Raw genomic sequence first — 144,179 nt, 5'->3', positions numbered from 1 at the left:
TACGAGACTCCTCCCCCCTACAGGCTCCAAACAGGGTAACGGTCTAGTGGCTGAGATCGACTCAGCTGATGTCATTGGCCGGCCAGCACTTCCGGCGGATTGCGTATTTGAATCCCAAAGACGCCCACACCAGCGCTTCGGATTCCTTCCACGGAGCTTTGCTGGACACGCAGGAGCGTAGCGAAGGCTCTAACCGCAACCAGACCCTCCGTCTGGACCGCGCAAGGGCGCCTACAGCTGCTGCTAACGGGACTCGTGTAGAGTCTCTCTCTCCTTGTGTCCTACACTCACAGCGCAGGAGCGCTGTCATCCCTGGTTCTTCCACGAATCATGCGACGGCACGGAGTCGTACTCCCCTTGCCCCTCGCACAGGAGCGCTTTCACCCTTGGCCATCCCGCGACTCATGCGACGGCACGTAGTCGCGATCACCTTGCCCCTCTTCCTCAGCGCAGGAGCGCTTCCACCCCTGGTCACTCACGACTCGTGCGACGGCACGGAGTCGTACTCGCCTTGCCCCTCCTTCACAGCGCAGGAGCGCTTCCATCCTTGGTCACTCACGACTTGTGCGACGGCACGGAGTTGTACTCCCCTTGCCCCTCCTTCACAGCGTAGGAGCGCTTCCACCCCTGGTCACTCACGACTCGTGCGACGGCACGGAGTCGTACTCGCCTTGCCCCTCCTTCACAGCGCAGGAGCGCTTCCATCCTTGGTCACTCACGACTCGTGCGACGGCACGGAGTCGTACTCCCCTTGCCCCTCAGCACAGGAGCGCTTTCATCCTTAGCCATCCCGCGACTCGTGCGACGGCACGTAGTCGCGCTCACCTTGCCCCTCTTCCTCAGCGCAGGAGCGCTTCCACCCCTGGTCACTCACGACTCGTGCGACGGCACGGAGTCGTACTCGCCTTGCCCCTCCTTCACAGCACAGGAGCGCTTCCATCCTTGGTCACTCACGACTCGTGCGACGGCACGGAGTCGTACTCCCCTTGCCCCTCCTTCACAGTGCAGGAGCGCCTCCACCACTGACCAGTCAGCGACTCACCGCACCCAGATTGACCTTGTGAAACAGCGCTGGAGTGTATGTTTCTGTCACGCTGAAGCCTTCTCTAGCTTCAAACGCTGGAGTGCTTGACGCCTTGCCTCATCCTCCCTGTGCAGGAGCGCCACCTTTCAGGTAACAATTGCAGAGAGTGATAGTGAGTGTTGCTAGTGACTGCGTACCAGTGCATGTGTCTCTTCCTCTTCATTGGCACAGCGATTACCCCGATCCTCTCTGTCGTCATTAGGTGAGATCCGCGCCAGACCCAAGACCCCAAAAAACCACGGGAGGTGCCCCAGCATGACACATCACCCTCACCTGCTCCTGGCGGCCTCCCCCAGTTCCCTCTTTGGCCTGGTTAGTGTACTCGGTCCTTCCAAGAGGAAAAGGGTCCAGGAGGGGGTTGTCCTTGTCATCCCTGTGGGATCTCTCCACAACGGTAAGGTAAGAATTGTGGGGACCGGACATAACTATACGGAACTAGTGTTGAAGCACTAGCACAGCCTTGCAAACAGCCCTGATCAATTGATAATGTGATTGATTAGCAGAACAACATGCTAGCCTCAGAGAATGGACAGGTAAGACACCTTCGTTCCCCAGCTGGGAAGCCCTGTAGCATCATACTGAAACACGGGGCATGACGTCACAAAAAAACTTACATCAAAGATAACTAACGTAGACCCATATAACTAGTGCCCTCTGAACGCATGAGATCGCAGGGCAGTTGCCCGGGGGCCTCACGAGCATAGGGGCCCCATGTTGACCAGAATTTAACACACATTTCCCATTAAACGTTTTTATTCCTGTGACTGGTTTTGTAGGCAGGGTCCAGTGCACTGCTTTGCATAGGGGCCTTTAGTGCTGTTTGGACGGCCCTGCAGATAACCTGCATTTTACTCAGATACGGAAGAAAAATAATCCTTTATCTCTTTCCCCAGCCGCTCCCTAGCAGATCTAATCTTACAGTAAAATGGCAGGAAACGTAAAGCAACTGAGACAGCTAGCCTCAAGCTACGTTTAAACCAGCGCGCGCCTCGTGCTGAAAGTGGGAGGGGTGGGAGGAGTGCGAGAGCACACAAAGCGTTTCCCTTGTGGGAGCGAGCCACGGGCACCATGTGTTTGTAAGTTAATTACAAACATATGGTGTCAAGCTCGCTCCCGCAAGGCATTCGCCACACGTGCACGCGTTGCCATTGAAGGCAATGGAACGCATGCACGTTTTTGGCTGAAAAGCCAAAGCCATTCCAAAAGGTTTTTTTGCCAAGCAGTGCATGAGCGCTGCGTAGGCGAGACTTAAAAAGTGAAAAACAAGATGGCCGTGCCCGTTGCGACCGAGCATGCAAAAAGCATTGCATACACGCAAAATGCATTAGTGAACAGGAAATACGCATCGCGAACGGGCACAAACACGCAATACGTGTTACGGAACAGGAAATACGCATCGCAAATGGGCGGGACAAGTACAAAACAAGATGGCCGCGCCCATTGGCGACCACATGTGCAAGTTCGCAAGATATTTCCCCCCAAACATGCAATACGCATTCCCGAACAGGAAAAACGCATTGCGAATGTGCTTGTGGAATTCCGCGTAGCTCGCTAAGGTTTTTTACCACTTCGTGTGGCGCGACTACGCAAACTCCGCCCAGGGTTAGTCCTGATATCACTCTTGTGCAAGGTTTTCAACAAAATTGGGAATAAAGACACACTCTGCCTAGAGTTCCAGAAGCCAAAATATCACTCCTTCAAAAGCCCAATGAAGACCCACAACAACACAGTAGCTACAGACCTACCTTCAGACATAAATATAATGACAAAGGTTACAGCAACAAGACTGGAGAGATAGATTCCCTCACTGATTCACCAAAACCAAGTTTGATTCATCCCTAAATGATCATGTACCAACCATATGAGACTGCTCGCCCACATATTTTGGCAAGCAAGCAAATACGATTTTAAGAACGCTGTAGTATCCCTAGATGACAAGAAATGTTTTGAGAAGGAGTTCGATAAGCCCTTTGGCAAACTAAGTTTAAAGGTCATTTTCTTCAAAAAATTGGGATACTTTATCACACACACACTGCCACTGTAAATTGCAACAACTACCAACTGGGGCAATTTGAAATAGTCAGAGGCACCTGACAGGGTTGTCCTTTGTCACCTCTCCTTTTTTTATTGTCAATGGTAGCACTGGTGGTCAAAATCAGATCTTCTGTGCCAGTAACTGGCATAGCCACAGTGGCAAGAGAAATAAAACAGCTTCTTTACACAGATGGCATTCTGTTACTGCTTACCAACTCAGAACTAACCCTCCCTGACCCAAATATTAGAGGTTTTGCAGATCTTTGGTCAATGCTCCAGATTCTGACTTAATTGGAATAAAAGTGAGGCTCTGCCTTCAATTTGTCAGACAGCTGCCTGTTCCATAGTGGGATCACACGGCAGATGGTCCAGTGCCATAATAAATTACTAGGGCTTATGTAGCATGCTCCCCAGCCTAGGCACCTGTCAATGACTACAACACACATGGAGCTTGGTATTACACGTCTTTATTCTTCTGTGTGTAACCACAAACTCAACATTCTAAACCTACATTCACTTCACTATGTTCTAACACTTATGTCACAGTTCTACGGAGTCCATCAGGAGCCAAAAAGGTTTCGTCTTTGCTAACACACAGGACACTACTCCCCCTCTGTTAAATACATTTTTTAATTTTTTTACAAAATACATACAATTATGACTCTTCAAAGAGTCTTCGTGGCGCTTTGATCCCACGTACTGACCTTGTCTTCACAAACTTGAGACAGAAAATAGAAGTATTCATGATCTGCATTGGTGATTGTTAGAAATGGGGTCTCTAGATGGGAGAGGTATGCACCCTGTCCAAGTAGGGACCACCACTCTAGCCAGGTAAGTCAGTTACACACACTAAATTAATCTGCGCGCATCTTCTGGTAGCTTTGCACAGAGCAGTCAGGCTTAACTTAAAAGGCAATATGTAAAACAAATGTGCAAAACTTAAAACAGTTAAACAGTGAAAACACCAAACAAAAATAATCCACACCAGGTTAGATACATAGAGCTTAATTTGATTAACAAAACAGCAAAAAATTCAATAAGTAGAACTGGAGTAATTCATTTTTAAAGATTACATTGAAATTTAGTGCTTAAAAGTCAATAGCGGTTTGGGGTTACTTGATGTTACACTGGACTGGGTCAAATCTGAAAAGCCAAGCCAACAGCGATGGAGCGCTGGTCAGATGCAGAAGCCACGCAGGTCAGCTTAAAATAGTACTTTTCTGGAGGACGTGTTGACGTCGAGAAACAATTGCATTGGTTCATAGTCATTCAGGCTGGTACCCCATCGTCGTCAAGTCCTTTTATGATGAAGGCATTGTGTTGTCGACCAACCTCTCAGTCGGGTCTCACATCATCATCAAACCACTTACAATGAAGACGCTGCATATTTGATGAGCATCTTAGTCGGGTTCTGCACTGTCGTCAAACCCCTTATGGTGAAGGTGCTGCTTTGTCATAGAGCCGCGCTGTAGATGCTAGGGAGTCTCCGAAGCAGCGATGCATCAGTGTCGAAGGCGAATAAATCAGCTCCTACCTACACAAAGCAGGCGATGCATGGATTTTGCAAGAAGACAGCTGCAGAACCCTTCCTAAAGGCCCAGGACTGGATTGGCACCTTTTGGTATGGCAGGACTCACAGTGGGCACAGTCCAGCAGCTGAAGCAGGGTTGAATGAAGTCTTTGATACCCCTGACATTTCAGAACAGGAGACAAGGCAGCAAACCCTTGGAGTCACTTTGTTCTGGGGATGTAGAGAGTCAAGTCCTTCTCACCACTAGGCAAGGGGGCAGCAGAAAGTAGGGCAGGAACAGCAGAGCAGAAGTCCAGCAAATCCAGCAGACTAAACAGAGTGCCACTCTTTTTAGCAGTACAATAGTCCTTCCTCCTAAAAGAATGTCCTCAGGTCCAGAGTGTACCGAGTTGGTGGTTTAAGGGGTCCGGGACTTATACCCAGTTGTGCCTTTGAAGTGGGTAGACTAAAAAAGGCCTTTGAAGAACACAAGGCTCCTGCCCCTCCTGTCCTGGCTGTAGACTCACTACAGGGGGGCATGCTGCTCTTTGTGTGGGGACAGCCACATCCCTATTCAGGTACATGTTTCAACTCCTCCCTTCCACCTAGCCCAGGAAGACCCATCTGCCTGGTGATGGGCTATCAGGATCTGAATGTCACACCTCAGCTCCCTTTGTGTGTGATTGTCTAGAGAGAATGCACAAAGCCCAGCTGTCACCCACCCCAGATGTGTATTCAGAGACAGGCACAGAAGGGGTAAAGTAAGAAAATGCTGACTTTCTAAAAGTGGCATTTTCAGACTTACAATTGAAAATCCGACTTCACCATAAGTTGTGATTTTAAATTGTGAGTCTAGAGACACCAAACTCAAATTTTCATCTTGTAACAATTAGAGATTACACTTATAAAATGAAACAAGGTAATCCGAATGTTAACCTATGGGCAAGATAGGCCTTGCAGTAGCGAAAAATTAATTTAAGAGTTTTCACTACCTGGACATGTAAAACTTAAAATTACACGTCCAACTTTTTAAATACACTGCACCCTGCCCTTGAAGCTGTGAAGGGCCTACTTTAGGAGTGACTTACATGTATTAAAAATAAAGTTTTGGGCATGGCAAAGAGGTTACCTTGCCAGGTCAACATGGCAGTTTAAAATGGCATGCACAGGCTCTGCAATGGCAGTGCTGAGATATGTTTAAAAGTTACTGAAATGGGAGGCACAATCAATGCTGCAGGCCTACTAGTAGCATTTAATTTAGAGGCCCTGGGCACATGTAGTGCACTTTACATGGGACTTATAAGCAAATTAAATATGCCAATTATGGCTAAGCCAATGTTATTGTGTTTTAGGGACAGAGCAACTGCACTTTAACACTGGTCAGCTGTCGCAAAGTGCCCAGAATCCTAAAGCCAAAAAACAATTAAGTCAGCAAAACAAGAGGTCAGAAAGCAAAAAAGTCAGGACAAACCAAACAAGTATGTCAGGTCTAAGAGCGATGTAGGAACAACAGCAGTCAGGGGGTTCTCAATTGTCCTTTCAAACCCTGTCTCTACATTGACTTCAGTGCCTGATGAAGGATGAGCCACCTGTTGGAAACATGAAGAATCTTGCATAATGGACTTCTCAGGATATTGAACAGCTACTATGTGTCCTTTGCTGCTCACAGCATGAAATGGTTTAGCATCGAAGGAAGTATCAGATTTTCATTTTCTAGACTGATGGACAAGCACACAATCTCCTCTAGTGAAGTAATGTATTTTTCATGTCCACACTTGTCTGCATAGGCCTTCATTTTCCTTTTATGAGCCAAGTCTTTTACATAGCTTTCTTCCTCAGTACTTGATCTTCTGTTGGTCCCTTGAGGTAACCTGGTCATCATGGTTCTCCCTAACATCAAGGTTGCAAGGCTTTCACCTGTGGTTGAATGAGGGGTCAAACGGTAAGCTTGAAGAGTAGAATTCAAGACAGTTTAAGGGTCCAGCTTTTCCAATACAGCATGCTGAACAGCTTTCTGAAGAGTACTCATAAACGTTTGACAAGGCCTTTGGCTGAAGGCCATAAAGGTGTGCTCTTCTGATGTTTCACATTAAGGTGATTGTGAAAGTCTCTAAATTCTTGACTGGTGAAAGGCGGGCTGTTGTCAGATTTTAGGAATGCAGGAACACCCCATGTCACGAAGAGAACTGTATCTCGAGTTTTAGAGGAGAGATCTATCAATAGAAAACGGGATCATTCATCGCCAATCACCATCAGGTGATGTCCATTGTCAAGAAGTCAATGGCAATTCTTTCCCATGCATGCTTTCGAAACATGTTTACGGTGTGTTGAGTGGCTTTCGAAAAAAAGGCAGTTGCACAGATGACAGGCCTTCAATTCTTTTTCAACGTTCTCATCGAGATGAGGAAACCAGATTGGGTCTCGGAGAGCTCGTTTTGGGGCACCAATTCCACGCTCTCCTTCATGAGCCACTAAAGAATACCGATTCTCGAACAGCTGACGATAATGCCTTCTTGAGTGATGGACAGTTCATCTTTGACATTTTTAAACTTCTGATATTCACTGGTAAGAGGTTAGTGTGTTGGTTCCCAGACTGATGTGTAATAATGTCTTTAAATTTTAACATTTCACTTTTGTGACTCGTGACAGTGAGAATTTGTTCCAATGAAAGGGCAGCTGGTGTGCTTGACTTCACAATGAAATTTATGTAGACTTCCGCCATCTTGGAAGGGGTACCATGGCACTATAGAGGCACTTGTGAAAAGTAGTCATCAGGGTTATGATCTTTCCCTGGACTTGTGTAGCTCTATTCTTGCAATATTAGACCTCAACATTCAATATGAGGAGGCATCTTGGTCTTTGGATTTCCAAAGATGGTCAACCAGGCTTAATGATCTGTCACCTGCATTAAAGGCTTTCCATATAAGAATATATGGAAATGTTCACACGCCCACGCCACTGATAAACTTTCTTTCTCAGCTTGTGAATAAGCACTTTCAGCTTGAGACAAACTTCTGCTTGCATATGCCACAATATGTATTCAAGCATTTGGATGTCCACTGTATTGTGCAAGGATTGCGCCTTTCCCAAATGGGCTAGGATCAACAGCAATCTTGGTTTGAAGCTTTGGATCAAAGTATGCCATTTCAGTAGTGTTTTCCTTGGCTTGTTTGATTTTATTGAAGCTTTGCTCGCATTCATTGCCACTGAAATAAACATTCTTTTTGTCAAGTCTCTCAAGGGAGCACTTGTGGTGGCAAAGTCTTGTATGTATCTAGACAGTAACAGCCATGCCAAGGAATGAGCGTAACATGGAAACATCTTGCGGTGTACTTGCAGTTGACAGTGCTTGTACTTTAGCGGGATTGGGTATCAAACCCCCCATTGGAAAAGTTGTATGCAAAGAATTTTATTTAGCTTTGTCTTCTGGAACTCACATTTCTCAGCATTCAAAGATAAACCTGCATCAGCAAATAAATGACACATGTGCATGAGAGCTTTTTTCGTGCTCCTTCTGTGTAGGTCCGAAAACCAATATGTCATCACTGTAGCATTCATGACAGATTATATGATATGTCAAATGACATCTTGAAAAAGCACGGCACGTGAAAATACACTGAAATGTAGTCATTTATATCAGAACAGACCAATATGTGTTGAAGAGGTTGTAATGTACCCGTAATTTTCCTCGAGTTCCAACTGAAAATATCCTTTATTCGAATCAAGGCGTGAGAAGACCTTCGCACCATTCAATTGTGTTATCATATCGGCAATGTGCGGACCTGGATTTCATTCTCTTTCAATTGCCTTGCTCACTTCACGGATATCAACACAACTGTGTACAGCTCCTTCACAGTCCTTTTTGGGTAATACCACTATAGGAGAAACCCATGGCATTGGACCAGTTCAACGCTCAATGATATTATGTTTGAGTAATGATTCAAGTTCTTTTTCAACTGCTTCCTGTAAGTGAAATGCAATTTGTTTGTGTCTTTGAGCAACAGGATGGACATCCTCATTAATGTGCAATTGTCCTTTCATAGTCCTGAGTTTTCCTAACACATGAAACAACCAAGAGAACTGACTTACTATTTCATGATGAGCATTCATGGTATGGTTCACTGAAATCAGTCCCATATCAGCAGCTGTGTTGAAACTGAGTAAACAGACACCTGACGCAGTACCTTGAAGCACATGACTGGGTGCTTGTACTTTTGCTTTCTTGTGCTTCATCATTGCTACAAATTAACCTTGACTTTTTAATGGTGTTGATGCAGCCTATGTATACACTTTAGTTTTCGATGGCTTAAGTAATGGCAATGGAGATAGTTCATTGTATTTCTCCTTGGGCATAATGTTTATTGATGCACCACGGTTGATAATAAAAGGTATTGAGCAACCGTTTACTTTTATTGTAATCTATGGACAATGTTTGAATGGCTTTAGCACTTTTATATGCAGACTTTTCTATGACCTGTATTTTTCTTCACATGCAGCTATTCCAACATGGAGCTTTGTATAACCACAATGGGGTGAATCTGTGTCCCTCTGAACCTGGATGTGTGTAAGGGAAACTACAATGGTTCCGTCAGGGTGAGAACAACATGTGCATGTTTTACTGAGGTAAACATTGACATTGCACAACCATTTCTTCACTTTCACTTGATATTGATACTGAATAACGTTTTGATGAGGATCTAGAAGACGATCAACTTCGTTTGGTGTTGATTTGCCTCAACTGGTTTTATAGCTTGGCCTTGTTGGCATAGGCTGAATGCTGCTGCTGGAACATTCAGGCGGCCATTTTGTCTTTGTGCTGTGACGCACTTACTTTTTTCTCCACCTTGCAAACTGTTCTAATTTCCACAACCTTTGCAAATCTGTCCAATGGCAGGACATTTGTCTTCGTGTGAAACGAAAATCCACACCTGAAGCACAACTTTTTTTTCCTTAGACACATCACTCTGTGTCCTTTAGCCTTGTGTTTTGCTTACTTTTCATGTTCTGGGCACCTCAGGCCTCCATTTTCAGCAGCTTGTCAATCAGTCTGCTTTTCAGCTCTAGCAGGCAGGAGAACTCACTCCAGACTAACAGTCTCTCTCAGCATTCGTCGTCTGAATGAATCTGACAGGCACCCGTCAGTAACTCTAAGACATATAGGTTCCACATCATTAAATTAATTAAACTTAGAGTGTTTGATGAGCGTACCCAGTCTCTCAACAAATTCATCAATGGTTTCAGCAATGTTTTGCAATTCTTGACCGAAAATATACATTTCACAATCAACTTCGGCATTGAATTGAACTTGTGGTTCAAGACTTATTTGATATGATGGTATGTAACTTCGTCAGCTCGCAGTATTTTCTTTATGACTTCTTTTACACCTTCACCAGCAAAATCTTCTTGTTATCTGTCTCTACCAGCGTATCAATGAAATCCTCAAATGTTTCATCCAGAAATTTTCTCTGTCGCCAAAATTCTGTCTGTTTTTGGGAGGAATTCAATGGTGGTGGATTCAAGGAGGCAGCAGCATTGTAACCATTTATGAGACTGGCTGACAGTGAGAGTGGAGTTCTCCCCAGCAATGTCTAATTTGCACTAGGACCCACTTCATCCATGCAATCTCTAAGGCCCTCTGCTGTGCTGGTCTCTGGGTTACCTTGGACAGTCTGTGGAACCTTGACCTCCCTCTTGGTCTCTATTGGAGCCCTTTACTTTTCTGGAGACCTTTGGCGTTGTTCTGAGCTGCCACTCAGCAGAATTGATGGTGTGCCAATTCGTGTATGGATGGCTCCATAAGCATAACACTGCACTGTTTCTGGGGCAATTTTCACCAATGCTGTGGTATGATGACTCTCTATAATCAGTTCTGGTAAGCAGCTGAACTTTTTTTATCTAAATCACTTTGCGTTTAGACATCTCATTTTACTGTATGATACCTGGCGGATCTCTGCCTCTCAGCACTTCTTCTCACAGCATTATCTTGAAATTTGCCGTTGGTATTTGCTGCTCTTTCAAAACCTTTAACATTATCACTCCATATGATGTATAGCTTTAGGTTGCTCAGTGGCACGGTGCCTCTCTTTATGGCCTCACTAGCAGGTTTTTTGCCAACAATTTGTGGACTTCTCAGTGAAGCTTTCATTATCTTCAAATACTTCACACTGACTGGAGTTGTGCTTCGAATCTACATACTTCAAACATCAATTCTGCACTTTTCGACTGAGGCACATGTTGCATGCATGAGCAATTTGCTGGACCATGGCAAACTCTCAGGGAGAGCACTCTTGATCTTTGGGTTATTTAGCCCCAATCTTGTCGCAAGTTGTAGCCTCCTCCCCAGCCTGGATGCCCACCAATGACCACTACACACACAGAGCTTGATATTACACGTCTTTATTCATCTGTGTGTAACTGCAAAATCAACATTCTAAACCTGCATTCACTTCACTATGCTCTAACTCTTATGTCACAGTGCTACGGAGTCCATCAGGAGCCAAAAGGGTTATGTCTTTACTAACTCACACAACACTACAGCGTCCACATTGGAAGTGACTTAGCACCTATCACAATTAAAAACATGGAAGAATTACTGGCAAACATAACACCTATTAGATGTCAACTGAGCAATATCTCACATGACAGAGAGATGAGTGTAGTATTCTCTACAGTAATATAAAGACACCCAAAGGCACAGCAAGCCCATCAATTCAGAAAAAAGACCACAGATTTACCTTGACCCACAAACTGCTCCATGCCCCCCATATTTACATGTGAATGCTCCATTTTGGTTAAACAAAGCAATCTAAATTGACAGAAATACGCTTCATTGGACAGAGTGGGCAGGTAAAGGCATCCTTACACTAGGACAACTTTTACAAAATGCAACATTGAAAATGTTTCAAGTACAGCAAGGCCAACCCAAAATATAAAGTTGACATTGCTGGAAATATTTCCAGCCAAAACACTGTTTACATCAGGCATTACCAGAGTTTCTCAACGCTCTCTCCAACGCAGCAATCCACAAATATCTTCAGAGGTGTGGTTCTTACTAAGGATGTGTCTCCTTTCTGGAAGAGTTCACGTCCATCTGTTCTGATGACATTTAAGGGAAAAATCACAAAGCAAACTGACAAAGGAATATTCAGACTCTGACTGGACGGAACTTCTTAAGACGCAAGAATGATGCATTACTAAGGCTTGGCTAACATTTAGCTTTTACAAGTTGCTTCATGAATGGTGCTGGACTGCACAGAGGCTTTGCCAACTCATTTAAATCATTCATCTGATTATTACAGATGCAGATATAATGCACTTGGTATGAACTCTTTACAACAATTACTGAACAAAGTACTCATCACAATGAACTCCACCAATGGGTTAAATCTCAGATCAATGGCTGAACTCACTATTCTCCATTGCACCGCATAGGCAGTAGCCGCAATTGCAACCCTCCGGCGATGGAAACATTGCACCTCTCACGATGATTGGATGCATGATGTGGCAGTCACAGGATCTCACAAACAAATTGTTTACCACTAATTAGATCAAACTGACACTTTTGGGAACATCTGGTCCTCCTTTAGTGTAATGCATCAAAATGCCTGGACCACCTCGAAAATACCATCATCCACTCCACTCCATGGCTGGACCCACCTGACTAACTTTCATTTTAACTGACTATTAATCCGCAGACTAGCCGTGGAAGTTAAGGCAAAATATTAATTTCTTTAGTACAAGAGAGACATAAACATTAGCTGAATCTTAGCACTGTATACCTTTAGTCCCCTCCGGACTACAGTTGATTAAAGGTTGCCAGGCTCATGAATACAACTCTGAAGTAATTTTTATTGCACAAATTTGTGTTTATCTTGAGGTTACACAAACATTGTCTGTACACATTTATGATGATAATTTTTCATAATACGGAAATATTGTGGGAAAAAAGTGTTAAGCTCTTTTGAAGGTCCTCTTTCAGCACAAAACATATGCTTGACATCATGGAATACTTGCACTATGGTACAAGGGTGTGTGTGCTGATGCAAGGCAGCCTAACGTGAGCCCTAAGGACAGAAGAAAAATAGTGCATATCTTAATAGACAAGGAGCTGTTCTGTTATCTCACTTTCATGATACATACCAAACCATCTTTGGTTGTTGTGCTGTGCAGTGAGAAAGCTTAGTAAATTTGCCCCAGGATGCAAGTGAAGACTAGGCAGTTTTGGTATTCAACAAACCTTGAATTCAGCATCATTGGCATTGGACTACTAGAAGATATGTTAGGACTCAGCAGTTATCTTTTTACAAAGTAAGCACTGGGCACATGCAATTCATGTTCACCAGGGCCCAGATTTACTTAAGGCTTGCCTTGCCCTTGCGGTGATGCAAGCACAGCACAAACCCTTCAGTGAGACATGGAAAGTCTGGAGTAATACCAGGCAGTGCAAGTTGCTGCCTTGCATTACTCTGCCTTGGGAGGCGTCCAATGGGTATAGAATATGTGTTCCCCGCATCCACCAATGGTTTTTGACATATTCCCAGATTTACTAAGAACAGTAAACCTGAGAATGATTAAAAATGCTGTGCTGTTGCAAGGGATGCATAACAAGGAGAAATGTATTTATTTGTACTTGTTTTTTCCTCATTCTGCATGTGCTGCATTTTGCAGCACACATAGAAAGGGGAAAAAGCTTAGGGGATTCATTTTTGAAGGTGTTCCGTCCTGCACAAAAGCAATACTGGCTATGGCACTCATGCACCATGCTGTGCACTTACACTCATTCCGCCAGTGCAGGGAGGGAGCAGGAATGCACCATATCTTAGTGGCACATTCCTGCCCTCTCTGTGTCATGCAAAGCTGTGCAGCAGGTTGTCCTGCTGCATTGCATTGCATGACTCTTGTAAATCTGGCCCCGAGAGTGATATTTGGCCAGCTGCTTTACAATTTGCAATAATAGGGCAGATTTATATTTGTCTTTAGAAGAGTAGTCCAACCACTTTATAAAAGAAACTGAAAACACAGCATATCCTATGACATTGATATGGAAAAGAACTTTTAGGAGTCAGGACTTTACATGGTAAGTTTTCATTGAAGGACTAAGTGAAACTGAACAAAATGTAGGTAGTTGACTGTGGGGTTTGTTGGCATGGATCCCAAAACATTTTTTAGCTCTTTAACTTTATCAATATTGATAACATCAATGTCAATGTTCATGATGATACACTCTCATATATGAGTGAAATCACATCACTATTAGCAAACTCGTCTATCATGAACTCTCAATCAACCACGACTCAGAAATACGAGTTCAGGCAGGCTCTGCAAAATAGGCCTGGGCTTACTGATTGACTCATCACAGGTGGGGTAGCCAGCACACAAATGCATGAACAGGAAACTCAGGACCATGCCCCAGATAAAGACTGCAACACCACAATGGTCCAGGAAGATTATCCCCACACATGGACGGGTGCGAGCATTCCTAAAACATCATAAAGTCAGATGCCACACAAATTTAGGAACACATAGCCAATCAGGACACAGCACACAGTACATGCCCCTCATGCTGGACATCTGAATAGGTTACCGACTGTCCCACATTGTGTCCACCCAAGGTCGAGGCCCACCAGAATTTGTTATCAGGGGCCTTATTTTCTACTCCACAGATAAAGCCCACATTCTTTTACCAAACAATGATCGCCAAGCATTTTTATGATACCCAGAAAATGTATACAAATTCATTCAGGTTGATTCCACTTTAAGACTGCCCTCAGACCCACTTCTGTAACTGTGCTCCTGGCAAAAGTGTTTAATCAAACCAGCTGTTCCTGTTTTACTAAATGCCTCTTGTCTTTTGTTGTTTCAAGGTAAATTCATATTGGAGCAACAGATTCATCAAATGTGCTTTATTTTTCAAACTTTCTTTCACTGTCTCTCCCAGCTCTGTTTGGTATTTTACCATTATTTGTGTATTTCTTTAATGTGGGACATCAATTAGGGCCAGGTAAGGGAGACTAAACAAATGACAATTATAGTTTGACAGAATGTAAAAGGATTCAAATAAGCAGTTTCCAGGTGAAGCTTGGCTTTACATTTTGATTTGCCACATTCCTTATAATAGGGATATGCTGTTCTTTATTTAATGTCATAACCTATAAACCTGATTACATTAGGCAGCAGTTCAAGGGATGTCACTTTACTGTCACACGGTTGTGATTTCGCTGTTGCAAGTGACAGTGAGTTATATGATATGTTATGGTATGAATCTTGTATGGGCGTGATTACCAATAAGGTGTCTTGGCCCTAAGTAATGCAATAATAAAGATTCAAGTTAAAAAAAAGTGGGTTTTCATAACTTTTCTAAATGCTAAATAATTAATTGTGAGACAAAAATATGCTGAAAGCAAGGATGCTGGATAAGAAAATGGATGCCCTTCTTGTTTCAACTTGCGGGTCTTGGGAGTGTTCAATACGTATGATATTGCAAAATGTAGATTTTGAGCAGCGTGTGGATGGTAATCAGTTCCCATTTACATTCTGGGTGAGGCTTTTTCTGTGTGAAACCACTGCAGAGAGGATAGATGTTAAGATACAGAGGGTATTTTGGAAGAGCAAGGTACAATACATTGCAATATTCAAGACAAGACTCTATAATTGGGAGAACCTAGTAAAGGGATTAATATTCTTAGCAGTTGAAAGTATAGAAAATGCATTGATGATAGCTTTGGATTCTGGGCAGACCAGTCTAATTTGCTGTTGAAAATAAATCCCAGATTTCGAACTGAGTTTACAGGAGTGGGGCGCTCTTAGAGGGATGAAGGTAACCAGCAGTCCATGTGGAAGGTGAGACTCCCAGAATCAACACTTACATCTTGTCTGAGTTAAGCTTTAAACAATTATTTCTCATGGATACACCCACAGAATCCATGCAGGCATTGCAATTAGAATGAGCAAGTGAGACATGACCATGCATCTTGATTATAGGTTTCATATCAACTGCATATTTAAATATGCACAACTTGTAAGCTCAGCTAACAATGTTGGACTTAGAGAAGAGCACAGAGCGCCTCTTCTTTCCTATTTGGAGTATGTAGAGGTGTATGGAGGAACCAAGATGGTGCTGAAGAATAGATTTAAGTTTCTAGTAACACAGGTTTCTCTCGTATCAGTCTAAGCAGGGAGATGAATATGATCCAAGACACCATGTTGAAAGCTGTGGACAAATCCAGGAAAATGATGCAGTCACTCCCCCCTACACTGGATCATCCTGACCTACCTGTCTGCAGTTAATTCTTTTTTTGAGTTTTGGTATCTTTAGCTGTGCTTATTTAGTATTCTGCATCAGTTTCACTTTTACATGTGTGTGCTAGTTGCGGTACATGCCATTTTCTTCAGATGATCCTTCCGTCTTTCACTGTTGAACAGTGGTGGCTCCTCCTCTAAGGCGGAGGAACATTGCCCCACTGTCTGTAAAATGCAAAATAAAATGATAATAACGCAAAGTTAATAACGTTACATTATTAGCATTTAATTTTTCCATATAGAGGCCGAGCCAGGTTGGGGCTGGGCGGGGCTGGGCTGTGTCAAATGAAGAGGGTGAAAGAGTGTGCATGATGGTTTCGCCAAATCGGCATGTGCACTTAGAATGTTCTCAATCCAGTTGTATTGCACAGCCAGGTGGAGAACATGCACAGGCTCCCACTCCCTGTCTGAGCACTGAACCAGGTCGCTCAGATAATCACGATGCTGCTATCATGCTGGTGACAGCAGCGTCATGATTAGCTAGGGGAGTCTGGGAGCCTGTGTGCTACCCTGCTGCCAGGAGAAGAGAAGGGGACGGAGAAGAGGAGTCAACCCTTCAGGTAAGTGAACGTTTATTTTTTATTTTTTTTATTGAGCTCTCCAATCCCTGCCCTACCACTACATTTCCAGAGCATCCGTCAATGCTGTTGAATAACACAGAGAACAAAGTTAAAAACAAAGCACACTATCAGTGACTCTAAGTAGTGACTAGGGTTATAACAGCAACAGAATTTGTATATTTTTTTTAGTGTGGCAGAACAGACTTGTGATTTCAAAAGAAAGGGCCTAAAAAACTACACTTAACTCACATCACTTACTCAAATTACTTGCTTAAGAAGACTCCATTAGGGCTGCTAGTCAATTCATGTGCTGCATACCCACCTTGGTGCATAACAGTTATTTTTTTGTCTAATAAAAAATATCTGCACCTGATCCTGATATCCATCTTTGACACTGCTATTGCTAGGATTGTGATTTGGTAGAGGATGGTATGTTGATTCTACCGCAAACACTTCTGGCATGGAAGTGCACCTCTCGACCTCTTTGGTGGGGGAAGCAAATGCCTATAAGTCCAGTGGTCTCACTTTCCCTGGCAGCTACATGCAGAACTCCTGGGAGTCTCCCACTGCATGGACTTGTAGGGACCACTTCATGACTATATCGCTGCAACTTCACCTGGGTGCAGGTTATAATTGACACCTCAAATGCTCATACCCAAAATGTAAGAAATGATGTTAAAGTGAACTCTGGTCAAGCAGAAACCACAATCCTAATAAGGGTGAGGCACAAGCAAACCTCAAATTAAGGAGTGGCTCCTCCGTGAGATCGGAGGAGCATCATGGCCCTTAAAAATGTCCAGAGCCGCAAACAAAAAAAATGGTAACAAATTTGATTGCACAGAAACACCTATAGAACGCCCTTTCAACGCAAAGTGGTGTGTATGATGAGGTTGTATTTACATGGAGAAGAAAAGTGCCTTTTTCTCTCTTTGTAAATATGAAAGTGTCTTGCGCTATAACTATGTTACAAAAGTGACATATTTTTGGCACAGGATGCTTCTAAATTTGCCCCATAAGTGCTTAGGTATTGGCAGACTGTTACAATAAGAACAATTTGCTAGTACATTGTTTGAAAAATTGCATGAGAATAATAGGAGGTAAGCACAGAGTTATGTCTCCAAAGATGCTCAAAGAAGAATGATTGAAATGATTGCGGTCCTTCAATAGGTACAATGGGAAATATTATGAACCAATCAAATCTTTTTTTTTCAGGTCACATGATATCCTATGACAGGGAGATTCCAAAACTACATAGGTATAAACTGGGTGTTTTGAAGACTGTATTGATACTTTTTAGCTTCTTGCAGATCTGCTTGCATAGTATATAAAGAAATTAACTTGTACTAGGGTTAATGGCTAGGCGAATCCTTAACTATATGATTAATAAATAGAGTAATTTCAGTACTGCAAAGAGAGAACAAGATACATTTATAAGTACTTAGGTTTTGGCAAAGTGATAGGACATGTTTATAGAGTGGTGAAGGGAAGGGATGGGGCCTGTTGTGACATGTGCAAACACACTCTGTGACGTGTTTTAAGTTGATGAATTTAGTGTCTTTTAATCCTGAAAGTCCCTGGGCCCTACTAACCCACCATGTCTCCCTATTGAACACCATACAGCTGCATTGCACAGAGGTGCTCTGAAACCATGTCCCATTTTATACCTCTATGCAATGCAAGTCTTTGGCATTTTCTGCACATATCTGGTGGGTTAGTTGGCCCCAGGGACACTCAGTATTCATGTTAACTTTATCCTGTAACTTAAAACGCCCACAGAGCAGCTTTCCACACATATCTACTCCGTCCATCCATCCTTTCTTCACCAGTGTGCAAACACAGCCCATTGTGCATATTAATACTTAGTTAAACTTACCTTCACAGTAATAGAAATAAAAAATGCTACATATTTTTTTCAGTTTTTTTTATAATTGACATTTCTGAAAATTTCAAATTTTAGAATTCGTATCTGTGAAGGAGAAGAAAAAATACAGTTATAATATATAATATATTTTTTACAACACAACATAATTGTAACATTTTATAAATTATTCTCTTTGCCTTTTTTGCTGTTCTCAGAATATATTGAATTTCACTCCAAATAGTGATTTCAATCGTACTCATCACATAACAGCGGGCAAAAAAAACCCAATTAATTAGATTGTTTAAAAAAAAAAAAAACTACATCTAACATATTATTTATCATATACCCAACTATTTTTGAACATTCCACAAAAACTACATCCTCAATAACAAACCATATAATACAAATCACCCATATGTAAAATGCTTTCTTCTAAGAGAAATTTCTTACTTGAATATGAAAGAAATCAAATAATAATACGATGAACAATTATTTTTAATTTTCATACACTGTAAATAATGTTCTTTAAAAATATACGGTGACAGAATGTGCAAGAAAAAGTCCTTAATTCAAACTAAAACTTTTCCTCTAGGCCAAATAGTATTCTTGAAATCCTTTATATTGAAATTGTCCAATAGTAATTGTATTAATACATATTAATAAATTCCTCAGAGGCCGAATCATGTTCCTAAAACTCTGGCTTTAAAAATATTAGGTAGGAATTTGGTAATTCGCTAGGTAAACGTTGTTTAAAAACCAACTGAGCATCATTACAATATGTCCATTATTTCTTGCATTTTCAATAGGCAGTGTAATGTCCAGATGTTGTAGAAGGACCATCATGGAAAATTATTGCTACTGCTACAAAAGTTCTTCCTGATATTGATAGTTGACTTGCTACAAATGTATTTTTTAAAGTTTCCAATTTTCTTCCATCAGCTGTACAACGTTGCATCATTAAAATTATATATTGTCCATATCTTTCTATAAATAATGTTGATAACATTTCTGATTTGCATTGGCTACACTCCATGTTTTGACACTGATTTACAGTCTGGTAATGTCAAATATATAAATCTTTCAGTGTCTATGTTAGTGGTGCATGTAAACATACAATTTTCACATTGATGTTCCCATTTATAACGAACGCCAAAAAGATTTTCAATTTCTATGCCTTCATTTTCCAATACGGTAAGCATATCCATTAGAAATTCCTGTGCATCTTGTTGGATATTTTGCATAAGTTGTGTAGAACCACAACATATATCCAAAAGATTACGAATATCAGAAACGCTTTGCATTTTAGTTTTTTCAGTTCTCAATTTTTCATTATCAGAATGCAACAAGGAACAAAATCTTTTTTCCCGATTCGCCATAATTTGGTGTTGCAAACTTTCTAGAAAAAAAACAACACTGACCACTACATAAGCATAGCAGTTGATACCTGAACTATTTTCAAACTGATAACCAACAATCTCTTCAACAGTGTCCTTTTTCTTTTTGCTTGCAATCTCAACATTATCTTGATTTTTTTCCTTCTCTATAACTTCACTATTGATATTTTCAAATACAGGATATTGATCTAAATTGGGAGCATACGCTCGTCTTAACCTATTATACTCTTTTACACAGTTTGCATCTACAGTAATCTTTGACTCATCAAAATCAATCAAAAAAAAAACAGATAAAGTTTTGACTCGGGACAAAGCAATATATGCCATACCCTCTAGAAACACGGTACTTCCAATGTTCACTAAAGCACTGTCTACACTTAATCCTTGAGATTTATGAATAGTCACTGCATATGCCAGAGAAAATGGAAATTGTTTTCTACGGACATATACATCTTTAACAAGCAAAAAACGAACTGAACAACAACCAATTTCTTTTACTTCTTCAATTTGATCAAATTTGATTTTTAAAAATTGAATTCCATCTCTTGTTTGATAACTAACAAAATCAACAACTTTAGCCATTGCTCCATTTACTAAACCTTTTTCTACATCTAAATTACACCTTAAAATTACCCGACAGTTTATACATACATATAGATTCTTTTCTAAACCAGCAGTTTTAGATATCGATTTTTCTAAAGAATCCAATTTTGTTTTCAATTTTCCCATCAAAATAATAGTGATTCCTTCATGCTCTATTTTATCAGTGGTGTCCATTTTTATCAGTTCTTTATTTTCAAGCTGCAAAAGTTGTTCATTAAATATGGAACACTCATGCAGTGCTGGCATTAAGCAGATTATAGATTTACTTTCTGCAATTTTCATATATATGTTCTCAGGAACTATATTTTCATTTGGAAACAAATTAGAAAGTAATCGACTCTGCAAAGCTTGTTTGCCATGTTCTGTCAGTACTCCAATTCTTATACCTTGAAGAATAGTTCCATAATCAACATCATTTGCCTGTCGCATATTTATAATGAGTTCTTTGTATTCAAAATATGACCAAATATTAACATTTCCAACACTACCCAAAGACTTTCTGGTGTCTTCATGCGCAAGTGTTTTAAATACTGGTTGTCCTTTTACGGGAGTAAGTTGCAGTAGATCTCCAAAAACTATGACATGTTTTCCTCCAAATAATACATCGTACTCATTTTAAGAATTTGCTGCATTCTTAAATGCACAAAAGCAAGCATTGCGTTTGAGACCATGCTTACCTCATCAATAATCAGAAGTTTCATTTTCTTTAGCACTCTTGAAATTTCATAGCAAGCTTTTCCAGATAGCTTGAGATATTCCAATTTGTTTTCATGCTCCACAGGTAGCATAAGTAAATGATGCAATGTAATTCCTTTAATGTTGTGAGCTGCAAACCCAGTTGGAGCAGTTACAACAAGACAAATGTGAGTCAGTTGCTTTCTGCAGATAACTGGTGATTACTTTAATTAAGAAACTTTTTCTTGTTCCAACTTGTCCACTCACATACATTCGTATAGGTTGCATGTGCATTCTTTCTTTTCATGAAGAAATCCATGGTCAATCTTTTGTCTCACTTGCTGATATATTTCTTTCTGTTCAACATTTAGTTGTTCTTCCAAGTTGGCTAAGTCCATAATATCTTCTTGAGCTTGATGCATTGCTGTTTCCACCTCATTCATGGCAATTGCTGCTTCATTTTCAACAATTGGTTGTCGTAGTGGATCTTGACTCAGTGGAGCAGAGCTTTGACTGTCTTGAGAACTGTCTCTAGCAATCTCAGCTGCAATAGTAGCTTCTTGATCAATTTAATCGTTCAACATGTTCACATAATTTGCAAAAACAGTACATTCTATGGTATCTTTACAAGCATTGAAGGAATCTTCATAGCTGTGAAAATCTCAAAGTAATTCCAATTCTGAACGCCATGGTTTGAACAGTTGCAAAAGTGCTAAATAGTAAAATTCCCTTTTATCAGGAGTGTCGCAACTCAGTTTCCTGTGATAAATTAAATTTCCTTTCCTTTGTTTCACCAAACATCCTTCGGAACCAATCACTGCATATTTTCCATCATTGATGTTTTCTGTAGTATTCTGTTTAAAAGTGTAGTTTTGCAGCACTTCATAGAGACATATGTTCTCAAGATGATGACTTCTATTTGGATAATATATGTCCAACATATTTGTTTTCACAATATCTGTACTTTCCGGTTAATTTAATGCTAAATATTCAACTTCTTGTACAGATTTAAGTACTCGATTTCGCGTTGCAGCAAGACCTAGACTCACCCAAATGATTCTTCTAGATTTGGAGTATAAACTTGCAGATGATAACCGATCTGAGCATTCATACGCTCCAATTTCTCGATGGGATAACATCTTCAAACTGAAACTGTATAATTTCTTACTCTTCTCGTGAGAAATCTCTTCCCACATTTCTTTCAATTTTGTGTTTTCTGATTTTGTAATGTAGGATGTTACATACCGCAATAGAATTATCCGCTACATATTGAATATCCATGTTAGCATTCCACATAGAGAGAATAACTGGATTGTAATCATTTATGTATTTTGATTCTTCACATCTTCTCAAATTGTAGGTATTTTTTGGAGACTTTCTAGTGATGGTATGTCTCATTCCTGACATAAAACTGTTTACTCTTCCTTTGGATATTACAGGACGTGGAAATCCAAAACGACATTTGGTATAAATCTTTTCCTTAGACTTGTACTTTCGTCGACAGTATTTTCCACATCGATGGCTTTGGAATCGTAAGACTTGTTGTCTCAAGTTGTTTTCTTCTGTGCTTTTAGGTATGGCACATATGGCATATTCTTCAATGAAAGACAAAACAGTATCATCGGAATCAGTTCCGATTTTGGGGGCATCCTTGATCCATATGAGCATATGAATGTGAGGAGCACCTCGAGCTTGATACTCCTTTCTCCAAAAGAAATCCACAACTTCTCCAAGAGGAGGTTTCTTTTTATTGCAGATAAAAGACATCATAGCTTCAAACCTATGATTGAAATACCTGCATACATTAACAGGATCCAAAGAGCACAATTCTCCAGGTATCTATAATTCAATATTTGTTATATTTAAATTTGCCTCTCGAAGAAATTCAAGTAAATCATCCCAAGCGTATTCAGCATAGCTTAGGGTAAGGAACCACGTCGGAGTTCCTAAGTTCCTTAGCATACATTTAAGTTCTCTATGACGATGGTACCAATACTCATTAGTGCCACACTGACATGCCATCAGATTTATCAACTGAGATTCTAAATGATCATCTCTCTGATGTACTTTATCCATAAATTCATTTGCAGAAACATTTTGAAGATGTACTCCTGTTTTCAATATGTGATTCACTGCATATGAAAGTCCAGACAAGTCAAGTCAAGTCAAGTCAAAGAATCTTTATTCGGTGATTAAAAAACACCATAAAAGCACACTCATATTTACATGTTAAAAAGTCATTAAACATTTCAGGGTTCTTTGTACAGTGAATTAACAAAACATAAATACAACAATATAGCCATATTTAACACTTAAAAGTTAAAGTAAAAACATTTCAGTCTTCTCCTCTAGTAAGCCTTAAACGAAGTGCTACCTTGATAAAGTTCATAATACTACACAGTGTTTGGGGTTCCTCAGCTTTCTGTAAGAATACAAGTGCCTCCCTAGCGTGGACCAAATTAGCATTTTTCAAAATATTTACAAGGTATCTGCATCTGGGCATTGAGTAAAGGGGGCAGAGTAGAACAAAATGAAGGGAGTCTTGCGGAGACCTGTTGTCGCAGCCGCAGGGCCCCTTCTGTTCTATTGATGTAGCAAACCCCGCTGGTGATGCCAACATAAATGGGAGAAGGTTCAATCTGAAACGGCACATCAGGAACCTATCCTGTGCATTGTACATGAGGAACAAGTATGGCTCCATACCTTCCACGCTCTTCACTAGGTGGTGGGCCCTCACTGTCTTTTTACACCCTTCAGCCTCATCTCTGCGTAGGTTTTTCCGCTCAAGAAAAATTCTCCCTACATGCAGTTTATTCTGGGCTACAATAGTTACAGGATGAGTAAAGAGGTTCCCAAAACATAGCTCCTCCAGGGTATTCTTCACATAAAGGAGCCAGGGGATGCGCATACACTTGTCCCTTTTTAGGCAGTCCAATAAGATTTCTCTACTAAGTGTCGCATCAGGATTGTACCAGATTTTTAACCAAGCGATAATAGGCCTCAATTTTATCAAATCTTCTATATATGGTCTCCCTAGCTCCCTATGGGCAATCAAACCAGCAGTACTTTGTGGTACCCTCAAGAGTGATTTCAGATATTTATTTTCTTCACGTTGGATACTAGTGGTATTGACAAAGCCCCATACTTCTGCCCCGTAAATTACCTTGGAGCATGATACTGAGCTGTACAGATTTATCACCTGTTCCGGGGACCATCTTCCTAGCCTCCTGCCATAGCTAGCAATTGCCCCGTTAGATGCAATCATTTTACCACAACGTTCCTCCACCAGGGTATCAAACCGCAGGGCACCATCGAATGTTACACCAAGGTATGGAAACGTTTTGACCTCTTCCACAATGTGGCTCCCTATTTTGTATGTAAATTTAGAGGTGGTTTTTTTCCCCGCCAGGAGCACATAGGATTTACTCAGATTTACAGAAAGGTCCAAGGCACTCATGAACCTAACAAAACCATCAATCAGGATTTGTAGGCTCCTTGGTGTCCGTGCGATCAGTACCGCGTCATCTGCATAAAGCAGAACAGGAATATGACGCGACCCAACCCTTGGGCAATCTGCCTTCAGACCCAACAGAAACTGCTCCAAATTATTAATATAAAGGGAAAACAAAAAGGGAGCAAGAATGCAGCCTTGTCGGACTCCACTCTTACAGGGAAAAGAACTAGTCAGCCCCCCCTCCCTATTAAAGCGGACTTTGGCGGTGGTGTCACTGTGCAGTTCCCTCAATATATTAATTAGACCACTCTCTATCCCCATACTAAGCATCATGCCCCACAATTTTTCCCTATTGACGTGATCGAATGCTGCTGCCAGATCCATGAAACCCATGTAAATGGATTCATCACTAGCCATGGTATACTTGGCAGTCAGCAAATAAAGGTTCAGGCACTGGTCACTAGTGGACCTCCCTGCCCTAAATCCGTATTGAGTGTCCGAGAAGATGTTTTTTTCCTCGGTCCACTCGGACAGTCTATTAAGAATTGCCCTCCCAAAAAGTTTTGCTGACACATCAATCAGGGAGATCGGGCGGTAGCACTTTGGGTCATCCCTGTTGCCCTTTTTGAAAATCGGCACAATTACTGCCGTGGACCAAGACGGGGGCAGGCCACAGATGATAGCAGTATTAATAACCCTTGTCATTAGGGGAGCCCAGAGTTCGATGTTACTCAAAAACAGATCAGGGGGGATTCCATCAGGCCCCGGAGCTTTATTTTTGGTCAGGCCCTCAATCCCTGCAATGATCTCCTTAATGGAGAATTCTACCAGTGGAGCCTCAGTTGGAATGGCCGGTAGGTCTACAGTAGAACCAGGCTCATGATTGTACAGGCCCCTATAGTGGTTGACCCACTGCTCTGGGAGAATATTGGCCCCTATATCCGGGGTATCTTTTTCCTGGAAAGTTGGGTTATTAATTATTTTCCAAAAGCCTGCTAGGTCCTTTCTTTCCCCCGCTTCTCGTAAATCTGCCCATGCTTCCGCCTGCAAGGCAAGTTTCCTCCTCTTAATTTCCTTTTTAGGTCTCGCGAGCCAAAGGCTCGAAGAGACATTTTATATGTGGGATTTTCAAAGTGCTACCCACAGTCTTTTGGCTGGCCTAAACCTTGAGTGCACGAGATCACATGCACGTGCACAGCTGCTCCTCTGCTCATTGCATTCCCCCCTCCCTTCTCACCAAGCCCTTTGATGCTCTGCTTGATTACTTTCACTTTCGCCTGCTTTGACCCTTGCATTCCCCCCTCCCTTCTCACCCAGCCCTTCCCTCCTCCCTGGGCGTGAAGGGAGACAGAGCCATCATGCTTGATTAATGGCTTTTTTATTTTACTGCTTCAACAGAACCAGCAGGCCACCAGTCACCCACTTCAGCTCTGTCAGTGCCCCACGGACTTTCGGTTTATGCTGCTGAAAGAGCATACAGTGAAAAGACTATGTGCCAGCTGATACGTTAAGAGCGTCTCACTCTGGGGCTCTGTTCAGTAATGATGTAGCTTTAAATTAATGTCTGCCTCAATGAGTACTTAATAATGATGAAATACAAGTCAGATAAAAAAACTTCCGCATTTCGGTAGCAACATTATCTAAGAACACAGAAGATCGTATGGCCTGTGGAACAAAGAGTTGTTTTTGTGCGACTTCCTTGTTTAAAGCACATAGTCATGGGCTCTCAATCACATGCATGATCAAACAGGGACATGCAGCTGAAATGTGATAAAAAGTTCCACACAAATTTCACAAAAGAAAACCACAAGGCTTGCGTGCAGATCAAAGACAGTTTATATGCAGCCAAAAAGGATAGTGCTGATCTCAAGGCATATGACTATCTAATTGACTCACTCTCACTGACTCACTCTCTCTCTCATGACTCACTCTCACTGACTCACTCTCTCTCTCATGACTCACTCTCACTGACTCACTCTCACTAATTGACTCACTCTCACAGACTCACTAATTGACTCACTCTCACTCTCTCTCTCTCACTAATTGACTCACTCTCACTGGCTCACTTGCTCACAAATTGACTCACTCTCACTGAGTCACTCTCTCACTAATTGACTCACTCTCACTGACACTCTCTCTCTCTCTCATGACTCACTCTCACTGACTCTCTCTCTCATGACTCACTCTCACTGACTCAATCTCACTAATTAACTCGCTCTCACTGACTCACTCACTAATTGACTCACTCTCAATGACTCACTAATTGACTCACTCTCACTGACTCACTCACTCTCTCACTAATTGACTCACTCACTGGCTCACTCTCACTGACTTACTCTCACGGACTCACTAATTGACTCACTGAGTCACTCTCTCACTAATTGACTCACTCTCTCACTAATTGACTCACTCTCTCACTAACTGACTCACTCTCACTGACTTACTCTCACGGACTCACTAATTGACTCACTCTCACTGACACACTCACTAATTGACTCACTCTCAATGACTCACTAATTGACTCACTCTCACTGACACTCACTAATTGACTCACTCACTCTCACTGACTCACTCACTAATTGACTCACTCTCACTGACTCACTCTCTCTCACTAATTAACTCACTCTCACTGGCTCACTAATTTACTCACTCTCACTGAGTCACTCTCACTAATTGACTCACTCTCACTGACTCACTCTCACTAATTGACTCACTCTCACTGACTCACTCGCTGATTGACTCACTCACACTGACTCACTCTCTCTCTCTCATGACTCACTCTCACTGACTCACTCACTAATTGACTCACTCACTGAGTCACTCTCTCACTAATTGACTCTCTCTCACTAATTTCCACACTCTCACAGACTCACTCTCACTCACTCATTGGCTCACTCTCACTGGCTCACTCTCACTGGCTCACTAATTGACTCACTCACACTGACTCACTCTCTCTCTCATGACTCACTCTCACTGACTCACTATCACTAATTGACTCACTCTCACTGACTCACTCACTAATTGACTCACTCACTGAGTCACTCTCTCACTAATTGACTCACTCTCTCACTAATTTCCACACTCTCACAGACTCACTCTCACAGACTCACTCTCACTCACTCATTGGCTCACTCTCACTGGCTCACTCTCACTGGCTCACTAATTGACTCACTCTCACTGGCTCACTCTCACTAATTGACTCAGTCTAACTGACTCACTCACTAATTGACTCACTCTCAATGACTCACTAATTGACTCACTGTCACTGAGTCACTCTCTCTCTTATGACTCACTCTCACTGACTCACTCTCACTAATTGACTTAGTCTCACTGACTCACTCACTAATTGACTCACTGCCAATGACTCACTAATTGACTCACTCACTGAGTCACTCTCTCTCACTAATTGACTCACTCTCACTGGCTCACTTGCTCACTAATTAACTCACTCTCACTGAGTCACTCTATCACTAATTGACTCACTCTCACTGACTCACTCTCACTAATTGACTCACTCTCACTGAGTCACTCTCTCACTAATTGACTCACTCTCACTGACTCACTCTCTGTCTCTCATAACTCACTAACTGACTCACTCTCGCTAATTAACTCACTCTCACTGAGTCACTCTCTCACTAATTGACTCACTCTCACTGACTCACTCTCACTAATTGACTCACTCTCACTAATTGACTCACTCTCACTGACTCACTCACTAATTGACTCACTCTCACTGACTCACTCTCTCACTCATTGACTCACTCTCAGTGACTCACTCTCACTCACTCATTGACTCACTCTCACTGGCTCACCATACCACAGGAATGTTCCACAGGCAAATATAAACTTTCTTTACAGTATTCTTGTTGCATCCTTTTGTAGTGTGATCGAAGTATACTACAGTTACACATATAAAGGAATCAAGGCCGAAAGCAAGTACATTAAAATGAAGTAAATATTGCCTACTTGACACTAGAGATGTGGGAAATAGTAACTGTGGTTAATTTATATAATCTATTCACATTAAGTGGCGATTAATGGTTACTTTAGTTACTCTTTTCCCTTGCTCCGTGCCATAAGCAGTGACTTGAAAAAAGATCACTTATGCCATAGGTTGACTCACTCACACTGACTCACTATCACTGACTCACTATCACTAATTGACTCACTATCACTGACTCACTCACACTGACTCACTATCACTGACTCACTATCACTAATTGACTCACTATCACTGACTCACTCACTAATTGACTCACTCAGTCACTCTCTCACTAATTGACTCACTCACTAATTGACTCACTCACTAATTGACTCACTCACTAATTGACTCACTCACTAATTGACTCACTCACTAATTGACTCACTCACTAATTGACTCACTCACTAATTGACTCACTCACTAATTGACTCACTCACTAATTGACTCACTCTCAATGACTCGCTAATTGCCTCACTCTCACTGAACTCACTAATTGCCTCACTCTCACTGACTCACTCTCACTGACTCACTCTCACTGACTCACTCTCACTGACTCACTCTCACTGACTCACTCTCACTGACTCACTCTCACTGACTCACTCTCACTGACTCACTCTCACTGACTCACTAATTGACTCACTCTCACTGACTCACTCACTAATTGACTCACTAATTGACTCTCTCACTGACTCACTCTCACTAATTGACTCACTCTCACTGACTCACTCTCACTGACTCACTCTCTCTCTCATAACTCACTCTCACTGACTCACTCTCACTAATTGACTCACTCTCACTGACTCACTCGCTGATTGACTCACTCACTGAGTCACTCTCTCACTAATTGACTCACTCACACTGACTCACTCTCTCTCTCATGACTCACTCTCACTGACTCACTCACTAATTGACTCACTCACGGAGTCACTCTCTCACTAATTGACTCACTCTCTCACTAATTTCCACACTCTCACAGACTCACTCTCACAGACTCACTCTCACTCACTCATTGGCTCACTCTCACTGGCTCACTCTCACTGGCTCACCAATTGACTCACTCACACTGACTCACTCTCTCTCTCATGACTCACTCACTGACTCACTATCACTAATTGACTCACTCTCACTGACTCACTGAGTCACTCTCTCACTAATTGACTCACTCTCTCACTAATTTCCACACTCTCATAGACTCACTCTCACAGACTCACTCTCACTCACTCATTGGCTCACTCTCACTGGCTCACTCTCACTAATTGACTCAGTCTCACTGACTCACTCACTAATTGACTCACTCTCAATGACTCACTAATTGACTCACTGTCACTGAGTCACTCTCTCTCTTATGACTCACTCTCACTGACTCACTATCACTAATTGACTTAGTCTCACTGACTCACTCACTAATTGACTCACTGTCAATGACTCACTAATTGACTCACTCACTGAGTCACTCTCTCTCACTAATTGACTCAGTCTCACTGGCTCACTTGCTCACTAATTAACTCACTCTCACTGAGTCACTCTCTCACTAATTGACTCACTCTCACTGACTCACTCTCACTAATTGACTCACTCTCACTGAGTCACTCTCTCACTAATTGACTCACTCTCACTGACTCACTCTCACTAATTGACTCACTCTCACTGAGTCACTCTCTCACTAATTGACTCACTCTCACTGACTCACTCACTAATTGACTCACTCTTACTGATTGACTCACTCTCACTGACTCACTCTCACTCATTGACTCACTCTCACTGGCTCACCATACCACAGGAATGTTCCACAGGCAAATATAAACTTTCTTTACAATATTCTTGTTGCATTCTTTTGTAGTGTGATCGAAGTATACTACAGTTACACATATAAAGGAATCAAGGCCAAAAGCAAGTACATTAAAATGAAGTAAATATTGCCTACTTGACACTAGAGATGTGGGAAATAGTAACTGTGGTTAATTTATATAATCTACTCACATTAAGTGGAGATTAATGGTTACTTTAGTTACTCTTTTCCCTTGCTCCGTGCCATAAGCAGTGACTTGAAAAAAAACCCACTTATGCCATAGGTTGACTCACTCACACTGACTCACTATCACTGACTCACTATCACTAATTGACTCACTCACTGACTCACTCACTAATTGACTCACTCAGTCACTCTCTCACTAATTGACTCACTAATTGACTCTCACTGACACACTCACTAATTGACTCACTCTCACTGACTCACTCACTAATTGACTCACTAATTGACTCTCACTGACTCACTCACTAATTGACTCACTCTCACTGACTCACTCACTAATTGACTCACTAATTGACTCACTCTCACTGACTCACTCTCACTGACTCACTAATTGACTCACTCTCACTGACTCACTCACTAATTGACTCACTAATTGACTCTCACTGACTCACTCACTAATTGACTCACTCTCACTGACTCACTCACTAATTGACTCTCACTGACTCACTCACTAATTGACTCACTCTCACTGACTCACTCACTAATTGACTCACTAATTGACTCACTCACTAATTGACTCACTCACAGACTCACTAATTGACTCACTCACTAATTGACTCACTCACTAATTGACTCACTCACTAATTGACTCACTCACTAATTGACTCACTCACTAATTGACTCACTCACTAATTGACTCACTCTCACTGACACTCACTAATTGACTCACTCACTAATTGACTCACTCACTAATTGACTCACTCACTAATTGACTCACTCTCACTGACACTCACTAATTGACTCTCTCACTGACTCACTCACTAATTGACTCACTCTCACAGACTCACTCTCACTGACTCACTCCCACAGACTCACTAATTGACTCACTCCCACAGACTCACTAATTGACTCACTCCCACAGACTCACTAATTGACTAACTCTCACAGACTCACTAATTGACTCACTCTCACAGACTCACTAATTGACTCACTCTCACAGACTCACTAATTGACTCACTCTCACAGACTCACTCTCACTGACTCACTAATTGACTCACTCTCACTGACTCACTCACTAATTGACTCACTAATTGACTCTCACTGACTCACTCACTAATTGACTCACTCTCACTGACTCACTCACTAATTGACTCTCACTGACTCACTCACTAATTGACTCACTCTCACTGACTCACTCACTAATTGACTCACTCTCACTGACTCACTCACTAATTGACTCACTAATTGACTCACTCACTAATTGACTCACTCACTAATTGACTCACTCTCACAGACTCACTAATTGACTCACTCACTAATTGACTCACTCACTAATTGACTCACTCACTAATTGACTCACTCACTAATTGACTCACTCACTAATTGACTCACTCTCACTGACACTCACTAATTGACTCACTCACTAATTGACTCACTCACTAATTGACTCACTCACTAATTGACTCACTCACTAATTGACTCACTCTCACTGACACTCACTAATTGACTCTCTCACTGACTCACTCACTAATTGACTCACTCTCACAGACTCACTCTCACTGACTCACTCCCACAGACTCACTAATTGACTCACTCCCACAGACTCACTAATTGACTCACTCCCACAGACTCACTAATTGACTCACTCTCACAGACTCACTAATTGACTCACTCTCACAGACTCACTAATTGACTCACTCTCACAGACTCACTAATTGACTCACTCTCACAGACTCACTAATTGACTCACTAATTGACTCACTCTCACAGACTCACTCTCAGACTCACTAATTGACTCACTCTCACAGGCTCACTCTCACAGACTCACTCACAAACTCACTCACAGACTCACTCACAGACTCACTCACAGACTCACTCACAGACTCACTCTCACAGACTCACTCACAGACTCACTCTCACAGACTCACTCTCACAGACTCACTCTCACAGACTCACTCTCACAGACTCACTCTCACAGACTCACTCTCACAGACTCACTCTCACAGACACTCTCACAGACTCACTCTCACAGACTCACTCACTAATTGACTCACTCTCACAGACTCACTCTCACAGACTCACTCTCACAGGCTCACTCTCACAGGCTCACTCTCACAGGCTCACTCTCACAGGCTCACTCTCACAGGCTCACTCTCACTGACTCACTCTCACTAATTGACTCACTGACTCACTCACTAATTGACTCACTCTCAATGACTCACTAATTGACTCACTCTGACTCACTCTCTCTCATGACTCACTCTCACTGACTCTCTCACTAATTGACTCACTCACACAGACTCACTTACTAATTGACTCACTCTCAATGACTCACTAATTGACTCACTCTCACTGACTCCCTCTCTCCCTCACACTAATTGACTCACTCTCACTGGCTCACTTGCTCACAAATTTACTCACTCTCACTGAGTCACTCTCTCACTAATTGACTCACTCTCACTGACTCACTCTCTCTCTCTCATAACTCACTAACTGACTCACTCTCACTAATTGACTCACTCTCACTGACTCACTCGCTGATTGATTCACTCACTGAGTCACTCTCTCACTAATTGACTCACTCTCACTGACTCACTCGCTGATTGACTCACTCACTGAGTCATTCTCTCACTAATTGACTCACTCACACTGACTCACTCTCTCTCTCATGACTCACTCACTGACTCACTATCACTAATTGAGTCACTCTCACTGACGCACTCACTAATTGACTCACTCACTGAGTCACTCTCTCACTAATTGACTCACTCTCTCACTAATTTCCACACTCACAGACTCACTCTCACAAACTCACTCTCACTCCCTGACTCATTGGCTCACTCTCACTGGCACACTCTCACTGGCTTACTCTCACAGACTCACTAATTGACTCACTCTCAATGACTCACTAATTGACTCACACTCTCTCTCACTAATTGACTCACTCTCACTGGCTCACTTGCTCACTAATTAACTCACTCTGACTCACTCTCACTAATTGACTCACTCACTGACTCACTCACTAATTGACTCACTCTCACTGACTCACTCTCTCCCTCTCACTAATTGACTCACTCTCACTGGCTCACTTGCTCACAAATTTACTCACTCTCACTGAGTCACTCTCTCACTAATTGACTCACTCTCACTGACTCTCTCTCTCTCATGACTCACTCTCACTGACTCAATCTCACTAATTAACTCGCTCTCACTGACTCACTCACTAATTGACTCACTCTCAATGACTCAAAAATGGACTCACTCTCACTGACACACACTCTCTCACTAATTGACTCACTCACTAGCTCACTGACTTACTCTCACGGACTCACTAATTGACTCACTCTCACCGACACACTCACTAATTGACTCACTCTCACTGACACACTCACTAAGTGACTCACTCTCAATGACTCACTAATTGACTCACTCTCACTGACTCACTCTCTCTCATGACTCACTTTCACTGACTCACTATCACTAATTGACTCACTCTCACTCACTAATTGACTCACTGAGTCACTCTCTCCCTAATTGCCACTCTCACTGACACACTCTCACTGACACTCTCACTGACACACTCACTGACACACTCTCACTAATTGACTCACTCTCACTAATTGACTCACTCTCACTGACTCACTAATTGACTCACTCGCTGACTCTCTCTCTCAATCTCACTAATTGACTCGCTCTCACTGACTCACTCACTAATTGGCTCACTCTCAATGACTCACTCTCTCATGACTCACTCTCACTAATTGACTCAGTCTCACTGACTCACACTAATTGACTCACTCTCAATGACTCACTAATTGACTCACTCTCACTGACTCACTCTCTCTCACTAATTGACTCACTCTCACTGGCTCACTAATTTACTCACTCTCACTGAGTCACTCTCTTACTAATTGACTCACTCACACTGACTCACTCTCTCTCATAACTCACTAACTGACGCACTCTCACTAATTGACTCACTCTCACTGACTCACTCGCTGATTGACTCACTCACTGAGTCATTCTCTCACTAATTGACTCACTCACACTGACTCTCTCTCTCATGACTCACTCACTGACTCACTATCACTAATTGACTCACTCTCACTGACGCACTCACTAATTGACTCACTCACTGAGTCACTCTCTCACTAATTGACTCACTCTCTCACTAATTTCCACACTCACAGACTCACTCTCACAAACTCACTCTCACTCCCTGACTCATTGGCTCACTCTCACTGGCACACTCTCACTGGCTTACTCTCACTGACTCACTAATTGACTCACTCTCACTGGCTCACTCTCACTAATTGACTCACTCTCACAGACTCAATTACTAATTGACTCACTCTCAATGACTCACTAATTGACTCACACTCTCTCTCACTAATTGACTCACTCTCACTGGCTCACTTGCTCACTAATTAACTCACTCTCACTGAGTCACTCTCACTAATTGACTCACTCTCACTGACTCACTCTCACTAATTGACTCACTCTCACTGATTGACGCACTCTCACTGATTGACGCACTCTCACTGATTGACGCACTCTCACTGATTGACGCACTCACTAATTGACTCACTCACTAATTGACTCACTCTCACTGACTCACTCTCACTCACTCATTGACTCACTCTCACTGGCTCACCATACCACAGGAATGTTCCACAGGCAAATATAAACTTTCTTTACAGTATCCTTGTTGCATCCTTTTGTAGTGTGATCGAAGTATACTACAGTTACACATATAAAGGAATCAAGGCCGAAAGCAAGTACATTAAAATTAAGTAAATATTGCCTTCTTGACACTAGAGATATGGGAAATAGTAACTGTGGTTCAAGCATGAAGACAGCGGGCTTCTTTGCAATTACATTAGAAATGCTAAATTAACAAGTGTCAGCAGGAGACAGACCAGAGGCGCCACTAGGGCAGAAGCCAGACAGAACCATCCTCCTTGATTGCGGTTTCCCCTCAGAGGTGTCCGTGCTGCATATACTTAAGGAGCCTGCGAGGTTAATAAGGTCACATTTAAAATTCTGCTTTGGCTTACAGCGCTTCATATTTCACTGCTCCCACACGCAGGGGGCCAGAAGCAACGGATATGGTGTGATACATAGAAGTAAGAGGGAACAACTGTCAAAATTGAAATGACAAAAAAAGGAGTTTTAATAAAGGCGCGTTGTTAGAAACCTGCATGCCACTGTACAACATAAACGTTACACAAATATACTAAGAAATATACAATTTTCTTTGTACAATATTTCTATAGTGGATTAAAAACTTAAAAGTTTGGTGAATGGGAGCCCCACCATAAATCAGTGTGACTCTGGCCACACCTAACACATGGCTACCCTGCCTCGTCTAACATATAGGAAAACATCTACAAAAAATGCTTTCATTTATTCCAAATTATAAACACTTAATTCTGATAACAGAAATCTACACATTTTTTTCATACGGTACCATACGAAAATGCACCTCCTTATAAACCTTCCGTTTTCCTTCTGCCTACATGGAATGGTCTTTTCCCTGCTCCTATGGGACAGAACAGCAACTTCTCAAGGAGATAGCAATCTTAAGTGCCAGGCCACATGTCTTTTATTATGCTGCCACAGTCTAAACAATTGGAACTTTTGACACCACGCCAGACTTCTTGGGGCAGGGAGGAACTGATAACAGTCAACAGTTGTACACTGGCTCAGTTACTGCTCACACATTAAGCCACGGGTCACGACAAAGGAACATGGAGCTTTGTTATACCCTACATCCTTATATCCCAACTTTTAAGTGTGCTGCCGCAGTCTCTAACAGAAGTATGTAATGTTAGTAAATGAGCACTCGGAACAAGTGTTATCTTTCCGCTATGTTTATTGGCACAACAGTTGAGCAGTTACACCCAGGAGCGCCGGCCACCTCTATCCGTCCGCTCGCTGCCGCGCACACCTCTCCCCCTCTGCCGCTTACCCCTTCGCGCGCCTCCTGGCGTCAACCTGCGTACCCGCGTCACGTGACGTGACGCGCTAACAGCTAGACCGCTACATATCTCCCCCTTTTACCAACCCAACAATAAGTCACTTACAGTTCGCAGTCTAGTTCAAAGTCTTGGAACCTGGAAGGCCTTACTACTTGTCTTCCGCTCCTGGTCACCTTACCGCTTGACCCTCGAGCCCCTTGGCTCTGTGTTTCCTCACGTTCTGTCCCTTCGGCCATCGCTCCCCCACTGTTCCGATTACCTCCCGGCCTGTCCATCTCTGCCATTGGGGTCTCACCCCCTTGCTCTCCTCCTAGCTCCTCTCCTGCACCTGCTTCTTCCCTTTCGTCACTTCCGCTCGCCTTATTCTCTTCATCCACATCTCCCGTGCTTTCGCCTTCCGTCTCCCAATGTTCCCATCTCAATATCTTGTTGCACCGGGCCATGCGGTCCTGCGACCACACGTTCCCGTCACTGAGCAGAGCCGCTCTGTCATACACTTCCTTGACCTGCATGGGCTTGCTGTACTTGCTGTCTCCTTTCCTTTGTAGGGTAGCCAACTTTACTCTCACCCATTCTCCTCTCACTAACCGAGTGTCCTTCACACTCCTCCTCTTGTTGTAGTTCTTGGTGTAGATGGCTTGGGCCCTCTCCATGTTTGCTCTCACGACTGCCGGAGACCATTCACTGGTCACTACCTTCTCCTTCCAGATTCTGTTGTCGTGCGTGAAAGGTTCACGTCCTCTCAATATTTGGAACGGGCTGTACCCTGTGCTTGTGGGCGTTATCCTGTAGGCCCATACCATATTCTCCACCGCCTTTTTCCAGTCTTTGTTGCAGGTGATGGCTGCTTGAATGGCCCCCATCACCACCCTGTTAAATCGTTCCACCAGACCGTTACCTGCCGGATGGTATATGGCCGTGTGCTTTGCCTCGATGCCGTTCCTCCCCATGAAGTGTTTCCATTTTTCTGATGTGAACTGTGGCCCGTTGTCGCTTAAGATGGACTTGGGGATTCCCTCTCGGGTGAATGTTTCCGATAGGAACTCCAGGATGTTCTCCGTGTCCATCGTCTCGCTCACCTTTATCTCTGGCCACTTGGAATACCGGTCGATGAGGACACACACGTACTTTTGTACGCTCTGGTCATCCAGCACCGGCCCTAGAATGTCTATGGACAACTCTTCCCATGGGTTTGCGGGCGTGTCGAATTTCCCCAGAGCCGGGCGTAATGGCCTCAACGTTTTGTCAGCCCCTTGGCATTGGGGGCACTCCCTGACATGTCTCTCTGCTCTCATGTCCATGCCTGGCCACCAGTAATTCTGTTTTGATCTAGCTTTGAGTTTCCCAATACCCAGGTGGCCTTCATGCAAGAGGTCCAGTAGTTTGTTGATGAGATTCGTGGGGGGGATTACTCTGTCTCCCCGATATATGAATATGCCCTCATCTCCCACGGTCAGTTCTTCTCTCACTTCATAAAAAGGTTTGAGGTTGGGTTTCACCTTTTTCTTGTCCGGCCACCCTTGGGTGATGTGGGCTTTTGCCTCCTTCAGGTCCGCATCTTCGTCATACGCAGCTGTCCACTCCTGTCTGCTGATGATCTTCTCTTGATCCTCAATGAGAGCCACCATCTCTCCTCTGTCCGCCGGGTCTTCTTCTCCCGGCTCCATGGCCGCCGCTCGGCTCAGGTAGTCTGCCACTCGGTTCTTGTTTCCCGGGATGTACTCTACATCATATCTGTAGTCCAACAATTTTAGGGACATTTTCGATATCCTGGGTGTGGCGCTGGCGTGTCCACACGATGTCAGAACCTTCACTAACGGCTTGTGGTCCGTTTTGAGCAGGAATCGGGTACCCCATAGGAATTGCCGGAATCTCGTCATGGCCCACACTACCGCTAACATCTCCTTCTCAATGACGCTGTACTTGCCTTCTGTCTCCGTCAGTGCTCTGGAGGCGAAGCTTATTGTCTCCACTTCTCCACTTCCTCGGTCTTGCATGAGTACAGCGCCCAACCCCTTGTCGCTGGCGTCCGTGATGAGTATGGTGGCGCCTTGCGGGTCGTAACCCTTGAGAGGCATTGCTTCTAGGATCCCTTTTTTGATGACTTCAAATTCCGCTTGGGCCTCCGGTGTCCATTGGAACACCGTGCTTTCTCTGGTCAGCCTCCTCAAGTTATAGGTCTTGGATGCGAATTGTACCACGAATTTACTGTAGTACTCCGCCATCCCCAGGAAGGACCTGACCTCCTCCTTGCTCTTGGGGGCTGGAGCTTCCACAATGGCCTTCACGTTTTCCTTCTTGGGGGTGACCCCTTGTTGCCCTATTTCGTGGCCTAAATAGGTCACCGATTGCATTCCTAACCGGCATTTCGACCATTCCGCCGTGAGACCTTTAGCTTCCAGCGTCCGTAACACCTTTTCCAGTGTCCGGTCATGGTCCCTCCTATCTCTGCCCATCACCAGTATATCGTCCTGGAAGTACTGCACGTCCTTGCAGTCTCTGAACAGCTGGTGCATCATCTTCTGGAAAACGGCCGCCGCCGAGGCCAGCCCGAACGGCATGCGACAGAATCTGTAGCACCCAAACGGGGTAATGAACGACGTGAGACTTTTGCTGTCCGGGTGTAGGGCTACCTGGTGGTAAGCTGATGTAAGGTCGATGGTGGAGTACCACTGGACTCCTCTGGTTCGTGCCAGCATCTCCTCTATCTTGGGAAGGGGAAATTTCTCCACCACTATGTTCTTATTGAGTTCTCTCAAGTCTACGCAGAGCCTGACCTTCCCGTTGGGTTTCATCACGACCACCAAAGGCGCCAACCATTCGGCACAGGTTATGGGTTCTATGATGCCCTTCTTCTCCAGGTCTTGGAGTTCCGTCTGGACAGCTTCCCTTACTGCAATGGGCACATTCCTTACTTTGTGTGCTACTGGTGTGGCTCCTTCCTTCAGTACTATTTTGTGTTGAAATTTCTCCATTTTTCCTACTGCGCCCCCAAACACTCTCGGGTACTTTTCTTTCCATCTGTCTGTATCTAGCCATTCCACCTGGTCTGTGAGCAGGATCTGTTCCTTCCCTCCTGGGTCGAGTTTTATGCCCAGGTCGCCCTGGTCCAACCATCCCAGGACGGAGGGTCCTTTCTCGGCCACGTACAGCTTGCACCACGCCGCACGGCCTCTGAATTCGAACAACAGACGTCGGAACCCTAGCATGGGGATGCGATCACCATTGTATGTTACCGGTCGTATGTCTAGTTTCTCCAGCCCAGGGCCCAACCTGGGTTGGAATTGTTCCACCCACACTGCACGCTGTACGATGGTGAATGGGGATCCGGTGTCTGCCACAACCGCGATGGTTATGCCGCCCATGGACATCTCCAGGACCGGTTTGGTTGATCTCTTGGCATCCACGCTCAGTACCTGATCATATATGCACAGTACGGTGACCACCTCCTCCTCCGTGGCGTCTTCCGGGTCTTCCGCGCTTTGGTCCATGTATTTCACCACTCCTTTCTGTTGTTTCTTCCGACACACCTTCTCGTAGTGGCCCATGATACCGCAGTGCATGCATTTGGCCCTGAAGGCCGGGCAACGTCTGTCGTGGGCTTCGTGGGACCAACTTCCACACCTGTAGCACGTTTTCTTGCTCTCACCGTCCGCTTGTTTCCCTTGCCATCTGCTGGTCCCTTTGGTTGTGGGAGGCTTGAGTTTCTGGTCCCTGCGGTGATCTCCCTCCTGTATCCTGTTCACCATGGTTGGGGTGCCTGTGTCTTTTCTGGTAGCATCGGCGCACCTCTTTGAAAGTTCCGCCCTCTTCACTATGACCATTACTTCCTTGAGTGTGGTGTCCCCACTCGCCCACAGCTTGTCTTGCACGTTTGTACTGGTGGTGTGCATGATCACCTGATCTTTTATAAATTCGTCTTCCCACAGTGCGTACCTGCACGGGGCTGCTAGCTTCCTCAGTGCTGCTACATACTCTTCGATGGATTCTCCCACCTTTTGTTTCCGTTGCTGGAAATTGTATCTGTCTACCGAAACGCAGACGGTGGGGCGGTACCGCTCATCCAGGTCCTCCACCGCGTGCGCATACACATCATCATCTGTGTCTTCTCTCTTCGTGGGCACTAGGCTCTTGTATATTCTCAGACCTTCAGGCCCTAGATTTAGTAACAGGATGCGTTTTTTCCTCTGGGGCGTGAATTTCTCTTCGTTCTCGTCCTCCAAAACCCCTATGAAATTGTCTATGTATTCCTTCCAGTCCTCCCATTTCATCATTGGTTCACCCGGTTTCGTTAGGAATTGCACCGGTGCAATCGCATACCCTGCCGGGGTACTCATCTTTGCTTCCTTGGCGCTCGTTTCGTCGGTGGCTTTACTCGGGGGGCTGCCTGGGGTGTTGTCGTTGTTTCTTGTGTGCTTGATCCTCTGGGGGCTCTTGTCACTGGACCCCACTTCCTCCTCTTTGGTAGCCAGTGCAGCGTTTACTGTGCTTGATTACGTGCGAGGGCCGCTCGTGTGCTTTTGTAGGTTGTGGACGGCGTCGTCTCTGTGGCCTGTTTGTGGTTTGGTTATCGTACCGTGGCACTGCCACGCTCCTCGGGTGCTCTGTGCCTGGGGTCGATCTCTGCAGTCGGCCGGGGCGTGTCCCGTGGCTTCCCCCTTCCAGGCGGCCTGTGCGGTGTGTTGTTCGGGCTTGATGGCCTGGTAGCGTGTCTTCCTTCGACTCGTGGGGCCACGTGGAGTGTTGCCCTCTACTGCGCTTCCCCGTCGGTCCGGTCTCCGTCCCGACCTCGTCGCCACTGTAATGTTAGTAAATGAGCACTCGGAACAAGTGTTATCTTTCCGCTATGTTTATTGGCACAACAGTTGAGCAGTTACACCCAGGAGCGCCGGCCACCTCTATCCGTCCGCTCGCTGCCGCGCACACCTCTCCCCCTCTGCCGCTTACCCCTTCGCGCGCCTCCTGGCGTCAACCTGCGTACCCGCGTCACGTGACGTGACGCGCTAACAGCTAGACCGCTACAAAGTACATTTAAGAAACAATTGCAACATTTCACACCACGCCACACTGCTTGGCACATGTTTATTTCTTGAAGCACAAGGTGTGAATACATTTAAAACAGACTGAACTGATAGAATAGCCTAAAGGCAGCATTACGTTTTTAGCCAATTACAACGCAGCTTTCTAAAACAAGCATTTGCAAAGCAATATGTATCGCATTTGCGAGAGTTTAAGCTTTTAGCATTGTAAATGGCAATGCTTTTATTTATGTTTTAAATACCAAAAAATAAATAAGAGGCATTTTCATATACAATGCCAAGAGCTCAAACTTGCGTAAGTGCGAGACCTATTGCATTGCAAATGCTTGTTATAAATTTCTCTGCACACCTTAACTTTGTGGGGGACCCTTGGTTTAGTTTTAAGGCAGCTTTTCAGCTCCCTCAAAGCTTTAGAGCAGTCTTTGTCAAACCATCGGGGATTCCCGTGGTTCTTAAATGGGACACTAGTCTTTAGCAAACCATCGACCAGATTAGCGATCTGGTCGAAAGCTTCCATTATCCTCGGTCCGCGGACTTCTGTGTCCAAACAATCATTAATAGCAAGTATGCCTGCGTCCACCAGGCCCTTGTAGAACTTTTCCCCGTCTATTTTAGCCCATTTTAGTCTCCTGCCTTGGTCTGTTGCTCTCTCAGTGAAGGTGCGTTGAACTCTAATACTTAGACCCACCATATACTGCAGCTCCAAAAGAAGAGGGTTATGGTCACTAAAGCCACTCCATTCGATCCCTACACTAGTTGTCTTATTAATTAAGGACCTTGAGACCAGAATGTAATCTATGAAGGAAGAGCATCCTCTACCCTTAAATGTGGGGGGGAGTGTGCCATCCTCCTGCATCCCTACCATATTAATGGTGTGTTCAAGGTCATATTTAAACCGTAACATTCTGAAAGCTGAGCCCAACGGCGTATGAGAGAAATGTGGTCCCTTCTCCATAGGGCATCGGGACCAATCTGTGCTTATTTGGACCAGTACCGGGCACAAGTGGCAATTATAATCACCCATAACCACCAACCCATGTGGCTGCCCATTTTTTTGGCCTGTTATGACCTGGCCCAACCTATTATCTAATTCAGTAACAAGAGAGATGTTAGATCCCGCTATCTCGTTGTTATAAAGGTTTACTGCAACAAATCTAAGACCTTTCCCAGTGAACCTGACTGCCTGAATCCTGTGGGAATTCCAATCAAGGCAAGTGTAACTTGCCGGAAGGCTCAGATCTATATAAATAGCTAAACCTCCCATGGCTCTCCCTGATCTTGATTTTTGAGCAGGAACAAAAAAACACTTATACCCTTGCAGGTGGAAATTATTCTCCTGGGCCCAGGTCTCCTGCAGACAAATTACATGGAATTTTCTGATATAGTCAAGCCACTCTTTGTTATTAAATTTCCCAGCCAGGCCAGCTATATTCCATGAGATGATTTTTAGTGCCTCACCCCCCTGGACCCCTCCTCCCTGTGACCCACCAGGTGATTCTCGCACTTGTTTTCCCAATTCCGGTCCCTGTGCGTCACCTATACATGCAATATCTACAACCCTAGGTTCATCCAGCACATAACTCCGGGCGCAACTTGATGACTTTTGTTTTGCCTCGGGGCTGTGCTTCTCCCACTCAGCATTTGGAACCCCTCTACCCCCTATACCCCATATACCATTATCTCTTTGTCAATCTACCCCCTCAAGACCATCCAGGCAGTGGAACCGATTGAATGTATGGAAGGGTAGCTCTGGGCGGCTAAATAATGGCCTGGGATTGAACTCGTGATGAACACCCCTTCGACCCACCCTTTCCCAGTTGTCATATGAACGGGTCACGTGTACAGGGGCTGGGGTGGGGGGAAAGAAGAAAGACACATGAAGTGTTTGAATTGTTGTTACCTGTGATCTATTCTTTCCCTGGCATATGTGAGCAACTGTTCCAGCATCCCTGAAGCTCACCAATATGCAATCCCCTATGATGGATTTGCGTGTTCTCCCTATCCAAGGCACCCTTCTGACCATTATGATCTCATTGCTTAAGTGTACGGGTAAGGGTCTATTCAAATTTAGCCACTTAATCACCCTACTTTTCAGAGCACAGAAATCCTCGGCTTCACCTGCCTCTAGTGGTGGGACGCCCGCCATGACTACTGTAAAGTCATTCGCCTCTGGTGGTAAATTGGGTCTACGTGGCCTGGGGGAAAGCTTCATTAGTGGAGTCGGTGCAACACTATCTGGGGGCTGTACCGGGGGAACAGCATTTGCAGGGGGTATAGGTCCTATGGGGTTAGGTGGCTTATTTGGGGCAGGGTTATTCCTCTGGGTTTGTGGTGGGGCGGCCGCAGTTGCAACCTGTGAGGGAGCAAGATGCATAACACTTTTTGGAGCTGTTGGGGTGGCAATAGGTTTGGGAGCCCTCTCATGAGAATTGGCCGGATTTTTCATACTGCTTAGTGTAGCCTCAAGAATGGTTAGTCTGATTTCCACTTTTTTGATGCTTTCACTAATTGGTAACAAAAGTGACCTAAGCAGGAATTCCAAATTACCCAGCGGAGCAACAGAGAGGGGGGCATTAACAATGTTGCTAGCCGTCTCTTTAGTCAGGACGGGAGCCACACCATCCTGTGCAGCGGGTTTAGAATGTAAGTCAGCCACCGTTGTCACAGTTGATATGGAGGGTTTGGGTGACTTCCCAAAATCAGAATGAGGGATCTTTGGTTTGTTTTTAGCCTGGGCACCCCTCGACTTCCTCCTACGTTTGTTTGGTGGGGGCCCAAAAACCCCTTGTGCTACAGCTATTTTAGGTTTGGCTTTCCTAGACTTTGATGCTGGGGGCGGTTGAGAAATTAAGTCAATCGTCCCCCTACTTGGGCTTGTGCTACTCACTGGGGTTCAGCTCATAAGTACCACTGGGGGCGTTTTTGTAACATCCCTAAACAGGATCGGAACATCTTCATTTAGTGTCAAGTCTTCGCTAGGTGTGGGAGGATAGTCTCCTAGAGGTCTACCTTTCAAATTATCTATAGAGCGTCTCCGCTCAGCTCTGAGCCGGCTTAAAGTGTTCTCCTTGTCCCCATCTCCCCCCGCCCGAGGAAAGTAATTCTCTAAGGTCATATTTTTTGTTCCTGCCTGCCTTATGGGGGTACTTTCCTTTACCGGGGACGGCATGGTATCTTAGAGTGTGATGATAGCTATGGGGCAATTTATCAGCTTGTTGTGCTAGGGACTTGATGGCAAACGGCAGAACCAAGAGGGTAGGCCCAGCCCGGCCTACTCCGGCCTATGACGGCCACAGACGGCCCCGCCCTTGTCCCGGGCTTCTCCCGGCGCCCTCCCGCGCGCTCCCGCGCAGCGGGATCCCAGTGCAAAAATAAAAGAGAAGGAGGTGGGGCGGGGGGCGTGGCAGTCAGGGAGAGCGACCCAGGTGTTGTGGGTTGACCTCACGCAGGGGCTCCTGGGAGTTGGAGTCCCTGCGGGTCCGCTCGCAGCCCTGTACTTGCCTGCCAAAGCCCAGAGTCCGGTATCCAAGATCAGAGCCCCTCTATGCTCAAGGCGCCTCTCTCCACACCGCGAAGCGGGACCCGCGGAGCGGGTCCGGCAAGGAGCTGCGGCAGAAGAAAAACACCACAGATGCAGGGAACAGCCCACGGCGAAGTCCAGGCAAACAAGGTATCCAGACAAGTCACTTTCAAACAAAAGATGAAATATATATGGGATACATTGTCGAAATCTTGGATCTTCTGCATACAATCTTGTTGCATGATATTCAGATGCAGGAATCTGCACAGGTCGTTCATCATATCGTCCACCTTTTCCTGTTGGGAACAACTGCGGAAAACAACGAGCTTCCAAGCTTTTTTCCCATACACTCATGGGACTTCCTTTTGCTTTTTTCATTTGGAATAACTCAATAGTATTCCCCATCACTTCTTTGGAATAAAGTGGATGTACACTGTAAAGTTCATAGATTTCTTCACTTCTGGACATGTCCACTTTTTCAATTTGTCCACTTGACGTTTCAGTATCTTCTGCTGAAAGTATTTCTTCTTCTCCCACATACACATTTTTATAGTACTCATTGTTTTTAATCAGATACAATGTTGCCTTCTGCACTTTCCTAACATCCACTAATTCTTGCCAGATTTTCTTACTCTTAGAAGGAACCCCATTAACTAGAATAACTAGTGCTTCATTTTCTACATTCTCTACACCAATAGTTTCAATATTTTTCTTTAAATCTAGAGGTAAATTTACAACTCTTCCTTTTAATCCTCTCTGTAAATCTGAAGGAGGCAATGTACCTGTTTTAGGCTCCATACGAACAATAGCCTGAAATGGGTGCACACATTGAATGAGAATAGACTCATAGGTATTTAAATCTATCAGTTCTGGAGGAATAGTTACCAACTCTAGATTATTATGCACAGCTCTAGGGGGGCATTTTATTCTCATCTAATTTATTATAACAATATTTACAAATACGCTGAGCAGAACCCAAATCAAAACAATTCTCTACCAACAAATAAATTGCAAATTCCTTCCACTTATCATTATTTTCTTTTTCACTTTTTCAGATCAACAGTCCTAGTCTGATTTTTATAGTGAGTTTGCCGACAACAAATACAAAAATAATTTGGCCTATCACCTGAAATCACCTTAAACTTTGTTATTTGTTCTTCAAATTTATCTTGTAGTACTATGTTGCACATTTTCTTCAACATTTTCTTCTTTTAATGTGTCAGTTTCTGCACTCTCTTGTTCAAGGCTAAAGTAGCAAAACTCAATTTCATCACAAACCTTCTTCACATCTGATACTGATCCACGCAAAAGAGCACTGTTCAACTTATTTAACATTAGTGCTGGACTTTTTGCATAATACAATCTTCTGACTAACTTTCGCATCTGAGAATGATGTACTGCTAACATCCTGAAATGGTGAAAAACACTTTGACATACTTTCCTAGAAAGACAAGCCAGAGAATGACCTTGCAAACCAGTATTTTTTCTCACTCTGCAAGGGTCTAGTCCTTGCAATATCTTAATCTTTTGTTTAACACTCTTTTTTACTATTTTCTCGTAAGAAATTGCGTAAAATATCAATAGCTTCTTGTCGTACACTACAAATACTACTGCAATCCCAAGTATACACTGGGGCTTTAGGACGTCTCCCTAGAACTTCATCAGCTAACACTTCTTCTACATTTCTGGGAACCATCTTCTCTTTCTCAATTGGACAACCATTTCTATCCTCATAAGCTTGACCACTGGTATCAACTGCATGCAATAAATTATTGGTCTGAAAATAACTCTCTTCATTAAAGAAAGGCTCTGAACTTGAACTGTGTTTCCATTCACCCCAAAAAAATCACAAAAATTAGTTCTGTTAATTACTCTTTTCCTCTAACTTTTGGCCTTCATTAAATGGATTGGTTTATCTAATAATCGAATTCTGTTTAAAACTAAAATGAATAGTTTCCTTTTTACTTCAAAAGCCTTTTGAACAATGGATTCAATATACTTCTTCTTTTTATAAAATAGTGCTCTTTTTCTATATTTTGTCACATCTTTGAGTAAGTTAAAAACCAATCTATTATAAAAACATTTTTTACTGATTTATTTATACTGATTTTGCCTTCTTTTACCATACATCAAATCTTTTTAATTTAAATTTTCTTTTTTTCCTTTCCTGTTATTCATAGTCTTTTTTGTGGTTGAACCATTCTCAGTAGTTTGCACATTCTGCACACTGCTTCTAGGCTTTGAAAGTTTTTTAATGAATGCTTTTTTCTTATTACCCACATGATGTTGGTCATTTTTCAGGCATGATAACTTTATTTTAATGATGATAAACAATATCTGTAAACAATAAACATAAATAAATGCATTTTAATACATTTATACATTATACTTTTCTATTATTATATGAACACATTCTATATAAAAACCATTTAACCACTTTCTTTTCTCATCACTAATTGAAATTGTAATTCAAGGTGTATACATAACTGTATAGGTCTGCATGTGTAATGGACAAAGGTTTGTATCAGTGTTTGTGTTAAGCCCTGGGACATTATATGAGTACTTAGGCACTGACTGAATGATTACAGTCCTGCAAGGAGAATGCCTGGGTAAATGTATAAGTGGTTGGGTATTTGCGCAGTGAATGGATTAGTTTATGGTGCTGGATGAGTCATTATAGGACTGCAATAGGAATGACAGGGTGTTTGCTGGAGTGTATGGACACTGACTGGGGAATTGAAGATATGAAAGACAAATGTCTAGGTGCTTAGAAGACTGTATGCATAGTGGATAGGGGTTTGAAGCAGTCCATGTGCTAAGGCCCTAGATCGCTGCATGAGTACTTGGATACTGACTGAATGATTAGAGTACTACAAGGAGAGACACTGGGTGAATTTATAATTGGTTGTATTTTACTGCAGTGAATGGATTAGTATATGGTGCTGAAAGGGTCACTAAAGGAGTGCAAGGGGAGTAACAGAGTGTTTGCAGGAGTGTATGCATAGTGATAGGGGAATTTTAGCCCTGAAACACACGTGTGTAGGTGATTAGAGGACTACATGCATAGTGCATAGGAGTTTGAAGCAGTCCATGTGCTAAGGCCCTGGATCACTGCATTAGTACTTGGGTACTGACTGAATGATTTGAATAGAACAAGGAGACATGAGGTTACCAAATGCTTCTCTCACAATGGTTGCCCAAATGCACACAGACTCGCAGTGTGATTCTAGACAAGCAAGACTATTCCCTGGACTTTAGCAGAAGAGACTCACTCGTCTGGAAGGGGTTAGGTGGCTGCATACATTCTGCACAATTCACTACAGCACTGCTACTGTGTATGCCTGACTCACTCTGCGAATGCATAAGCAATGACTGGCTTCTAATTCTACCAAAACCTGAGAACAGGATAGGTTTTTAAGCAGTTATTTATCTGCAAAGACATGAAGTACCCAAATGCTTCTCTCACAATGGTTCCCAAATGCACTGCATTAGTACTTGGGTACTGACTGAATGATTTGAATAGAACAAGGAGACATGAGGTTACCAAATGCTTCTCTCACAATGGTTGCCCAAATGCACACAGACTCACAGTGTGATTCTAGATAAGCAACACTATCCCTTGGACTTTATCCCCCAAAAAGTTACTAGTTTGGAAGGGGTAAGGTGACTGCACACATTCTACATATTTCAGTACTGCACTTTAGTGTGGAAGCCTGACTCATTTTGCAAATACATAAGCGATGACTGGTTTCTAATTCTATCAAAACTTGAGAACAGGATAGGTTTTTAAGCAGTTATGTGTCTTTAAAGACATGAAGTACCCAAATGCTTCTCTCAACATGGTTCCCAAATGCACACAGACTCACAGTGTTATTCTAGACATGCAACACTATTCCTTGGACTTTACCAAAACACATTCACTAGTCTGCAAGGGGTAAGTTGACTACACACATTCTACAAATTTCAGAACTACACTCTAGTGTGAAAGCCTGATTCATTCTGCGAATGCATAAGCAATGACTGGTTTCTAATACTATTAAAACTTAACAACATGACATGTTTTAAAGCAGTTATGTGTCTGCAAAGACATTAAGTACCCAAATGCTTCTGTCACAATGGTTCCCAATTGCACACAGACTAACAGTGTGATTCTAGACAAGCAACACTATCCCTTGGACTTTACCAAAACACATTTACTAGTCTGGAAGGGGTAAGAGGACTGCACACATTCCACATATTTCAGTACTGCACTTTAGTGTTTAAGCCTGACTCATTTTCAGTGCTTAATTTGTAAAATATTAAGTGCAGGTGCTCACATTGTTTAGGAGGCACACCCACTTTACTGGCTCCACCCACTTCCTCCAGATGCTCCACCCACTTCCTTTATTGGTTCTACCCACAGCCACAAGCCTCAACACATCATAGCCACCTCCTTACAGCTTGAGTTTCGCAAAAAGCTGAAGACCTGGCTCTTCACATAAGCACCTCGGGGACCTCCCACCTACACACCTGCCCAAGTGCTTGGATACCCTCTTGGGTGATTAGTTTTTCTACAAATCAATATAACTTAACATAATGTAACATATAGGAAGCCTATAACAACTTGAAAGTGAACTCAAATTGGAGAATGTGTGTAAATCTCAAAATGCAGCTTCAGGAACGGTCATTACAGGACTTTGAGGTAGCTTTGCAAATTAAAGAGAATGTGGTTGTACTATGCTGTTTAAAAGAAAGGAAGGGGTGAAGGAAGAAATACATTAAAGAAGGCAGCAACAAATGCAGGCAGGAAGGGGAGTGCTGGAGTGATTATATAGTTGAGCAATGGATGAAAGAAGGAGGGAGCAACAAAAGAATGTGAAAGGAATAAATGAAGGAATAGAGGGAGAAAGGAAGTGAATGATTTGTGATGAAGGAAAAGAAAGAAGAAAGGAAAGGAGTAAGATAAGCATAAAGAATGGTTGATGATAAGAAAGAAAGCAAGTAAAGAAGAGGCGAAGGAAGGAGCAGGAAAAAAGTAAGGAAGAATGGAAGAAGAAGAATTAAATGCACCCAGGGTGGAATTATGGGGAATGAATGAGGGTGTAAGGAAGTGAGAAGCAAGAGGGGAAAGGAGGCATGGCTGGAGGTGCTGAGGAAGAGAAAAAGGGAAAAGAAGAAGATGGGACGAAGGAAAGAAAGGAGGTCAGGGGAATGAATACGAGTATGAGAGGTACTGGGTCAAGGAGGGACATAGAGAATAATGTCGGTGTAATATTGCATAGGAATTGAAAAACAAAAGATTGAAATACATTTGTGTCCTTAACATACCATGTTTGTTTGTAAAACACATATTCACCAAAGGGGGCCTTAACACTGAATTTAAAATGCTGTTATCAAGCTCACTGGCACACATTTTATCAACCTCAGATATATGAAAGACTGAGTTGCCACACGAAGATTTAAATTTATGATCCTGAGAACAAACACGGATTCCTGGAGTGGATATAAAGATATGCGCGAGAAGGAAATACATAAAAAGGGAGAGAGAGTTTTGATTTAAAAAAAAAGGGAGAGTGAGGAAGGAGGAGAGGTCTGAAGGCAAAGAAAAATACGGTAGAAAACAAATGTGAAGAGAAGTGAGGAAAGCAGAGATAGCGAGTGCAAGTCTGGAGTGGACCATGATGAGAATGAAAAAAAGAAAGAGGAAGAAGAGCATACAGCGGGGAGTGAGTGAAAAGAAAGTGGAAGGGAAAGATGAGAAGGTGAAAAATAAAAAACGATTAATGAGGGGAGTTATCGATTAAGAGGAAATGTGGTCGTAGGGCAGAAAGTGAAAGAAGAATGGAGAGAAGGGAAGGGTGAAGGGGAGGAAGAAAAGCAGATACTGGGGAAGAGCAAGCAAAGAGTACACCACTGCTTTATTAAATATTGAGTAATTAATTATGTATAGTTGAGGGGTGACAAGGCTGTATCATTCTTGGCCTGTCTCATCAATGCTCAGCTGTGCTGTCCAAGACACACAATAGCGATTTAGGACATTATATCACTGAGTGGAAAGCTTGGGGGCCTGCCATTTGTGCATGCACTGTGAAAGCTTGTGCCATTGTTAGTTCTTAGGCCTAGTTCTTTCATGTGAACATGGTGCTCCCTCCCACCTCCTCGAGTTTGGTGCATGCACCGCCAAAAGTGATTTTTACATCAGGTGCAAGGAGCGCTACAGCAGGCGCTGCCAACACGTTTACTTGAAACTCATTAATTCAACCACTCACATTGACTTGAGAATAGAAAAATACATCACAAATTAACTAACGACATGTGAAGATAGAAACAATGTCATCGGCTTCCCTTTATAATTTGTCTACTTCAGGCATGTTTGCACAGGTCTGTCTGTGTAGTGTATCCTAAACATTCTACATTTTAACAAGTGTGCACTGAATTCTTTGCACAACATGAATGACTCCTTAGTCCTTGAGAGGCAGCAGTAGTGGAATGAAAGTAATTTATGACTCTTTCAATTTAGCTCCTAAATGATAATTCTTTTTTCAAAACAGTTAACCCTTTCCATCTTATAATAAGCCAGGTACATACAGTGTAGTAGGTTAGGGGTGGCATTTTACCATAAGTGGATTTAATATAGGAGACGGACAATGGTTTCCGCAGCATACTATTGCTCATTTTGCGTTTGGACACTTTAATCAACAGGCATGTATGTTTGCGTCAATCAGTTTCAGCTGTTGTGTTCATTTATCTAGTAATTAAATTAAGGGTAAATTAAATGAAAGGACACACTTGCAGAGACAATGGTCACACAATGTTTACATGCCAAGAAATCACATATGCCAGTGTTAGCCCCGATAGCGATCTAAACTGCTATGCTAATGTGCTCTTTTATAGCGTAGCTATCTCCTGTCACAGCAAAAGGACAAATGTATTCAACATTCTCCCGGCATTGCAGACCCGTGTTTGCATCCTTAATGTATTAAAAATAAAAAAGACTAAAAGTGAGCCCATTACAATATGTTTATGTGCCAAACATAGCCTAAATCAACAAAACTGGAAAATGATTATGCTCCTATGCCAGACGCACAGCTTAACCTGTGAATGTTCACAAAGATACCATAGGCTTGTACATTTTGAACAGTTTTATTCCATTTGATCCAGTTTTTTTTTCCATTCATTGCTCACTCCATTCTCATGTAAGGTTATAGGTTATTCCATTTCTTCTCGTGCAGCAGATTTGCCTATCCAGGCCTTTCTCTAGGGCACGCGGAAATACACAGTTCATTCTTGGCAGTTTTATCACGTTCTGCCCAATGCATTTCGGGCTCCAATAGCCCTTCTTCAGGGGTAACTATAAATTAAAAAAATTGCCATTCGTTTTTTGTTCAGACCAATATGCGTCGAAATTACTTTTAAACTTATTACGCAATGTGTAAACTCCTACCATATTCAAAAATACCGGCCCCATGAAATCCTATGGCCCATCCTTCCAACAACTTGCTAATAGCTACGATTTCCACATTTTTGATCTACAACATACCATTTTAAGAATTTAGATGTTCTACATAGCATTGATCATTTGTTGATGAAAAAAATGTTTTAGACATGCAATGATGATGTGCAATGACAGTCTGTTAGTCCATACCTCTAAACGTGAATTAACACTTGTGGACGACCAAATCACCTTACATGTGACATCATGTTTATTCTGCTTAAACCTCCTGGGTGCAAACGATCGTCGAGGCAGCTATAATTAATTATCCAAACATTCCAGTTTTGTTGATATCATACATGCGTGTTACAGGGCAGAGCACGCAAGCCCAGGCTGCACGCAGGAGTCAAATTAGTTTCAAGCAGCATAGAATAAATGAAATAGAATGGTGTGCAATGTGCATTCGATCATCTTTGTTTGAATAAAAATAGCCTAAAGGCATAGAAATAAGCTTTCAACATTTATAAGCCACCAAAAAAAACATTTTAAGCACCGACCAACAAAACTGACTTAGGCTAATCAGAGCAGAGCAGCAAGTGCACACCATAGTGGTGAGCCATCATGAGCATGAGCCATCATGAGCACTTTGAATGCACCATTACAGGCAGCTCCAGGTCAGTGCTGATAAAAATGCAGCATGCTACGCGCCCTTTTTTAATTTCGGAAAGGCAGGGCAGCAAATTAAATCTACGAAGGATTTCCTTTTCATGGAATCCTGCTAAATGCTAGCAAACCCACACTAAAATGAAACTCAAGCAAAGCAGCCTCTGCAACCATCCTCTGGATTTTACAAGGCCCTAACTTTAAAGCGCAGACCCTCAGTTAGCACGGGAGACAGGCAGTGGTCGAAGTGGGGGAGAAAAAGTAGGGGAACTGTGGGCGGAGAATCAGAGGGCGGGAATAACCCAAGGATTGGATCAGTGGGTGGAGCCACAGGTGTGACCAGAATGCGCAAACATCCCAATTCTTAGTATTTGTTTGGCATTTCACTGCCCAGTTTAATCAACCAATGGATACACATGATTATTTAAGGTTATAATGAGTTATTGACATTAAAACACATTCACAAAGTGGGATACGCTTCTAATCACAGAATGTGCCAAATACGATGAAATGTGGAAGCACAAGCCATTTGTCGCCGAGCCATAGTGTTTGTCATCAGCACTTCTCCCTTTTTCCACAACAGCAGTTCAAACATGAATGGCAGAATATCCTAGTTTGCAAATGTTTTCTATTTCATTATGGCTCTGCCATATTTGCCTCATAATGCAAGATCTGCTGCATGATCTGACCATTTAAACTAATAAATTGTTTATAGCTCAAACGTATCAAAAGTTAATAATAAATGTGACTTGTTTTGCTGCGGAGTGGATGGCTTATTGCAAAGGTTGACTGGTCACCTTTCTCACTGTTGCATGTGTATGTTACACTGGTACTGATAAGGCAAAATCTTTCCAGAGGCTCTTAGCATGTGTACACATGTCAAAATAATAAAATATCAGAAAATATACTGCATTACGCTGCAGCCATTTTTATTTTTTGATAACCAATTTTTATTGATTTTTGGTTGCAACAAAGAACACAGCACCATTTAAGAATACATCTTAAAAGGCAAGACCAAGACACAAACATATCACATTGGCATAAAAGATAGACGTACTGCAGCCATTAAAAGGGCTTGTGAATGAAACAGAGAGATTGTGAAGTTTGTGAACTTAGTTTGGTGTGCGTGCAAATTCTGCATTGCCAATCCCTGGTGAGTTGCAGCTACTACTTCTGAAACAAGGCCAATGGAGGTACCTATGGGTGAGGCAGACTGGCCTCAAGGGCAGTGCCGGCCTTAGCACTGGTGGTGCCCTGTGCATTAATGTTTGTTATTGCCCCCCAATGACCACCTCTGCCATGGATTCCCTCACAATCACCCTTTAACAGTGCCCCTCAAGTCTCCATAACCACACTCTCAGATGCATTTAATTTGATTTACAGCACAACTCATACCAGTGTAGGGTGTCAGAGCACTTTACATCACACACATTACTCAGAGACAATCAATATGTGTGTAAATCACTGTATAGAAAATGTTACATGATAAGACTAAGGACTACAAGGTGTAGGAGTCACATGACAACCATACTAGTAGGCTGTATAGTTTAATAGTGATTGGTCTGGAGAAACACTAACTCAGAATTTAAAACGTAATACCATGGTTGGGGGTTTAGGATTTTAACTTATAAACTGCAAGTAACAAAAGGATCTCTCTGACAAAAGCAGTAGCCCACTGACCTATTTATATTATGTGCACTTTGTGAACTGCATGGTACATGTTCTTTGCAGCAGGCACATTAACCCTCTGAGCGACCTTTCCATGAATCAAAACGTCCACTAGACAAAATGATTTCTCTCTAGGAAGAACATTAAACACCGGAGTCATCATGGCATCTTTGTTGCCGAAAATTGCTGCAGGCCAGGAAGGAGGCAGCAGGCGCTATTAAAACCTTAATATACTTGCAAACATAATGCCTCCACCCAAAGTCAGCACCCGGTGAGGTCACACCGGTTGCACTGCCCTAGAGCTGGCCCTTCTCAAGAGTCCTGTGACCACAGTGACAGAGTCACTGTTGTTCTAGGCTCTGCTGCTTCATAGGCCTGCCCCCAAGACTGGAGGTGAACATCAGTATGGATTGTGGTGGACAAACCTTGAATGTTAACCCACACTTGCCACTGCAAGGGTCCACCTGCTGGTGCTAAGACACCAGGGCTTCTAAGCTCTTGCGAAGTCTTCTAAGGTCTAGCATGGGATTGTGCTCTCTCATGAGAGTGGCCTGGTGGACTGGTTATTAAGGCTGAACCTGGTTCCCCAGTTCAAATTCAGCAGCTCTGGCCATAGTGCCACATCCTCTCCCCCACTGAGAAAATCTCACACTGCCTTCAACTACAACCCAATTGCTGCCAGCTATAAACACCTTGATGTGGCTCAATTTAAATGACGCACTAGACAAGAGCAATATGCGGCCTACAAAAAAACAGTAACAACATCCTGGAAAAAGTAAACACTCATAGAGAATGCAAAATTTAGCAAACCATGTGAAATGTAAGCAGGAACAACATGGTTACCTTAACGCTTTTACACTCACTATTCAGAAATCAGTGAGTGCTTTTGACTGAAAAGTTAAGGACATGACTACAGGGCCCTGAATGGACCCATTTCAATGTCCATTGTTTATATCCTTACAAAACGTAAGCGGTATGGTAAAAAGACCACATCCCTGGACGCTGAGCCGCAGTACACATTTTCTTTTCCAATCCACACTTTGCAGTACCTCCAGGATTGGTGCACTAGTTGCAAGCCCAGGGAAAACAAAGACAAGAAAACAAAAATAGCGTTTCACTGCCAAACTCTGTAACAGTGGCGCTAATGTGTTTGGGTGTGAATAAAATCAATCTGGTCAGTTTGCTACCACCCTGTCTTACTTTATTTAGTTATTTTTTATATGTTTAACCTTTTATTCCAGATGCTGCTCTTTGGCATTAAAATACGACATTTCCAGCAAAAATGTTTTTCGTTTTTGGATCCATTTCACAGGGGAGCAAATACAAGAAAGGAGAGGAAACAGAGTGAGAACTTCGTCTTGAAGTCACGGTTTTCAGTAAGAGAAGAACTGCTAGACAGAAAGAGAGGGAAGAAAGAAAGAGTGGGGGGTTGGGGTGGCAGCTGAAGCGGCAGGGCAGAAGTGGACACTGTATTTTTCTTCTCTGGGCAAGAAGGAAAAGACAGAGTCCTGTTACTTCTCTGCCGCCCGTCCTCCAACGAACTCCAGGAACGCCAAGATTTATTTATAGGCAATGGTGATTTCTTACGTCCTGGGACGCATTTTCAAAATAAAAATGTAGGGGAACGGAATCCTTGGAATTGAAAAAGTAGGGGCACGCCATGCCCTGCAGATCCCACCCACTTCGACCACTGGAGACAGGAGATTAAAAAAACGTGCCTCAATGCCGGATATTTATTGTTGGAGCAGCTCTGCTCTTGCCGTTTTTTTATGCAAGTAAACTCAATGAGGAAAAATAAATTATACCTGTATTGATAGTGGGTGCTCGTACATACAGTCCTGCACACTTTCAGCCTGCCTTGGAATTTATTTTTAATATTTACCGGGCCAGGACATAGGGAATGATTATATAGACCCAGCCCTGTAAAATAAGTGCCGGTGCTGAGCAAATTAAGCACTGCTCATTTTGCAAATACATAAGCAATGACTGGTTTCTCTGGAAGGGGTAAGGTGACTGCACACAATCTACATATTTCAGTACTGCACCTTAGTGTCAGAGCCTGACTTATTTTGTGAATGCATAAGCAATGACTGGCTTATAATGCTACTAAAACTTGACAACATGACAGGTTTTAAAGCAGTTATCTGTCTGCAAAGACATGAAGTACCCAAATGCTGCTCTCACAATGGTTTCCCAAATGCACACAGACTCACAGTGTGACTCTAGACAAGCAACACTATCCCTTGGAATTTACCAAAACACATTCACTAGTCTGGAAGGGGTAAGGTACCTGCACACACTCTACATATTTCAGTACTGCACTTTAGTGTCAAAGCCTGACTCATTTTTCGAATGCATAAGCAATGACTGGCTTCTAATTCTACCAAAACTTGAGAACAGGATAGGTTTTTAAGCAGTTATGTCTATGCAAAGACATGAAGTACCCAAATGCTTCTCTCACAATGGTTCCCAAATGCACACAGACTCACAGTGTGATTCTAGACAAGCAACACTATCCATTGGACTTTACCAAAACACATGCACTAGTCTGGAAGGAGTAAGGCGACTGCACACATGCTACATATTTCAATACTGCGCACTACTGTGAAAGCCTGACTCATTTTGCGATTGCATAACCAATGACTGGCTTCTAATGCTACTAAAACTTGACAACATGACAGGTTTTAAAGCAGTTATCTGTCAGCAAATACATGATGTAACCAAATGCTTCTCTCACAATGGTTGCCCATATGCACACATACTCACAGTTTGATACTAGACAAGCAACACTATCCCTTGGACTTTACCAAAACACCTTCACTACTCTGGAAGGGGTAAGGTGACTGCACACAATCTACATATTTCAGTATTGCACTTTAGTGTCAAAGCCTGACTCATTTTGTGAATGCATAAGCAATGACTGGCTTCTAATGCTACTAAAACTTGACAACATGACAGGTTTTAAAGCAGTTATCTGTCTGCAAAGACATGAAGTACCCAAATGCTTCTCTCACAATGGTTGCCCAAATGCAGACAGACTCACAATGTGATTCTAGACAAGCAACACTACTCCCTGGACTTTAGCAGGAGAAACACATTACTCTTATTAAAAACAAAGGCACCACATACAACCCCTCACAAATTTATAACTCACCTTTCAAATTGATTTGTAGATTAAGAAGTATGTCAGTCACACACCCGATTTTCTTACACAGAATGACTGTACTGCAATGCTCTTAGCAAAACTAAAAAAATTGCAAACTTTCCCTCTCATTCTGCACACATATACATGTGTGCTTCCCACATTAATTCAAAAGATAACACACATTTCTATTGGTTACACATTTCAACCTATCCAATTGACATAAGATTGAACCCTACCCCCTATCTGCTTACTGCCTGTTACCACAGTAAGTTCATGGAACACTAAACTGAGCACACAGGTCACAAGTTCAGCACACAATGTTGCTAATCCAAACAGCAAGTGTGCTTGACTTTTCAAAATATCAGCTTATCCTATGTAATGTTCCTTTCAAATAGTTTTTGTTAACCAATAGGAAACATGCTTTAAAAAAGAGAAACATGCACCCTACTTTTCAGTCTAGAATGTTCTCAAACAGCCAATCATTTCTTTTCTTTTTTCAAAACTGCATCTTATCCACCATTTTAGAAAAATCTTACTTTTCAAACTGCCATTTCACATACAGACACCTTCTGAGTTGCATCCAGACCTCCTTTCAAGATGCTGAGAGTGTGGATTGTGGGACACAGCTATATTTTCTGGAGCCAAAGGTATGCAGAAAACAGAGGTATTGACAAAGACCTAGCTTTGCCAAATGTAGATATTAAATGGATTGGTCAGAGAGGATTAAAGTGGCACCAATTGATGCCATTGGTTAAATCCTTTTTGCATCTCCAACACCCTGACCTCATAATTGTGCACTGTGGTGGCAATGACCTAGGCACTTTGACTGGGGTAGGTCTGGAAATGCTTATGAATGACACCTTTGGAGAATTGATGTCACTTTTCCCCCAATCTGCCTTTGTCTATTCCAACATATGACAAAGACAGAAATGGAACTGGTCCAATCAATTTTGTCCACAGATTGAGAAAGCTAAAAAACATGCCAATAAAGCTGTTTCTGCTTTTCTCCAAGATTATAGGATGGGGTCCATTTACCATAACAATATGCGTTTCCATATGGATGGCCTCTATAGGAGAGATGGTGTACATTTTACAGATGAGGGTAACAGAGTCTTCCTCATCAACTTTAGACTCTGCATAGGTACTTACTCATAAGTACCAAAATCTCTTAATAAACACAACGGCTCTTTTTAGAGCCACCCAAGATCTAAACACATAAGCTTGATGTACATCTGAAAACTATTACTTTTTTTTTGTTTGGAGTCGCGCACCCAACGCGTTAGGAGTCGCGCACCCAATGCGAGAGGAGTCATGCACCCAACACATTAGAAGTCATGCACCAAATGCGTAGGAGTTGCACACCCAGCGCATGCACACCAGGGTGCCGCGCTGAGTGCTGCGCTGGGTGCCAAATCCTAATTTACCCGTAAAAAATAAAATTAGTGCCTATCACTAATTTCTATTCTCCCCGGGGATCCCATCCCCCAGGGCCTATATACAACGTTGGGGACCACGGGGGAGCCCCAATGCCCCCACGGTCCCAGCCGGCTCCCCGCGTCCTTCGGTAGCCGGCATTGTTTTTCCACACGGGGAGCTGCTAATATGCATCTCCCCATGTGGAAAAGCAATATGGTTTGCAGTTTGAAAGAGAGAGCAGATTTCCCTGCTCTCTCTTTCAAAATCCAAACCAAGTTTGCTGTGACAGGGTGGAGCCTCGGCTCCTGCCCTGCCATAGCAAACAGCAGCTCGTAATCGGGAGGGTGCCCGCTGGGTGCGCATAGGGTGCGCGGATCCTCGAGGCCATAGCTATATATTTGATTTTACTTTTGGTTTTCTCAGCAACTACTGAACGGATTTACACCATTTAACCAAAAGGCATGAGTGTGAACCAAGGGCTACCTCTTTGCCAAATTTGGTGAAATTCCGTTCAGCAGTTCGGGATGTAGCTGCGATTAAAGGTTCCTATGGAAAATTGCATAGGGAAAACACGTTTTGGGCCCCCTGTTTTTCTCGGCCCCGCTTGATGAATCACCCCAAGACTTTCCAGATAGGAGCAGACCGGAGCGCCCCACCAGTTTTGAAAATTCTGCGAAGATTCGTCAACCGGCGCCAAAGTTATTCCAAATAGAATGTTGCGGATTTCCTATGGATAATAGGTCCTAACTATAACTACCTATTGGCTACCGCCAGTAGGTAATATATATATATATATATATATATATATAGATATATGATATATACACATATATATATATATATCTATATATATATATCTCTATATATATATATATATTACCTACTGGCGGTCGCCAGTAGGTAGTTATAGTTAGGACCACGTTTCCATAGGAAATCCGCAACATTCTATTTTGAATAACTTTGGCGCCGGTCGACGAATCCTCGCGAATTTTTCAAAATAGGTGGGGCGCTACGCTCCGCTCCTACCCTGAAAGTCTCTGGGGGATTCGTCAAGCGGGGGCTGAGATAAAAGGGGGGTCCCAAAACGCGTTTTTCCCATGCATTTTTCCATAGGACCTTTAGACACGCTACAGCCCGAACGGCTGAACAGAATTACTAGAAATTTGGCAGAGAGGTAGTCCTCAGGTCAAGGAAGTGCCTTTTGTAGGTTTGGTGTAAATCTGTTCAGTAGATTCTGAGAAAATAGCCTTTAAATCAATATATATATCTGAGCCAGCTTACGGTGCGCTTACGGTACGCTTACCGTACGCGTACGGTGGCGTGCGCGAGCGCGATTCTGATTGGCTCTTAGATCTTAGTAAACATTCGAATCGGCCGAAACCAGGAAGCGGCGGCCGCCATTTTCTCTCTCGCACTGAGAGTGATTTCTAAAATATAAAGCCCAAAAATATGTAAAGGGGCTGTTTAGACAGCTCCCACACACATAGCCATGTTGAGGGAGTCCCCAAAGATCCCCCAAGGCCAAAAACGGAATGTTTATTTTTTCGGTAATTTCGCCGATTACGCTTACCGTACGCGTACGGTAAAAAATTAAAAAAAAAAAAAAATTATCCACACTCTCTCCACCTCGTGTGCAATTGGTGCCCGCAGGGCACCAATTGTGAATATGGCTTATTAGAGATAAGATATCTAAAATATTTTTTAAAAAAATAATTAAAAAAAAAATTATCCACACTCTCTCCACCCCGTGTGCAAATGGTGCATGGCTTATAAAATATACGAAAAATTAAAATATTACCTTTCAAAACGAAGTGCATCATATGTCCTCCATGTGCGCACGGTGCGCGAAGCGCATCGTGCGTACATGGCCCATCTAGCGTAACGTGGGCACGCGGTGCGCATAGCGCACCGCGTGCCCACCGTGCGTGCACGGCACTAACTGCGTAAAGTGGGCGCGTGGTGCGCGAAGCGCACCGCGTGCTGACTGTGCGCGAGCGCACCGTGCGCGCACGGAACGAACTGCGTTAAGTGGGCACGCACGTCACGAATGGCGTAAAGTAACTTAGCATTTAAAAAACCGTACAAATTCACTGAAAAAACCATAGGTTTCACACACGTTATAGTTAGGAATTAGCATTTAAAAAACCTTGCAAATTCACTGAAAAAACCATAGGTTTCACACATGTTATAGTTAGCGGAAATTTTACTGATAAAAAACCAATGAAACTCCCCCGTTATAGTTAGTGCAGGCAACTATAACTCACGCGACCGCAATCTTCTGCTGATGACATATGTGTCTTTATGAAAAAAAAATATTTGTAATATATGTATAGCTAAAAATGTATGGAAGAAGACATGGGCAAATAAGTGTCTAAATACAGTATTAGCATCAGCAGAGGATTGCGGTCGCGTGAGTTATAGTTGCCTGCACTAACTATAACGGGGGAATTTCATTGGTTTTTTATCAGTAAAATTTCCGCTAACTATAACATGTGTGAAACCTATGGTTTTTTCAGTGAATTTGCAAGGTTTTTTAAATGCTAATTCCTAACTATAACGTGTGTGAAACCTATGGTTTTTTCAGTGAATATATATATATATATATATATATATATATATGGGAAAGGATTTTCCTGTATTATACCTCCAGGAAGTTGTTCACCAGATTTGTCAGAGGTTCACAGAAAGGCAGCACATCAACAGGCAAGTCCACGTCAATACTGAGGTTTGCTCAATTTCATTTTATTTTCTTCTTTTTCTTAAGAATGCATGGCAAAGTGCATCGTGCATCAGGTGCAAACAAGGAACGACCTACGCGTTTCGGCCAAGGGCCTTCGTCCGGGTATATATATATATATATATACACATATATATAAATATAACAAACCACATCCTTAGAAGTTGCCGGGACACTTATACCTCGGTGCAATCCCAGGGTCCAAGGCTCCCTGTTACCTAATACAGTTCCACAATGCGTCGAAGCATTCCATGCACTCCTTCCAATAGAAAGCACAATTACGATCTCGGGGCTTCAAAGTGATTTATTATTCAAAAACCAAGCCATACATGCCCAACGCGTTTCGGCGTGAACCGCCTTGCTCACGGGTAAATTCCACCTTTTACCGTTCAAATTTTAAACATTTTTTTGTGCGTGACGTAAACACCGTAAGAACAGAAAAATTACAAAGCCGTCTCAACATAATCCTCAAATGAGTCGGCCATATTAGAATGGTGGAGTGTGTATAACCTCTGTGTTTAAAAATACATTTTACCATGCTTTGCATAATCCTTACTCTTATATCTTCTCTCATTTGACCAATTTCATTAAATTAATAGAAATCGTAAAACAATTGATTTAAACAATCATTGGGTATAATCCAAATCAAAACATATACGGTATTGACACATGATACGATCATAAATATAAATATAAACGTGCACAATAAACCTATTGATGTGGTCATGTCATACAATTCATGAATATTTGTAAATATAACGTTATCCGTATAAACAGTTTTGTTCATTTTTTTATATCTTCATTTTTTTCTTATTGTACAACTTTATTAGCAACAGACCGATCCTGAGTAAATATCTAGACTCATAGGTCATTCCATAATAGGGTTGTGATTAAGCCCAAGTGGGCAACAGGAAAAGAGGAATATTAATGCGATGCCTCCACTTATGCAAATATGCAATCGTTCAAAAAGTCCTGTTCTAAACATAATTTGCAAATAAAAAGGACATCTCACAATAAATCCCCAGTGGGTAATCATTAAGTAAATGAACGAATTGGTCATAATAACTATACATAATCGCTATTATTTTCATGGAAATAGAGACCAAAAAAGCTGTATTATTAAACCCCAATGGGTCATCCTACATCTTTACAACTTAATATTCATTCAGAAAACTGTAGCTATAGAGTCATTCTTACTAGGTCTAACTTTGTGTATGTCTTCATAACAGCTAACCTTCACATGTCAACACCATCTGAAAGAATAAACAAGATAAAATTAAATTGTCAGTTGATCATGTCCTCTCCCAGATAAAATCAATTTATATACATAAGCATGAGGGAATCTATGTGTAACGGTTAAACTCATGGATGTCTTGCAGAAGAATTAAAACGAATTTCGCAAAGTAAATCAATACGCAGATAGCTAAGTCCAGAAAACAAGTAATCAACTAATCCCCTAGAAACCAAGATAGCTCTTCTTCAGAGTTCAGACCGTCCGGGATCTTGGTATTGAGCTCCAGTATGTAATTAGATTCTAATTGTCGCAGCTTGCGAATTCTGTCTCCTCCCCTAGTAGTTGCAGGTATACGGTCTATCACAAAGAACTTCAACAAATTGCGATTGCTTTTGTGAAATTCTTCATAATGCCGTGCTATGGGAGAAAGTTTATCTGTGTTCTGAATCGCCCTCATGTGTTCCACGGGGTGCCAAGCAAGGAGTTGCACTCGTACCAAGAGAAGCTTTCCCCAAAGCTTTATTCAAATTCAGGTAGCAGCAGCTTACACCAGTTAATCACAGCATGCGCCCGCTGCCTTGATGCGTTTCGAGTAACCTCTTCTTCAGAAGGCTGTGCGGACTGACAGCGCATTCCGTGGCTTCCACTTCCGTTATAAACAGCTGCATCACATGTACATTATTAAACGCCCTGGATGGGTCTCTGTGTTGCATCATGGGAGTTGGAGTCCATAATAACACCTAAATGGCAACTTTCTCAAAATAAATGCAATAAGGCCCTAAGTGAGCCCCCTGTAGCTGCTGTCACTTTAATCCATGCTCTTGGTCCCACGGAATAAGCCCCGTGTGTCAGGGCTCTGTGGCCCCCAATTTAAGGGGTGATGCTACTCCGCGGGCGCATGCTGTGAAAATAGGAAATTATATAGATATAGATATATATATATATTACCTACTGGCAGTCACCAGTAGGTAGCTATAGTTAGAACCTAGTTTCCATAGGAAAAGCATTTTTTGATTTGCTAATAACTTTGGCGTCATTTGACGAATCTTCGCAAAATTCTCCCAAAAAAAAGTCTATCCAGGTCAGCTCCTATTCTGAGGGGTGATTCGTCAAGTGGGGGCTGAGAAAAAAGGGGGGTCCCAAAACGTTTTTTCTCCATGTTAATTTCCATGGGAAATTTTGAGGCGGGATATAGCACGAACTGCTGAACGGAATTACCCCAAATTTGGCAATATGGTAGAGCCTGGTTCAGAAAGCGACCTTTTTTTTTAAAGGGGTAAATCCGTTCAGTAGTTGCTGAGAAATGTAAAAAATAAGAGTCAAAAAATCAATTTCCAAAAGGAAACTTTGTGCAAGGCTACAGCCGAAACTGCTGAACAGAATTACCCCAAATTTGGCAAAAAAGTAGTGCTTGGTTCAGAAAGCGAACTTGTTTTTAAAAGGTGAAAACCGTTCAGTAGTTGCTGGGAAATTCCAAAAATATAAGTTTTGATATCTAGGGCAGCAGTGAAGTCGCGAACCCTCCTGACCACGAGCTTCATTCTAATTGGATGCCATGACCACGAGCTTCATTCTAATTGGCTGTCAACACTCCAAACCGGGAAGTGCTGGCAGCCATCTTATGACTCGGTAGAAGCGAGTCACCAGAAAACAGAGAAAAAAAGATATAAAACAAGAGAAGGGGGCAGGGTAGGAACACCTTGACCCCCTAGGCCTGCTCAGGGGGTCTCAGGGCCAAAAGAAAAATCGGCGGAATACGCACTGGGGTCGCGAATTCCGACGAAATTGTTTAAAAAACAATGAAGAGCGGGTTCCCACATTTTATTTTAGAGTCCCAGGGGCATTTCTTAAAAAATAATAGATGGGGCCTGCTGGGGCCTGAGCAGCCCCGGGGACCACCACCTCCCCAGGGCTTCACTCATGTTGGGAGGGGGGGTGCGCAGACTTACTCCTTGAGCCTGTGATGGCCCTGGGGACCACCACCCCCAATCAATCAATCAATCAGGAAATTTGTGGAGTGCACTACTCAACCATGAGGGTCTCAAGGCGCTGGGGGGTAGGGGGTGCTTTTACTGCTCGAATAGCCAGGTCTTAAGTAGCCTCCTGAAGGTTAGCAGGTCTTGGGTCTGCCGTAGGAGGCTGGGGAGGGTGTTCCAGGTCGTGGCAGCGAGGTAGGAGAACGATCTGCCAGCAGAGGTCACTCTTCGGATGTGGGGGACGGTAGCGAGGGCGCGGTCAGTGGAGTGGAGCTGGTGGTTCGGGCTGTAGTAGGTGAGCCGTCTGTTGAGGTATGATGGTCCGGTGTCGTGGAGTGCCTTGTGTGCGTGGGTGAGGAGCTTGAAGGTGATCCTCTTGTTGACAGGCAGCCAGTGCAGGTCTCTCAGGTCGGGTGTGATGTGGCTGTGTCGAGGGATGTCAAGGATCAGGCATGCAGAGGTGTTCTGTATGTGTTGTAGTCGTTTCAGCAGTTTGGCCGGGGCTCCCGCGTAGAGGGCGTTACCGTAGTCCAGCCTGCTGCTGACGAGGGCCTGGGTGACCGTTCTTCTTGTGTCGGTGGGGATCCATTTGTAGACCTTGATGAGACGGCGTTGACTTGCTTGGTCATGGAGAGCGTTGAGTTGAGGATGAACCCCAGGTTGCGTGCGTGGTCGGTGGGTGTCGGCGCCGTTCCCAGAGTGGTTGGCCAACAGGAGTCATCCCAGGCTGAGGGGGTGGAGCCGAGGATGAGGACCTCCATCTTGTCTGAGTTCAGTTTCATATGACTGTCCTTCATCCATTCTGCAACGACTTTCATTCCTTCGTGGAGGTTGGTTTTGGCAGTGAGGGGGTCCTTGGTGAGGGAGAGGATCAGCTGTGGGTCATCGGCGTAGGAGATGATGTTGAGGTCGTGCAGTCTGACGACGTGGGCGAGCGGGCCATGTAGATGTTGAACAATGTCGGGCTGAGGGATGATCCTTGGGGTACGTCGCAGATGATCTTGGAGGCCCCAAGGGCCGGCTCCTGCAGTGTCCCGGGGTGCCCACCCCCGGGACACTGCTGTTTGCTATGACAGGGAGGGAGCCATGCGACTCCCGCCCTGTCATAGCAAACTTGATTTGGATTTTGGAAGCAAGAGCAGGAAAACCTGCTCTTGCATCCAAAATCAAAAGCTGATTGCTTTTCCACACGGGGAGCTGCGTGTCAGCAGCTCCCCATGTGGAAAAGCAATGCCGGCTCCCGCAGGACGTGGGGAGCCGGCAGAACCATGGGGGCATTGGGGCTCCACCCACGGTCCCCAACGGTGAGGCCAGGCCCCAGGCGACGGGGTACTCAGGGCCAGAACAGCGGCCCTCTTCTAGTTTATTTTTTGCGTGGCTCTCAAGTACTTCTTAAGTCTTTCAAACACCGAGGGGTATATTCTGAAGGACTCATCGCCGAGTTAACGGCACTTTATCACAACCAAAATGGTGATGAATTTAATGCACCATTCACAAGCTTAAGCAGACAGCCCATATCACCAGTTTACCAGCGATAGCAGCCTCAAAAAGCATCGTCACCGATGACCCTGGCAAATATTGCGAATGAGATTAAAACAAAGCAGACCCATGCAAAAAGCAGCGAACACATCACTTGGCAAGTTTCTCAACCACCAGCAAGATTGTCGAAGAGAGTACGAGCCCAGCCCAGAGCCACAGATGAATGGCAACAGATGCAATGGAGCAAACGATCATGCAGCTCGGACACCCAACACTGCTCCAAAAGCCCCCGCCACCAGCCCCTTGTCCACCATCCCCCACTCACCGCCACTCCCCACAAACAAATGTGAGAGCAACCTTAGGAAATCTGGAACGTAACAAATTGGGTGATGTCACACAATTAGAATTAAGAATATGCATGTGAGGTTTGACAAATAAGAATCTCAGTCATCTATGGATTTACATATAAAATATTTTATTTAAACAAAACAACAAAATAAAAGTAGGTATAGGCAAGGCATGTCATCCCTCGACAATTTGTGAATCACAGCCTGCAAGACCATGAGAAAGATAAGATTGTGCGTCATGCTTCCATCAAAGCGAGAGAGAGAAAAAGAGAGAAGGATTGAGAGAGAGGAAGAGAGAGAGAAAGAAAGAAAGAGTGAGAGAGGGAGAGAGAGAGAGAGAGAGAGGAAGACAGAGAAAGAGAGAAAGAATGAGCGAGAGTGGAAGAGAGAGAACGAGAGAAAGAGTGAGTTACAAGGAAGAGAGAGAGAAACAGGGTGAGAGAGAGGAAGAGAGAGTGAGACAGAGAGGAAGAGAGAGAGAAAGAAAGAATGAGAGAGAGAGAGAGGAAGAGACAGAGAGAGAGAAAGAGAGAAAGAGTCTGAGAGAGAGAAAAAAAAGAGATAGATAGTGAGTGAGAGAAAGAGTGTCAGTGACACAAAGGAAGAGATGGAGAGGGAGAGGGAGTGTTGACACTGTGGAGAAAGCCTCACAGCTCACCTTTCTGTCACTGGTATGTCTCCAACCACGTGCCGGGACATAGTGCAGCCCTCAATTTTAATCATCTGAAACATAGTACAGAATCAGTAATGGCAGAGTACATACAACTGCACACACATATTTCTCTGTTTCGCCCCTGTGCACCCAGGCTGCTATACCCCATCGACTCTCGCTGCCCATAGGTGTCTGTCTGCCCTGCCCACTCAGGCTGCTGCACCCCATGGACTCCTGCCGCCCAGAGGTGTCTGCCCACCTCTGCACACCCAGGCTGCTGTACCCCATCTACTCCCACTGCCCAGAGGTGTCTGTCCGCTGCTGTGCTCCCAGGCTGCTGCACCCCATCCACTCCCACTGCCCGGAGGTGACTGTCCTTTCCTGCACACCCAGACTGCTGTAGCCCATCCACTCACACTGCCTCGAGGTGTCTGCCCGCTAGTGTTTACCCAGGCTACTGCACCCCATCCACTCCCACTGCTCAGAGGTGTCCTCCCACTCTTGTGCACCCAGGCTGCTGCACACTATCCACTCCCACCACCCAGAGGTGACTGCCCGCTGCTGGCGAAACAAGCCTCTGGGCTAACCTTCCGCCACCGGCGTTTGTGTAAGAGGGTCCACAACGTGCCAAAGCAACCTCCTCAGCCATTGTGTACACACGGTCAGGCTGACCTCACAATTCAGGGTGAGTGTTGATTGCAGGATGGCAACGCATCATCGCAGGCCTGCTAAACAAAAGCAAGATAAGATTGTGCGTCATGCGTCCGTTAAAGGAGAGAGAGAGAGAGAGAGAGTGAGAGAGAGAGGAAGGGAGAGAGAAACAGTGAGAGAGAGGAAGAGCAAGAGAAAGAGAGAAACAGTGTGAGAAAGAAGAAGAGAGAAACAGAGGAAGAGTGAGAGAGAGAAAGAGTGAGAGTGAGAGAGAGAGAAACAGTATGAGTTACAAGAAGAGTGAGAGAAAGAGTGTGAGGGAGAGAAAGGAAGAGATGGAACAGGACAGTGAGTGCCCACACTGTGGACAAAACCCTCACAGCTCACCTTTCCAAGCTCACTCATCTGAAACATAGTACAGAATCAGTGATGGCAGAGTACATATGACTGTGCATGCCTAAATGACTGTCCCGCCTTTGTGCATCCAGGCCGCTGCACCCCATCCACTTACACTGCCCAGGACTGTCTGCCCACCACTGCGCACCCAGGCTGGTGCACGCCATCCACTCCCTCTGCCCAGAGGTGTCTGCCCAACCCTGAGCACCCAGGCCTCACTGCTCACCTCTCCGTGGACAGGGCATCCTCCACATCATGCAGCCCCGCTCCGCAGGCCACCAGGTCTCACATTTGGTGCTGCGTCTTGATTTTACCATGGCAGCGGATACACCAGTACACCCGCCATCATCGCAGGTTTCACACCCACTCAGCCCTTGCAGTGCCACTAACTCTGTGACCAGTGAGGCCACGCACATGGCGGTAGGCCCCCGCTAGTCGATGGATCAGGCCTACACTGCAGTCCAGAAGGGCGCACAAAACCTGACCTGTTCGGACCACCGCGACGGGACATCATCGCAAGCTGCACACCCGCTCAGCACTTATAGTGCCATTAGCTCAGTGCACCGAAAGTCACCGTCCTGTGGCGGTGTGCCTGTGCCGGCCACAGTGCATCCGATGCACCAAGTCTAAAATGGGAATGGCATGGAGCACGTGCGCCCGGTCCTTTTTATTGGCAGGGTCACGTGTCCTGTGACACCTGTGCTTGATGGGTGTGGTGTGGATGTAAACCAGCCGTCGGTGAGTGGCTGTGGCGTACTGACAACTATACCTGAGAGCAGCATATCACTAGAATGAAAATCTGGGCCATGTAGCGTTGTTGTCCCTCCCTGAATGCGTAAGCAGATTGGGCTGGTCTGGCATATGCCAGTCCTGCGTGAGGCTGTGAACAATGACTCCAGAGCTCTGGGCGTGGTTCCATACTGGGCTCTATGAGGAATCAACTGATGCGGGTGTTCCTCTTGTAATGCTGCCGCCACACAAGCCGCAACCGCCAATGTGTCACCTTGTGACCAAAGTCCTAAAACATAGCCAACATGGAAGGTAGGGGGAATCACTGACCCCACATTCATCCATATTTCCATACATGAAAGATTGTACACATGACATATTTGTGTGTATATGAATGTTTATTGCACATTCAGTGGAGTGATGCAGCTGTAGCAATACAGGGCCATGCAATGTACACATTTCCATTTTTGGCACATGGAAGGCAGCCAATTAGAGCCAAGCTCGTGCTCGGGGGTTAGGCTCTGTAAGCATATGTACTTATCCAATCACTCCGCCAATTCCAAAGCACTTATAAATTCACTATACGCTCTTCTTGCAGTACTCTAATGATCCAGTCTCTACCTATGTACATATACAATGACCGAGACAAAGTTACATAACCAAAGGTTTCCCCACTGCCAGAGGTAACATGGTTGCGAGCGCTGTCCACAGCAGAATGCAATATGGTAGGGCCCAGGGGCAGCATCATTCATACGTAATGAACACACAGACATAGTTAGATAGATAGTGGAACTGGGTATGGGCATGTGCGCTCGGCCCCTTTTTATTACCAGGGTCACATGTCCAGTAACGTGTATGCTGGATGCGTGTGGGGTGAGTGTAAGCCAGCCCTCAGGGAATGGTTGGTGCTGGCAACAAGTACAACAGTAATCATCGGATCACACACAGAGATTCAATCATAAAGGGTCCATGACTTGTGCTGCACTAAGTTAGGGGCACCAGATGTGAAATAATACACAAAAGATTCTATCGTAGTGGGTTCATGACTTGTGGTACACTGAGGTAGGGGCAGCAAAAGCATTCCGCGTGTGCACAGCTAGCGATGATGCGTGGTCCGGGAGGGCCGCGCTGGTAGCAATGTCTATTGCCTACTGGACTGCGTCATCTGCAATCACAACTTGATCTGAATTGTGAGCCCTGCAGTCCGCAATGTAGATGGAAGGCAGTAGTCAGCACAGACATCGAGGAATGCTTTTTGTCACTTCCTCCTGACAAAATCCGAGGACATAGAGTACAATTCTGTCTGCAATTAATAAATCATGTCCCAATGTAAACTGTGAGCTCTGCTGACCGCAGTGTTGGTAACAAAACATGAAATATGTATTGAATACATTTTCGAAATGTGTAGGTTTCGTGGATGTTATAATTGTTGCCTACTGGACTCTGAAATTAATGAATCAAGAATTAATACGAACTGTGAGCACTGTTGGCCGCAGTGTAGACTGCCATTCAGTGTTCCTTTGAACTCGCAAGATGAATTTGGTCATTGTACTAAAGCTGTAATTGATATGAAAAAAGGTTTTGAAGCAAGGATACTAAAAGGATATTGTGTAGGTTTAAGGGATGTTGTCGTTAGTTGCCTACTGGACTCTGTAAATAATGAATCAAGACTCAATTTTAACTGTGAGCCATGCTGACGGCAGTGTAGGCCAGAGGCAACGGTCAGCAAGGGCCCACATCCACGTGGCGTTGAGTTGAGCTGCACAGTTAGTGGCATCAGAAGTATTCAGCGTGTGCGGAGCCTGCGATGATGCATGGTCTGGGCGGACTGCACTGGTAGCAATGTCTTTTGTCTAATGAATTCTGCCTTAATAAGGCTACGTGGCGATGACTCATGGTGCAGTGAGTTTGTGGCACCTGAAGCAACCAGCTTGTGCGCACCCTGCGATGATGTGTGGTCCGGGTGGGCCGCACTGATAGCAATGTCTTTTGTCTAATGAATTCTGCCTCAGTAAGGCCACGTGGCGGTGACTTGTGGTGCACTGAATTAGTGGCACCTAAAGCACTCAGCATGTGCGCAGCCTACGATGATGCGTGGTCCGGGCAGGCCGCACTGGTAGCAATGTCTTTTGTCTAATGAATTCTGCCATAATAAAGCCACTTGGCGTTGACTTGTGGGGCACTGAGTTAGTGGTACCTCTGCCGCTCAGCGTGCACGCAGCCTGCGATGATGCGTGGTCCTGGGCGGGTCGCACTGGGAGCAATGTCTCTTGCCTACTAGACTGAGTTATCTGCCATCGCGACTCCATCTGAATAGTGAGCCCTGCTGTCCGCAGTGTAGATCGAAGGCAGTAGTGTGGACAGACATAACTCTGCAGTGCTGTGCCGCTATGTTCGCAGGGGGCCTGTGTCGAGGAGGCCCGCGGTCATGGCAGCAGCCACGTGGCAGGGTGAGGGCTTCCGCTCTGGGAGACACGCTGGCCTTCACACAAGTGAAACACGCCCAGAGCCCCAGACTATTTATTCACACTTCTACGCTGGAGTGGCATACGTTGGACCAGCCCACTGCGCTTCCGCTTACAGAGGATGACAACACAGGTACATGACCGAGATCTTCCCCACTGCCTGTGGTAACATGGTTGTGTCCACTGTCCACAACACTACAAGCACCAGCAGTATATGTACACATGGAGAGGTTTGTGCTCTGCATAGTGAGGCCTGTCCAGCACATCACCGTTACACTTGGTATTGTGTGCATTATTATTGGTGGGTGACTTGCGTTCTTCACACATGTTAGGTTGCCACATTTCACAACATTCAGCTATTGTGTGGCTGAGGGGCCATGCTGTTTTTGGAAGGTTCGCTGTCCTGTTGTGCGCTACCTCGGTGGTAGTGGGGGGGTTGTCCGGGGGAGGTCCTGTGGGTGGTGGCAGTGGGTTTTGTGGCCTTCTTGGATGTGGAAGGTGCATGATCAGTAGCTCTATGACATGTGTTGGTCTTCAGCGGTGATTCTGGGCTGGGCTCCCTTTCACACTGTAGGTAGTCGTCCTACTTAACACCGGTAAAAGGCAGATGTTACATTCGTACTGCTAACGCAGCTTATCACCTGTTTTTGGATCGCACCGCAGATTTGGCTGCTCGTTGAAAATATTGGGAAGTGGTGTTTTCATGTTATTTTTGCATAGGAATGCCTACTCTGCATATTATTAGTGTTAGTTGTTGCTCTCATTTGTGGCGATTTTTTTTTGCGGAAGCTATTGCTGGAAAACTGGTGATATCGGCTGTTTTCACCAGGTTGAGAATGGAATGATAATTTAAAATCACTGAAAACACTATAGGTTTAATGAACATTATAATTAGAAATTAGCATTTAAAAACCTTTGAAATTCACTGCAAAAAACACAGGTTTCAGGGATGTTATAGTTAGAAATTAGCATTTAAAAAACCTTACAAATTCACTGAAAAAAACCATAGATTTCAGGGATGTTATAGTTAGTTGGGCATTTCACTCATACAAAACCAGAGAAATTTGAATGTTATAGTTAGTAGAGCTAACTATAACTTGATCCCCGCAATGCACTGCTGATGACATCACATATTACATCACTTATGACATGGTCAGTGACATCACTGATGACATCACTGATGACATCTCAAATGACATCACTGATGACCTCATCCACGTGATAATCTCATGCACCTCCTCACACCCTAGCATAACCTTTGGTACACCCACTCTAAAATACAGACTACCATTTTTGAAACCATAGACAAATCATTATCAATTACTATATACCACTGCCTAATTCCTGGCTATAAACACACATTCATTCATTCACCCATACAGTTACTCATACATGCAGTCACTCATCAATACAGCACTATTATATGTACTCATACCCCTATACAAACACTCATACATCGTCACTAATCCATAGAGTTATTGACACAACTAGCTAGTCATGTAAAGAATCAATAACACTGCCATTTACTCACCTATACAGTTATACATTCACCATCTCACCTAATCATTCAGATACTAACATACACTTAGGGCCCGATTCACAGAACAAACTTAAGACTAAATCCTAAACTTAGTACCATTCTGGTATTCACAGAATGCACCTAGTACTTCTGGTATTCACAGAATGAACTTACTACTTTTGCTATTCACAGAATGAACTTAGTACTTTTGCTATTCACAGAATGGATTTACGACTCCTAAACTTACGTCCGCACTCGGGCCGGAAATTCTGGCCCGGAGGCGGAGCTTCCGGGCCGGAGGCGGAGCTTCCGGCCCGGAGGTGGAGATTTCAGCCATAGCTAAATCGGCTGGAATCCCCACCTCCGGGCCGGAAGCTCCGCCTCCGGCCCGGAAGCTCCGCCTCCGGGCCGGAATTTCCGGCCCGAGTGCGGACGTAAGTTTAGGAGTCGTAAATCCATTCTGTGAATAGCAAAAGTACTAAGTTCATTCTGTGAATAGCAAAAGTAGTAAGTTCATTCTGTGAATACCAGAAGTACTAAGTGCATTCTGTGAATACCAGAATGGTACTAAGTTTAGGATTTAGTTTGTTCTGTGAATCGGGCCCCTACTCTCTTATACAATCACTGACACAAGCACACACTCATATATAGAGCCACTCTCACAATTACTCACTCTCACATATAGTCATTTATATACTCCAACACTCACATATACTGCCTTTCACATATGTAGTTACTCACACATATACCAGTGAGACATACATTCACTTACCAACACACTGATACACACATTCACTCACCTATACAGCTATTTACACATGCACTATTGAACCCATACACCCAGTAAAGCATCCACTCACACATGTAGGCAGAAAGTCACACACCGCCCACCCACCCACACACAGAAACACTGAGGCACCCATACAGATACTCATGCAACTAATAAGTAACCCATATTGACAGTCATGTACCTAATCATCAACCCATGCAGCAGTTTACACAACAACTGAGCCACAAATACAGACATTCACACAGTTAAGTCGCTAACACATGCATTCAGTAAGACACATTTAATCACTAACTTATACAGTCAGTCACACACCTATTAAATCCTACACCCACAAACTTATACACCAACTCATTCTTCAATACACCTTGGCATTAACACATGTTAAATATATTTAAACTTTACAGAAACACACATTCACAGGATGATGTCATCAGTGATGTCATTTGAGATGTCATCAATCATGTCATGAGTGATGTAATATGTGACATCATCAGCAGTGCATTGCGGGGGCGCAAGTTATAGTTAGCTCTACTAAATATAACATTTGAATTTCTCGGGTTTTGTACCAGTGAAATGTCCAACTAACTATAACGTCCCTGACACCTATGGTTTTTTCAGTGAATATATATATATATATTTGTGATCAAGACTGCCGTTGGGCAGTCGAAACGCGTCAGGCTGGACACTTGCTTTTAACTAAATATGCACTTGCACATTTAAATCTGCAATAATAAAAATAAACTTTTCTCCACGTTGTGGTCTGTACCTGCTTTGGGTCTAGACAAGGATCGCTCCAGGATTTTGGCTACCATATATATATACATATATACACATATACATATATATATTCACTGAAAAAACCATAGGTTTCACACATGTTATAGTTAGCGGAAATTTTACTGATAAAAAACCAATGAAATTCCCCCGTTATAGTTAGTGCAGGCAACTATAACTCACGCGACCGCAATCCTCTGCTGATGCTAATACTGTATTTAGACACTTATTTGCCCATGTCTTCTTCCATACATTTTTAGCTATACATATATTACAAATATTTTTTTTCATAAAGACACATATGTCATCAGCAGAAGATTGCGGTCGCGTGAGTTATAGTTGCCTGCACTACCTATAACGGGGGAATTTCATTGGTTTTTTATCAGTAAAATTTCCGCTAACTATAACATGTGTGAAACCTATGGTTTTTTCAGTGAATTTGCAAGGTTTTTTAAATGCTAATTCCTAACTATAACGTGTGTGAAACCTATGGTTTTTTCAGTGAATTTGTACGGTTTTTTAAATGCTAAGTTACTTTACGCCATTCGTGGCATGCGCGCCCACTTAACGCAGTTCGTTCCTAAGAGCCAATCAGAATCGCGCTCGCGCACGCCACCGTACGCGTACGGTAAGCGTACCGTAAGTGCACCGTAAGCTGGCTCAGATATATATATTGATTTAAAGGCTATTTTCTCAGAATCTACTGAACAGATTTACACCAAACCTACAAAAGGCACTTCCTTGACCTGAGGACTACCTCTCTGCCAAATTTCTAGTAATTCTGTTCAGCCGTTCGGGCTGTAGCCCTGTCTAAAGGTCCTATGGAAAAATGCATGGGAAAAACGCGTTTTGGGACCCCCCTTTTATCTCAGCCCCCGCTTGACGAATCCCCCCGAGACTTTCAGGGAAGGAGCGGAGCGTCGCGCCCCACCTATTTTGAAAAATTCGCGAGGATTCGTCGACCGGCTCCAAAGTTATCCAAAATAGAATGTTGTGGATTTCCTATGGAAACGTGGTCCTAACTATAACTACCTACTGGCGACCGCCAGTAGGTAATGTATATATATATATATATATATATATTTACTGAAAAAACATAGGTTTCAGGGGTGTTATATTTAGTTGGACATTTCACTCGTACAAAACCATAGAAATTCCCACGTTATAGTTAGTTCAGCTAACTATAACTCGCGCGCCCGCAATGCACTGCTGATGACGTTACATATTACATCACTCATAACATGGTCAGTGACATCACTCATGATATCACGTATGACATCTCAAATGACATCACTGATGACATCATCCTTGTGATAGAGTGGCAGACCTCCTCTCACCCTAATATAACCTTTGATACACACACTCAAAAATACAAACTAACATTTTCAAAACAATGGACATACCAATAACAATACCAGTTACAACACACCTATTCAGTAATTCCAAGAACTATACACATATCCACTCATTCCCCAACAGTCCCTATACAGTCACTCATACATGTACTCACTCATCATATGTACTCATACACCTATACATCCTGTTACACACTGCCACTCATCCATAGAGTTACTCACACAATTATTCACACATGCAAACAAAGTATCAAACATCCATTTACTTGCATATACAGTTATACACACACTACCACACTTACTTCTACAGAAACTTACACATACTTACTCTCTTAAGCAATCACTTATAGAAACACCTACTTATTTGTACAGGAACTTTTCCAATCTCTCACTCTCACATATACTGACTTATATACACCAATACTCACATATACTAGTTTAAAACATATGTAGTTACTCATAAAGGTACTATTGAGACAGTCATTCACTCAGTAACACACCCATACACACACTCATCCACCTATACAGTCCTGCACACATGCTGTCTTCAACACATACAAACAGTGAGTCACTCATTCATGCATCTATGCACTAAGTAATATCCCCCGCCGAACCATACAGACACTCTCACATATACTGACTTATATACACCAATACTCACATATACTAGTTTAAAACATATGTAGTTACTCATAAAGGTACTATTGAGACAGTCATTCACTCAGTAACACACCCATACACACACTCATCCACCTATACAGTCCTGCACACATGCTGTCTTCAACACATACAAACAGTGAGTCACTCATTCATGCATCTATGCACTAAGTAATATCCCCCGCCGAACCATACAGACACTCAGACACTCATACTGATACTCAAAAAAACAACTAATAACCCATATAGATACTCATGTAGATACTCACTAACCCATGCAGCCACCTATATACAAAGTGAGAGACTGATACAGATATTTACATATTTAAACATTACTCACTAACACATGTATCCATTTAGACACTTATTTACCCATTTATTCTTCCATCGACCTTGAGATATACATATATAAAACATATTTAATTTTCAGAAAAACACACATTTACTGGATGATGTCATCAGTGATGTCATTTGAGATGTCATCAGTGATGTCATGAGTGATGTCACTGACCATGTCATGAGTGATGTAATATGTGACGTCATCAGCAGTGCATTGCGGGCCCACGAGTTATAGTTAGCTGAACTAACTATAACGGGGGAATTTCTATGGTTTTGTACGAGTGAAATGTCCAACTAACTATAACGCCCCTGAAACCTATGCTTTTTTCAGTGAATATATTTATATTTATTATACTATGTATACCTGTGAAAATGTCTCGGTCAGCCTGTTTGCCTCGGTGTCACAGAAAAAATGGGTGGGACTGACCTCAGCACGCCGACGAGGTCCTCTTATGGCTCCGATGACGTCATACTGTGTTGCGAGCTGAGCAGTGCTATTATGACGTCCTATTTGATGTGGGAGAGCTAGGAGATAATTTCCGTGGAATGCTGGTGCAGGGGATATTCACCTAAGTGTTCAGGCTAGTCCTTTGGGAGTAACTGTTTATGTTGCCACTCCAGAAACTGAAACCAGTGATCCGAGGGCAGAGGCCCTGTAGATGGCACATGAGGTGGGGTGCACAGTCGTGTGCACTGGCGGGGACAGCGAAGTGACAAGCGCCACAACCCACAAAATAGGTATCAAGGGCACTGAATAACACAGGATGTTCTCTTTGTATCTGGCAGGAACAACAAAGTTAAAAGCCCAAGTAACAAAATTTAGAATTACTGCTACAACGGTCTTCAAGAGGACCTGCGATGCCGCTTCTGCCTCCCGTACCTTGGAGGCGGCACATGGGTCACGCAGTACAGTCATATTGCGGTGGGACACACACTCGTTGACCTCTCATGGCACTGCTCCACACTTCAGGGAGGACGCTTTCCATTAGCTATGTTTTCTGATGACGTGTCGCGCCGGCCCCGTCCAACAACAGAACTCCTTTAGATCCAAACAGACTCTTTCTCACCAGAAGTGAAACAAGGCCACGCGGACACTTTCACAATACAACAGCTGGGAATGCACTTTTTGGTAAAAAAAACACATTCCTTCCTCTTAATTAATCAAATAAATGTCTCACTGAAGAACAGGGGCCAGCTATGATCGGTAAACAGCCGTTACAACGACTTTTTTACTGCGCAATACCATTACAAAGCATGCATTACCACGCATGCGTTGTACATCGCAACGTCATTACTACACATTTTTTTAGAACGCGTGGTCATTTACCATGCATGCCTTTACAACAAATTTTGTTGTAAAGGTATGTATGGTAAATGACCATGCGTTTTAAAAAACATGTAGACAATCCATGTTGTTGTAAGGAAACAGAAGCTGTTCCGTTTCCTCACGACATGCACCGCCCCTCAGAGACGACGTGAAGCAGGAACCACGAGGAGAGAGGAACCACGAGAAGTGAGAGGTAAGGGGGATTGGGCATGGGGTGTTTTTTTTTCTAGGGTTTAGGGTAGTGCAGTGGTGTTTGGGTAGTGTAGGGGGTCGTGCTGGGGGTACTGTTTTAGGGTTTAAGGTAGTGCAGTGGTCTTTGGGTAGTGTAGAAGGTCGTGCTGGGGTAGTGTTTTAGGGTTTAGGGTAGTGCAGTAGTGTAGGGGGTCGTGCTGGCAGTAGTGTTTTAAGGTTTAGGGTAGTGCAGTGGTGTATGGGTAGTGTAGGGGGTCGTGCTGGGGTAGTGTTTTAGGGTTCAGGGTAGTGCAGTGGTGTTTGAGTACTGTAGGGGGTCATGCTGGTGGTAGTGTTTTAGGGTGTAGGGTAGTACAGTGGTGTTTGTGTAGTGTAGGGGGTTGTGCTGGGGTTAGTGTTTTATGGTTTAAGGTAGTGCAGTGATGTTTGGGTAGTGTAGGGGGTCGTGCTGGGTTCTAGTGTTTTAGGGTTTAGGGTAGTGCAGTGGTGTTTGTATAGTGTAGGGGGTCATGTTTTAGGGTTTAGGGTCATGCAGTGGTGTTTGGGTAGTGAAGGGGGTCATGCTGGGGGTAGTGTTTTAGGGTTTAGGGTAGTGCAGTTGGGTTTAGGTAGTGAAGGGGGTCGTGCTGGGGGTAGTATTTTAGGGTTTAGGGTAGTGCAGTGGTGATGCTGTAGTGTAGGGGGTTATGATGGGGTAGATTTAGTGTTTAGGGTAGTGCAGTGGTATTTGTGTAGTATAGGGGGTTGTTCTGGGGTAGTGTTTTAGGGTTTAAGGCAGTGCAGTGGTGTTTGTGTAGTGAAGGGGGTCGTGCTGGGGTAGTGTTTTAGGGTTTAGGGTAGTGCAGTGGTGTTTGTGTAGTGTAGGGGGTTGTGCTGGGGGTAGATTTAGGGCTTAGGGTAGTGCAGTGGTGTTTGGGTAGTGTAGGGAGTTGTGCTGGGGGTAGTGATTTAGGGTTTAGGGTAGTGCAGTGGTGTTTGGGTAGTGGAAGGGGTCGTGTTTTAGGGTTTAGGGTAGTGCGCCCAACCAGCCACAATATCCATGGACAAAGAGGATCCTGACTCTTTTGAACGCTCTGCCAATTGAATAATTTGGGTCAAGGGCCCTACCACATCCAAGACCTATCAATTCCTTTCTTGGCATCCCTCATATACTTGGAGAAAACGGTACATAGAGTCTCATTAATTTCAGGTGTGTGTGCCACCTTCCCCTTCAGTGAGGGCCTGGGGCATTCTTCCCTCATCCTATTCCTGACCTTCCTTTCAAGGGGTTGATGGATTTTCCCCACCACATACTCTGCCACTTTGGTGTCAGGGGTCCACTCCGCCGACCTAGGATGGTAAATTTGGGTAGGCTCGAACATGTCCGAGTGGACCTCGTCCCAAACACCGGACTGAGAGGAGTGGGACTCTGGATGCCAGGGACGCCCCGAGTCCTTATCCTCACCAGAGGAAAAATCATCCTCCGATACACCCTCTCCCTCTAAGGGAAACCCGCCGTCAGGGTCTACAATAGTGGTGATAGCATCACAATTTTCTCCGGACTCCTCCTCCTCCTGGCAGGGTGCATGTTTTAGCATTCGCGCATTCTTGATGAAGGTCTCCGTAAGTTTTTCAAATCCTTCCAAGTGCCCCGCGTAATGCTTAACAGCCCTTTTATTCCCCCATCTGGGAGCTACTGGGACTTCCCACCACCAGATCTGAGTCACTGAACACCCCAGGGATGCTTTTCGCCAGCTTATCAACCTGATCCCTAAGAGGAGCCAGTGCCCTAGAAATAGCCAGAGACAGGGCTTGGTCCACTGCTGGAGGGAGAAGTTGGGGGGCCATTCCTCCTCCACTTCCTGGTAGGAGGAGTAAAAATCATCTTCTGGAGAAGACATGATAGCAGAGGGTGTGAGAACAGAACAAATGCCCTTAACATCCTTAAGGCAGCCTCCTCGCCGTAGCTCCAACAGCTGGGCTTTCCCCGAAGCTGTTATAAGAATAGACTGAGGCGCAATACCAATTACCACCACCAGGTGGCGCTGGTCACTAACGTGGCCGTGTGGGGAAATCACGGCGTAGCGGTGTCAAAATTAGGCGGGGTTGGCCGGGAATCAAGCGGACACTAAAGGAGTGACCGGATTCCCAAACGCATGTAAATACCAGCGGGAGCACTCGACGGAGCTGCCTCGCTCGGACCAGACGCGCCTGACAGGATCTCACAGCGCACAGTGGGAGAAACTGCGAGGGGGAGAATGCTCTCAGGCAAGAGCCTGCTGCGCAGGAAATATGAAACAATACCAAGGCAATAATGGTAATATCGTGCACAAGAAACCGCTATACAAACAGCAACAACGTCAGATTAAGCCAAGATTGTAAGGAATGCACTTAACTGACGAGCAGTGAAGAAAGAGGAAGCAGAAGGGACGTCACAATATTATATACGATGGACTGTGATATGATTGGACTATAGTTGCCTTGGAGACTACCCCCGTAATGGTTCATGGGTTGTGTAGTCTTTTGTTTAATGATTGTTGCAGGGCTCGAAAAATTCAAAAAATGGCACTAGTCCTGCAGGACTAGTACCTTGAAAAATCTCCTCGACCTAACTGCAACCTACTTGACCTCCGTCTCTGAAAGCGGAGCAAATGTGTCAAGATAACAAGATTTAAAGGCATCTTTATTGCTCATTAGCTTTGTGAGCAATAAAAATGCCTTTAAATCTCGTTATCTTGTCACATTTGCTCCGTTTTTAGAGACGGAGGACAAAAGTTAGTTTGTTTTCCTACTCGCCAGAAAGGGCGAGTAGGACCTAAAAACAGCTCGCCCTCATTAAATTTAGCTCGCATGTGCGAGCGGACTTTTCGAGCCCTGTGTTGTGTTACATTTTATTTAAACTGCTATGCAAATAAAGTGAGGAAAGATATACATAATCCTCACCTCTGTCCTGCCATAGAATTCATTAAACTTTATTCGATCTGATTTAGAAACATAGATCATAAAAGTGTACATAAAAACAGTAAATCCTCTTTACTAATACAATACAGTGAGAATTAATGAAAACCAGTAGATAAAAACGGGTGTTACAAAGCCCGGTTCAGAGCAACTTCAGGTTAACAGAATCGTAAAGTTCAATGTTTCGCAAAATCAATCTCATGTACTTCGTACAAAATATGCAATAAGGGGTCAAAGTAACATGTAACGCTCCAATACCAGACCAGTCTGCACTATATAAAACTGCAGAAAAAATAAAAAGTGTTTTGCACACTTCTGTCATTGGGCTATATGTGGGCTACATCTGGGTGATACTTGTGCTACATTGGGGCTCTTTTTTCTCTGGTGGCCATCTTGGGAGACTTATTTGTTATGAAGTTTCATAATTTCCTCATTTACTGCAGTCTCCTCAGTAGGAAATGTTTTCAGTTTTTTACATTAATTCCATCAAGAAGACATTCAGATGTGTCACGCATTTGCCTTAAATTCAGAGTGTTAGCACTCTAGTTGTTCATCAGATCACTGCAGTAAAGCTACTGCTCACCAGGGAGTTAACTGGAAGTCTACTGCTGGTATTGAAAGTGATTGTTTCAGACTGCATGTCAGAATTTTCTAATTAAATAGAGGATTTGAGATCTCACTTAAAACATGTCCTAAATTTTCTTTCTGCAGCACTAACCATAATTTCTATTACAAAATGAAACCCCTCATTTTGTTCCTTTTTAAATTAAATGTTTTAAGAGTTACCAGTTTATTCCAATCAAGATGGCTTCAGGTTTGCCATAATGTTGTCTTTAGTAAGACTGTTGGCGATCTAGTTGTTCTTTAGAACACTCTGGGAAGCTGCAGTAGAACACAAAGGCATCAACTGACAGGCTGCTCCTGTTGAAATATAACAGGAAGATATTTGAGATCACACTTGAAACATGTCCTAATTTTTCTTTCTACAGCACTAACCATAATTTCTATGACAAAATGAACCCCATCATTTTGTTCCTTTTTAAATTAAATGTTTTAAGTGTTACCAGTTTATTCCAATCAAAATGGCTCAGGTGTGCCATACTTTTGTCATAATTAAGGCTGTTAGCGCTCTAGTTGTTCTTTAGAACACTCTGGGAAGCTGCAGTAGAACACAAAGGCATCAACTGACAGGCTGCTCCTGTTGAAATATAACAGGAAGATATTTGAGATCCCACTTGAAACATGTCCTAATTTTTCTTTCTACATCACTAGCCATAATTTCTATGACAAAATCAACCCCATCATTTTGTTCCTTTTTAAATTAAATTTTTTAAGTGTTACCAGTTTATTCCACACAAGATGGCTTCAAGTGTGCCATACGTTTGCCATAATTAAGGCTGTTAGCACTCTAGTTGTTCTTTAGAACACTCTGGCAAGCTGCAGTTGAACACAAAGGAATCAACTGACAGTATCTGCCTTTGTTGGATGTACATGATATACTGAGAATGACAGACTTCATTCTCACATGGCTGAGAAAGATAATGTGAATTTACAGAAAATATGCTCTCATTTTAGCTTCAGTTTTCTCTCAAACATGATTTATGATATCCCAGCAGAAGGTTTTTCACAGGGTAAAATCACCTTAGAACACACCACAATTCCTGAAATTAGTATGGTACCATCAACAAATGAATTCTAATATAACTAAAGTCTGTTATCACCCTTTATATTTCTCCTTTTGGTAACCCTCAAAATCTTCGATTCAATACAATGCATTTCAATGGGGTACTAGCATGTATATTGGTCCCAAGATGGCTGCCAGCAATTCCAGGATGAAGTGCTGACAGCCAATCAGATCTCATGATGAGATATGTCGTTAGGCTCCGCCCAGATATTGAAACTTTTTCTTTTTCTAATTTCTCATGATCTACTGAACGGATTTACACCATTTAACAAAAAGGGATCTTTCTGAACCAAGGGCTACCTTTTCGCAAAATGTGGTATAATTCCGTTCAGCAGTTCGGGCTGTAGCCGTGTCTAAAGTTTCATATGGGAATTAACATGGAGAAAACACGTTTTGGGACCCCCTTTTTTCTTGGCCCCCGCTTGCCGAATCACCCCGAAACTTTTAAGATAGGAGCTGACCGGAGTGCCCCACGAGTTTTGAAAATTTCACGAAGATTCGTCAACCGACGCCAAAGTTATTGGGAAAAGAATGTTACGATTTTCCTATGGATAATAGGTCCTAACTATAACTACCTACTGACGACCGCCAGTAGGTAATATATATATATATATATATATATATTCACTGAAAAAACCATAGGTTTCACACATGTTATAGTTAGGGATTAGCATTTAAAAAACCTTGCAAATTCACTGAAAAAACCATAGGTTTCACACATGTTATAGTTAGGAATTAGCATTTAAAAAACCTTGCAAATTCAGTGAAAAAACCATAGGTTTCACACACGTTATAGTTAGCTGGACATTTCACTCGTAAAAAACCAATGAAATTTCCCCGTTATAGTTAGTTAAGCTAACTATAACTCGCGCGCCCGCAATGCACTGCTGATGACGTCACATATTACATCACTCATGACATGGTCAGTGACATCACTCATGACATCACTGATGACATCTCAAATGACATCACTGATGACATCACTGCTGACATCATCCAGTGAATGTGTGTTTTTCTGAAAATTACATATGTTTTATATATGTATATCTCAAGGTCGATGGAAGAATAAATGAGTATATAAGTGTCTAAATGGATGATTTGTTTTTGAAAAATTGAATGTATTACTGACTGATTAAGTGTATCTTATTGAATACATGGCTAAGTGAGTAATGTTTAAATGTGTAAATACCTGTATCAGTCTCTCACTTTCTGTATAAGTGGCTGCATTGGTTGGTGACTAGCTACATGAGTGTCTATATAGGTTATTAGTTGGTTTTTTGAGTATCAGTGTCTATATGGTTCGGTGGGGGTATTACGTAGTGCATAGGTGCATGAATGAGTGACTCACTGTTTGTATGTGTTGAAGACAGCATATGTGCAGGACTGTATGGGTGGAAGAGTGTGTGTATGGGTGTGTTAGTGAGTGAATGGCTGTCTCAATAGTGTCTTTATGAGTAACTACATATGTTTTAAACTAGTATATGTGACTATTGGTGTATATAAGTGAGTATATGTGAGAGTGAGAGATTGAAAGAGTTCCTGTATGAATAAGTATGTGTTTCTATAAGTGATTGTTTAAAAGACTAAGTATGTGTAAGTTTCTGTAGAAGTAAGTGTGGTGGTGTGTGTATAACTGTATATGCAAGTAAATGTATGTTTCTTTCTTTATTTTCATGAGTGACTATGTGTGTCAGTAACTCTGTGGATGAGTGGCATTGTGTAACAGGATGTATTGGTGTATGAGTACATATGATGTGTGAGTACACGAATGAGTGACTGTACAGGACTGTTGGTGAATGAGTGGATGTTTATGTGGTTCTTAGAATTATTGAAGAGGTTGTTGTAATTGGTATTGGTATGTCCATTTTTTTGAAAATTTCAGTCTCTATTTTTGAATGTGTGTATCAATGGTTATATTAGGGTGAGAGGAGATCTGCCACTCCATCACATGGATGATGTCATCAGTGATGTCATCAGTGATGTCATTTGAGATGTCATCAGTGATGTCATGAGTGATGTCACTGACCATGTCATGAGTGATGTAATATGTGACGTCATCAGCAGAGCATTGCGGGCGCGCGAGTTATAGTTAGCTTAACTAACTATAACGGGGAAATTTCATTGGTTTTTTACGAGTGAAATGTCCAGCTAACTATAACGTGTGTGAAACCTATGGTTTTTTCACTGAATTTGCAAGGTTTTTTAAATGCTAATTCCTAACTATAACATTTGTGAAACCTATGGTTTTTTCAGTGAATTTGCAAGGTTTTTTAAATGCTAATCCCTAACTATAACATGTGTGAAACCTATGGTTTTTTCAGTGAATTTGCAAGGTTTTTTAAATGCTAATTTCTAACTATAACGTGTGTGAAACCCATGGATTTTTCAGTGAACTTGTATGGTTTTTTAAATGCTAATTCTTACCTATAACATATGTGATTCCCATATTTTTTTTTTATTGATTTTATATGATTTTTTTATTATAAATTCTTATCTTAAATGTGTTTTTTTTTTTTAAAAACTAGTTTTTTTTTAACTTTTTATTCTCTTAAAACACTATGTTTTTTTAAATAAAAATATGCAATATATCAAGTTTTCTCTTTTTTTTTTACCAAACAGGTAAGATATATTAGTATAACATAGAAAATATTTTTTTTTTTTTAGTGCGCTTACGGTAAGCGTACGGTAAGCGTACGGTTTACGCAATGTCCGTAATTTATCTACTCTGTTTGCGTATAGTTACGCAATTTGCGTAGCCGCGCGTACTGTGCGTGGGGCGCGTAGGCGTGTACGCTACACGCGCACGTTACGCGGAAGTGTTGTCGAGTGACTCTTTTACGCATGCGCGCGAGCGCGTGTCTTTTTTACGCGCATGCGCACTTTTACCGTAAGCGCACCGTAAGCGCACCGTAAGTGTAACGTAAGCGTAACGTACGCGCACGGTGGGTCATGTGATCATGAAACACAACTTTTGATTGATTGAGACTACTTTCAGTTCTAGAACTCTCCTACACCACACCCATTCCCCTCATTTCTGCTTGTGATCCCTTAGGAGAAGGACCTGACTTGTCTTTGTGATACGATGGCAGACCAGCACTCTTCTGCTGAGAGTGAGGCTAGCAGCACCACCATCAGGCAGAGAAAGAGGAAACAGAAGAGCTCTTTCATATGGGAGCATTTCAGTTTTCCAGAGGGTGAGAAAAAAGTCAATGCTGCCTTGGTGACTTGCAAGCTGTGCCAGCGTGTACTTTCGCGAGGTAATCCCAACAAGAAGTATTCCTTTGGGAATCACACTATGTTGAGACACCTTGAGGATGTGCATCCTAGGACACATGCACGACATACTAGGGGCAACCCTTCAGTAAGTCGAGCAAGCACATCCACAGCAGCTCAGCCGAGTCCTTCTTCGGAAGCTCAGCTGAGCCCTTCATCTGTGGGGGCACAATCACCTTTTTCTGAACCTCTGGAAATGAACCCTCGGTTTGGTAGGGTTACTATGCGGTGTTCATTTTGCCATGATCTAATTGTTCATAGGGAGACCAGTGTTTCCCTCATCAACAACAGAATAGATCAGCACAAATGTCCAACCAGCTAATGTTCCCATACTTCCTTTCCTCTGTCCCTGCATGAACACAACGGCTCTTTTAAGAGCCAACCTTACCTCTCAACTTTTTTTTATTTTTTCTTTAAAACTTTTTTTTTTTTTTTTTACCGTACGTGTACGGTAAGCGTATTTTTTTTTTTTTCTTTTTAAAAACACTAAAAAATCAATTACCACATCTCAAGATCCTTGAGGAATTAATAACTAAATACTAAAAATCTTTTTGAGATAAAGTGGAAGAAAGAGACCTTCTAATTTCTCAGTTACCTGTCCCACCCAACAATTTAATTTTTAATTAAAATGTAATTGAAATTACTTGAAACAATGGTTGTTTTTTTTTGAAAATTTTCTTTCACAATCTGAAAAAAAAGAAAAAAGTATTAATATTTAATAAATCAATATATTACACAGTACACGTATTTACATATTTTTCCCCAAAAATGTTTTGCCTTTTTTTTGCTGTTTTCAGAATATATTGCATTTCACTATAAATTGTGAAAGCAATTGCATTCATCATTTAACAGCGGGCAAAAAAAAAAGAACAATCTCAAAGATTGTATAAAAAAAGCCCAGAATCTCTTTTAACTTAATCATAACATTATAAAAATGCATAATATTCTAAAAAAATATTAACTAATATCAATACTTATTTCTTTAAAATACCGTCTGACATTTTTGTTTCAGAAGTATAATCACAAAAATATATCTCAAATAACTCCACAATACATCTGGTTCCATTTCCTTTAGGCCAAATAGTAATTTTAAAATTCTTTTTTGATTAAATTTCCAATGGTAATCCAATAAAATTCTAAAGTTTAAATTGTACAGATCTCACCGATTCTCTGTAACATTTTGGTTTCCGAAAGATTAAATAATAATTAAATAAGTTCACAATACAATTGTTTACTTTTCCTCATGGCCAAATAGTAATTTTAAAAATCTTTTTTGAATAAATTTCCAATGGCAATCCAATAACATTCCAAAATTTAAATTGTGCAGATGTTACCGATTTTGTCTAAATTTTTGGTTTTCCAAAGTTTCATTAAAAATTTAAAAAGTCCACATTACAATTGGTTACCTTTCCATTAGGCCAAATGATAATTTGAAAAATCATTTTTTAAGAAAATTCCAATGGTAATCCAATAAAATTGTAAAATTGTTTTGTATACATCTTGCCAAGTCTCTCTAAAATTTAGGTTTCAGGAAGATTAGATAGGAATTTGCTAAATCAAAAGGCAAACGTTTCTTGAAAATCAATTGGGAATCATTACACAGTGTCCAGCCTTTTTCACATTTAAGATAAACTGTGTAATGTCCAGAAGTAACAGTCCTTCATGGAAAATTATTGCAACTGTTACAAAAGTTTTTCCTGAAATTGATAATTGCTGTCCTGTAAACTTCTTTATTAAAGTATCCAATTTTGAACCATCAGCTTTACATCGTTGCATCATTAAAATTACATATTGTCCGTATTCCTTTAAAATTAACGTTGAAAACATTTCAGATTGACACTCACTGCATTCCATGATATGATTAGCATCTTTAACTAATTTAGCAAAAGTGACTGTTTTACTTTCTGGCAATGTTAAATAAACAAACCTTTCAGAATCAACATTAGAGCCACATGTATTGTAACAGTTTTCACAAATATGTTCCCATTTATAAGAGAGACCAAACAAATTTTCAATGGGAACCCCTTCTTCTTCCAGTACCTGAAGAAAAAACATCAAGAATTCCTGTGCGCCTTGCTGTACATTTTGAGAAAACTGTGTTCGTCCTGAACATACATCTAAAAGTTTTCAAATTTCAGTAGCACTTTCTATTTGAGTTTTATCATTACTCAGCTTTTGAAAAAGGAGACTCAAGTCATAACAGAATCTTTTTCTCTGATTTACTATTATCTGCTCTTGCACACTTTCCAGATAAAATGCAACATTCAGCACTACATTAGTGTAGCAGTTGACACCAGAGCTATTTTCAAAATGACATCCTACAACCTCTTCTTCATTTTCTTTTTTCTTTTTGCTTGCAATTACATCACTCCTCTTTTTTTTCCTCCTCTCTACATCTTCATTACAGATATTCGCATTTCTCCTTTTACGAGAAACTACACGTTTCTCCAACACAGGATACTGACCTAAATGAGGAGCATAGGTTCTTCTTAATCTATTATACTCCTTTACACAATTTGTATCAGCACTAACTTTTGAGTCATCAAAGTCTATCATGAATTAACCAGATAATGTTTTCACTCGTGACAAAGCTACATAAGCCATACCTTCTTTGAACACAGTTGAACCAATGTTCACAAAAGCACAATCTACAGTCAATCCTTGAGACTTGTGAATAGTTACAGCATATGCTAGCGAAAACGGAAACTGCTTCCTACGTACATATAAGTCTTTCACAAGCATGAAACGAACTGAACAACGACAAATGTCTTTAACTTCTTCTATCTGATAAAATTTTATTTTTAAACATTCAATTCCATCTTTTTTCTGATAATTAATAAAACCCACAACTCTTCCCATAGCTCCATTAACTAAACCTTTTTCAACATCCAAATTTCTCCTTAAAAATACTCTACAGTTCATGCAAAAATATAGATTTTTTTCTAATCCAGCTGTTTTGGAAATGTTCTTCTCTAGTGAATCCAATTTATTTTTCAGTGTGCCTGTTAATGTGATAGTAATTCTTCCATCCTCAATTTTGTCCACTGCTTCCAATTTCCTGATATCTTCCTTTTCCAATTTTAAAAGCTCCTCATTGAATATTGAGCATTCACGTAGAGTTGGCATTAAGCAGATGACACTTTTCTTTTCTGCAATGTTCTTGTATATCTTCTCTGCAACTATTTCTTCCTTTGGAAATAAATTATGTAGCAGCCGACTCTGTAATGCTTTTTTGCCAACTTCTGTGAGTAGTCCAATTCTGATATCTTTCAGAATACTTCCATATTCTTCATCGTTTGCTTGCCTCATATTAGTAGTAAGTTCCTTGTACTCAAAGAAGGACCAAATATTTGCATTACCGATGCTTCCCAATGACTTCTTTGTGTCTTCATGTGTCACAGTATTAAACACTGGTTGTCCTTTAACTGGAGTAAGTTGTAGAAGATCCCCAAAAACTATGACATGTTTTCCACCAAATAACACGTCATAGTCTGTCCTTAGAATTTGCTGCATTCTTAAATGCACAAAGGCAAGCATTAAGTTTGATACCATGCTCACCTCATCAATAATGAGAACTTGCATCTTCTTCAATACTCTTGAAACTTCCAAGCATGCTTCTCCAGTTAGCTTGTTGTATTGTATTTTGTTCTCATGCTCCACTGGTAACATTAGCAAACGATGTAAGGTGATTCCTTTTATGTTATAGGCTGCTAACCCAGTTGGAGCAGTAACCACACAAGACAAAGTAGAATCCGTTTTTTGCTGTAGGTAGCTTCTGATGACTTTTATTAGGAAACTTTTTCCAGTTCCAGCTTGTCCACTTACATACATCCTGATTGGATGAAATGATGTGCATGAGCACTCTTTTTTTTCATGTAGAAATCCGTGATCAATTTTGCTTCTGATCTCTTCATAAATTTGTTGCTGCTCTTCATTCAGTTGTCTTTCCAAATTTTGTAAGTCTATAAATTCTTCTTGAGCTTGATTCATAGCCGTTTCCACTTCATTCGTGGCTATTGATGCTTCATTTTCAACAATTGGTTGTCCTAGGGGATCTTGACTGAGTGTTCCTGAACTTTGGCTGTCTTGAGAACTGTCTCTAGCTACTTCAGCTGCAATTGTAGTTTCCTGTTCAATTTCTTCATTTAACATTTGCAGATAAGTTGAGAATGTACTGCATTGTATGCTGTCTTTGCAAGCATTAAAAGAATCTTCATAGCTTTGAAATTCTCCCAGTAGTTCATCCTCTGTACGCCATGGTTTAAACAGCTGTAAAAGAGCCAAGTAGTAAAATTATTTTTTGTCAGTAGTGTCGCAACTCAGCTTCCTGTGATTTATCAAACTTCCTTTTGTTTGCTTCACCAAACATCCTTCCTCACCAATGACTTTATATTTTCCATTGTTGATGTCTTCTGCGGCTTTCCGGGAATAAATGTAGTTCTGCAGCACTTCATAGAGACACATGTTCTCCAGATGATGACTTCTTTTTGGATAATATGTGTCCAACATGTTTGATTTCAAAATATCTGTACTTTCTGGGTCATTCTCGGCCAAATATTCAATTTCTCCAACAGATTTCAGTACCCGATTTCTCATTGCTGCAAGGCCTAAACTTGCCCAAATTATTCTTCTTGATTTCGAGTAGAGACTTGCAGAAGATAACCTATCTGAACATTCGTAGGATCCAATTTCTCGATGCGATAACATCTTTAAACTGAAACTGTACAGCTTCTTACTGACAGTCTTCTCGTGAGAAATCTCTTCCCACATTTCTTTCAATTCAGTTTTTTCAGATTTAGTAATGTAAGACGTTACATATCGAGCAACAGCAATGGAATTGTCAGCTACATACTGTATATCCATGTTAGCATTCCACATGGATAAAATGACTGGGTTGTAGTCATTTATATTTTTTGATTCTTCTTTTCTTTTTAGGTTGTAGGTATTCTTAGGTGATTTTCTTGTGATAGTATGTCTCACAGATGACATAAAACTGTTTACTCTTCCATTTGAAAGAACAGGTCTAGGAAATCCAAATCGACATGGAGTGTAGTATTTTTCTTTGCTCTTGTATTTCCGTCGACAGTATTTTCCACACCGATGACTTTGGAAATGTAAAACTTGCTCCTTTAACTTTTTCTCTTCTGTGCTTTTTGGTATAGCACATGTTGCATATTCTTCAATGTAAGATAACACTGCTTCATCAGTATCTGTTCCAAACTTTGGGGCATCCTTGATCCACAACAGCATATGAATATGAGGAGCACCTCTTGCCTGGTACTCTTTTCTCCAAAAGAAATCCACTACTTCTCCTAGAGGTGGATTATTTTTATTGCAGATGAAGGACATCATAGCCTCAAATCTATGATTGAAATATCTGCAAACATTAACCGGATCCAATGAGCACAGTTCTCCTGCTGTCTTGTATTCAATGTTTTTAATGTTTGAATTTGCCTCTCGTAGAAAATCCAGTAAATCATCCCAAGCGTACTCAGCACAGCTTAGGGTAAGGAACCATGTTGGTGTTCCTAAATTCCGTAACATGCATTTTAATTCACCATGGCGTCGGTACCAATATTCATTTGTCCCACGCTGACAAGCCATCAGATTGATCAGTTGTGTTTCCAAATGATCATCTCGGTGCTGCACTTTCTCCATAAAATCCTTAGCAGACACATTTTGTAAATGTACTCCACTTTTTAAAATGTGATTTACTGCATAAGATAGTGCAGACAAGTCGCTTTCATATAAAAGATGGAACAAATAAGGAATACTTTGTCGAAATCTGGGATCTTCTGCATATAGTCTTGTAGTCCGATACTCAGAAGCTGGAATCTGTTCTGGACGTTCATCGTATCGTCCTCGTTTTCCTTTAGGAAACAGCTGGGGAAAACATCGAGCTTCCAAGCTCTCCTCCCATACACTCACGGGAGTTCCTTTTGCTTTCTTCATCTGAAACAGATCAATATTGTCTCCCATAACTTCTTTTGAATGAAGAGGATGTATGCTAAAATGTTCATAAATTTCTTCTTCCTTTGACTTGTCCACTTTTTCAATTTGTCCAGTTGATGTTTCTGTGTCTTCTTGTAAATCTTCTTCTTCTATATAAATTGATTCATACCATTTGTTATTCCTTTTCAAATACAAATTTGCTCTTTGTAATTTCCGTACATCTACCAGCTCCTGCCAAATCTTCTTATTCTTTGTAGGTACACCATTAACCAGAATAACTAATGGTTCAGTTTCCAAAGTATCCGCATCGATCGTTTCCATATTTTTTTTCAAATCCAAGGGCAAATACACCACTCTACCTTTTAAACCTCTCAGTAAATCTGAAGGAGGTAATTTACCAGTTTTGGGCTCCATACGTACTATGGTCTGGAACGGATGACCACATTGTATAAGTATAGACTCATATGTATTTAATTCAGAAAGTTCAGCAGGAATAGCATCCAATTCTAAATTATTATGTACAGCTCTGGTCGGCATTCTATTTTCCTCTAACTTGTTGTAACAGTATTTACAAATACGCTGATCTTCACCCAATTCAAAACAATTTTCTAGAAATATATATGTGGCAAAATCTTTCCACTTATAATTATCTTCATTTTCACTCTTTCTGTAGAGATCAACATTCCTAGTTTGTTTTCTATAATGAGTTCTGCGGCAACAAATACAAGTAATATTTGGTCTTTCATTAGAGATTTTTTCAAATGTTGTTATGTGATCATTAAATGTCTTACTTACAGAGGGTTCTACATTCTCTTCCACTTCTTCCTCATTTACTGTGTCCTTTTCTGCACTGTTTTGTTCAGGACCAAAGTAACAAAACTGAATTTCATCAACAACCTTCTCTACATCTGATACCGATCCACGGAACAGAGCCCTATTCAATTCATCTAACTTTATTGCTGGACTTTTAGCAAAATACAACCGTCTCACAAACTTTCTCATTTCAGTATGATGAACAGCCAGCATCCTAAAATGATGAAAAACACTATTACACACTTTTCTAGATAGACAAGCCAGAGAATGACCCTGCAAACCAGTATTCTCTCTCACTCTGCATGGATCTAGACTTTGAAGCACCTTAATCTTCTGTTTTACACTTTTTTTACTATATTCTCTTAGAAACTCACGAAATTTATCAATAGATTCCTGACGCACAGTGCAAATACTACTACAATTCCAAGTGTACACTGGGGCTTTTGGACGTCTCCCCATAGCCTCATCCGCCATCACTTGTACCTCATCTCTTGGAACCATTATCTCCTTCTCCATTATGCAACCATTTTTCACTTCATAAGCACAACCTCTGGTGTCAACTGCATGCAGCAAACTATTACTTTGAAAATAACTCTCTTCATTAAAAAAAGGTTCACTACTTGAACTATGCATACATTTTCCTAAAAACACTTTACAAAAGTTTGTTCTGTTCACTACTCTTTTCCTTTTGCTTTGTGATTTCAGTACAATAACCATTTTATCTAATGTACGCATCCTATTCAAAATTAAAATGAATAGTTTCCTTTTTAATTCTAATGCCTTTGCTGCAATGGCTTCAATTTCTTATTTTCTCTTGTAATATTTTGCCTTTTGCTTATATTTCTTGACATCCTTTATCAAATTGGACATAACTCTTCTCTGAAACATTTTTCTACGTATCTCTTTAAACGCTGTTTTTCTGTTTAAGTTAATCTTTATTGTTGTAGAAGGTATATTTGCATTAACTAAATTCTCAATTTTTTCCTGTTTTTTTCTATTGAAAACATTCTTTCCAGTACAGACATTTTGTACATTTTTCCTTTTTTTGAAGATGTTCTTTAAAAAATCTTTTGTCTGCTTACCAGAAGATTTGTTCTTTTTCCCAACATGAGCATCTCCAACTAACTTAGGTCCTCCAGTTGTCTTCAAATATAGGTTTTTTTTGTGGTCTTTCTTTAGTCTGGATTTTGTAGGCATCTTAAATTTTGTTCACTGCTCTTCAGCAATACCTGAAAAAAACTAAAAAAAAATTCCTTTATTTTATTTAAATATATTACTACATTTTTTATGATCTTTTCAAATCTTAAAATACTATGTACCCCTTTCCTACAAGTGAAAATCACAATAACACCATCACAAATTAAATATCTAAAAACAATTCCTGTGTGCACACAGAGTCATGGTTTGAAATTAGGCAGAAAACGAAATTTCTTTGCCAATTGCAAAGCATACTTTCTACTACTTTTTTGGCAAGTGATAAGTACTTTTACAGTCTGACACATTTTAAATCCACTTTTCAGATTCTGAAAACAGCACATGTCCAAACAGCTTTTTCAGACTAGCAACATGTGTAACCTGGGTGACTGACTACACTCCAGCAAGGGCAACCAGCCTTAGTGATGCTGAATGTATTTGCATTACTGATTAAAACCTCAAACCCCACTCGGTTGTGAATACTGTGCTTGATTCCACAGGATAAGCAGCTGGGTGTGTGCAAAGAGTCTGCTTCTGCATAAAAAAATAGCTCCCCCTTTCCATCTATTGCAAATGTAAAATCACCAGATCAATACCAAACACCTTTCTGAGACCAGCAACATGTGTAACCTGGGTGACTGACTACACTCCAGCAAGGGCAACCAGCCTTACTGATGCTGAATGTATTTGCATTACTGACTGAAACCTCAAACCCCACTCGGTTGTCATTACTATGCATGATTGCACAGCATAAGCAGCTGGCTGTGTGCTAAGAGTCTGCTTCTGCACAAAAAAATGGCTCCCCCTTTACATCTAATGCAAATGTAAATTCACCAAAGCAATACGCAATAAATCTCTGCCTGTAATTCCTATTTGCACACAGAGTCATGTTTTCATATTAGTCACAAAACGAAATTTCTTTGCCAATTTGAAAGCACACTTACTACTCTTTTTTTTGGCAAGTGATAAACACTTTTGCAGACTGACACATTATGAATCCACTTTTCAGATTCTGATAAAAGCACATGTCCAAACTGCTTTTTCAGACCAGCACCATGTGTAACCTGGGTGACTGACTACACTCCAGCAAGGGCAACCAGCCTTAGTGATGCTGAATGTATTTGCATTACTGACTGAAACCTCAAACCCCACTCGGTTGTGAATACTGTGCATGATTCCACAGGATAAGCAGCTGGGTGTGTGCTAAGAGTATGCTTCTGCACAAAAAAATGGCTCCCCCTTTCCATCTAATGCAAATGTAAAATCACCAGAGCAATACGCAATAAATCTCTGCCTGTAATTCCTATTTACACACAGAGTCATGTTTTCACATTAGTCACAAAACGAAATTTCTTTGCCAATTTGAAAGCACACTTACTTCTCTTTTTTTTGGCAAGTGATAAACACTTTTACAGACTGACACATTATGAATCCACTTTTCAGATTCTGATAAAAGCACATGTCCAAACAGCTTTCTGAGACCAGCACCATGTGTAACCTGGGTGACTGACTACACTCCAGCAAGGGCAACCAGCCTTAGTGATGCTGAATGTATTTGCATTACTGACTGAAACCTCAAACCCCACTCGGTTGTGAATACTATCCATGATTCCACAGGATAACCAGCTGGCTGTGTGCTAAGAGTCTGCTTCTGCACAAAAAAATGGCTCCCCCTTTCCATCTAATACAAATGTAAAATCACCAGAGCAATACGCAATAAATCTCTGCCTGTAATTCCTATTTACACACAGAGTCATGTTTTCACATTAGTCACAAAACGAAATTTCTTTGCCAATTTGAAAGCACACTTACTACTCTTTTTTTTGGCAAGTGATAAACACTTTTACAGACTGACACATTATGAATCCACTTTTCAGATTCTGATAAAAGCACATGTCCAAACTGCTTTTTCAGACCAGCACCATGTGTAACCTGGGTGACTGACTACACTCCAGCAAGGGCAACCAGCCTTAGTGATGCTGAATGTATTTGCATTACTGACTGAAACCTCAAACCCCACTTGGTTGTGAATACTATCCATGATTCCACAGGATAACCAGCTGCCTGTGTACTAAGAGTCTGCTTCTGCACAAAAAAATACCTCCCCCTTTCCATCTAATACAAATGTAAAATCACCAGAGCAATACGCAATAAATCTCGGCCTGTAATTCCTATTTGCACACAGAGTCATGTTTTCACAATAGTCACAAAACGAAATTTCTTTGCCAATTTGAAAGCACACTTACTAATCTTTTTTTTGGCAAGTGATAAGTGCTTTTACAGACTGACACATTATGAATCCACTTTTCAGATTCTGATAAAAGCACATGTCCAAACTGCTTTTTAAGACCAGCACCATGTGTAACCTGGGTGACTGACTACACTCCAGCAAGGGCAACCAGCCTTAGTGATGCTGAATGTATTTGCATTACTGACTGAATCCTCAAACCCCACTCGGTTGTGAATACTATGCATGATTCCACAGGATAAGCAGCTGGCTGTGTGCTAAGAGTCTGCTTCTGCATACAAAAAAATGGCTCCCCCTTTACATCTAATGCAAATGTAAAATCACCAGAGCAATACGCAATAAATCTCTGCCTGTAATTCCTATTTGCACACAGAGTCATGTTTTCATATTAGTCACAAAACGAAATTTCTTTGCCAATTTGAAAGCACACTTACTACTCTTTTTTTTGGCAAGTGATAAACACTTTTACAGACTGACACATTTTGAATCCACTTTTCAGATTCTGAAAACAGCACATGTCCAAACTGCTTTTTAAGACCAGCACCATGTGTAACCTGGGTGACTGACTACACTCCAGCAAGGGCAACCAGCCTTAGTGATGCTGAATGTATTTGCATTACTGACTGAAACCTCAAACCCCACTCGGTTGTGAATACTATCCATGATTCCACAGGATAAGCAGCTGGCTGTGTGCTAAGAGTCTGCTTCTGCATACAAAAAAATGGCTCCCCCTTTACATCTAATGCAAATGTAAAATCACCAGAGCAATACGCAATAAATCTCTGCCTGTAATTCCTATTTGCACACAGAGTCATGTTTTCATATTAATCACAAAAAGAAATTTCTTTGCCAATTTGAAAGCACACTTACTACTCTTTTTTTTGGCAAGTGATAAACACTTTTACAGACTGACACATTTTGAATCCACTTTTCAGATTCTGAAAACAGCACATGTCCAAACTGCTTTTTGAAACCAGCACCATGTGTAACCTGGGTGACTGACTACACTCCAGCAAGGGCAACCAGCCTTAGTGATGCTGAATGTATTTACATTACTGACTGAAACCTCAAACCCCACTCGGTTGTGAATACTATCCATGATTCCACAGGATAACCAGCTGCCTGTGTACTAAGAGTCTGCTTCTGCATAAAAAAACCTCCCCCTTGCCATCTAATGCACATGTAAAATCACCAGAGCAATACCAAACAGCTTTCTGAGACCAGCAACATGTGTAACCTGGGTGACTCACTACACTCCAGCAAGGGTAACCAGCCTCACTGATGCTGAATGTATTTGCATTACTGAGTGCAACCTCAAACCCTTAAAGTGTTCTTTATTTTTACCAGTACACCTTAAATTTTCGTGAAAACATAGTCCATATTATTTTACATGTTCCTCACATTTAAATTTCTCCCAAAACAGAAAATAATAAACACAACTTCAACAAAAGGAATTCCAATTCTATTATTCATTTCTTAATTTACCATATACATCCCCTCTCAAACTCTAAACTCACCTTTAAAATTAGTTAATTGTAAAAGAAATGTGGCACTCAAACAGCAGATTATCAGAGCCAGGATCTCTGTTCTGTTCACCTCTCTCCTCTCAGCAGAACCAGATAATGGCAAACTTTCCCTCTCTTTTTCCACACATATACATCTTAATTTCAAATCTCAGTGCTTCCCCCTTTTTTTCAAATGTAATCACACATTTCTATTGGTTGAAAACCAACCCTTTTCCAAAAGTACCCTTCCCCCAACTTGACTTCTGCCTAGTACCCTTCCCCCAACTTGACTTTTGCCTGCTACCATAGCAACAGCTCATGGAACACTGCTGTGTGGAGTTAGGTCAGAAGTTCAGCAGACAATGTTTCATTTTCAAAGTGCAAGAGTGCTTGACTTTTCAAACCTAACAGCAAATCCATAGTACTGTTCTTTGGTAACACATTTTTCTGTACCAATACAAAACATGCTTCTATAAATTTACACATACAGCCTAGTTTTTATTCTAGAATGGTATGAAACAGCCAATCAGTTCTTTTTTTTATAAAAAAAATATGTATGCCCCCATTTCCAAACTGTCTTTCATTTCTTTTTACCATTCTACTGAATTACACCTCCTGAGTGCATCCAGTTCTCCTTTGAAGATGTTCACAGTGTGGATTGTAGGGCACAGCTATGTCTTCTGGAGTGAAAAGTATGCAGAGAAAACAGATATGGTGAGAGACCTTGCTTTGCCAAATGTAGACATTAAATGGATTGGTCAGAGAGGGTTAAAGTGGCACCAATTGATGCCATTGGTGAAATCCTTCATGCAAATCCAACACCCTGACCTCATAATAGTGCACTGTGGTGGCAATGACCTAGGCACTTTGACTGGGGTAGGTCTGGAAATGCTTATGAAGGAGACCTTTGCACAACTGTTTTCACTTTTCCCTAAAACTGCCTTTGTGTTTTCTAACATATGCCAAAGGCAAAAATGGAACTGGTCCAATCATTTTTGTCCACAGATTGACAAAGCAAGAAAGCACGTCAACAAATCTGTTTCTGCTTTCCTCCGTGACTATGGTATGGGTTCCATTTACCACAACAACTTGCGTTACGACATGCAAGACATTTATAGAGGAGATGGTGTACACTTCACCGATGAAGGGAACAGAGTCTTCCTCTTGAACCTTAGACTCTGCATCGGTACTTACTTGTAGGTACCAATAAAAAATCACTTCATAAACACAAGCACACATAAACAAGCACACCGTAAGCGCACCGTAAGCTGGCTCAGATATATATATTGATTTAAAGGCTATTTTCTCAGAATCTACTGAACAGATTTACACCAAACCTACAAAAGGCACTTCCTTGACCTGAGGACTACCTCTCTGCCAAATTTCACTTAATTCTGTTCAGCCGTTCGGGCTGTAGCTGTGTCTAAAGGTCCTATGGAAAAATGCATGGGAAAAACGCGTTTTGGGACCCCCCTTTTATCTCAGCCCCCGCTTGACGAATCCCCCCGAGACTTTCAGGGTAGGAGCGGAGCGTAGCGCCCCACCTATTTTGAAAATTTCGCGAGGATTCGTTGACCGGCGCCAAAGTTATTCCAAATAGAATGTTGCGGATTTCCTATGGAAACAGGGTCCTAACTATAACTACCTACTGGCGACCGCCAGTAGGTAATACATACATATATATATATATATATATAAGGGACGGTTTGGGCCTGGCAAAATTATTATTTTGCCGGGTCGAAATGGAAGTTTAAACTGCACACACAGGCTCTGCAATGGCAGACCTGACACATGTTTAAAGGGCTGCTTAAGTGGGTGGTACAATCCGTAATGCAGGCCCACTAGTAGTGTTTAATTTCCAGACCCTGAGTACATATAGTACCACATTACTCTAGGGAGTTATAAGTAAATTAAGTATGCCAATTGGATATAATCCATTATTACCAAGTTTAGAGGAAAGAACACAAGCTCTTTAGCAATTGTTGGCATGGCAAAGTGCTCAGAATCCTAAGGTCAGCAAAAACGAGGTCAGAAAAAATGAAGGAGGAATGCACACAAACAAATGTGTTTCAAATGTCACAGTGTTTTTCTTTTATTCTTTAAAAAAATATTTATAATTCTTTTTATTAACATTCATCGACATGAAATATGCAGTACAGAAGAAGCAGTACATTCACAAGTAACGGATACAATGAGCAACAGCTCTTTGCTACATTACATTACAAAGTCAGGCTACGGGGTAGGGAGGTCATCCTGGTCAACGCTACGTGGGGGGTGCAGATATCTCCTCGATAGGAGTACCACAAGCTCCAAATTTGGGACCACTTTTGGGGGCAACTCCGGGTAAATAGACGGTCTTTTCCCTATGCATACACCAGTCAAGATCTGTTTCCCAGGCCTGCACCAACGGAGGTTGCGCCGCTCCCCACAATCGTGCAGTGTTCCTCTTTGCCAACATTAATCCCAGCGTACCCCACTGTATGTGGTAGTTATTCAAATCAGTAGGTTTCTATATATCCAAAAGGCATCTACGCGCTTCGGGCGGAGGACTAGCATGAGTACTTCACTTAAAACATTGTGTATTTTCTGCAAATAGGATCATATATGCTCACATTCCCAGATTATGTGCATAAACGTACCCTCTTCACCGCATCCCCGCCTACACTTTCCTCCCCCAGCTCTACCCATTTGCACCAAATGAGGCCCTGTGACATACACCCGATGGAGAATTTTGAGTTGCACTAGTCTGAGTCTCGCTGAGATCGCCACCACCCTGGGGGAGGATACCTCCTCCTGCCACTCTTCATCTTCTAGTTCGATGCCATCTCTCACCCATTTCTCCCATAGGGGCTGGAGGGGGTCTGCCATATTATTGATCGGTTTCTTGTATGTTAATGATATGGTTTTCTCAGGTAGGTGACCATCTAGCAACCGATCTTCCAACGGTAAGGATTCAGGGGGGATGTGCCTTTAGGGAGGTGTGATTGCAGTGCGTGGTGGACCTGTGTGTATCTGAAGTGCTGTGAGTCCGCTAACTCGTGTTGTTGCTGTAAAGAGGCAAATGCCTTCACTTTGCCCTTCTCCCACAGATCTTTAATTTGTGAGATCCCGATGAGTTTCCACCTATCGAATCCCTTAGACTTCCATAGATTACCCAGCTGTTCGGAGTCCCATAGGGGGGTTGCCAACGTGAGTTTTTGTCCCCAACCTAAGGATTTAGGGACTGCATGCCAAATGCGGACTGAGTGCCCAGTAGGGCCCGTCATGTGATATCGGTTAGGCTTGGAATAGAGTGCCCTGTTGTAGTTCCCTCCTGGTAGAAGCCATCTATCCATGCTATACCCTGGATCATCAGGACGGCCATAAGTACCATGATTGATTGCCACAAGAAGAGCCGCCCAGTAGTATTTTTTGATGTCTGGGAGGCTAATTACCCTATCATACCAATAAAGTGTGAGCTTATTTAAGGCGATGCGAGGCTTCCTGTCCCACAACAGTCCTTCTGGAGGCATTCAATTTCTTTAAAATACGTCATAGGAACAAGGTCTAGTGAATGCATACAAAAACAGGGGTAATGAAATCATCTTAAAAAGGGCTGCTTTGCCTAATAGCGAAAGGGGAAGTATTTTCCAACTTGCTATATCACGTTTAAGTCTCTGTAACGGCAGGAGAAGATTGTGGTTAAAATGGAGCCAATGAGATAAAGATTCCCATATATTTGAAACCTGTTGAGCTAATTTGGATTGGACAGTCTCGTGGTGGAGGGGGGGATCCGCCTGGAGGACGTACAGGAGAGACTTATTCCAGTTGATGGAGATTCCAGAGTATCTGCCAAATGTTGCCAGGATGTCTAGGACTGTCACCATGGATTTCCTGGGAGAGGCCAGGTACAAGAGGATATCATCTGCGTATAATGAAATACGGTCCTCCCATTCAGGGGACCAATGCAGACCTCATATTACTGGGTCCCTCCGAATCCATGCCACCAACGGTTCCAGGGCTAGGGCAAAAAGGAGTGGGGAAAGAGGATATCCCTTTGGGTTCCTCGACTCAGAGTGAATGTAGCCGACTTTTTATTATTGACCACGACTTGCGCCATGGACTCTGAATACAGGAGGCACACCCACTGAATGAAGCCTGGGTTAAACCCCATCTTTACAAGCACTGCTAAGAGATATGTCCATTCGATAGTATCTAGTGACACAATTATAGCTGGTTCTTGAATCGTGGCTACTCTCCCTATAACCCCATGGACTCTGCACAAATTCAGTGCCGTGTTATGTCGTGGCATAAAGCCGGATTGGTCAGGATGCACAAGACTCTAGATCATTTTAACTAAGCAATTGGCAAGGAGATGGCTAGAATTTTGGGTTCTGCATTCAGCAGTGAAATTGGCCTGTAGGAGGTGCAGTCAGTCTGGGGTTTACCCTCCTTATGGATGGTGACTATTGTAGCTACCCTTTGGTCCACTGGTAACATCCCCAGCTCCTTGCTTTCATCAAACATGGCTTTCAAGTATCGGGCCAATTTGTCAGGCCTGAGTTTGTATAGTTCAATGCGAATACCGTTGGGATCAAGGACCTTCCCTGTGCGCAGTGGTCTAATGGCCTGTGCTATTTCGTCTGGCATCAAAGCGCTGTCTAAAAAGTCATGGTCTTCTTCAGACAGTGTGGGGAGCACTATGTCTTGCAGCAGTTTGCAAGAGTCATCCGCAGTATAGAGTGCAACGGTCGTGTATACCGCACTGAAGTGACTGGCAAACTGATTTACGATTTCTTGTGGGTCTGTTATGGGTGTGCCACTCATTGTCCTGAGTTCCGGGATCAGCGCATTTGCCCACTCCTTTTTATCGTGCCAGGTGATTAGCTTCACTGCTTTGTCTCTCAGGTCATAAAGTCTGCCCAGTTTTCCCCTCCCCAAACATTTGGCCCTGTCAGTCGTCAGCACTCTGCAGGCGTGTTGTTTGAGAGGGAGTAAGTGTAGCTTGTCCGGTGTGATCTCAGTTTCCAATTCCCTTTCTAACCAGTAGATCTCTGCCTCGGCTTCCGAGATTTCTTTCTGTCTATCATTCTTCATCCCAGCTGTTAGTGACAGGGTTTGTCCCCGTATTACCCTCCTAAAGGCATCCCAGAGGGTCTGTGAGGAGTCCACCGTTCCCTCGTTTTCTTGAAAGTAATTTTCTATGGATTTGAGAAGGTCTTATGGATTATGGAGTCCCGGAGATACCACGGGTTGATGGGGGCAATTTTCCCCAGCCTTGTCTGGCTAAGGACTACGTGTACCCACATCTGGGTGTGATCAGAGAGGCCCCTGGCTATATGTCTAATTTCGTGGATGTGAGCAAATTGTGAAGCGGGGACCAGAATGTAGTCTATGTGGGAGAGGTTGTGATGGACCCCAGAGTGGAAAGTGTGTTGGATTTTTCCTGGGTTGTATGTTTGCCACCCATCAACTAACCCCAGAGCCTTAAGGAAGGCTGGTAGCCATCGAGATGATGGTCCTATTTCACGTGGGGATGTGACGATCCAGATCGCCCGAGACCACTGAATTGAAGTCGCCTCCAATTACTAGAAGACCCTCCGGGAGATAGAACAAGACGGTGCTCAGATCCTTATATGTGGTGCTCTGCAGGCCAGGTGGTATGTAGACTGACATGAGTGTTATACTATGTCCATCCCACAGATGCGTGACACCCATATATCTGCCCCGGTCATCTGTCCATGTGGAACTCATGGCAAGGGGGAAGGCGTTTCTCATCATAATGCCTACACCCCATGAGTCGTGAAACCCGCATGTGACACCATTGTGTATCCTCATCTATGTAGCGCCTTACAGGAGTTTCCTACCAGGTGTGTTTCCTGAAGCATAATAACATCAGCAGTTTAATATATTTTAAGACAACGCTACGTTTGACCTTATCTCTGAGCCCGTTGATGTTCCAGCTCAGTATTTTAACACTTTTATCCCACTGTGCACTCATTGAGACTAGAATAGGTCTTCGCTACCTCTGCATCAATGTCAACTAGTCTTGTCGATGTTAAAACTAAAATGATAAACAACTGCAAACCCCGAACCCAACCACACCCACCCTGCTCCCCTTCATGCTGGGCGTAGAACTGCCCACTTAGAACTTGCCGAGTGCCTGTCGCCCAGCAAGTGAACTAAAAGAAAAAACATATGGGGTGCAACACCCCGCCCCCTGCCCCCCCTCCCGGTCATACCCTACTGGTCCGAGTTGTAATCGCTGGGAAAAGTCTTTTGTCAGATCCAGGCAATCATTGGTTCCAGGGGTTTCCACATAGGTGAGGAAAGTGGATCTGTCGCCCGTCCAGGCCCCCCTCATCCTTTTTGCTGGGTCTCCGGCATGCCGCCATGATTGTGGTGGTCAGGGCCTTGGTCTGTCTGGTTTTCAAGCCATTCGGAAGCTGTTTCTGGTTGTTCAAAGAACAAAGCACGTCCCCCTGTCTCCACTCGAAGTCTTGCCAGGACGAGCATGGCATATTTAAACCCTCTCTCTCTGAGTTTTTTTTTAACCATCAGAAATGATCTCCTCTGCCTCTGTACCATCTGTGTGAAGTCCGGAAAAAAGGTAATTTCGGCATTGTCGTAGCGAAGAGGGAGAGCCGTTCTGGCATTTTGTAGGATCACAGAAATTCAGCACTCTTCCTAGCATCAGGTGTGGGGGAGCCCCTGGCTTTGGATGACCTCCCAGGACTCTGTGCACCCTCTCTACTACAAATAATTTGCTGAGGCCTTTGGGCTGTAGATGATTCAGGATAAGTTATTCTACAAAGAGGTCTGATGCTTGCCCCTCTGTTCTCTTCAGCACCCCCAGTATGCATATGTTGTTTCTCCGGAGGTGCCCTTCATAATCATCTAGTCTGTGTTCAGCAAACTTACAGAAGGTTTGTAGGTCATGAATGTTTCCTTGGAGTTGCGTGACATCACCCACTAGACTCGCTGTGGTGATCTCCACCTGTTTAACCTTCTCATTGATTTTGGTGAGGTCAGTCCGAATGAGATTCACTTCAATCGAGATTGTATCCATCTTGTGCTCCAACGAGGTCTTGACCCCAGTTATCGCCTCCATAACATCTTTCAATGTAAGCTCCCTGCTCTCCCCTCCTGGGTCACCGATGGATTTTCCCCTGGCATGTAAGTCATGCAGCGTTTCTTTTGGGAAGGCATATCGGTCTAATTTATTTGTTTGGACAGCTTTGGGGCCCTTCGCGCCTGTTGTGTTGGTCTTCTCCATATTTGCTTCCCAAGTGGGCCAAGGCCGTGGTGGCGCAATCCCTTTGCCCCTCCAAACTACCGACGTGTGGTACGGGATGAAGTCGAGCCATCACCCGCAAACGGTGCGGGCATGGACCTAGTTGAGCAAGGCTGTGGAGTGAAGGAACAATAGGAGGGAAGGGCACGAGTCGCTGCCCCTTGAGCGTGTGCTCTCTGAGTTTGTGGACAGTCTCAGGCTGCAGATGGGGGCCCCACAGAGCTGATCCACGCAGTCACCAACAGCAGTGCGTTAGGATGTCTTAACCCCACACCCCCGGATGTTCCTTGTCAGAGCCACCAGGCAGCTTCTGGTCACCCTCGGTTGTCTGCCAATGCCTCTCAACCACTATGAGCTTGAACTTATGCCGCCGGGCGCCACCACACCGGGGGGGGGGGGGGAAAGTCCTTCACCAGCTCCTCCGCTGCCCTGGTGTGGATGGAAGCGGAGAAGTCAGGAAACTTGGGGGGGAGGGGGGAAAGCGCCACCTCCCAACTCCAACACTGGCCCCCAGTCCCTCCTCACCACCTTTAGGGCCGAGCTGGAGGATCAGGCCCTGCCGCAGTAGTTCACAGGCCTCTCACTCTATCCGCCCAGCGGTCTGGCACCGATGGGGTTCCTCTTGTGACGCTGACTGTGTCACTTTATATGCCGCCAAGGTGTGTTACAGGTCTGCCACAAATTGTGGTGTCGCCACTGCCGAGTGAGCCGACCGGGACCCCGGTCTCATGGTGGATTGTGGCCGCTCCACCCCGCTTGGTCCCTGGCCTCAGCTGGCACACCAGGTCCCGGCTAGGGCGGCGGTACAGGCCACAAATCACCGGGATTCGTAACTCCGGCTACAGATGACTGCAGGACACAGGAGTGTCTGTATGGGATCCGCACACTCTCCGATTGCCATTCCTTGTCTTGGGTGTTGGATATATGGGCCGGATAGTCGTGGGGGAGACAGTGAGGACAAAACTTTCGGCTTAAGCTACACAGCATGGCCACGCCCCCAAATGTCACAGTGTTTAAGAAGGCAACTTAACAATGTGAGCATATAAAATGGTGGCGCGTCTACCCGAGCCTATAATGTGAATAAATAACAATGGAAATGAGAATAAGCTGATCTGACCCATTAATTTTTGTCTGGAGGTGGGGATCACTGATAAGAGGCACTTTCAAGAGGAGGATGCTATCATCAAAGTCAGCTCAAAAGGGGGTTAATAGGTATTGAGGTCCAGAGGGCCATCAACTGAGTCCTCAGATGGGACAAATAAGGCTGAAGCTCTGCAGGCAGATAAGAGGGTGAATTGTTGATCTGAAGCTCTTCCAACTAAAGGGGTATCAAAACAAGTAAAAAAGCCCACAACCCCTCTACAATGAGAGGGCCAGCTGAAGGAAGGCCACCCGGGTTACTTACAACCACCTGCTATGCCTTCCCAAGAAGGAAGTGTCAGACAGACAGTAGAGTATACAAACTTACATCTATTGACAATACTCTGCAGAGGAGTCCAATCTGACCTGCACCCTAAGATGTCTGCCGAGGGACTGCCCACCAATGGTCTGCAACACGTAATGATTCTTACCCAGAGCCTCCAACCATGCCTACAATGGAAAGTTACCGGCCTGGGCTGAACATGAACAACGGAGGCACAGAAGGATGAGCTACCACCTGCCAGATGGGTACCTACTCCTAACGTGGGAGCAGAACTACACACTCGGATAGGTATGCGAGAGCAGAATGACCTATTCATTAGTAAGTCAAGAAGCAGCCTTGAACAGGAAAGAACAAAATACAGTGTACTCCTGAGGCAAGCAATACTGAATAATGAGGCCTAGTAAAGCCACAGTCTAAGCAGCCTAATAGGGATTACGGAATACAATATGGAGTCACACTCACTAACCGAAGCCTGCACATTACGGGGATAACTCAGGGGGTTGTATAATGTGAATACAAATGGCATCTATTTAGAGACACACTGCTAACCTAATATATCATAAAATGAGTGCATTGCAGAAATGGGAATTTTCAATCCTACCAGACCCTCCTTTTAGCATGGGTGGCTAAATGCTTTTATTGGGCTCTCCGGTAGGGTCTTTACAATTCTAAGTAGGGAAAAAGAAGTTGCACAGTCACTCAAGTTACAAGGGAGAACAAAGCAGCACAGGAGCATCAAAATCACTTAATATTCAAAGATGCCCTCATCTATGAGCATGATATCCTGACTGTCCAGCATCATCATAGTGGAGACCTTGTTATCTCGTCTTGGCAATTTAGGGGAAGGAGTGAGTTTACTCATACAATAGGTACAACATGCTAGAAGTTAATACATAGGCACCATGTAAAGATGACACCTGCAATGGCTATTAGGACAAATAATAACTTCCAACCCCATGATGTCAGCAGATCCCAGAGGCACCCTGTGAGGGGCCATGAACTATTATCCTGATGGATATCTGAAGCAAGTCTGTGTAACTTCTGTATTGTGGATTATACATTAGGGGCGTTTTCAGGAATGTACATACAGCAGCTGCTGCCGATGACACGGCAGGCTCCACCCCTATCAGCAAGAATGACGTCTAAACCCATCCGTTTTGTAAGAGCAACGAGCCTTGCAGCCTGAAGCTTGGCTGTAATATTAGTCAGTATACCTGCAGTAGTATTATTAACTCCCTCAACTACTTTAGCAAGGCGATGAATATTGTGACAATTGAACATGGGACCCCAGAATGGCAGAATGCCCTTCATTATATCAGTAAATTGTTGTAGAGAGGTACCGGTCTGATCAATATCGTCTGGATTGACAACTCTCTTCACTCGATGCACATGGAGATCCCTACGCTGTAGCCAATTATCCTTGTGATAATTGGACGGTGCAATATAAACGGGAGGTAAAAGGAAAGAGACATAACACCGGCCAGACCATCCCCTAGAAAGCCATGTGTAAGCCTGTTCTCCAGAAATGAAGAATACATTCGGAGATGTAAGCAAGGGTGGGCTCCTAGTAGTATTCAATCGGTATGTGTAGTTACAACTGCTCTGCCCTACTGGGATGTTTCCTGAGCCCTCAACACAGAAACTACTAGCTGTTGCATCGATCACAGGGACGGGCATGGCTTTATCTTTAGTGATATTTTGTTCCCGGAAGCATTTAAAGTACTCAGTAACATTAAATCCTTGGGAATCCAGCATTTCATTTTATAACCTAGTGACATTCTCATTAGCTTCATAAATGTTCATGCAAGCATCTGGGTGTAGGGTATCCTCCATGCCATCTACCCCAGGCGTATATCCTTGGTGTACCACTATATATTCTAACATTGTTTCGTAATCAGACTGCACCATATTAATAGTGTCAGCATGATAGTGCATATATACCAAAGAAAGCAACTGGAACCAAGCCTCGCGGCTATCCGAGTATGACAGGGGAAATAATACCAGCAAATCATTTTTGTGCATGACTGAGGGAAGTAACCCATACACCCAACAATTCGTAGCATTAGTAGTACTATGTACCTGATGAAGCATCTGCAGGAACGGGTTTTGAGCATAAGTCTGTCTATGTCTCTCTTTATCCGGAGCCAGTGTAACAAACAAATGCTCAGGGGGAGCCAGAGTAGTCTCTATCAGAGTATGTACAGGATGCTGTTCTTCTAAATACCACACCACCCCGAATAGTGTTATTGTTACTATGAGAAGGAACACTACTACGAATATCTTACTCCAAGTAGACCAACTAGACCACCCAGGACATTTCTGCTATAATGGAGGGGCCACCAGGGGCTGTTCCTCCTTCATGATTGCATGGCCAAATGGATACATAAAAAGGAAATTTAGGAATTGGAGCCACAAAAATACAACCGACTAGAGGGGTACAAATCACCCAGCATCCGTTTGGCAGGCTCCTATTGTTCATCAACGACGGTGCTATGAAGCACTCCCATGGAGGAGCTGCACTATTGTAGCCCTTGCTGGAAAATAAATCCTCTTCCTTCCTCCCTCCTGGGCAAATACCCTAAACGATCCTGTCCAGGGAAGTGCACCAGTGTAGCTCACTCTAATCTCATACAGGCACCTTAGGCATTTCACATATGCCCTAAGCTCAAGTCCTTCCCTAACTCCTGAACTGTTCTGCTGGTGGTGCACCGTCCTCCTTTTGGTGCCGCGGGTTGTACCTGGTGGCGCCAGGCACAGTCTCATCAACAAAAAGGGGAAGAAACTCAGGGTCAGATGGGTATTGAGGCAAAGAGCCTTGTGCACCAGGAGCAGAGGAATCTGGGACAGCCCTTATCGCTTGAGGGACCGCCTCAAGCAAAGCCGCGTCACTTTGCTCATCTGTCTGCGACCACCTCAATCGGACATCAGAAAGGGAAACAAAATGGGGCACTCGCTCTCTTTCCTGGTCAACAATGCTGTTGAGAACCCACCTATCATACGAAAGTGGGAGAGGTACCTTTTTGATTGAAGTCCAAGGGACCCCATGCTTTCGGCCCTCAAGCTTCTCAGCGGAGCGGGTTGCGAGCAGGACAAGGAGAGGCCCTTTCCACCTCGGCCCCAGGCAGTTCTTCCACTGAAAATTCTTTACCAGAACAACATCCCCAGGCTGTAGCTGATGCTCTGGCCCCTCTGGTACTGGTTGCAGCGTGGCGTGAATCTGTTGGTGAATAGAACAAAGTTCTTTTGACAATTCATACAGATACTCTATCAACAAGGGGTACTCTACCTTGGAAAAGCGCTTGGGTCTTGGGACACTCCAGACATTGTCAGGGCACCCAAAGACCACCTCATACAGGGACAACCCTGCTCTAGAATGCACTGTCGTCCTGATAGATAATAAAGCCAAAGGTAACGCATCTGGCCTGTGCTTTCTTGAATCTTTGCTAGTTTCAGCTTGAGAGTACCATTGTACTTTTCAATCAGGCCTGCTGACTGGGGGTTGCTCGCTGCATGAAACTTCTGCTTAACATGCAAGCCCTTGCACACCAATTCAATGACTTTTGATTTGAAGTGACTTCCATTGTCACTCCAGATCACATGTGGCAATCCATAGTGTGGGAAGAACTCTTTTAAGAGTGCCTTTGCCTTCACCATAGCTGTATTCTCCTTAGTGGGGTAAGCCCCAGTCCATTTACTGATTGCGCAAATCACTACTAACACATACTTTAAATTGTTAACTCGTTCCATTTCGATGGAATCCAACCAGAGAACCTCGAAAGGCAAGGAAGGCGGTGCAAAGTTACCTGCTGGTGTAGGAGTACCTTTCCCAGGGTTATGTTTCAGACAGACAATGCAGTGCTTCACTAGGTGTGTGGCTACCTTAGAGATGTTATCATTCTGCCTTACGGGTTCCAGTAGCTTACAGACTCCTTTGGCACTAATGTGTGTGGGACCGTGGGCCATGGTCACAACAGGGAGCACGTAGGCATTTGGCAGCAACCATCTCTGCTTCCCAGACAGATCACTCCAGCACCCGTCCTCATCCAAATGCCCTGTACTCGCCTCCCAAATTGGCAGTTCATCTATGGTTGCCTCTCTCTGTATTTCCCTGACATTTTCTAATGTGTCTTCGAGCATTCCATTGCCTGGGACCCACCTAACGGGACCTACCACAAACATCTTTTTCATCTTCGATTGAGCTGTCTCCTTAGCTGTCTGGTCTGCGAATCCATTTCCCCTGCCAACATCGTCAGTGATAGCTTTGTGGGTGCTACATTTTATTATTGCCAACTTATCAGGAAGTGTCAATGCTGATAACAATGTACCATGCTGTATTCTCAGCCCATGCGAGGTCAAGAACCCTCTCTCTGCCCAGAGGTGCCCGAAATTATGGGCCACCCCAAAAGCATACTGGCTGTCAGTGTAGACTTTAACAGCCAGTCCCTCACTAAACTCACAAGTCCTAAGGAGGGCAACCAACTCTGCAGCTTGGGCCGATTGGTATGGGATACGGGATATCTCAACTACAGTGTGTAATGTTGTGATTGCATAGGCTGCAGTGGTAGTGTCATCTGGTAGTTTGAAGCAAGAGCCATCGACATATACTTCCCCTTGGGGATCAGATAAGGGAACATCAGTCAGGTCTACCCGTCCTTTAATTTCTTCCGCAGTCCGAAACAAACAATCATGGACATCATTGTCCTTTTCTTCCGAAGGGAGGGGTAGTAACGTGGCTGGGTTCAGAGTAGCACATCGGTTGATGATAATGTGTGGAGCAAACAAGGTTAGTTCATATCCAGTCAGACGTGCACTAGTAAGGTGCTGCGTCTTTGTCTTATTCAATAGGGTATCCACAGCATGCGGTACCATTACTGTGACATCAGTATCAAGGAAGAGCACATTAACAGGGGGAAGTTCTAAAGAATATAATTGATTGTTAAAGCTAGGCTATAGATACTAGGACTTTCTGTAAAGCCTTGTGGAGCACGGCAGAATCTAAAGCTCCGTCCGGCTATTGTAAATCCAAACAGATATCTACTATCTGTTTGGATCGGGATGCTGAAGATAGCATTCTTTAGATCGATCACGGAAAATAATTTTTCTGATGGGGGAATCATTGTCAAAATCCCGGTAATATCCAGAACCACAGGGTACTGGGGAACCCCTATTTTGTTCACCGCTCTAAGGTCAACTACAAAGCGGTAAACATCAGGGTGGGCATCAGAAGAATACAAAGGTTTCTTTTTAAAAATAATAAGAATAGGGCTATTACAACACATTCACCACTGTCTCTTCAACCACATCGGACTTAATCAAATCCTGTATTGTTTGCAATAAAGCCTTTTCTCCTGCCTGGTATATCTTGTATAGGGTAATACATGGCAATACAGCATTGTCCTTAATCTGTATGGAGACCGGTGGGATCTGGAGTAACCCCACATCTGTGTCTTCTGTAGTCCACAGTGTATTTGGCACATCTTAAAACTCAGCGGGGAGGGGGCATTCTTTGCGAGGCATTGTTTGGCATGGGCCACCTGCAGTCCAACAGTCATGTCCACACCGTCTGGAGAACAAAAATCGTCACATGCAACCTTTTTAACAAGTCCAATCCCAACAGATTCTCCCCACAATTTGACGTCAACAGAAATGGTGAATCCACCGTAAAAGGGCCACTGGTCAAAGCAAGAGGTTAGGAAATGGGGCTAATGACCGGCACGCCTGAGAAACCCACCAAAACATTGTTTTGGCCAGACAGAGCTGTCCCCGGGACCAGTGAACGGGAAACAGAGCTATTCATAGCCCCTGTATCAACTAGGAATTTCTCAGTCATAGCTTGTAAATCAGCAGTGACATAGGGTCTGCGCTGATCTACAGGTACCAGAACTGGTCCCTTGCCCTGCCCCTGGCTGTCCTAGCTGTGAGACAACCCTGTCACTTTGTCCATGTCATAGTCGTCATGATAGTACTGTCTGCCTCGGTGGTCGTCAAAATAGTTACCGCTCTGTCGATTGTACGATGTATTCTCTGACTGTATCTCCCCTCGGCCTCCTCCTCCTGTTGTGTTAGATGCCCGTACATAGGTTTCCCTGAATCATGTCTTTAAATAGGCTCAATTCGCATTGCCCTAATTTAGGCATAGAATGCCAGTACTTATTTAGGCATTATCCATGCTATCCAAATACAGGCATGGTCACCTACATCTTTACATCCCAACATCACAACGAGTTCTTAGAAACCAGACCCTTAAGCCATCGGAACTTTCCCTAGCTAGGATTATTGATTTCTCCAAGAACTCATCTATTAGCTGTCATCCCTGCTCGCAGAGAATCCAGCTTCCAGTGTTCTGACTCCCTTTGTGGGGTGTTGGAGTTTGAGATTCGGAAAGAGATTCCAACCTCTCTCATTCTAAAGTATGGAGCTGACTAGAACCTAGAGGGACTCTTGGCATAGAAACTTAGTATATACCATTCTATAGAAAATAGCACCTACTTCTTACCTTGTACTACACTTAGGTTAGGCACACAGGGGTAGAACTATTCAGAAGCATCAGACGAGTATTCACTTTTTAGACTGTGTTATTTATGTATGTATATATGAATATATGTCATAGCTAAAAGACAATGCTATTGCAGTATTATTTCTTCTTACTGCTTACGCTGTGCGTATTATATCTTGCTTACTGTCTAATGATTGTAACAGCTCATATCTCTTACACAAGAAACAAGACTGTTCAATAAATCCTTTTATTGAAATGCCAGTCTATCTATTTCTGTGTAACTCTGAAGAAACTAAGCATGCACGATTGATTGAGTGAAACTGTTATCTATTGCTTCCATGATTATGAGACATGTTCCACTTCTAAGAGAAACAAAGTTGTCATGTTTATGCATTTGTCAGAAACGACTCCCTTCTTGCGATGGAAACAGCTATGAAAAAATTTGGGCACCACTTGTTACATGGAGGAATAGATAAAAAAAAAAAAAAATAAAAAAAAATAAAAAATAAAAAATAAAAAATAAAACATTCCAATGATTTAACCTGGGCACTGTTGGTTTGATCCCTCCAAAATAGCGTGGGGTTATTCGATTTGCGTGAAAAGGAGTGGACGCCCAAAAACAGTGGTTGCTTGTGAGTCTGAGCCTTTCTCTCTCCACATCGGTCTCCAACATCAGGGCCTGGTCATTTGATCGGTGGAGAGGGATGGTGGCCACTCATCAAGAATGCCCTTCTTGGTATATGAGGAAAAAACAAAAAAAAAAAAAAAAAAAAAAAGAAACGACTCCCTTCTTGTTTATTCAAGAAGTTTCTAGTGACCTCTGATTTAGGTGGCACACAAAATAATGAAGTTTAATGTACTCGATAGAGGCATACTGACCTTAGTCCTATGCAAAAACTATAGTGTATATTATTCCAATGTGCAGAGCCTTTAAGGGAAATAGGAACTACACTACATGGCGCCCAACGTTTGGTAAGACACTAATTTAACGCTAGATACTGAAGTAACTCAGTCGTGCTTTTCTCAGAGACCCCTACTCATAATTCTCCATAAGACGTCTGGAGAGGGTAGGGTTAATATCCACCATAGCTGGGTAGGACGAAAATCCTATGTATTAGCTGTTTAGTTTGTTCAACGTTGAAGGATACAGTGTTCCAAAATATTGTGCACCTTATCTTTGTTTCCTTGAAACTTGTTCTACATTTTCAAAAAAAAAATGTCCCAAAACGGGGATAATAATACCGTGAACGGTGAGGCTGCGACTAACCAAGTCGTAACAGCTTTTAATACTACAGGTTTAAATGAAACCGATGAGGGTGTTATAAACATCCATCCAAACTTAAGGAGAGCCATCACTCTAAAACTCATAAAACATGGCCTAACACCAAGAGGTGGTAGAGCAGTTTTTTGTGATAGAGGCACATGAATCTTTTCAGACAGAGGTATTCTATTCATGGATTACATTCCCAGAATCAAATCCAGTAACAAAAGTGTTTCACTTCTTCAAAGAAGATGAACCACCTGAGGAATACATTCCCTTCGAGGATATTGAGATTCCAATCACATACCAGGAGCATCAGCTCTGGTTTAAAGGTGCCTTAAAACATTACAATCACATTACCAGGCTCGGTCCACTAGGTAGACCAGGATCAACATGGCCGATTTTAGCCGGCTACACACCTCATCAGAAGATGAATTACTCACTCAACTTAAAGAGTTAATAAACATTTACAGACAGTTAGTCAAATATGTCATGCAGACTTTCACAGTCCAACCACCATTAACCATTTCAAATCAAACCCCTCACCAGGGGAATACACTAAAGATTACTCCACAGACTTTACACGCAGTCATGGGTAAAATGCCCACAAAACGTGAACGAATTCCATTCTGGATAGCTCAAAAAATTACTCAAATCGGAGCAGTATTTCCTAATACCAGCCCTTATTAGAAACACAGAATCCTAACAATCTGTCTACCAATGGGGATCACACCACATCTGGAAGACTGCACCACTTGGGGCAAAGTCTTTGCTGCCATCTATACTAAAACACATGGTGTTCAGTCCATTGCAGTAATACCTGATGTCCTGAAACAAATTAAAAATGATTACGGGGCAGAGCCTGCTCTGAATTTAGGTGAGAAATTACTAAAGAACTTCGACCGGGTCTCAACAATAATATTATCTAATATTAAAGGGGAGGCAGCAGCAGTGGCGATCCGCCAACGATTAAGGGAATTTGATGTAATAGAACATCAACAAGAACTACCCAGAATAATAGAAAAATCCTATGAAGAATTAGGCAGAGACAGTTTAGGTGGAAAACCAGTTAAACCACAACTGTCTGAAGGTCCTGAGAAGGACTTAATTAAACACAATCATACATCTTCTAAAAAGAAGAGGGAATATAACAAACAACATTCAAAAGAGAAACGTTCTCAATCCTGAGGTAGGTCTCCTCAAAAGGAGACCTCTGAAAGGAGGTATAACCCCAGAAATAGGGATAATTTGAAAAAACATGACAGGTATGAAGATACTGATACACATTCCTCTCGTACCTTTCAGATATCGTCAGAGACATCCGAAAGAAGAGGACGGTCAGATCACAAAGAAGAACGAGTGAAGTCCAAAGACGATCAACACATTCAGAAAAACAAACCAAAACCTCAATTCACTAAGAAAAAGGTAGCAGGTCTGAAGATCACACATGCCAAAAATTCTGAGAACAGAACTCAAGAACGGAGAATGGGCTCGAACAATGCTGGACAGTGCAGCAAAAGTAACAATAGCTCGCCAGAACCTGAAGGAACTTCTGGAGATAGTGGACTTGAATGAGTACATCACAGTTGAGACTGTAGACACTAGGGTTAGTTCTCCACAAAAGTTATATGAAATAACACTCCGGATGAAGGGAGACATACCAAGAAAAGTGAAAACACTATTTTGGGAAAAATTTCAAGGGGCTATGACATACCTCTAGCAGAAAGGGACTGCCACCAGAATTTGTCAGGGAGTGCCCACATGGCGAAGACATCATTATGCCATCCTTCTCCAACCATGTTCCTATAAATTTAAAATATACTTATGCTAGGAAATGGGCAGTAGCCCAGGCCCCAGCATTATACAAAAATCATGTAGGATGGGATGAGGACTCACCTCACCATAAAATCCAATTAAAATGTCAACCTACTGCACCAAGACAGTACCAAATTAAGCAAGAAGCTAAAAAACAGGACAGGGAGATCTTAGATCAACTTGAATACCAAGGGGTGATTGAAACATGCACCTCATCAATGAACAATCCTTTGTTTCCTGTTTCCAAACCAGAAAACACATATCGTCTAGTTTTGGATTACAGACTCCTGAACACTTGTTCTAAAACATTTGCTGTGCAAAATGCACACAGTACAGCATTAATGAATAACATTGTGCGCAAAACATATAAAACCACATTAGATATTTCAAATGGTTTCTTTTGTCAAAACATAGCACCTGAAAGTAAGTACTTGACAGCTTTCTTAATAATGGGGACACAGTGTCACTTTTGTTGACTCCCACAAGGTTGCAAGAACAGCCCGGGGTTATTCTCAGCAAGAGTAACAGAGTTACTACAAATTTATGATGACGAGGCATTGTCATATGTCGATGATATCTATAGGACAGACGATGACCTGGATAGGCACTTGAACAGGGTAAAGACCATTATACTGGACTTTGCCTCTGAGGGCTACAAATTCAATTTAAAAAAATCATGAATTGCCCATCTCAATGCCGTTTTCCTAGGATATGAGCTTTCAAGTGAAGGAAAAAACCTGGCAGCTAACTTTTTAGAAAGGTGCGCGCTGCTCCAAGCTCGAAAAACGTTGAAAAACTTACAGTCGATTCTAGGTTTCCTAAATTTTGGAAGGACTTACATTCTAAATTACCCATAAAGGGTTAAACCTCTCTACGAATCAATCAAACCTGATTTTAAAAACAAAAATTGGACACAGTAACACACAGATATCCTGCGTTCACTGCAAGCTGACATGTTAGCAACAAATCACTTACAAACACTCGTAAATACACACAATTTAGTGATCCGAATAATTTCGGGTCAATGTGGATTCACATACTTATGATTTATATAACCTTACTTGCCAATTCCATTGCTAGCGGTGCGAGCATCCATGACACGTGGGCCGATGAACTCATTATCCCGATATACAAAAAGGGAGATCGAGCACTACCTGGCAACTATAGGCCTATTAGCCTCATAGATTCTGTTCAGAACATAGTTGCCAGGTTAGTTCTAAGCCAAATCCAACCGTGGATAGAGGATTTAAGATACTATCACCTCTGCAGGCAGGTTTCCGCCCCCATACCAGCACAATCGAGCAGGTGCTCAGGTTTGTGATGATTTATTGGAGGGTTGTTATTGTAGGTGGGGGCACATTATATGCGGCCTTCATTGATCTAAAGTCCGCCTTCGACTTGGTTCCCCGAAAAAAAATATGGAGAGCCTTCTTAGAAGTGGAGATGCCACTGGAACTGCCAGCCATGCTAGTTAAGCTGCATGATTCCAATCACGCTCAGGTTCGATGGGGTACACACGGAGAGGTAACAGATACATTACCGGTGTTAAAGGGCATGCGCCAAGGTTGCGTTCTCGATCCTACCCTGTTTTCTTTATTTATTGACAGGGTAGTGCAATACTATTCTACATGTCCCACTGATGCGCCAACTCTAGGGGGCCTGAAAATCCCCCTACTCATATTCGCGGACGATACCTTGATTTTAACTAAGACTCAATCCGGGCTACAGGTGGCTCTGTCCCGTTTTGAGGAGTTCTGCCGCGATCATGAGTTGGCGGTCAATGCGGACAAGACAAAATTCATGGTTTTCCAAAATTTTAAAGCTACTAAGGGCAAAGTTCATATGAATGGTGTTGCTTTAGAGCAGACTGAAGTGTTCACCTACCTGGGGATAACGTTAAACAGGAAGTTGAACTGGAAGCCACAGATCGATATGCTTGTCCTGAAGCACGCGCAGTTGGCTGGGGCCCTTCTAAAATGACACAGGCTTTCACATACCAAACCTATAGCCCCTGCCATCAAAATTTATACCACCAAAGTTGTAAGCTCTATTTTATATGGTGTGGAACTGTGGGGGCCACGAGGACATCAGACCCATGGTCACCGCTCAAAATAAAAGTATGAGGGCGTTAACAGGTCTGCCGCAATATACTCCATTGGTGCCCTTATTTTTGGATCTGGGATGTCATCATATTGAGGATCTAGCTCAATTTAGGTCTATAGCCCTCTGGAGAAGGCTATGGGCCACCCCGAGCACTTATTATATGCTAAAGCCCTTCTGGATTTCAGGGGGCTGGGGCCCTAAGTAAGATCAGATGGCTCCAGTATATAAAAGAAACCTTAATAGAAATGGGGATGGGTAATTTGTGAGAGAATCCCGAATCAACCCCCTTCCGCTCAAAAAAGAGCTTAAGGTTGTCTATATGGATCTGGTGAAGATGAAGCGCTTTTCTTCCATCACAGGACCTACCCTGTCCAGGGACTTTTTATTGATAAAGCACAAGCTTGGGTTTGAACCCTATTGGGATCTCTTTTTAAAACCAATGGATAGGAAGCTCTATCACCAGTTTAGGGCAGGTTCCCTGCCAATTAGAGCGTTTACCAGTAGATGGCACAAGCCCATGACAGAATTGTGTCACTCGTGTTTGGTCCAGTCAGAATCCATCCCCCATATACTATTTGTTTGCCCGGCCTATCGATCACCAAGGAGGAAATGGCTCAAACATATCAGTACTAATCTTGGCACAAGAGCTGCCATTGAGGCCTTGAGAATTCTACAGACAAGTACCCAGGAATCTATTGTTATTGCTATTACAAAAGTCTTGAGTTGGGTATGGGTGATTCGGGCTAACAAACTTAAGGCACACTGACCTGACTTGCTTAAATTGTCTGTGGGATGTGGGGTAGTTTGATTTTGATATATTTTTTTTGTATAAAGGGGTAGATTTTGTATGGTTTACCCTATTTTTTATCCTACATCTTTTTTATAACAATTGTTTTATAATATAAGACTAAGATCAATCTTGGTTTAATACGTATTTTAATTGTATTATTGTGTCTGCTACATTAATGCTACTTTGCTATGACTCAATCATTTGAACTAAATAATTATTTTTTAACTGCTAGATTTTAATAGATGCAATGTCTTTTCTGGTTTTATAATCGAAATAAAGACTTTATGAACTGAACATACTTAACTTTTAATGAAGGTGAAAAAGTACCAATTGCATACAAATCACATTTGTATACACAAGCGGAAATGCGATTCACTTCGACAGAAAAAATTCTGACTGCAGTTCAAACCGCTGTAGCAAAAGAAAAAGCTCTAGCTCATGGGAAACGCATTATTGTCATGACTCTGGTACCAGCCTTAGAGGCGGTTACAAAAGCAAGCATTCCAAATGCAAAAGCTTTACAGCCAAGATGGATACAATGGGTTAATTCTCTTTCTGCAACAGATGTTGAATACGTTTTTGATCCTAATTTAAAAACACAAGCATTCCTGCAATACGAACACGAATGTCCTCTGCCTATTGAGATTCTCCCTCTTGACCAGTATGAATTTATAATTTATACTGACTATGGAAAGTAAGCAAGTTTACAGTGCAGCATGCGCGATTGTTAAAGGTCGCATGTGCAATGGTAAATTCCGACTGATGGTCACTAAAACACAATCTCTAGGAGATTGCACAGCTCAGCGAGCTGAACTACAAGCATTCAAATTGGCACTTGAAAATACGGATCGCGAATTCCCCACATTTATAGTGTGCGATTCCTTTTACTGGGTTCAATCATGTAATGAATATTTATAGAATTGGCTTCAAAATGGTTTCAAAGATGCAAAAGGTGGCATAATAAAGTATAAAACGCTTTGGGAACAAGTAGTTCAGTTGCGAAATGGACTACAAAACACTCATGTGATACACACGCTGAGTCATCAACGTGATGGCGTTCACGTTGTAGGGAATTCATTGGCTGACAAAGTCGCAAAGGGGGCTGTGCACACGGCTTCCGTAGCTGCGATAACTCGTTCAAAAACTAAAATCGACAGTGAGATATTGTTGTCTGTCAATGCTTCAAGCAAAGGCAGTGGTGCAGCGTTACCTAAAAAATGTCAACTCAAGTACTCGTATATAATTGATGCGAACAACATTCCATTTGCTCGAATCCCTGGAGTGGGGGATAGGGTAATTCCAATCATGTAACGCAGATTAGGACTAAATTTAGCAGCACATGAAGGGATATCCTCTGCCCATAAAGGTGTTTCTGCCACAGTATCATTATTAAAACGGAGATATTGATGGCCCAGCATTAGGAAACAGACCAAAAACTATGTTTTGGAATGTGAAATATGCCAAAAGTTGAAAGTATCTACAGTAAAACGTCCTGCGCAGACGCCCTTGTTAATCTCAGATAAAGCATTAGCTTGTGTTTACCTGGATCACTGCGGTCCCTTGCAAAGGGATGGTAACTATAACTATATCTTAGTTGCAGTGGATTCGTGCTCAAGGTTCCTATGGATGTGGCCTCAGCGCTCGAACTGTTATAAAAGATTAGCGAGTCTTTATCGGCACATACGCAATAGGCACGCTACACTCTGACCAGGGCCCTGCGTTTAGGTCTCGGGCTTACAAAGAAGCCATGGCCAGTTTGGGCGTTGCATTGCGGAACTCATCCCCATTCCATCCTGAGGGAAATTCTGTTGTGGAAAGGAAAAATCGGGACATAAAGCAGTCTATAACAGCTAGAGTATTAGGTTCAGGTGATGGGTGGGTCACACATCTTTATGGGGGCCAATGCTCATTAAACAATTTGCCAAGAACAGACAACCAGTACCTGTCCTAGCCATCCATGGGACAAGAACAGTACTTCTGCCACCCATTGCTGGTAAAAAGGAGAAAAGATTTGTGTCCATCGACCTCATCAAACTACACTATGTGGCCAATACTAAGCAGTAGGCCATGTGGACTCCGACCAAGTAGCAGACGCACTCCTCTAGCTACTATCCAAGAGGATCAAACTGAAAGACTCATCACCATTGAGAGTTCAACAGTAAGAAATGAAGGACTAAGTAACAATGCTATGGAACTCAATCCTCTTGAAACCCAAATAACAGTTCGTCCTGATACACCTGTCTACACCAACGTAACAAGTAATCAACTGGTGCCAGCAATTTCAACAAATCCTGAAGCAATTTCAACCATTGACAGAACTGCCACTGGCTATTTCATTAACTTTGATATGTTTTCTGAGGATCCAAGTGAGCCTGAAACAATGCCAGTCAAAAGAACTTTCAAAGAACAAGCACAAGACTTCTTACGTCACGTAAAAAAGACTTATCTGTTTTCACCATGGATTGAACTATGGATTATTTCTGGAATACTTTTCTTTCTGCTTTCGCTAGCTTTGGTGATGACTCTGAGCATGCTGATAAATGGAGATATATTCATTCGGACACAGAAAGTAAAGATGTGAAGTTAACCCTTGACCTTCCTGGTAGGTCGCTCCCCCCCCCGCTGCAGCTTCGCCTGCACCCCCGTTGAAGTGTCCTGATCGCCGCCGAAGTCGAGGCCCTCCACCACCCGCAGGCTTCCACCTGCGCCTCATCCCTGGTGGCCAGTCATGGCCTTGGTTTGTATCTGCTCTACTGTGCCTTCTCTGCCTGTCCTCTCCTCCTCTGTGCCCTCCTGCTCCCCGCTCGCCGCTCTAGTCTGTGCCCCATTGCTTGATTCTGTGCCCGTTTTTCTCTGCTGTTGCCCCCTTTGATTCTGTGCCCCGTTTTCCTCTGCTGCTGTCCCCTTTGATTCTGTGCCCCGTTTTACTCTGCTGTTGCCCCCTTTGATTCTGTGCACTTTTTTCCTCTGCTATTGCCCCCTTTGATTCTGTGCCCCATTTTCCTCTGCTGTTGCCCCCTTTGATTCTGTGCCCTGTTTTACTCTGCTGCTGCCCCTTGATTCTGAGCCCCGTTTCCTCTGCTGTTGCCCCATTTGATTCTGTGCCCTGTTGCTGCCTTCCATGCCCTCCTGATCCCTGCCCCTGCCCATCTCCTTCCCGAGATCGCCTCGCTCCGCTTCCCTGCCCCCGCCGCTGCTTCCCCTGCGGCCCCGCCACCTCCGCACCCATTCGCTGCCCCTGCTAACACACCTCCCGCCTCCCAGCTGCTCCTCCCTCCCCTCCTCCCCATATAAGGCGGGCGCGCCGCTGGCACGCCTAAGGCAAGCCCGTCTGCGCCCGTCCGCGCCTGGACCACGCCCAGCGCCAGAACCCCTGCCCCCCACAGCAGCCACGAAGACCGCCGCCGCTACGACCCCAACACCCTCGCCGCTCTCAACCCAGGAAGGACCCACACCTGCTACAAGGCCGCACCAAAGCGCACCCACGGTCCTTTCACCTGCCTGAACTGCAGCTTCACCTGCCTTGAAAGCGCCGAGACACCTGCCATGACGGAACCCAACCAGCTTAGATGCATCCTGATCAACACCCACTCCACACACAAACATGCCGTCAAACTCTGGGACCTACTCAACACCGCATCACCGGACGTCGCCTTCCTGACCGAGACCTGGATGAACGAAGCCTCCTTGCCAGACATCGCCATAGCCATCCCCGACGGGTACAAGATCACCCGCAGAGACCGCACCAACAGGGCCGGAGGAGGAATCGCCATCGTCCACAAAAACACCATCAGAGTCTCAACAAACACCAACGACACCCTCAGCACCGCCGAACACATGCACTTCCAGACTCCACACGGACCCCAAGACCACCATAAGAGGCACCCTCGTCTACAGACCGCCAGGACCCCGGCCTCAATTCTCCATCACCTACCTCATCAGCACGCACGCACTGACCTCCACCGACTACATTCTCCTCGGAGACCTGAACTATTATCTGGAGAACAACAACGACAACAACACCTCCACCCTGACCGACAACCTCGCCACCCTCGGACTGAAACAGCACGTCACGACGCCAACCCACATCGCCGGTCACACGCTTGATGCCATCTTCTCCTCAAGCCCCCACGTCACCTTCAGCCACGCCTCCGAACTCACGTGGACAGACCACCACTGCATACACTTCTCCTTCCAAAAACCCCTCACACACCACTGCACCCTACAGACCCCCCACCGCTGCTGGGGCAAAGTCACTGAAGAGAAACTACAGACAAGCCTCACACTCAACCCTCCGACCAACCCCACCAACCCTGATGATGGTGCACTCACCCTCGAACGCTGGATGAACGACTGCGCCAACACTGTAGCCCTGCTGAAAAAGCCCACCAACAAAGACACCAGCAAAAGAGTCAGCTGGTTCACCCTGGAACTCCTCGACTCAAAGCGCACCTGCCGGAAATTGGAGAACATATGGCACAACGACAAGACGCCGGACAGCCGCGCCGCACACAAAGAAGCCATTCGCAACCACCACCACCTTATCAGGACCGCCAAAAAGACCTCCTTCACAGATCGCCTTGACAACAACGCACACAACAGCAAGGAACTCTTCACCATCGTGAAGGAACTCTCCAACCCCAGCTCCAGCGCCAACGACATCCCGCCATCGCAAGCCCTGTGCGACTCCCTCTCCACCTTCTTTCACCGGAAAATCACCGACATCCATGACAGCTTCAAACCCCTGCAGACCTCGCCGCACCAGACCCACCACACCCCACTGCCCACGACACCCTGACAACCTGGGCCAACGTGAGCATCGAAGACACAATCAAGACCATGGGCACAATCCACTCCAGATCCCCGTCCGACCCTCTCCCACACTACATCTTCAACAAAACCAGCAATTCCATCACAACCCACCTGCACAAAATCATCAACCTCTCCTTCGAAATCGCTGCCTTCCCTGAGAACTGGAAGCACGCAGAGATCAATGCCCTACTGAAGAAACCCAAGAAGGATCCGAGCGACCTCAAGAACTTCCGACCCATCTCCCTGCTTCCGTTCCCAGCAAAGGTCATCGAGAAGATAGTTAACACCCAGATCACCCGTCACCTCGAAGACAACAACATCCTGGACCCCTCCCACTCAGGATTCCGCAGCAACCACAGCACCGAGACCGCCCTCATCGCCGCCACAGATGACATCAGGATCCTTCTTGACAACGGCGAGACAGCGGCCCTCATCCTCCTGGATCTCTCCGCCGCCTTCGACACCGTCTGCCACCGCACACTACGCACTCAACTCCAAGACGCAGGGATCCGGGAGAAGGCCCTGGACTGGACCACCTCCTTCCTCTCAGGCAGAACTCAGAGAGTCCGCCTCCCCCCGTTCCGGTCCAAGGCCTCCGAGATCATCTGCGGAGTCCCACAAGGATCTTTCCTCAGCCCGACGCTGTTCAACGTCTACATGGCACCACTAGCACGCATCGCCCGACAGCACGACCTCAACATAATCTCCTACGCCGACGACACTCCACCAGGGAATGAAGGCAGTCGCCGACTGGATGAAGGAGTGCCAACTGAAGCTGAACTCAGACAAGACGAAGATCCTCATTCTCAGGTCCAACCCCCCAGCATGGGACGACTCATGGTGGCCCGCTTCACTAGGGACCCCCCCGGCCCCCACCGACCATGCACTCAACCTGGGAGTCATCCTCGACTCAAAACTCACCATGACCAAACAAGTCAACGCAGTCTCCTCCACCTGCTTCAACACCCTCTGCATGCTCCGCAAGATCTACAGATGGATCCCGACAAACACAAGGAAAACAGTCACCCAGGCCCTAGTCAGCAGCAGACTCGACTATGGAAACGCCCTCTATGCCGGAGCCTCGTCCAAGCTCATCAACAGACTGCAAAGAATTCAGTCCGCCTCTGCACGCCTGATCCTCGATGTCCCGAGCCGCGACCACATCACCCCCCACCTGAGGAACCTGCACTGGCTCCCCGTTGACAGGAGAATCTCCTTCAAGCTCCTGATCCATGCACACAAGGCACTCCACAAGACCGGACTAGCCTATCTCAACAGTCGACTCTCCTTCTACGTACCCAACAGGAAGCTCCGGTCTGCTGACCACACCATGGCCACGGTCCCGTGCATCTGTAGAACCACTTCTGGAGGCAGGTCCTTCTCCCAACGCGCCGCCAAGACCTGGAACACCCTCCCCCTCTACCTACGACAAACCGAGGACCTGCTGACCTTGAGGAGACAACTCAAGACCTGGCTCTTCGACCAGTAGCAGCAGCACCCCACCCCCCCCCCAGCGCCTTGCAACCCCTACGGGTGAGTAGTGCGCTTTACAAATTAAATGATTGATTGATTACTTTTGAAACCACACAAATCATCCCCACATGAAGCAAGAGACTTGTCAGCAGTCAACATCACAGTCGTTCCTATACAAGATGGTATAGTTTGGGACTAAACGGATTATGATATATTCGGCCCGTCGAAACTCTTGAAGATTCCACACTTATTTAAAATTTCATTAAGTGACTTTATTACCTCTAGTACCTATTCTGATGATTGGGACTTTGAGACTGTTAATAACATGATGTCTGATTTAGAAAGATCTGCAGCATTCACTTTCCAAGAATACTTAGAGGGTTCAACAGACTATGAACAGCTTTTTTGTTACAACCACTATGGTCATCATTTCTTGCATAAATCTGCAACACCTAGAAATGTATTTATGTATAACCAATGGGAACATTGCCCTACACCACCAAGGGGTAGCTCAGAAGCGTTTGCAATGAAGTTTCCACATCTTTCAAGGTACAATACATCCAATCCAGAAACGTTTTATTTTAAAAATGTGAACAAAACAGGAACGAAAAATATATTAACCAATACGAAACAGATTTATTCTGCAGCCTTAATTGCCCAACTGTCTAGACAGGGTTTTGAGTTTTGGAAAAACACAATTGACACAAAATCTGTCTGGGGTACAAAAGATTGGCAAGTGCAGGGAATTGAAGCTTTGTTTAGAGCCTGCATCATCCCACAGCAAATAATGTTTAGAATGACACTGTCCAACAAATGTCTTGCCTTGGGATAGCCAAGATCAAAGACATGAACACACCTTCTGTACCAACTCCAGCTAGTAATAGCACTGAACAAGGAGCGGTGACAGAAGACACGTTTTTACAAAACAGCAGATCAGATTCCGAATGGAAAAAATTATTGATCTGGCCCACAGACATAAACATCTGTCAAAAAAAGATTCCTGAAGAAAATACAGGGTTTTACTATCAATAGGCCAGACCCATGCTATGTTCAAAAACAGCATCCAGGGGTAGTAACAACATACAGTGTAGGAAAATTATGCCTCGATTGGCTACAGACATATACACTAGAGGATGTGAAACAACACTTATCTTTACTTAAAGAAGACGCAAACCATAGGGATTTCTTGCTAGGTCCAAGAAAACCGCGTCACAAATGTTTCATATATGCCGGTATCTATGCTGCTTATAATGAAATATGGAAGGTTACCCAAGCAGATGACGCAGTAAGAATACGAGAAATTGATCGTACTAATTTAGAGAAATCTCTAGCTGTGGTCGACAATGGGTTAACGACTCTGTCATCCAGGATATTTTCATTGGGCAACATTTCATCCTCTGCTATGGACATTGTAGAACAAGATTTGGTCCTGCTGTGACAAGGCCAGTCTCAATTACGTTCTATTCTGTTATTAGGCTGGACGCTACATAACTAGCGTGCAGGCTATGTGCCTTGGCGTTTCATCAACATGTCGTCTCTGTTTTCAGAATAAAATCTCACTGAGAAACAGATCGAACTGCCACAAAGGGGAGCACAGTATACAGTGCTGAGCATTGAAAAACTGGAAAAATGCCATTTACAGTAGCAGAAAAAACGGCTACAGAATGGATCATTCATTGCAAAATAACTCTGCCTGTTAAAACTTTCCATTTTCAGTATTGCCTCAAACACATGCCAGCAGGCAAATATGAAAAGTTGGGTAAAGAATACATCAGGACACCCTGGGTTTTACCTTACACACACAGATGTTGGAGTGGGGGGCGTGAAGTGTTTCTTAGCGGTACATACTGTGAAAATGCACTGAGCGGTTCACTCATATGTCGGGATATTAGTTCATACGGGGCCTGTAGCGGTTCTACTGCAAATTTGTCCTGCCACCTGCAAGGTTCACCGGCCGCTGTGATTAATCCAACGTGTGGCCAACTTTCAAATGGGAGTTACTTCATGTTGAATGATCAGAGCTGTTGTGGCATGTTACCAGGTATTCCATATCTAGTAACGGTTAGTTCCACTGTCACTTGGTGTATTCAAGTCTTGTTCCCCCAAATAGACACAGTCAGGGAGTCGCCTTTATGGCCTTCACTGAACATCTCTCCTATACGATTTGATAGTTTAAGCAGAATAAAAGCCATTCTTTTACAACAAACCGTGCCTTTGACCTCGGCCAAAGAAACCTATGATCTACAAATTGCTAGGACTTTGGCTGAGATACATGCTCTGTTAAGGACAAACTGCCCTACGCATTTCACAGAAATGTTGGGACGTATCTTAAACATGTCTGATACAAGCGGTATTGTGCATGTATTTAAGACCATATGTTCAGGACTGTTAACACCTTTTCAAGCAGTCCTCGGAATCATTCCAAACTTCGTGCACTCGGTTTTTGGTGGTCTGCCGCTAATTCTAGCACTCGTTGCAGGAATCCTGTTTTTATTCCTACTACTAAGCTATGGCAAGCCAATCCACCAGCGTCACTCCCTGCGACTTGGAGAAAGCTCTCCTGGAGAGGAAGTGTCGTGATCACATAGTACAGCTATTGGGTTTACCTCGTCTGCGAGAACTAAATACCACATGGTTTATGTCATTCAGACCAATCTGGCAAAATTGCATCTTACCTGTTCTATGCTGCCTGCTTTGCGGTGAAGAATACGTGCTAGACATCTGTCTAACACTTCCATCAGTCATCCCAATGGATATCGATACTCTGCTGGACCCGAAAACGGCCCATGCTCTGTGTTGTCCCCAGATGCTACCGGTCCTGATAACGGCATTCATTGAGATCTCACAGACGCAACATGCTACTGCTGAGGTACGAGATGGATCAACAGGCAAACAGGTAACATCTGTGATGAACACTGCTACTGACGATGCATCAAATCTATGTGCAGTCAGTCTTCTAAACGAGGTAATCGACCTATCACCGACATCGGTAGATGATTTTTTTGTCTACAGGAATACAGGATTTCATGTTTTCACCAGCATCTTAAACTGACTTTTGATTTGGCTCAGAGTGTACAGGAAAATCTATGAATTTGGCCTTCATTTTTCAAAATGAAAGGCAAATTTTGGAACCTTTTTCTTTTATGGCTAAAACAACTCTGCTTCCAGTAGAACTATTCATAGAGAACAGACTTCTTTGAACACTTCCAGGGACACATTGTCACCTTTTCTTTGCAATTATGTAATCATGACATGAAATGGCTCTGACATATTTTTTTCCTTTCTGTAAAAATGGACCATTTCATTGTATATGTGTATATTTATGTGCATTCATTTAGCATTTAGCATTCATTGTAAACATATGCTTCAGATGGTAACATTACTTTAAGTATGAACAGCACCTTTGCATTTCATGTTTACCTGAGAGTTTTAAATATGAACTTATTTTTTTTAAGTGTGCTTTTACAAAAGTTTTTAGCGAACATGTGATACTCAATTTTATGTGTTTAGCATGTTTACCATTTAGTAATATCGATCATTCGTCAATGGAGTGGGTGTTGTGTTTCGATTTAGATGCCCGTATATAGGTTTCCCTGAATCATGTCCTTATATAGGCTCAATTCGCATTGCCCTTATTTAGGCATAGAATCCGAGTCTTTATTTAGGCATTAGCCATGCTATCCAAATACAGGCATGGTCACTTACATTCGTCCATCCCAAAGTCACAACGAGTTCTTAGAAACCAGACCCTTAAGTCATTGGGACTTTCCCTAGCTAGGATTATTGATTTCTCCAAGAACTCATCTATTATGCATGAACTACTATTCCTTAGGGGTTCATTCATGACGTCTACCTCTGCCCGACTTTACGTCAATGCTAGCATTCCTAAGTACCTTCCAGGGTATAAATATGCCTTCCCTTACCATGGCAAACCACGGCTCGGCATGGCTCAGTTTGATACGACTCGCCACGGCAACTTCGAAAGGAATTCGAGTCCCCGCCTGACGCACTGACCAGACGCTGTCATCCCTGCTCGCAGAGAATCCAGCTTCCAGTGTTCTGACTCCCTTCATGGGATGTTGGAGTTTGAGATTCGGAAAGAGATTCCAACCTCTCTCATTCTTAGGTATGGAGCTAACTAGAACCTAGAGGGACTCTTGGCATATAAACTTAGTATATACCATACTATAGAAAACAGCACCTACTTCTTACCTTGTACTACACTTAGGTTAGGTACACTGGGGTAGAACTATTTAGAAGCATCAGACGAGTATTCACTTTTTAGCTTGTGTTATTTAAGTATGTATATATGAATATATGTCATAGCTAAAAGACAATGCTCTTGCTGAATTATTTCTTCTTACTGCTTACGCTGTACATATTATATCTTGCTTACTGTCTAATGATTGTAACAGCTCATATCTCTTACACGAGAAACAAGACTGTTCAATAAATTATTTTATTGAAATGCCCGTCTATCTATTTCTGTGTCACTCTGAAGAAACTAAGCATGCACGATTGACAGAGTGAAATTGTTATCTATTGTTTCCATGATTCTGAGACACGTTTCGATTGTAAGGGAAACAAAGTTGTCATGTTTATGCGGTTGTCGGAAACTACTCCCTTCTTGTTTATTTGAGAAGTTTCCAGTGACCTCTGAGTTAGCTGGCACACAAAGTGATTAAGTTTAATGTACTTGAAAGAGGCATACTGACCTTAGTCCTATGCAAAAACTATAGTGTATATTATTCCAATGCGCAGAGCCTATAAGGGAAATAGGAACTACACTGCACTCCTCCTCGTCTACGTCCTCTAAAACCTCGACCTCTCGGGCCCCACTTTTCTGAAACAACTCCGGACACTCATTCCGCCAATGTCCCTCCTGGTTACAGTACACACATTGATTGAGTCGAATGGGCGCACTCGAAGCACCACCCTGTTAGACCTAGGCAACCATTGGGCCGAACCTCTTCTTCTTCCACTTCCCCTCACAACATGTTGCATCAACACCCTCGTCTTCAAATCTTTTGACTTTTTCTCTACCCTTTCCTTGTCCTCATTCTCTCTATGTTTGTAGTACTGTGTCATACTTAATATTACTGATGGGGAGGAGGTCGTCCAAGTACTTTCCGAAGCCTGCAACCTAGTGGCAATCTCGGGGAGCAAATTAGTGACAAATCTGTTAACAAACAAATGAACACCACCGTCCTGTGACAAGTCCTGACCACTAAAGTCTAAAAACACCCCTTCAAATCTAGTGAAAAAATCCAACACGCTTTCATCCTTCTTCTGATGACACGCAGTCAACTTATCCCAATCCTCTCGCTTTGGTGGTATAAGGGAGTGCATGTAAGTGATGATACGCCCCGGCAGAGCTAGGAGCTCCATTTCTGGCTTGTCGCCGGGCTTACACTCCTTATCCCAAGCCTTGATCTCATCCCATGTGCCACCCAGCTCCAGTGCATGGTCCTGCGTCTGAACCTCCATAGATCTACTGGTATCAACAGACCAAAAAATAACTCTATATTCGCTAATGTCATTACTATGGAGGTGGCCGCCTCTGTCAATTCTTTATAATATGCAGTTGGTTTTTCCGAGGGTCCGGCAACTGGCTCTTTAGGGATAGGACCTCACTCCTCTTCCAAGGAGTGTAAATCCACTGTTCCTGAAACCGAGCGTCGACTCGCGGTCTGATTACAGTATCCATGGAGTCATGCAGTTCTGATATTTCAGGATGGTAAATGGGATGGACTTCCCTCATAGGTTGTGTCCCTATCATCGGAAACTTTTGGAGCAATCTGCCTCAGTAACCGACTAATGGTTTTACATTGCTAAAAACCTCAATGGGAGCCATACCTGTAGCTTTTGCTCTGTCCTGTATGTCATAGATAATCTGCGGCACAACACCTTGAAAACACTGCTCCCACAGCCCTATCAGCGTAGCCAACATGTGCTTAAGGGCATGCTGCTGTATGAAGGGCTCATAATCTTTGATCACACTCCACACATTTTCCACACTATAAACTGGGTTCCGACTCCGAGCCCACTGACCCGCCCGATTCACCACCATTTGGTTTTCCTTATCAGCCACAGCAGAGCGCAACAACACTTTCTCCAGGCGGTCGCGTACTGCTGCCCAATTTTGCTTCATGCATCCCACACACAGGCATTTCAACATTCGACAGTGTTTGGGGTGTCACACTCAGGGGGGATAGAGCAGACGCAGAAACAGGTACCATCATGTAGGGAGACAGTGTGGTAGGGGTAAAAGGAGGTGTAGCAGTCGAAACTGAGCCAATAGACAGGACAGGAGAGGTACCAGCACCCGCCCTGTTGACTTGCAGGAGTAGAGGAGAAGCAAGTGGGGCTGTGGCTGAGGCAGTAGTGCTAGAAACAGAAACACTAGAAAGGGTGGCACTAGAGGCAGAAGACTGGGATGTCGGAACCATTGGGTATATCCATTCAGGGGCATAAGGTGGTGGGGGGAGAGAATCCAATATCTCTTCAACAAAATCATCACCTTCCTCTCTAGTAACATAACATTTATCAGTCTGTAATCGAAACTTTCTATCTGCGCACTCTATGCCTTTCTCTAACTTTTCTCTTTCATAGGCTATTGCTTTCTGCGTAATAGTTTGCGTCTGTCTCTTCCGGGCCTCTTTCTCTGCTCTCATACACCATTGCCTTGCTTCCTTTTGCCAGAATCAAGCATCGACTGGCTGCTCCTTTTAGCGAAAAATGTGTCCTGCAAGAAGTTCAATTTTTGTTGATCAAATGAGCCAGTAAGTGGCCATTGTAACTCAGGACTGTCCATCGTATATTTATTCCACAAAGTGCTAAACATAATAGGGCCAATACCATGCTTCACTTATACGTCAAAATTTGGGGAACCCTCTGGAGGCGCAGGCTGACTCTCTTCCAATCTAGCATCAGTGGAACAACATCGACATCCAAAACATCTTAATTTGCTGAAACAAGGCATCTTAATATAAGACACATATGCTGTCCCCAATGAACAAGTATAACACCAACAAAAATAATAATAGATAAAATAAACAAGTGAAAATTGTTCAAGAACCAAACCAAAACGGTCTGAAAACCGCCCACTGCAGTCCAAAGACTGTACCAAGTTCAAGAAGACAGGCTCTATCCTCAGACCTGTTTGTAGCATTAATCAAATTGCTAGTTGGCCTGGCAGATTGTTCCCGAGTAACCCCAGACCTTTTCAAGTGCGGCAAAATTTCAGGTTGGTCTGGCAGACTGTTCACAAGCACTCGGTGTCCTGTAAGGGTCCACAAACCCACTAAGTTCAAACCAAGACGGCCCAGAGACCGCATCAAGACACAGCCCATCGGCTCGTGCCGTTCAAGCAAGGCAGTCCAAAAACTGCACAAAAACAGTCCGGGCCGTGCCGTTCAAGAATGGTGCAATTTTTCCAAGAATCAAATCACTCACCTGGTGCACACAGGTCGAGTCAAATTATTCTCTACTGCTGACTCTTTGGAGCAAACGGTCAACTCCAATGTTTCGCCTTTTCAGGACCCCAGCTGGTGACCACTAGACGAGGAGATGCCCAATCAGCCAGGTGGTGCAGCTGCGTGAATCAAGCTCGATCGTGTGGGGTACCCCGCTCTGCCCGACCGACCAAACGCACCCCCGATGCTACAACCTGATTACGGGTGAGTCAGAACACCTTGGGGAGTCCCTGTTCGGGCGCCAACTGAAGGAAGTGACCCTCAAGGGCTACCTGGGTTACTTACAACCACCTGCTATGCCTTCCCAAGAATGAAGAGTCGGTCAGACAGTAGAGAATACAAACTTACATTTATTGGCAATACTCTGCAGAGGAGTCCATTCTGACCTGCACCCTAAGATGTCCGCCGAGGGACTGCTCCCCAACGGTCTGCAACATGTAATGATTCTTCACCAGAGCCTCCAACCACACCCACGATGGAAAGTTACCAGCCTGGGCTGAACATGAACAAAGGAGGCACAGAAGGATGAGCTACCACCTGCCAGATTGGTACATACTATCTACAATTCAATGCTACGGCACTGAGTCTCAGCGTCTCCTAACATGGGAGCAGAACTACACACTCAGATAGGTATGCGTGGGCAGAATGACCTATTCAATAGTAAGTCGAGATGCAGCCTTGAACAGGAAAGAACAAAATACAGTGTTCTTCTGAGGCAATCAATACCGAATAATGAGGCCTAGTACTGGCACAGTCTAAGCAGCCTAATAGGGATTACGGAATACAAAATGGAGTCACACCAGCTAACTGAAACCTGCACATTACGGGGATAACTCAGTGGGTTACATAACGTGAATACAAATGGCGTCTATTTAGCCACACACTGCTAACCTAATATAGCATAAAATGAGTGCATTGCAGAAATGGGATTTTTCAAACCTAACACTCCTTGAAGTACACCAACCTTGCGGACATTCTTTAAGATCATAGTAACACCCTTGGAAGGCACTGGGGCTGTCAGATAGAGCACAACCTTAGAAAGGTAAAGATGGAGTCTTAATGTCTGGGAAGAAGGGGGTGATGAAGTTGAAGGAGATGAAGACAGAGAAGGATGGGCCGCCACTAGTACAATTGCAGAGGGGTTGGACTTTATGCGGTTCAAGGCCAGCAAGCAAAATTTCTAAAATGAGCCTGGCATTGGGTATGATGACAGCCAGAGAAACCAGACTTCCTCTTTCTAATCAGTTTTAAGTTTTCTCACAAATGCCCTGCAAGGGGGTAAGCATATGTTGTTTTGACTCAGGGCAAATTGAGTCAGAAGGAGACCCCATTCCTGCTCATCTTGAGTCACAGCCAAATATGGATAAGAGTATGGATAATATAAGGATCAAGAGCATTTTGAATGGCATCTCAGAGGAGATTAGAAATAGATTTGCTATCTCCGTGTCAAATCAGAAAAACATCAGAGAGACATGCCAGATTCTGAGGTGAAGGCTAAGATGAATTTGCTGAGAGAACCTCCATTTTAGTAGAAGACATAGCTAGCACCAGCAAAGCAGTAGAAAAAATCCTGGAATCTGGCCACATTAAAAGAGAAATATAGAGCTATGCAGAGGCCCTCGTGAAGTTTGAGAACCTAAGCATAAGAAATTATATAAAATCATAAATATACTGGAAGGTGTGGGGGGATACAAATAATGGCATTAGTGACTAGCCTAATCCAAGACGGGCTGCTTAAGGGGAAGTTTGACACCTTGCAAGACTTCAGGCACAGGCAATCCAGAGAGTCCATAGAAACCCTTATAAACCTAGTCCCACCAGAAGCAGACACATGAAGATTCTTGTCAATGTATGCACTTTTTAGTCAGCAGGCTTGAAGAGTAAAGCTTTCTCATATAAGTGTTTCACTTGTGAGATCAGGTCAGGCCTTTTTTGAGTGACAGATGAAAGGCAGTTGCAGCTAGACAGGAAAATGGGGGCCTCACTGGTAAAGTCGGGAAATTCCTGAAGCATGAGCAAAAAAGGGTTTGTCCCAGGTAGACGACTGAATGAATAAGTACTGTTGGCCCTAATAACCTGGGAGGCATCAAAGGCATTTATTCAGGTAAACTGATAAGTTTTATGGACTTGTTAAAAAATTATGGCCTTCCTCCAAAGTTCATTAAGGTGGTTACATTCTTGTATAAAAACTTCTCAGCCAGAAAAATGGTAGAGAACACCCTCACTGAAAGGGTTTTGATTGGGAAAGGAATGAGACAGGGCTGCCCCTTTTCGCCTATCTTTTTCAATTTGTTTATTGAGCTCCTAGCACAGGTATAGAGGGAAGAAGACAAGATGGTTTCATTTGAGTTTTTTGGTGATAGGAAAAAGATATTACTCTATGAGGATATCCTGATAATATTTACCACTCAGTTGGAGTCAGCTTTGCACACTTTTCAGAAATTAGCAGCAGCTTTTGGTCGATGGCAGGGTTCTATATCAAAGGCTGAGACTATGATCTGGAATATCAAAACTTTAATACGCCTTGATGCAGCCAAATGAGATATCTAGGGTGTTAGACCTGACCTGTGCAATGTGTTGCTTTTTGGCCTTCTGTTTCTGACCTTTTTTTGTTGGTTTTATGACTCTGGGCACTCTTCCACTGCTGATCAGTGCTAAAGTGCATATGCTCTCCTGTAAATGGTTGTTATGGATTAGTGTGTCTACAATTGGCTTATTTGTGTTACTGCTAAGTCCATAGTACATTGTACCATGTGTGCCCAGGGCCTGCAATCCAAATGCTGCTAGTGGGCTTGCAGCACAGATTGTGCCACCCACACAAGCATCCTTGCAAAAGGGTCTCAGGCCTGCCATTGCAATGTCTGTGTGCAGTTTAGTACTGCCATGTTGACCCGGCAAGTGCACCCACTTGCCAGGCCCTAACCTTTCCTTTTCTTACATGTGAGTAACCCCTAAGGTGGGCCCAAGGTACCGCTGTGGGCAGGGTGCATTAAATGTAAAAGGGAGGACATGCCCTGATGTGTGCGGCATGTCCTGATGGTGAAATACTGCCAATTTATTTTTTCACTATTGGAAGGCTATCTGTCCCATAGGATAGAATGGGGAAGTTAACTTATAAAATGTTATAAGTATAACTGCCCATGGGAACAAGATAGGAAAATAGAGTTTAGAATGCCTGAACTTAGAATCTTAAAATGCATCTTTATATAAGGATGATTTTTACAATCTGGGTTTGAATATACCACATTTCTTGCTTAGCCATCCGTTTACCTCTGTTAAGCTTGTGTAATGACTGTCTGGCTTCGTAGTGACAAGGGCTGGGGATGTGCATTCTGTTCAGACAGCCACTTGGGGGGGTAGGGTGAGTCCTGCCTTTTCAGGGTGATTCAGTGCTGGGCTGAATAGACATGGGCTGCATTTAGAGTAGGGGGAGGAGATTTATTTCGCACCTGGATGAGCCTGGTTTGCCTTGGACAATGCTGTCTCCTCCTCCTGCCGGGCACCTGCACCAGACAGGCCAGGACTGGTTTTAGCTGGGCAGAGAACAAATTAATTTATGCTATAAAAAGTGGGGCCCAGAACCCAGAACATTAGATCACTTTTGGACTTCAAGAGGAACCTCTGCCCCTTTGGTGTGTGCTGTCTGGGGTTGGCCTGCAGTAGCTGTTTCTGCCAAGGAGAGGAACTGTGTGTGTATCCTGCTTGAGAAAGTATCTCCAAGGGCTTGGAAGTGGAGCTTGCCCCCTGTTCAAGAGGTCTCAGGGACCTTCAAGACCTCATCATCCTTCTGGGCACCGTCACTGGAGTCACTGGTTTCAATCGCTGCAGAAGAAAGGAGCAGCCAACTCTGTCACAGAGTCTGTCGCAGGGTTCTGTGTTGTGGAGGCACCGCAGAAAGCCTAGCCACACTTCACAGTGCATCCTTGCTCTCACCAATGCCGTTGGGATGATCCTCACCGAGCAGCTGCCTGCACCGCGTCGTGATGATGGCACCACATCCTGAGCCACTTCCATTTTGCAACGCAACTGTGATGGTTCCCCTGACCGACCCACACCAACGTGTCGGCCGCAACAAAAAAGGTACTGTTCATGAGTCTGTCAATGCTTTAGCTGGCCTGTACCGATGAGGCCGGCTGGCACTGTTAGACTCTGTTGTTTTCAGCATCATGGTAGCCCCAGACAGAGCTACCAATTCCGGAAGAACTGTGTTCTGTGGATATTTCTACAATTTTAAGGATTTCTTCTATTTTTACAGTATTGTATGGTGGAATTATATCATATTTGGTCTTGTTTGTTTAAATAAAGTTTTTCTTATTTTTCTAAAATGGTGTGGTGTCCATTTTGTAGTGTTTTCACTGTGTTACTGAATGCATGCACAAATGCTTTACAAATTGCCTCTGAGATAAGCCTGTCTGCTCGTTCCAAGCTAACAAGGGGGTTATTTTAGAAGTGTATTCCCCCTACCCTGACTAGGAATAAGGTTCCCTACTTGGACAAAGGTGAAAATCATTGCCAACAAGAGACCCCCATTTCCAACCTAGGGTTACAAAATGTTCAGGATCAGGAATTAAGAGGGACTTAAAGAAGGGGGACGTGTCTAACCGCCGAAGATGGCGCTGTATGATTTGCAAGCTTTTGAACCCAATCCCCGGAATCGGCCCTAATCTGCCGAATATAGCAGCAGCTCAGACAGTGTGAGATGCTGCAGGTGCCTCCTGCCTTCTGTGGACCCAGTTTTGATGCCAGCCTGAGCTGTGAGGCTACCAGAATGCTCAAACAGTGCTTGTGGCAGGCCACAAGGGGAGACACCATATTATGGACCGCCTGTATTCACGACTCGGACGATACTGCAGTGTTACAGATATCGCAGCTTACTTCTGTGATTTTCCCCAGCCTACGGCTCCATCTCGAGGGAGCCATATGAAGCTGCTCCCCCAGTGATGCTTTATGTGGGTAATTGAGGAGCATAGAAGAATGATGCGGTAATCGGCCACAAGGTAGCAGTGGACAGACTGCTATAATTCTTCGTGTGTTCACTGCCCTGTGGCTGTAGGCCTATTTCTACCCCTCTTGGCCCCTCGCTTTGTATATTGCCATAGCTTGCGGCCATGAAGGAAGCAGCCACAGGCTGAGCCGTGCACCTGGTTTGGCAGCAGGAAAGATTTATCTGGCATCTGTGGTGCATACGCACCATGTAAACAGCATAGGTAGGAGGTGTAGTTCAGTGGCCTGTCTTCTGTTGGTGTGTTAGAGGACAGCTGAGGAGTGCACCCACTCTATCTCCTGCAAGGCCCTGGCTGTGAACTGAGCTGATACCCACCATGATTGGCTGGGATCAGTGTGAGGGCATACTTTATACTGGCGGAGCCGGCCCCTTGCAGCGAGTACACATTTTCTCTGCCGCCCCTGTGCTGAGACTCTTAGTTTCATCTCTGGAATATATTCCCCATTGCTGGGGTCCTTTCAGGAAGAGGTTAAGCTTAAATTGCCTCCGCCCCTTGGGTCTGGCCTATTTGCCCTCTGGGTGGCTGTGAGCGGGTGTCATTGCTTGGAAAAGTGCATTAGGACCCGCCTGTGAGCCCTATGGCATAAGTGCAAGTCTAAAGTAGTAACTGTTTTCTCATATACCCACTAATGCTAAGGGATATCACTGCTAATTTGTGTGTGCTGGGTGCGCTGAACAGTGTGGGTTCCAACGTGCTCAGTGTACCCCATCGGAATGCTCCTCCGTAATGGCACCTGAAGACTGTATACCCCCCACAATGGCCGCCCCTCTGTTGGACAAACTTGATGTAATATTGCAGGAGATACAAGACTCTAGAATGGCCATTGAACAATGACTTTGTGCAATACTACTGATCTCAGTCTCCTTAAATATGATCATCGTAAATTAGCTGACAGGGTCAAGTCTAATGAAACAGCCTTGTCTTCACTGACTCCCTTAGCAGACAGAGCAAACCTCTACTGTTGCCCAACTCCTTAAGCAGGCTGCCACTCATCAGGAGTGGGCTGAAGACACAGGGGGCGTGTACGCTGGAATAATGTTCGAATTATCAGCAGACTGCAGGGAGTCGAGGGCTCCAATGCCACCCAGTATGTGTGTTCTTGGGCCACTGTTCTGATATAGGTTGTGATAGCTTCATGTTACCCTGGTGCGTTTCCACGATCGCCACTCTGACTTACAGTATTGCAGAAAGTGCATCGCACTATTGATGCCCACTCTCAATGGGTTAGTTGGCCCCACTAGGTATATCCCTGCAGGAATGTCTCCACCCAGTTGCATGTTGTATGTATGTACATAGTTACTGTGATGATGACGAGTTTTGGGGATAGGGAGGGGGTAGGGGTTTTTGCATTTGTTCACAGATTATGTTGCATGAATTTCCATGGGCCATGTGTATTACGGATATGTTTTCCTACACAATATTGCTTACTGCACTGTAATTATCAAGCTAATTTCTGTTTTCGCTTCCTCGCCCTGAAACTTGATAACTTAGCACACTTCTGTTTCGCCATACATTGGCACATATTTATTTGTGAAAATGCAATAAAGTTTGTGTTAAAAAAAGAGGGACTTAAAGAAATGGTTGAATCTTTCCTTGACCATTTTTGGCAGAGTCAATTTAGTAAAGATGTGTATTCTCCTTTAGCTGACCATCTTGTTCAGTTGTGTCTTCCTTTATTTTTGACCCTTCAAAAAATCCAAAGCAACATCAACAGTTTTATTTGGGTTAGTAAAGGGATGGGGATATCTTGGAAAATATTGAGACACAGAATATAGATGGGTGAGGTAAAGCTACCAGACATCCAATTGCATTGTTGGGCCTTTCAGCTGAAAATGTTTAGGATGCTTCTCGAAATCCCAAACGATATGGAGGGACAGCTGCTCTTGACAAAGAGTCTTAGCCTGAACAGTACTAACGGGTTGATATACAAGTTTGGCTCTCCTAAATTCTTTTAAATGGTCAGATTAAAGGTATAAAAGTTGGGTGCCATAGTATTATATAAATTGAGGAGTTGATGGGGAATCCCTTATTACTTAGCTCAGACGCTGATCTTGGAGTCACCAGGGACACCTGAATGCCTGAAAAATTAGGTCGAGAGACTTCCCCTAATGTCAGCAAAATGTGTAAGGTGGGTTGACCTTATAGATGTCAATGAACTGAAATCATGGGATGAAATCACTTGAAGAACTGTGGGAAGCCTGTCCATATTCAAATGTGTTCAACTCTTCTTGTTGTTTGTTGCATTAAAACAAGAGGGGTACCATGAGGGTTTGAAAGTGGAAAAAGATTGACATATAAAAGAAAAAGAAAGTAGTTGCAAAGTGGTGTGAACTGCTGTGTGAGGCCGAAGACAAGGGAAAAGCTCCAGTCTACCACACGTGGATCTGATGCTTGCCAAAAGAGGAGTTGGGGACATTATGGCAAGTATCTTTTGAGTTTTTATACGCTATTGTAATTCCTGCTACTGTCAAGAGAAACCATATCTTTACTTTGTATAGGGCTTACTGGACTCCCAAAAAATGGCAAGACATGCAAAGACAAGTGAAAACTCATGTAAAAAGTGTGGTTATCGAAACGCAGATGATATGAGCTTATTCATATTCTGTCCCACCTTGAAGATCGTTTGGGAGGATGTAAGTATTCCGGCAATCATAAGAGCCAAGTTCGAGGTAAGCTCAACTGTAGTTTTGTTTGGTATCAGTGAGCAGGACAAAAAAAAGCATGGACTAAAAAAGCAAATTTTCTATCTCATGTTGTTGGCTGGGCATTTGATATGCAAAAGATGGATAGACACTGCACCCCTAATGATAAAGAATGGATTTTATTGATAGAAAAACTGAGGGGCATATTATCAAGAAACGGCGGTAACCCCTTCCATGTTCATGATGAGCTGAGCTCGTTATGAGTCACAGTGGAGCTGTGCTCATGACGAGCTGAGCTCTTCATAACGGCTGCGGCCCACCCACGCGCGATAAATTCCCCACCTGTGCAGGAGAATTAATCAGTGGGCGGGGTCGTGACAAGTTCAGTTCGTCATGAGCACAGCTCCACTGTGAGTCATGACGAGCTGAGCACGTCACGTGCACAGCGGCGCCGCGGACCACCCCCCGCACCATGGGGGAATTACCCCCACAGGGAAGGGATTCAAATGATCGCCGCTTTAGCGGCAGAAAACTGCCGCTAAAGCGGCGATAATGGCATTGATAATATGCCGCAGAGAATTCCAATAGAAGCCCATATTCTGGTGTCAACATGGGCTTCTATGGGAATTCTCTGCGGCATATTATCAAGCCCATTATCGCTGCTTTAGTGGCAGTTTTCTGCCACTAAAGCAGTGATAACGTTAACGCTGTGCTTGATAATATGCCCCATAGTATGCACGATAGAGCATGTTTAATGGGAAGAAAACACAGTTTTGGCAACCAATATCAGATTGGATAATGAAAGATTAGGAAACCCTATAGAATATAAGTTAGAGTACAACACCACAAAGTGGCCAGGGTATGGACTTTGGAGGCCCATTCCAAATGTCCAGAAAAGGGGACCATTTTGGAAACTTGGACAGGGAAACACATAATTGGCTCACCAGCCTGGTTTTCTACAGTACAGAGGGCTCTGTACTGGCAAGTCAGTTCTAAGGTGATGAGGACTAGATAAAAAAAAAAATTTAGTACTACAGATAGAAAGCAATGTCTCAGATTTTATGAACTGCTGGGAAAGATTTCAGCCCTCAAGAAGACAAAATACAATACCGGTTGGTTCACTTCTCTATCTTTTATGAGCCATCATTGTAAGAACAAGCAAGTTTGAAACTGTGCAGAAGGGGCAGATAGAAATTCTTACACAGCTATTAAAGAAATGTTGTTCCCTTTTGGGATACTGAGAGCCAGAGTTAATCCTGAAACTGTGTACCAGGTTAGGCATGGCTCCTTCACGCAGATGATCTATACGCACTACTGTGTACTTACCATTTCTGCCAGAGCTCATGTGAATATCAGGATCCTGTCTTTCTAATTTTATTGGAATTTTCAAGTTCTGCTTACCAGGCTTTTTGCTTCACTAGTACTGAAATGTAGCTCTTTTTTCACAAATCAGATCATTTTTCTAGGAGTAAGAATGTTATTGGAAAAAGCAACAAGAAATCAAGCAGCTTGGTGACTTTAACCCCTTCGCTGCTAGGCCTTTTGCCCCCCTGTGCTAAGCTTTTTTTGGGCTATTTGGGGTAGTTCGCACTTAGGCCCCTGTAACTTTTTGACCACATAAGGTATCCACACCAAATTTGCGTCCTTTTCTTCCAACATCATGGGGATTCCTAAGGTACCCAGGGTTTGTGGATTCCCCTGGAGGGGTCCCAGAAATTAGCACAAAATACAGCAAAATTTTGGTTTTTGGGGGAAAAATGGGAAAAAAGTGCTGCAAATGAAAGCATCTGGGTTTTTCCTTGCAAATGGTATCAAAAAGGGGTTGTGGGGCTGAAATCACCATTTCCCCAGCTTTTAGGTAATGACAGACCTTTGTCAGAAAACTAACATTTTTTACACAGTTTTGGCATTTTTCTGGGACATAGCCTATTTTTGCTATTTTTTGTGCTTTCAACCTCCTTCCAGTTATGGTAGAAATGAGTATGAAAGCAATAATGGATCCTGGACAGCTATACATTTTATAAAAGTAGACAAAATGCTGAATTCAGCAAGGGGTCATTTGTGTAAACCCATCAAGGTTTCTTTATAGAAACTAACAGTTAAATATAGGAAAAACTTTAAATTATTTGAAAAAAACAGCCTTTTGTGTCAATGTTTTCACCTGAAACTTCTTCTAATTATGACAGCTCCTTGAAGCAATATACCGTTACACTGGACCATACTGGTTGTGGGGATATATAGGACTTGTAGGTTCACCAAGAACCCGACGAACCCGGAGCCAAAAACTGAGCAGCGTCTTGCAATGGTTTTTTATTATGTACCGGGTATATAGTATTATTCTGGGAAAATGTATACATGGAAAATTTGGTATGAAAGACTTCTATGTATTTCTGAAATGGGAACAACATATAGAGTTTAAAAACAGTATATATTTGCACATTTCCGAAATTGGGAATACTCATACTAGCATGAGAATTATCGGTCATTTTTCAAAATGACTTCTTTTTTACACATTGTCTTTCATTTGAAAGGCAGAAATGCATCGAAATTCAATAGGTAATAACAGTTGCTTTACAAATCTGAATTACCCTATGTCTCTCGAAAAAAAAGTGGTACCTCACTTGTGTGGGTAGGCATAGTTCCCACGACAAGAAACGGCTCAAAACCCAATGTGAACACACAACATTTTCACAATGAAAAATTACCCTCTGTTTGCAAAGTGCCTAGCTGTAGTTTTTTACCCATAGCTCTGCCGGCACTTACGGAAACCTAGCAAACCTATACATTTGTGAAAACTAGACACACAGGGAAATCCAGGATGGGGTGACTTGACTGGCTCCCATCAGGTTATGTTACCCAGAATCCCTTGCAAAGCTAAAAAATGTCCCAAAAAAACCATTTTCCTAAACTTTCTGTGGGGGAAAGTTCTGGAATCTGCATGGATCCACAGATTTCCAGCCACCCCGCGTTCCCCATCGTCTTCCGAGAAAAATGGTACCTCACTTGTGTGGGTAGTCCTAGTGCCCGTGACCGAAAACGGCGCTATAGGCAACGTGAACACACCCCATTTCACAGTGAAAAATGACCCTTTTTTGGCAAAGTGCATAGCTGTATT

The sequence above is a fragment of the Triturus cristatus genome, chromosome 2_1, assembly GCF_964204655.1.
Source record: "Triturus cristatus chromosome 2_1, aTriCri1.1, whole genome shotgun sequence".
Classification (NCBI taxonomy): domain Eukaryota; kingdom Metazoa; phylum Chordata; class Amphibia; order Caudata; family Salamandridae; genus Triturus; species Triturus cristatus.
This window is presented reverse-complemented; position numbering follows the sequence as displayed.